This window comes from Pipistrellus hanaki (genome assembly GCF_964339955.1).
Source record: "Pipistrellus hanaki genome assembly, chromosome: 1".
Lineage (NCBI taxonomy): Eukaryota > Metazoa > Chordata > Mammalia > Chiroptera > Vespertilionidae > Pipistrellus > Pipistrellus hanaki.
Window position 1 is genome coordinate 62,705,931 of NC_140503.1, and position 122,555 is coordinate 62,828,485.

Consider the following 122,555-nt stretch of genomic DNA (forward strand, 5'->3'; position numbering starts at 1 on the left):
GGAGGCTCTGTGCCTTTACCCAGGAGGCTCTGTGCCTTCACCCAGGAGGCTCTGACTGAGCGGCGAGGCTCAGAGACAGGCTGGCTAAAAGCATTTGTGCCAGGGCACGGATGTACCCCTGTTCCCTCCCCTTTGTTACAACTGGTCAACAAGCCAGGGAAGCAGAGGCCCTGGGCTGCACACCCTGCCTGCCCCCCAAGGCACCTTGCTGCCAGGACTCCTTCACCTCGCTTCCAGGGACCTCTGTGACTGGGCCTCCTTCTGCCCCAACCCAGAGCCCTCCTACACCTGGAGAGGACCCCACCGCTCCCTCCGCCCTTCACCTCCCCTGACCTCTCCTGCATGAGTGCTGCCCCCACCCCATGCCCAGGCACCGGGCACACCCAGCAGCCGAGGCTCCCCACCGAGAAGGGCTTGCGGCTGGGTCTGGAGAGAGGAATAGATCCATCAGGTCTCCAGGGCCACCCCCTCCCGGCCTCCAGGCAGGGACTCTCTCTACCCAGGCGCTTCCAGACCCATCAGGAAGGATTAACTGCCTCGGAGCAGGAGAGCAGAGCCGAGAGAGGGAGATGCAGAGAGGAAAAAAACAGGGCTGGGAGAAAACACACAACACACCCCTCCCCCACCACCTACGGCCAGACGGACGGCCAGGACAGACTGGCTGCTCTGTCATCTCCAGCCCAGCCTCCAGGCACCTCCCCACTGCCCTCGCAGTCCCTGCAGACCGCCTGCCCTAGGTTCCCGCCACCTGGCACCAGGCAGGACACCCCAGCGGGGCAACACCCTCCTTCTAGTGGCGGCAGGAACCACCCTCTCCTTCCTCCATTCCATGTTCTGGCCCCAACGTTCCAGGGTGTGGGGCAGCTGAACTCTAGGTCCCAGGAATTCTTACTGAGCCACTAGGTCTCAGTCCCACTGGACAAACCGAAGGGCGGAGCTCCTTGAGAGAAAGACACCAGGGCACCAGTCATATTGGGCTGCGGTGCTTGCCCCTCCTTGTCTCCCCAATAATGCAAGGTGGGTTTTTATTGTCCTCTCATCTGCCCCACTCCCTCTTAAAGGGATGGGTGGGAACTTCCTCCAGAAATTCTTTGCCCCCAGGCAAAAGCAAGTGCAGCCAGCCGCCCCGGGCTGGGTCTTTACCTGCTGGGGCTCCTTCCCTGCGGGGGGTGGGGGGGAGCATTCTTTCTGTGACTCTGAACTGGAGGGTGAGGCCCTGCCCAGGAACCAGCACGGAACCGGCCCTCTCCCTCCTCCAGTGGCACCCACTGCCGGAGTCCTGGGAGGTGGGCAGGTGTCAGAGGGAAGCCGGGGCCTGTGTGGGCCCAGGACTTTCAACCTTCCTAAGAAGCAACAAAGGAGGGGGGTGTTACACGCTCTCAGACTTTGGGGAGCACATGTCCAGTGCGCTGTATCCAAAACCCCCATGTGTCCATCGCTAGTCTCCAGAATGCTGCTCCCAAGAAGCTAGCTATTTCTGCATCCTCCTTCCCTCCCAACTCCGGACTCTTCCCCTCTTTGGGACCCTAGGGGTGCCCTCTCCCCCCTTATCCAGGTTGCCTCCACCACAGCCTACACCCCAATTCGCGCCCTTTTAGGCCTCAGCGGGCCGCGTCCCTGAGGTCTGCCTCACCACCCTGCGCCCTCCCCCCTCCCGGCCAAGGGGGTGGGGGATGGGCACGCCCCGGCTCCCCGTTGCCCCCCTGAGCTGCATCCCCGCTCCGGCTCCCCGGGCTCCCGGCCTCCCCCTGCCCGGGAGGCTGCGGGGTTCGCGGAAGGGAGGGTGTGAACGGGGTGGCGGGGTCCCCAGGGCGCTCCAGCTCCGGAGAGGGGCAGAGTCGGAAGCAGGCGCTCCCTGAAGCCACCCCTCCTGCCCCTCCTCCTCTCGCCCCAGGAGGGTCGGGGCGGCCGGGGGAGGGCTTCCCGGGCGCCGGGGACCTCGCCCGGGCCTCCTCCCCCGCCACTCCCCGGAGGACCGGCTCCCCCGCGGGCCGGAGCTCCGCGCTGCACCCCACCCCCCTCGGCAGCTGCCTCCGGCGGAGGTCAGGCTCCACCTCCTCTCTCCGGAGGGAGAGAGCGAGGGTGTTTGTTGTTGGGGTGTGAGCGGGAGAAGGTTCGAGATCACCTGGCCGGTGGGTGGGCGCGGGCTCCCGGAGCGGGAGGGAGGGAGCCGGGCCGGGGCCGGCGGGCGCCCCTGCAGAGGCCGCGGAGCTGCCCTCGCCCCCTCCCCGCGGTTTGGAGGAAGACACCCCACCCGCGGCTCCAGGGCTCCCATCCAGCCCCCCACTCCCGCGCCCCGCCGTGCCCGTCCCCGTGGGGGGCCCCATGCCCCCGGCGAGGGCCAGCCCGCCCCGGTGAACCCGGGAGCCGACCTCCCTGCCCTCAGGAGGCTGCCGGTCGGGGCGGGGGCACCGGTGCACAGAAGGCAGTCTGCTGAGCGCAACTTCTGACAGCGACCGAAATGGCCGCCGGGGAGCCGAGGGCAGGCCGCCAGGTGCTGCCGGTGTGGGGCCGAGCGAGGTGCGAGCGCGTCCGGGAGGAGGGAGCGGAGCCCCGAGCAGAGCCTCCCGCAGGCCCGCCGTCGGTCAGAGAGCTGAGGGGTACGGGCTTCAGCCGTGGTGTCCAACCATGAAATGGGGGGTGAGGTGGGGCCGCCCAGGCTTCGAAAGTCCTGCCCCGGGTCTTCACCCCAACGGCGCCGGGGGCCCTGGGGGTTTCTAAGGGAAGCAAGGTCCCGGTCGGGATCTGGGAAGGCAAAGGGGGAGCAGCCTGGTGTGGCTCAGGCTGGAGGGACGTTGCACTTTGCTTTTCATCAAAGCTGCCTTCCCCCGAGGGATATTTAATCTTGAGTCTCTGCTCTCCACCCCCCCCCCCCCAAACCCCCGTCCTGGATGGGGGTTAGTCAGAAAGGGTCCAACCCGGGCGAAGAGCCATACCTCAGCGCTGCTCCCACCGCTAAGCTGGGGCTCTACCTCTTTCTCCCCACCTCCGCCTTCACCCCCTCCTGCCCTCCCAGAATCAATGCCATTTCCTGTAAGGAAGACAATAAAGAAGACAGAAACATGGAGACCAGCTTTACCCTCCCGGGCTCTTTCCTCACCCGACTTGGGACTAGACTTCTCAGGCAGTGGGCATGGCCGATAAAAACCATATAAAGACGCTGGCAAATGTCCCTCCCTGGGGCTGGCATCAGACTGGGAGCCTTACTTTGGGAGCTGGTTTCGTCCTCACCCCCTCATTGCCCAGCGATAGACAGGCTCACTGTTGCCATTTCACAGATAAGGAAACCGAGGCTTAAAGCCATTCGTGCCTGTCCTGAGGATTCTGGTCTGCTCTGCCTGCCTCTCATGTCAGGGTTGGACTCCCCCGGCCCCAGCCCACTGCGCTGCCTTCTACAAGCCCAGAGAGCCTCGCCCCGCTAGCCTGCCCCTTGGGTCACTGTCAGTCAGGGGCTGCCCGGCCCAGTGGGACAGGGTGTGAGTATCATCGGGCCTCACACTACAGAGCCCTGCCTTTCCCAGCGAGCCTTTCCCCTCAGGGCTTTTCTTCGGGGTCCTCAGAGCAGGTCGTGCCTGTACGTGTTTGTTCCTGTGGCTCCCAGAACTCCGTCTCCAAAACCCTCACCCTCATCCTCATCTTCAGAGTCTTAAGCCTGATTTCCCGGAAAGGTCTCTCAAAGCTCAGGTGAACGTCTCCGGAAGCGAGACCTTGCTCCCTGATGCCCGGAATTCCTAGGGCCCCACACAGTCTTCTGCTTTGCCTTCCTGACCATCTGCTGCTTTGCCTTGGTCTGTGAGGAGACTCCATCCTCTGGAGGCAGGACTATGGCTGCCTGTGTGTCTGGCTCTCCCATGCACCCTGAGGAGAATGGCATTCTGGGTCTCAGATCCTGGCCCCAGGACACGGAGCCCTGTCACCCCCCCTACCACAGACCCACTCCGGGGTCCCAAAGGTAACTTTTTAAGCAGAATTCAGCACGCAGACAAGCTCTGTCTTGACAAGTGTTTGTTTCACAGGACTTTAAAAAAGATTTAAATTAGGAGCCAATGCTGATATTTTTGGAGGTTTAAAATAAAAATCTCAATTTCCAATTTCTCTTGAAAACTCAGAAGATTTGACTATCTTTGGCCCACATTTCCACTTGCAATAATAGGCTAGTGCCAAGCAGCAAATGCCATCTTTGTGGGGCAGGCCTGCTCTAGTTTGCCGTGGTCCCACCTTGCCCTCTTTGGGCACTGATGAGACCTGCCTGACTCTTGCAGGTTTTCAGGTTTGTGATCCTTGCATTGTGTCCACAGACAAGGATGGTCCAAGCTCTTGGAGTGTCCACCTCCATTGGACCTCCGTGGAGAGCCCATCTCTCACGGAGCCTTTGTTACTGCCTCAGGTGCAGATGTCTAAGGAGTCCCCTCCAAGGTCCATGGGACTAGGCTGGAGATGGAAAGGGAAATTAAGCCCGAGCCAGCATCTGTGGGCTCCTACCCCTAGAACATGACGTAATGCCTCGCAGATAGTTGGTGCCTAATATTTGACGAACTGAATAGTAAATGATTGGTAAATAGCAACTGAATAAACTAATGGTGAAGGGAGAATGGTTGCGAGAAGCATGAAATGCCTGTGATGATCTGGATGTGGTTGCTCGGGACCTCAGCTTGCTCAGGATCACCACTATTAGGACACTGCTCAAATGGGAGTATGTTATGGGGACCCCTCCCCGAGGAACCCCAGAGGCTGTGGACAGGAGTACACCCAGCATGGTTCCTTGACCCCAGACCTGCAGACTCCGGGATGATGAAGACACCCAGATCTGGAATAGGCGATGTCTTCCAGAACCGGGGTCTTACAGAAGGAACAAACACAACCTTTTAGGTAAATATCCTCAAATTTACAAACAAGAGACCTGGCATATCTGAGTAACTGCTCAAGATCACACAGGCTTGGAGTGGCTCCAGACCTTTGTTTTTTACAATATAGCAGTTAGCATAAAGGTTAAACAGAGGTCTAACCCTCTGGAGGCCTGAAACCCTTACTCTTTCTACATTTCATACAGTGTAGTGGCTATAGAATACAAACCCTGCAGCTAGACTTCCTGAGTTGGAATTCGGGCTCTGCAGTATCTTAAAACATGCAAAGTTGCCCTAACTGGTTTGGTTCAGCGAATAGAGCATCGACCTGCAGACTCAGGGGTTCCAGGTTTGATTCAAACCAAGGGCATGTACCTTGGTTGTGGGCACATCCCCAGCGCGGAGTGTGCAAGAGGCAGCTGATCGATGTTTCTCTCTCATCAATGTTTCTAACTATCATCCTTCCTCTCTGTAAAAAATCAATAAAATATATTTGAAAACAAACATGCCAAGTACTTAGAAGAGTGCCTGACTCTGAGCAAATGTCCCCCATCTATGATGGGTAACATTCCTACTTCATCATCCGCTACGTCTATAGACTGCCCTGTTTCTGGAAGCCAGTCCTGCAACCCCTGTTTGCACCTCTGTCTCCCATACGGAGTCCCTACCATGTGGTATTATCCATGGCTGCATTCTGTCCATCCAGCTGCAGCGTGTCCCTCCCTGGCCTTAGTCAGGCTGTGCCTCCCTTGGCTGGGTCTGGAGGAGGCCCGCCTCCCTCCCCCTCCACCCTCCCCACGCCAGGGCTGTCTCTGTGACCTTGGCCATCTTCCTCTACATTTGGAAAGATTTTCCGTGGCCTCCCTAATCACATCCCCCAAGATGAGGTGGCTTCCATCGTCCACATGCTTTCAGCCACAGCCACCAGCCTCTCGGGTTTTTCTAAAGCGACAGCAAATGGCTCTTTTGCCATTTCCCCTTAACCACAATGTACCCACGAGAGCCAGGACCAGCTTCTCCCAGCACAGACTCGCCCTGGAGTGGTCTCCAAACTACGGCACTCTGCTAACCAACCACCGCATCGCTGCCACTCTGCACCGTTCAGGTACCAACGGGACCTGGAAGATGATGCAGATAACATTGCGCCTGACCTTGGAAAGCTTCCATTCCACCTTGCTGAGACTCTGAAACTGAAGATCCCGGCTTAGCATATATATAACCCAAGGAATGACTGGGCCAGGCAGAAAACAGCTGGGTAGGTGCCATCTAGACTCAGGCACCAGGCCTAACAATCTTTCCCCTCCGATTTGTGAATAATTCTATTTTAAAAAATATTTTAAGGGAACTTGTAAAACCCGTGCTAGCTATATGGGCAAGCCTTCTTTATTATTGAAAAGCATATGTATACGTCAGCAATTTCCTTTTTCGTTTGTTTCTCTCTGTTGGAGAATAGTTTGTAGTGATAGGTAATATCCCTAGAGAGATTCCATGAGCTAGGTATTGTGTTAAATTCTTCTCTCTCTCTCTCTCTCTCCCCCTCTCTCTCCCTCTCTCTCTCTCTCTCTGTCTTTAGAACAAACACCTTTAATAAGGAGCGAGGAGAGGAGGGAAGAAGGCTTGTTTGCCTTCCCAGGCCTCGCGTTTCCTCAGAACTGCAGCTCCTCGCCCTCCGGCACAAAGCCATCGCTGAGCCACGTGGCCTGGTCTTGAAGTGACCCACGCAAGACGCGTGCCCTGCTGGGCTACTCCTCCACAGGACTGCTGATTTGGGCATTCTTTTTCCTTTCATCATATTTCTTCTGAATTTTCTTTGATCATTTTTTTTTTTGTTTAAAATCTCTTCCTCTTCAAGAGTCAGCTTGAGCCCTAACTGGTTTGGCTCAGTGGTTGGAGTGTCCGCCTGCAGACTGAAAGGTCCCAGGTTTGATTCCAGTCAAGGGCATGTACCTTGGTTGCGGGCACATCCCTGGCGGGGGGTGTGCAGGAGGCAGCTGATTAATATTTCTCTCTTATCAATGTTTCTAACTCTCTATCCCTCTCCCTTCCTGTCTGTAAAAATTAATAAAATATTGCCGAAACCGGTTTGGCTCAATGGATAGAGCGTCGGCTTGGGGACTGAAAGGTCCCGGGTTCGATTCCGGTCAAGGGCATGTACCTTGGTTGCGCGCATATCCCCAGTAGGGGGTGTGCAGGAGGCGGCCAATCGATGAATCTCTCTCATCGACATTTCTAACTCTCTATCTCTCTCCCTTCCTCTCTGTACAGAATCAATAAAATATATTTTTTAAAAATTAATAAAATATATATTTTAAAAAAAGAGAGAGAGAGTCAGGTAGATCCCTTTCTTGTGGCCAGGCCTGTGTCTCGTGGGACTCAGACCTCTGTGGGTAGCGTGTGCTGTCAATGAGCACTATGCAGGTCTTCACCGGGTGTTGGCGCGGCCCACTTCGTAGTCAGATGCTTTGTAGACAACATCGATCATCTTTGTTTTGCACATACAACCCTCTGAAGTTGCCCACATCCAGCCTCAAGACTCTGCATTCTTCTTCTTCTTCTTCTTCTTCTTCTTCTTCTTCTTCTTCTTAATGAAGGAGCTTGAGTTTTATTTTTTTAATTTTAATTTTTTAATATTTTTTATTGATTTTACAGAGATGAAGAGGGATAGAGAGTTAGAAAAATCGATGACAGAGAAACATGGATCAGCTGCCTCCTGCACACCTCCTACTGGGAATGTGCCTGCAAACAATGTACATGCCCTTGACTGGTATCGAACCTGGGACCCTTCAGTCCACAGGCCGACGCTCTATCCACTGAGCCAAACCAGCTAGGACTCCAAGTACTTCTTGTTGCTCCCCCCACAGACTCTGTACACGGTGGATGGGGGCGAGGGAGAAGGCAACCTTACTGCCGGCAGCAGGCTTCCCAGCTCACGTTCTGGCTTCTGTGGTAAGGCTTTCTCTTGCCACCCCGCCACCCCCAGGTCTTGCACGCTTGTGCCAGTTACCCTGAGAGATGCCCGTGGCTTGCCAGCTGGAAAGGGTATACACTCTCTTAATCCTCAACCAGTCTTATGAAAGAGGTACAGTTATCACTCCCACTTCACTGCGAGGGACCTGAGGCGTAGAGTTTCAATAACTTGCCCAAAGTCACACAGCCAATAAGTGGTGGGTCTCAGCCTTGCCACTTTGAATTGTTCCTTCATCCTTTGTTCCTGAATGAGTTTCCCCCAACAACTCTCTCTTCTTATGCTTTCCAGCCATCGGTTAGCAAATCATTTGGATTTTACTCATAACGGTGCTGTAAGCCGCTATTAGATGTGGGGGTAAAGTGTTGGGAGCATATGGTCATATTTATTTGTAAAGAGATATTCCTGTGCAAAGTCTCATCAAAAGTACCCTTTCCCTGCCCTCTGCACTCATTTTGACACTGACATAGCACTGTGGTCCTTTAGGAACATCAGATACACGTCAACTAGCTCCCACCCACAAACAAACCTCGTGCTCCCCCCCCCCCCCCCCCCGTTCCATCTGGGGGCAAAAGCACCGCCTCCCACCCAGTTTCAAAGGCCCGGAGCCTGCAGGAGTCATCCGTGGCACCTCCCTCTCCTTCCCAGCCTCCACCCATGTCTAACCCATCGCCACAGCCTGACTGTCATTCCCCTCCTCCCACAGCAGCCCAGCCTGGCCTCCGCAGCCCTTTGGCCCTTCCCATCCCCCCGCCCCTCGCCCCCAGACTTCCCCACGCCCCGGCCACAGGGGTCTTTCCAAAACAGATCGCGTCATATCATTCTCCAGATTAAACCCTCCTGCGGCCCCTGCCATCCAAATCTGAAACAGACAACTGAGGCTGCCTCAGCCAGGGGGCTCCTGGCCCCCAATCTCACTCCTGAGCCTGCGAGGTTCCCTCCCTCCCTCCCTCCCTCCCTCCCAAGCCCAGCTTGTCAAGGGAGTGGCTCCCGTGAGGCCTGTCTTCCGGACTAGGCTAGGGTGGGGACGGCTGCATTGGGTCCCACTGTTTCCCCACAGCCTGGCGGGGTAAGGCCCATGGCAGGCCCTCAGTAACAATCACCAAACGATGGCTAAATAAATGACTGGCCGAGAAATGAAGCCTTGCCTGTGCCTCCTTAGCTCTGCAGTCCGACCGCTTTGCCACAGGGTCATGGTGCTGGAAAACCACTTCCTGTAGCCACACTGTGTGCCAGGCCCTGTGGCTGCCCTCAGACTCACTCCTTCCGGCCCAGTTTGCCTATTTTCAGGAGCCTCTTTGAAGTTCCCTTGGTCTCCGAGTCTCCAGTGTTTGCGGGGTTTGTGATTTGTGTACATTTTCACTATAAAATTTACTGACTTGATGAATGCAGTGACTGGATTCCGAGTTACGGGTTTGACAGGCAGAGCCTTTGAAATCTGGAGACATAAAATTTACAGTTCTGGCTCTGGCAGACCAGATGGCTTCTCCAAGAAGTCAGAGCCTGTGGCCCGGGAACCTCAGTCTTTTCGCGGCTACTATAAAGATGGGGGATTTAGTTCAAGGCAAAGCCTGGGCTTTCCCGGCCGCTGTGGCACCTCCCCCGCTCCCCCTACAAATCTGGTGACGTTTCAGTGAAATCTGACTTCATTTAGATAAGCTTGGTTGAGAGAGACACGATAGACTAGGTGGTCCCCTCCTGCAATCCCCCCAGGGCAGGCATCCATCATGCAAATATTTCTTATTCAAGCACCTCCATTAAGCCAGACTTAATGCTGGGGATATGGCAGCAAACCACAGACAGGTAATGTTTGGTTGAGCAGTGGCCATGCTAGGCCTTAATGAATAAATAACATTAGAATTGATTGGCGTGATTGAACTGACCTGTTTTATGTCTGTTTCCTCAACTAAATTGTAATCACCTTTGGCCCCGTGACTGTTCATGGTCTCTGAGTCCCCAGCACCCCCGGGTGCAGAGCGGCCACTCAGCCAACGCCGGCTTTGTTCCGAGGCCGGGAGGGGTGGGTGCCGGGATGGGTTGCTCCGGGGGCGGGCCAGGGATGTGCCGGCTGGGGGCAGCAAGCTGGACAAGCAGGTCCACCCACTGACAGGACTGACACCCTCACCGGAGGCGCAGAGAGATGGGTTCCGGGAGGCAGCTGTCCTGGTGGGAGGGGCAGGCTGGGTGAGGGGTTGGGTGGAGGGAAGGGGCTTCTCAGAGGACCTTGTGGGGCATCCTAAGAGGGCCGAGCCCACAGGAAGCGGAGGGGAACGTGGAAGTTTTAGGAATGCAGAATATGGGATCCGGAAGGGTATCCATTAGGGAGGGATCTGCCTCTCAGCTAAGACTGAGAAGCCAGCCTGGACCCCCCCCCCCCCTTTTTTTTCTTTATTGATTTGAAAGAGAAACTTCTGTTGGTTGCCTCCTGCTTCAATGGGGGAGGAGGAAGCGGCAGTTCGAATCCCACATGTAGCACGTGCCCTGACTAGGCATCAACCCAAGAGGCTTCACCAACTGAGCCGCTCGCTCGGCCAGGGCCCTTTGACTCTGGGGGGCGTAACAGCCTCGCTATAAGTTAGCTTCGCCCTTTGACTCTGGGGGGCGTAACAGCCTCGCTATAAGTTAGCTTCGCCGACGGACGGCAGGCTCCGAGGCGCCCACCCCAGGCCTCGCTCCAGGGCTCAGGAGTCCTGGGCCCGAGGCGCTAGCCCCTGCGGATGTGTGTGACAAGGTGGGGAGAGCAGAAAAACTGCAGCGTGAAGCTCTGCGGTTGGCCCCTCAGGGTCAGCGAACGGGGTTGGGGGGTGTGGGGCATAGAGGGGGGTGTGGCGGGGTTCCGAGCATCTGGGTATCTCCCCACAGAAGACTGAGGGGGCCCACTTACCTTCCAGTGAGAATGGCTTCCTTCCCTCCTCCCCGGGAGGGAGGTGCCCCGCGGAGACGGAGACCTCGAAGCCCAGCCTGCTTCCCTCCCTCTGTCCATGGCCCCCGGGAGGTGGGGGCAGGGAGAGCCCGGTGAGAGGGGCTGTGCTCCTGGGCCTGACTGTGGAGGTGGGGATGCTTCAGGCCGAAGTGTGGCCAGCTCCGCCGCTGGAAGCAGTCTCAGCGCTGGGGAGCAGATCCCTGTTTTCTTTTTTTTTATTTTAAATATATTTTTTATTGATTTTTATACAGAGAGGAAGGGAGAGAGATAGAGTTAGAAACACCGATGAGAGTCATCGATCAGCTGCCTCTTGCACACCCCCTACTGGGGATATGCCCGCAACCAAGGTACATGCCCTTGACCGGAATCGAACCCGGGACCCTTAAGTCCCCAAGCCGACGCTCTATCCATTGAGCCAAACCGGTCCTGGCCAGATCCCTGTTTTCTCAGGCAGCTACAGTCATATCACGTTCACATACCTCCAGCCTTAATTAGCAACCTTGCAATGGCCCAGCCCCACCCTTCCACTCCGGGTCAACAGACCACACCCTTCCCCTCCGGGCGGCAGTGGGAGTCTGGGAAGAAAGGAAGGCCGGGGCAGGCTGCGGGCTCTTTATGAAAGGACACAGAGTCTCATCTCACCAGCCTTTTCGCATTTCAGAGTCCTCCTCCCCTTATTTTAAATCTTAATTCCTCTTATAATAAATTCAATTAAGCAATTTTACTTCACCAAGTAAAGGGACCTGCTGCATACTCGATCCTGTCCATCCCGGCAGCATCAGAGGGTGGGAGTGGGGTGGAGGAGGGAGTAGGAGACTTCGTTACCCCATTTCCATAAATAGAGCCAGCGCTTGGGGTGGGGCGCCAGGTTGTCCTGAAGACACTGGGCTTTGCAGAGGCTGCCTCTTGGGAGCCCAGGCGATGTGCCAGGGGGACTCTCAGGGCAGCCCGGGCCGGGCCGGCCCCGGAGCCAGCTTATCTCCCGCAGGCAGCTGCGAGCGCGTGCTTCTGGCCTTTGCTCCTGCAGCACGCCTAGCGGCCTGCCTGCCGTGTGCGCCGCGTCTGCTTCCGGGGGCACAAGGAAACAGGTGTGTTTGATGGACAGATGTCCATCTCTGGGGTTCAGAGAGCCCCAATCTTCTCTTCTTCTCCCTTCCTTCCTCCCTCCCTCCCTTCCTTCCTTCCTTCCTTCCCTCCCTCCCTCCCTCCCTTCCTCTAGCGATGGCCAGGGCAGCCCCCTGTCCTTCCTCCACCGACCGCTCTCCTCTGAGGAGGAAGGTGGTGCTGGGCCGGGATATCCTGAGCCAGACACATTATTCCTCTTTACAGGAAACTCCCATGTACCCCTCCCACCCTGACCCTCCCACGGGTTCCAGGGCAGAGCCGTGCCAGGGTGCCTGGCAGCACAGGTGGGAACACACTGTCCGTCTGTCTCTCGGGCGGCTCTGCGCTCGCTCAGTGCGGTCGCCCAGCCCCGGCCCAGGGCACGGCTCTTATCTCGTTTGTAAAGGTTTGTGGGCCGTGAGGCTGATGGGCCCGGGGGCAGGGAAGCAGCAGGGTGCTCACTCTTGCCATCTGACTTTTCTCCCTTGCTGGAAATCAGCTCATGCAGCTGGCCCCGAGGCTGGCACGCCACCTCTGCCCTGGGTCACCTCTGGTGGCATTATTCTCAAAAATATAGGTGCACAACTACTTAGAAAAAACAGTTTGGAATTACTTAGTAAATTTGATCAGGTGTATACCCTGTGACACAGAACTTCCACTCCTGGGAACGGGCCTGGAGAAACTCGGGCACACATAAACCAGAAGAAATAGTGTTTTGGCCGAAACCGGTTTGGCTCAGTGGATAGAGCGTCGGCTTGGGGACTGAAAGGTCCCGGGTTCGATTCCGGTCAAGGGCATGTACCTTGGTTGTGGGCATATCCCCAGTAGGGGGTGTGCAAGAGGCAGCTGATCAATGACTCTCTCTCATCGATGTTTCTAACTCTCTATCTCTCTCTCTCTTACTCTCTGTATAAAATCAATAAAATATATTAAAAAAAAAAAAAAGAAATAGTGTTTTGGAGTGGCCCCAAACCTGGAGCCACCCACCTGCCCACGAGCGCTGGGACGGGTGTTAAACTGCAGCCCTTCTGCAGAACGGAATGCTATACAAGAAGAGAAGTTTTCCCAATTGCAGCTCTGCTCATTAATATGAAGAAGTCTTTAAAACCTGTACAGTGATGACCCCAGGAAACAGGACATGAAAGAATATATTAAGTCTGAGTCCAATGGAGAAAATTTAAAAACAGGCAATCTAGGCAATATTGTTTAGGGGTATACACAAAGGTAGGAAGCCATGAAGAAAAGTGAGGAGAGGATTTTCACTAAACTCAGGATGCTGTTTCCTTTGGGGGAATGTGTCAGGGAGGGGAACACGAGCTGCTAAGGTAGTGGGAATGTTCTCACTGACCTGGGCTGGGTCCATAGGAATGTATTACCGTTCTCTGCAGTGCAGATGCCTCGTACATACTCTTGTGTATACACCACACATCCAGCACCCCCCATTCCTGTCCTCACAGTTCCTTTCTGTTCCTGAGCGGGGGAGAGGAATCTGGGGGGTGAGGCCCCTCTGCAGCTGGGTCCCGGCCACTCCAGGGTGATGGGAAAGCAGGCCAGGCGAGGCCGGCTGGCTCTGCTGCTCCTGCCAACTTCGGGGATTAGGCCGCGGCTCTGGCCCACCTGTTGTTTCACTCATTCAGCATGAACGTCGCCGAGGGCTTTCTGTGAGCCGGGGATGCGGTTGGGAGGACTCGGGTAAGTGAGAAGTGGTCTTTGACCTCAGAGATCTTACCATATACCCAGAGGTGATCACACACGCACAAATAGCCACGATACCGGAAAATGTGAGCTAAGTGACACATGGCAACCCTTCTACTCTTCCCACTAACATTTGTTGAGCATCTGTTATGTGCCCGGAGCCATGCGGGATGGTGAGCACCATAAAGGCGGTTACATCACAATCCTGGCCCTTAAGTTCTTAGGCTGGTCCGGGGCAAACATAAATGAGATAAACCTAGCAGTGGGCAAGCCCACAGATGTAGCTATGGCCAGGGAGATGCAGGAAGGCCCCACGCAGGATGGGCAGGATGGGGATGAGCAGTGGGGAAAGGCTGGAGAAGGACGGCTCCCGACCTGAGCATTATGGGTGAGGAGCCAAGGGCAAGCTGCAGGGCGAGGACTTGCTCTGCAGAGGAATCACTGGGACAAAGGCACAGGAGCAAGAAGCAGCGCTGCGAGTACTCTGCGCAACTGAACCCAAGTCCTCACGGGCCTGGGGAGAGGAGCCGCAGGAGGGGGAGGCTGGGCAGACCAGAGTCCTGTTTGCCTGGCCAGATCTTGGATCTTACAGGTGCCGGGAGCCCCTGAAGTGTTAGGGGGAGCTTGGTAGTTCACTCTGGCTCAGTATAGAGGAAGGGTTGAAGGGCATGGACTGGGAGAAGGAAGGCAAGTTGCCAGACTATTGTGGATTCAAGGAATATTTAGAATAGAGATAGTAAAGTATCAAACAGAATGTCAAATTGCAGCGGGAAGGTTAGAGAGAGGTGGGGAGATAGATCAATCGAAAGACTTGTGTGCATGCAATATAAGCATAACCAATGGACATAAAACTCTGGGGGGTGAGGGCATGTATGGGAGTGGGATATGGGGGGGGGAATGGTAAGATATGTGTACATATACCTTAATAAAAAATGGGGGGGAAAGAGAGAGAGAAATATTCAGACAGGCTGTGTTGGAGAGGTGGATGGTGGGGATGCGAGAGGCCAGCTTCGAAAGCAGCTCTCTGCTGGGGTGCCCGGTGCAGCACACAGGAAGAGGCGGGCTCCCACCTGGAACCAGTGTGGCTCTGAGCGCTGGGCACTGGGGAGCACAAGTGTGGGCAGAGGCAGGGGACAGCCAGGAATGGGGATGGGATGCTGCACCTTCTGGTCCCGGGCTCCCAAATTCTGGCTTGTGGACGGGACTGGTTTGAGAAAGTCAGGAAAATATGGGCCTGTAATGAGCTTCTTATAAGCCAAATGTATGCACTTTAAAGAACCATCCTTAGAAGTGTCTGTAATTAAATCAATAAGTAAGCATATTACTTAGAGGCATGAAGTGAATTACCAAAGGAAGTCTCTTAAAGATTCAAAAGTGGTGAGGGTTTGTTTGTCTGTCTTTGGTGGTGCGTGTGTGTGTGTGTGTGTGGCATTGAAGACAAGGATTTTATTTTTAATTTAAAGGTTTTAAAATAAGCCTTTAAACTATATTTAAAAACTCACCATACAAAATTTTTAAACGCACCGGTGGCCTGTGTTGAGTTTAAGTCCTTTCTTTTTTTAATTACTAAAAAGGCGGACTTCCTTGTATGAAAGAATACAAAGACAGCAGGCTTTTTTCTCCCCTTACTGTTCTCATGGAGCCCCGAGCCGGCAGAGCACCTACCAAAGGCTGAGCGGAGGGTTCTGCGCGCCTGCGACCCCGCGGCCGGCCGGCAGGGGTCAGGCGAGCTCCACGGACGGCCCGCGGAGCCGCCGAACCCGCGAGCCGGGTTAGCGTTTCTGGGCACGCGGTGCCCCGGCAGACGGAGGGCCCCGAACCCCCTTAAACTGGGGGTCACGTCGAACAGCCTCCCGGGTCAAGAGTCCGGGCTCCGCGGGGCAGGATGTGAACTGAGCGCCCCCTCCACGCTGGTTGACACCGGCTCTGGTTCCACCCAGCGTCTGGGCGGGGCCGGCTCGTCTGCGATGTGCTCGCGCGCCCCTGGGCCACTCACCCGCCCCGTCTCTGGGAACGAACAGGGGCTCTTGTGCAACCTTTAATGGGTTTATTTTCCCCTTAAGCTCTTCCACCTCCACCCACCACCACCGTGTGCAACCTTATATTGCCAACAGGGTTGTCAGGAAAATCAAGGAAGTGATATGTCAAAATGAGAGTTGAGCCCTGACTGATTTGGCTCAGTGGGTAGAGCTTCGGCCTGCGATTGAAGGGTCCCAGGTTCAATTTCGGTCAAGGGCATGTTTCTTGGTTGCGGGCACATCCTTAATTAGGAGGCAGCTGATAGATGTTTCTAGCTCTCTATCCCTCTCCCTTCCTCTCTGTAAAAATCAATAAAATATTTTTTTAAAAAAAAAGTTTTGAGAGAGCTGCATCGGTAAGGTACCGCCATTCCTAGGTTCCATGGGTTTGGAATTGGACGCAGGCCTCTGGGAAGCATCCTGTGCCAAAGCCCCGGACAGACCAGTGGTTCTGAAAGGCGGCCTGTGCCTCAGGCTTACCCCTGGAGTTGTGGCTAGGTCTGGAGCCACCCAGGAATCTGTGTTTTACCTTTTTACAGATTGCCAAGCTGCCAAGCTCTCGTAAAGGGTGCGCCCAGACCACAATAGGAGAACCACTCCCTTAGCTTCTACCACCATCCCACAGGGTGGGCAGTGACGGGGAGCTTGGGCCGCGTGTGACTTGCTTGCGGTTGGAGTGGGGTTGGCGGCAGCCCGGGAAGGAGCAGGGCTGGCAGCCGAGGCTGGGGCTGCACGGGGCATTAAACAAGCAGGAGCTCCCACAGCCCCAAAGTGGAAGGGGCCCCCCCCTGCGCTTCCATTCATGACTCATGCCTCACATTTTTTTGGTTTTAGGAGAACAATCACTTTCTTCTTCCCAAGATGGCGGCAAGGTCTGTAACCCATCTTGACTGGACAGAACGTCCCGTTCTGTCACACTCTGAATGTCTCCAGGCTGGTGTTCCCGCTACACACTACACCCAGCGCGACCGCCATCCTCGCCACAGTCACCAACACGAGAGGCCGAGGGGGACGTGAAGGCTGCACCTTGGGAAAATCACTGTCCTGCTCTTTTAAAAAACATGGGGACGACCCTAGCCAGTTCTGCTCAGTGGTTAGAGGGCTGGCCCTGGAGCTGAAGGGTTCTGGGTTCCCGTCTGATCGAGGGCTCAGCCTTTGGCCCTGGACGGGTGCACGCAGGAGGCAATCAACCGATGTGTCTCTCTCACATCGATGTTTCTATCACTCTCTCCCCCTTCCACTTTCTCTAAAAAAATTAATGAAAAAAATACCCTTGGGTGAGGATTAATAAACAAACAAACAAACCAACCAACCACAGGGATGGTTTCAAAATTTATGAGCTTCCTTTTAGCTCCAAGGCTCTTTACCACTTCCAACCGCCTTTAAAAAATCCCCGGGGATCTGGAAGAGAGAGGCTGAGACTTCTTCTCTTCCGAGGGCCGGTTCCGCGCCGGTGTTCCCCTTCAGTGAGCAGACCGGGGGGCAGGCCCAGCCCAGGCCCTCTCCGAGGGGCGGGAGCCAGGCCGGAGCCAGGCACTGCTTCTCCCCAAAACACCGGAGTAGAAGCAGATGGGTCTGCTTCGTGATGTTTAATATAAAATGGCAGCGGCCGCTGTGCAGTTGTAACAGAAGTAGCCGTGGGGTGTCCAGAGAAATGCGCACAGGCAGCCTGGCTGGAGCCGAGCCAGCCAACCCAGGCCTGCTGCCCGGCCGGCCGCGGGCCGTCACGTGGCCAGGGCGGCGGCGGCGGCGGCACAGCAGTGCTGAAGGGCTCCGAGGCGCTGGCCCTCGACCAGCGTGCTGACCTCTGCCCCACCAGAGCCTAGCCCGGCGGTCGCCAACCTTTCGGGCCTCGTGGACCACTGGTTGGGACGGCTGGTCGGATGGCACACGTTCTGAGATGCCCAATCCCCGATGGGGGGTTCCAGCCCTAAAGAGGGAAGCCCCTGGAAGGATGCAGGGCCGTGAAGAGGGGGTGCTTGCTCACAAGCGGCAAGAGGGTGATGCCTCTGGAAATCGGCAGAAAGGCTAGGTTTGGGGGGGTTTCCCCCTGGAAGAGCTACCAGGCACAAGTAAATGAGCAGAAGGGCCCCTGCCAAGGCTCACCCCCAAAAAGGAGGTGACTGTCTGCCTGGCCCCAGGTGACCACCCTGGGAGGAGGGTGCAGCAGGCTTGGGGTTCAGAGAGCGAGGGCAGTCACCAAAGCCGGCGCCACAGTCCAGAAAAGCCCCCTGGTTTCCCGTCACGTCCATGTTAAGCCGCCGAACACTTCCCAGGCCGGCCGGCCGGGGTCCGGGCCCATGGGCTCGGCCGCCATCGCAGAGGCCAGCAGGCGGGTGCGAGGGCGGCCGAGCCCGGACCTGCCTCAGGTGGGAGGAGTGGGGCCGGGCTCTCCTCCCGGAGAAAGGCCTCTCGGTGCGGGGAGGGGGGACCGCCCGGCGTTAGTGGAAGTCCGAGTTGAAGGATCTGCCGATGACCAGCCGCCTCACCTCGCTGGTGCCGGCCCCGATCTCGTACAGCTTGGCATCCCGCAGGAAGCGGCCCATGGGGAAGTCATTGATGTAGCCGTTGCCACCTGTCGCCGGGGGGGGGGGGGGTGGGCAGAGAGAGAGGATAACAGGAAGAGTGATGGGAAGTGGGCACAGCAAGAGAAGCAAACAGAAGGCCGAGGATACAGAAACAGGCCAGCGGGAGAGAGACTGATTCCAGAGGACCAGCAAAAGGCGGTGGAGGGCGTGGTGTGGGGAACAGCTTCTGGGGGAAGACAGTGGACAAGGGGCCAGCAGGACACCCAGAGGGCACAGGGCAGCAGCAGGCAGAGAGGACACTGGTGAGCATGGAGAAGGGGGTAGGGAGATGCTACACAGCTTTTACTGGGTGCCAGGTGCAGAGAAGTGAAGCGATTTGTACAAGTCACAAAGCTGGTCCGCGGTAAAACCAAGACTCCAACCGAGGCCGCCTGGCTCGAGTCTGTGCTCTTAACCAGGCCGTCCCCCCGAGGCCTCTCCCCCCACTTGCCAGTGTCCATAGGATTAGGTGTGAGGCGGCGTGCCGCCTCCGGCAGTTGTCTAGTTTGCTTTTCCATGTTCTCGTAATAACTGGGGCAGAAGCAGCCTAATGGCACCAGCCAGCTGAAGCTCAGGGTGAGGGGGGGACAGCCACAGGCAGGGGAGGGGGGGTGGGGGCCGCTTACCGAAACACTGAATGCCGTCCAGGGCCACCTGCGTGGCACACTCGGCCGAGTAAAGGATCACGCCCGCGCAGTCCTGCGGGGGAGGGCTGGTCAGCAGCCCGCCAGGCCCCGGGGCAGTGCGTCCCCGGACCCGCCCGCGGCCCCCTCCGGGCAGGCCCTCACCTTGGGGGTGCAGTGGCCCTCGTCGCAGGCCTTGGCGACGTTGTAGACGTACTGCCGGCAGGCCATGAGGCGGGTGTACATGTCGGCCATCTTCCCCTGCATCAGCTGGGCACAGAGAGCGCACAGTCAACCTCCCTCTCAGACACTCTCCCTCGTCACCAAGAGCAGATCCGCAGCCACACGGGAGCATCGGGGCTCGGAAAGCCGACGGGACTTGCCTGGGATGACAGAGGGATGACACCCTCGTTGACGCCCCGCAGTGTCTCCACACCAGGAAGGGCGGCTAGACATGCGCCCCCTTCACCCACGCCTCGCCCTTACAACGCCTGGTTCCTTCGTCCCAAACAGGAAGCGAGGAGACCTGTGGTGAACTTCCCGACAACCCCGGGGCCAGGCAGCACGCCCAGCACCCACCCTCACTCGGCCGGGGAGGGCTGGCACCTGCCCCCGGCACATGCTCCACGTTCTCATTTTTAAAGAAAACTGAAACCCAGCGAGAGAGGACAAGTCAACAAAGCACCCCCTCACCTGGAAGTGGCCAATCTTCTGGCCAAAGGCTTCCCGCACGTGCAGGTAGGGAATGGCGTGGTCCAGGACAGCCTGCATGATCCTGCGGGAGGGACAGAGACACGGGCGTGCCTCACTGTTCCCACCCCTGCTGCCGGCTGGGCTGGCAAAATGCCAATGGGAAAAGGCTTGGTGGGGGCGGGGGGCAGCTCAGTGAGACAAAAAGCTGGAGTTGTAGAGAAGAGAAAAGGAGACAGGACACTGGTGACCCCTGCTCGGTCACTGCACCCCAAGACCAGACAGAGCGGCAAGCCGCCCGCGCAGCGGGGCCTGAGGGTGTCCCGTTTCACATCCCGAGTAAACAGGCGGCATTGCTCCTCAGATGCTTTGTCTTTTAAGGAATGTCCTTTCCCCTCAGTGTGGAGAAATCACACATGTGACTAGAAGGCTCTTTTGTTTCCAGGAAAGAAGGCGCATCGGCCAGGAGAGGAAGGCTGAGGCTGTGTGCCAGGCGCTGCTCGCCAGGGAAGCCGAGAGCCCAGCCCCACACCCGCACCCTGAGCCGCACACTCACCCGAGGGGCCCGCCCGCCAGCACCAGCCGCTCCAGGTCCAGCCCGCTCATGAGCACGTAGACGCCCTTACTGAGGTGGCCCAGGATGTTCTCGGCTGCGGGAAAGGTGCTGGTCAGAGGGAGGGGCTGCCCACCGCCCACGGACCTCTCCCTTTGTAAGAGCTGCGAGGTTTGGTTCCGCGGCTCTTATACAAGGCACCGAGATATGTCACCTGGCCGCCAGCGAGGCTGATTCTGGGTGAGAGGAAAGGCTGGGGCGTCGCACTCCCAGTCGGAAGCAGAGCCTGCGGGACAGACATCCCGCCCCCACGCACACACCACCCACAGGGCCAGACACAGAGGCCCCGCCCTTAGGCCTTCTCCTCCTCCGCTGCCTTGGATGGGAAGAAGAAAAGCTAATTTGGTCTAGAAGTCAGCCAAACCCTTCCTGGTATTTTCACACCTGTGTCCGTAATCACTCCTTCCCTCGGTCCAGTGTCACCCGGCCCCTCCCCTCCAAGAGTGTCCACGGACCAGGCACCCTTCAGGAGACGGCCAGTCCGCACGGTGACAGGAGCTGCCGAGCGCCTCTCCACCCCGGAGCCAGGCCCTCGATGACCTCCGAGTGTCTTCCTGCTTACGGAGGAGGCTCTGCACTGAGCCCCCTCTCCCTGGATGCCCGCTGTCACCAAAGCATTCTTTTCCTGGGTGGTGGACGGGGAGGGTGAGGCGCGGTCTGTGGCTGAGGTACTACAGAGTAAGCCTCGCCGGCGATCAAATCCATGCCTTTGGTCTCATTAGCACAGGAAGGGTGTGCTGGCCCTCCCACAATGTCATACTTCAGGGGAGAAAATACTCTAACGTAGGGGTGTCGAACTCAATCAGAGAAGGGGCCAAAATCTAAAATCCAGCCTAAATCGTGGTCCGAATGGTTTACTGAACAGTCATAAACTGACAATGTCATAAACTGACAGCGGAGTGCAGTGATGACAGCGCGGTGCGGGCCACATTGCAAGGCCTGGCGGGCTGGATTTGGCCCGCGGGCCTTGTGTTTGACACATGTGCTCTAACAAAACTGCCTTCCCTTCACCGAGTCCAGCTTCCACCAGTGTGCTTGGATTTTTTTTAGCGTTGTTAATGAATACCTCACACAGGCAGTACCGGGAAACGTACAAACAAAGACATCTGAAGGACATTCATGGGCATGAGCGGATGTATCTTTCTATTCCAGCTGCTGGAATCCAACCCAGATACAGCGTGCTATCCACACAGCAAACACCTCAGGCAGGCACAGGGAGAGCAGTGCCCTCAGGCCGAGTCCCTCCCGGACGGCCGGGGGCCAGCCCGGCAGTCACCGGCCAGCTAACAGTGGGGAGCCTCTCTAACCCAGAGGCGGGCTTTCTCTGCTTATGAAGGGGTCCTCACAGGGGCTCACACTTCCTTAGACTCACCAGGAACTTTGCAGTCTTCAAAGATCAGCTCACAGGTGTTAGAGCCCCTCATCCCCAGCTTGTCCAGCTTCTTGGCGGTGCTGAAGCCAGGCATGTTCTTCACAGAAACAAAAGGCCTTGATTACAGACCAGGCCCCACGGGGTCTAGGAAAGGGAAGATCCTCGCAAAAAGCCCACCTTCCCACCCAGTCCCAGGACTCCCTCCCATGGCACACCAGCATTCTCACCCCGGGCCCACCCTGTACGGTCCACTCCCCGAAGCGCCAGCCCTAACGCCCCACCAGGCCCCAGCCTTCTCCGCCGCTAGCTCACGTTCTCCCCACTTCTCACTCTCCCCACGTCTCACGGGGGCAGGTCTTTCTCAAACGCCTGATCCCCGGGGCCTGCTTGACCCTTCCTAGCTTTGTTTCCTTTCCTTAGGGAAATAATTTCCAAGACTTTCTCACCAGCCCATTCAACTCCTTTGGCCTTTTGTTCCTCTGCCATCTGCATCTAATTCAATCACACCCGGGATCAATTCAACCACCTGTGAGCTTCGGCCTGGACTCATCAGATGCTCTGTGCACGGCCAGTGCTCAGAGCACGTGTTTTGTTTCCCTAACCTCCCAGGGCTGCTGAGTGGCATTACACAACCTTGAGATTTCCAATCTTAGCCAGGCCCTTTGGGCTACTCGGTTCTCTTCCTCCAACTCCAGCCAGCCACTTTCCCCTTCTTCCCAGGGAGGGCATTGCAAACCCTTCCGACACTAATTTGTGAAATTGTCTACCGACTCCCTCACCCCTGTGGTCCCCAGCCCTCACGGATGCCCTGGCCTCAGGGTCCCCAGGCAGATCTTCCTCCCCTATCACCTGCACCAGCCTTACCTCTCCTTCCTCAACTCTCCGTTGTTTTGCTCACTTGGTCAGACACATCTCAAGTTCTCCCTCTCCTAAATTTCTCTCTCTTTACCAAAAAATTTGCTCAGTTCTCTCCCATTCTTAAAAACAAACTCAAACTCCCAACTTTTGTTGTTGTTAATCCTCACCGGAGGATTTTTTCCCCATTGATTGGGGAGGGAGTGGTAGAAGGGAAGGGGAGAGAAAGAGAGAAACATCGATATGAAAGAGATACACTGACTGGCTGCCTCCTGGATCGAGCCTGCAATCGAGATCCGTGCTTCACCGGAAGTTGCACTCTAACCACTGAGCAAAACAGGCTAAGGCCAAACCCCCAACCCTTCATTCTACCTTCTGCCCTGTCTCCCTCTTGCTTTTTTTTTTTTTTTAATTGATTTCACAGAGGAAGGGAGAGGGAGAGAGAGACAGTAACATCAACCCGGGACCCCCCCCCCCCCCAGTACACAGGCTGACGTTCTTCCACTGAGCCAAACCAGCCAGGCCTCCCTCTTGCTTTTATTGTCAAGATCTGGCCCTAGATTTGGCTCAGTAGATAGTCAGTCTGTGGACCAAAGGGTCCTGGGTTCAATTCCAGTTAAGGGCACATGCCAAGATTGCAGGCTAGATCCCCAGTAGGCGGGGGAGTGTGTGCAGGAGGCAGCCAATCAATGATCCTCTCTCACCATTGATATTTTTATCTCTCCCTCTCCCTTCTTCTCTGAAATCAATAAAAATATACTTAAAAAAAGATCTGAAAGGTGCAGTCTTCATTCCATTTCCACTCGCATTCCCATTCACACTTCCACTTCGGTCTTCTACAGCTGCTCTCAGCAGCCCCCTGATGGCGCCTTCACTGTCAAACCCAGTCCCCCTCAGTCCTCCTCACCCTGGCCGTGTGTGTGGCCTGGCTCGGTGGGCGGCTCCACCAACCTCAGTCCTGACGCACCTCCCTGGACTCCACTGTCTGCCACCCTCCTTTCGGTCTGCTCTTCACCTCCACCCGGGGAGCCCTGGCAGGGCACACAGGGCAGCTGGCGTCTGCCATCAGGGGAAGGGATCTATCTCTGGCATCACCAACGCCTCCACGGCACTCCCATGCCATTCACCTTCTCCACCAGGAAGGCCGTGATGCCCCGAGAAGCTGGCACAGCAGCCAGGTCTGTCTTGGCATAGACAACAAGGACGTCGGCATCAGGCCCGTTGGTGATCCAGAACTTGTTGCCGTTCAGGACGTAGTGATCTCCTAAGAACAGGAATTTGGCTACTTAACACCGGCCATGTTGGTCCATCTCAGTCCACAGACCTGCTGAGCGGACGCTGCCCAGCTGGAAACGGTCCTGGAAGTCTAGCCGAGGCCACCCCAATTACTGTCCCTCTGCTCTTTCCAGCTCCCGAGTCCAGAGAGGCCTCACCTTTCTTTTCAGCTTTCAGCTTCATGGAGACAACATCAGAGCCAGCATTGGGCTCACTCATGGCCAGGGCTCCAATGTATTCACCGCTGATCAGCTGCAAGGAAAACCCCAAAGGGCTTGGTTATGACTTTAGAAGTACCTACAGGAGTGAGACTCTTCCTGCCTGTTTGCATGACTGTAGGGAGAGGCTATAGGGTTAAGCCTCGGACTGATCTGTTGGCAAAGCCGCAAACAAGTCCCAGCTTAGGGGGCAGCCCTCTCAGCATAATTAAGCTTGACCTCATGACACTCCCTAGCTCCTTCCTAGGTAGCTAATGGGCTGTGGGAGGTGCAGCAAGTGCTGCCAAAACAAGTGAAACTCACACAAGAACACTGTAACCATGGTGACCACAATCTTGTTTACCTCTGACTATAAAATAAAGGCTCAGCTTGCCATCTGGATCATTTCTCTGTGGTTGTGGTTGGCAAACTGTGGTTCTTCCTCAAAATACCACTGCCTGGGCAAGTCTATTTCTGAAGAAGTGGCATTCGAAGAAGTTTAAAAAACTTGGCTCTCAAAAGAAATTTCAATTGTTGTACTGTTGATACTTGGCTCTGTTGACTAATAAGTTTGCCGACCACCGCTCTGTGGCCTCAGCCAGGCACAGGAGATCCACCTAGACCAGGAGTCTTCAAACTACGGCCCGCGGGCCACATGCGGCCCGCAGAGGAGTCTGATCCTGCCCGCCAGGTTTTTTGGGCAGTGAGCGCAGCCGAGGTGTTACAGTAGGAATTAGTAGTTCATATAGTCCGGCCCTCCAGCTCTCTGAGGGACCGTGATCTGGCCCCCACTTTAAAAAGTTTGAGGACCCCTGACCTAGACCCAGCTTATTCTCTTTGTCCGTCTTTTCTATATCCTTCGCCGCCCTCCCTCAGGCTCGCCAAACCCTTGGCTGTGCTGGCACGGCACACATGACAGCCCTTCAAAACTTCTCTCAAAGGCCAGCCTATTGGTAAAGTCTTATAGAAGCCCAGTAACTACATGGCTGAAAATCTCTCTCCTTTTCCTAGTCCCTTTGCACAGAAGCAAGTCCTAGTCTTCAGTTTCTGAGAGTGCGCCTTGCAAATGCTGTCCAGTGATGAACTCAGAAGGCTTGGTTGTGTTTTTTTAACTTTTTTGACTTAAGTATTTGAGAGCAAACTCCTGACTCCTTCCTAACTACATCTGGTTCAGGGCAGCATGCTACAGGAGAGCAAATCTGACTGGCCCTCGACAGCAGGGTGCCTCGTGTCTGGTGGTTGCACCGAGGTCAGCGTGTGTTTCTCCACTCCCGTCTCCTCACCTTGGGCAGGTACTTCTCCTTCTGGGCCTCATTTCCATTGCGTACAATTTGGTTGATGCAGAGGTTGGAGTGGGCACCGTAACTGAGTCCCACGGCTCCGGAAACTCGGGATATTTCCTCCATCACCAGCACGTGTTCCAGGTAGCCCAAGCCGGAGCCGCCATACTGGACTGGGAGCGGAGGTTGTGCAGGGGAACAGAAAAGGCAGCTCAGATTAAACCAGGGCATTGACAGGAACCTAGCAGCCGTCAACAGCAGAGAAACATCCTTGTAGCATCTATTCTGAGTTCCTGTTGACAAAGTCAACGGGTTGATGCCAGGGGATCTGTCTACAAACACACAGAATGGGTTCTGTTTGCTGCCTCTGTCAGCAGAGGTGGTTCAGAAACAGTCATTGCCACCCCCACTTTATCCCGGACAGACCTCTCAATGAAGGCAAGAGAACCTGAAGTGCAAGACAGATGCTTGTGTAAAAGGCCCGAGGAAAGTGAGATGTGCATTGGTTTGGACCTAAAGAAACAGGACTGTCAAATAAACACATTGTACCCCTCAAACATACATAAGGTTAGTCAGTTATAGCTCAATGAAAAAAGTTAAAAAAATTAATAAAAAAGCAAAATTAGTAACAGGAACAGGAGAGCCACAGCCTGAGAGAAAATCTGGTGGGCAGTGCAGCTGAGATGCTGGTTAGGAAATTTCGGAACTCCTCATAGAAATGTGCCTTTTCCTTGGCAGGAGATCTTAAATCAAAGAGGCTGGATCACCCTGGCCGCTGTGGCTCAGTGGATAGAGCAGGGGTCTTCAAACTATGGCCCGCGGGCCACATGCGGCCCGCAGAGGAGTCTGATCCTGCCCGCCAGGTTTTTTGGGCAGTGAGCGCAGCCGAGGTGTTACAGTAGGAATTAGTAGTTCATATAGTCCGGCCCTCCAGCTCTCTGAGGGACCGTGATCTGGCCCCCACTTTAAAAAGTTTGAGGTCCCCTGGGATAGAGCATCGGCCTGCAGACTGAAGGGTCCCGGGTTCAATTTTAGTCAAGGGCTCATGCCTGGTTTGGGCTCCATCCCCAGTAGGGGGTATGCAGGTGGCAGCTGATCAATGATTCTCTCTCATCATTGATGTTTCTATCTCTCCCTTCCTCTCTGAAATCAATTTTTTTTTTTTAAAAAAGTGGCTGGGTCAACTGGTACCAACTGCTGCCCTGCTATTTGGGGAAACCCTGGTGAGATCCTCTGCACATGCTCACTCTTGACCAAGAATCAGGCTCATCCAAGGCTCTCCGGAAAGGTTGGCCCGCCCCCTGCAATTCCAGGAAGGACAGCCCTCAGGTGTTGACACTGAAAACAGCCACCGGGACAATCATGCAGAAACCAGAACTTATATCTGGCTTTCTTTTAAAGTTTCTGATTTCTAACTGCCTTTCTTCCACTAAAATACCATCTGGTGCCAAAACTGGTTTGGCTCAGTGGATAGAGCTCTCTCTATATATATATAATTGATTTTTTACAGAGAGGAAGAGAGAGGGATAGAGAGTTAGAAACATCGATGAGAGAGAAACATCGATTCGCTGCCTGTGGACTCAAGGATCTCAGGTTCGATTCAGGTAAAGGGCATGTACCTTGGTTGTGGGCACATCCCCAGTAGGGGGTGTGCAAGAGGCAACTGATTGATGTTTTTCTCATCGATGTTTCTAACTCTCTATCCCTCTCTCTTCCTCTGTGAAAAATCTATAAAATATATTTTTAAAAAATACCATCTGGTCTGAAACCAGTTTGGCTCAGTGGATAGAGCGTCGGCCTGCAGACTGAAAGGTCCCAGGTTTGATTCCGGTTGGGGGCATGTACCTGGATTGTGGGGAGTGTGCAGGGGGCAGCTGATTGATGATTCTCTCTCACCAATGTTTCTAACTCTCTATCCCTCTCTCTTCCTCTCTGTAAAAAATCAATTATATATATATATATATATATTTAAAAATACCATCTGGTTCAGAAACATATTTTCTATGGGGTTCATAAACCCCCAAGACACAGAGGAAGAAAGCCTTGTTCATGAGTTTCCAGTGGCTTTCCCCCTACTTTCCATTAAGGTGGTCTAAATTAATTTTTAAGTGGCTTAATTTTATCATTACCCATGATCTAGCTTTCTATGATCACCTCAAAGACAAGAACTGTCTCCAAGCGGTGAGGGGGAGATGTGAGAAGTACACCATTTCCCTCCTCTATTCCAATGCCCGAGGAATGCAAGCTGAAGCAGGTGTGCCATCTATTGGGCACTGCCAGCCAGGCTGGGCCTCTCCTTCGGAGGCCAGCATCCAAATCAGAGACCGCCAGCCCCCTTTACCCCTGGAAACAGGTAGTAAGACCCACAGGGGACACAGGGCAGCATATTTAACACATCAGCTGGCCCCTCACGGGGAGGCTCAGACTGGCATTCCTTCACAACGTCATGTTTCCAAATGGGCCCCAGCGCCAGGCTGCGTGTCTAGATGTTATTGGTAGGACAGAGTTTAAGAATGTAGGGACTAAGAAGCTAGAAACATCAATCGGAAAGGATATATGCACCCCTATGTTCATAGCAACACAATTTACAATAGCTAGGATTTGGAAACAGCCCAGGTGCCCATCAGCAGATGATTGGATCAAAAACTATGGTACATTTACACAATGGAATATTATGCTGCCATAAAAAAGAAAAAATTCTCATCGTTTGCAGCAACCTGGATGGAATTGGAGAACATCATGCTGAGCGAAACAAGCCAGTCAATGAAAGAGAGACACCACATGAACTCACTTATTTATGGATGATAAAGAACATTATAAACTGAAGAACCAAAAGATAGATATAGAGACAGTAAAGCAACAAGCAGACTGTCAAATTACAGCGGGGAGGTTGGGGAGATCTGGGGGAGATAAGAGATCAACCGAAGGACTTGTATACATGCATATAAGTACAACCAATGGACACAAAACTCTGGGGAGGGAGGGTATCTACAGGGGGGGGGGGCAAGGTTATATGTACAAAAATAATAATTTAATAAAATAATATATTAAATTTAAAAAATAATAAAATAAAATAAAGTATATATATAAAAAAAAAGAATGTAGGAACTAAACTAAGGGGCTAAGCTGCCAACATCACCTGGGGGAGCTCATTCAGCATGCAGACTTTAAGAGTCCAAATGATTCTGGCCCGAGTGAACCACACTGGCTCTTTGTCATCTCAATGTCACTGACCAAAAGAATAGAAAGGCTGACAGCCAATGGGAGCTTTCCTAGGACCCAGTGGGAGGAAGTTCTGGGTTTCTTTGAGCACAATCCCTCCCCCACCCCCCCACCCCCCCCTTTTTTTTTTCTTCTTTGAGCAGTCTTTTCATTCCTTTCCTGCTTCTTTTAGTTCTGGTGTTAAAGGGCACGCAAGACACAGAGAAAGGTTCTCCTTAGGGAATGAAACTACTCACCAGGGGCTGTGATACCCAGGACTCCCAGCTTCCCCAGCTGCTTCCAGAACTCCTGCCAGCAGAATGGAGGGAGAGCAGTGAGTAGTGAGAAGGCAGCCAGCCACAGGGGCCTGGACCCCTGGAGCCAAGAGCCCCAAACACTTCACCGAAAGGGGCTGCCCTTCTAAGGGGGTGTCATTTACCAGAAGACTCTCTGAGTTCTTCTAGGCTGCAGGGCCACTCCCAGCACAGCCCAACTCCCGGACTGCCCCTGCGCCCCCAGGGTGGGCCTTCAGACTCACCCGGAGGTTCTTGAATTCATTGCTTTGATCGATCTCCTGGGCCTGGGGGGCTAGGTGCTCCTGCAGGAACTTAGACAGGGTGTGACGAAGCTAGAGGGAGAGGGGTGACAGTTCTTTAACAGAACGTGACTGCCGCCGCAGACAGCGTCTCCTCCGGGAGGCACATTCAGGGAAGCAGGCTCCGTGATGCCTCACCAAACACATCAGACTGCAACTTAAGACCGTAGTGTACGCTTCCTCAGAGATCATCTCCACCCCTCTTTCTTGAGGTCCTAGGTCTACATTGCTTAATGGGTATTTTTTTAAAATATATTTTATTGATTTTTTACAGAGAGGAAGGGAGAGAGATAGAGAGCTAGAAACATAGATGAGAGAGAGACATCCATCAGCTGCCTCCTGCACACCCCTTACCGGGGATGTGCCCACAACCAAAGTACATGCCCTTGACCGGAATCAAACCCAGGACCTTTCAGTCCGCAGACCGATGCCAGACTGGTTTTGGCAATGAGTATTTTTTAAATGTCACTCCCCTACATAAAATCATCCCATGGCTTTCCTTTGTGCTTAGGACAAGGCCCTGCATGAACTGACTCGTCCAGCCTTCCCCAGTAAACACCCCCCCCCCCCCCCCCCCACAGTTGTAAGCACCTGTCGGCTCTTTTCTGCCCTTTGTCTAAAAGGGATTATTCAGCCGAAACCGGTTTGGCTCAGCGGCTTGCGGACTGAGGGTCCCGGGTTTGATTCTGGTCAGGGGCATGTACATTGGTTGTGGGCACATCCCCCATAGGGGGTGTGCAGGAGGCAGCTGGTCGATGTTTCTCTCTCATCGATGTTTCTGACTCTCTCTGTCCCTCTCTCTTCCTGTCTAAAAAATCAATAAAATATGTATTTTTAAAAAATAAAATAAAAGGGATTATTCAAGGATATTAGAAACTTCTCTTGGCAGGAAAGTTTGAAACTCGAGCGGGCTTCGGAGTTCCCGGAAGCTCTGGCACACGCCCGCTGTCCCACAGGAAAATCACCTGCCGGGGAACTGGGTCCCAGCGAGCAGCCTCCTCCCTCCGGAGGGCTCTGCTCCAGCCGCGGTGCAGGGACCCCTTCCACGTGCTCTGTCCCACTCTGGGCTCTGACTCTGGGGGTGAGGTCCCGCTGCCTGTCAGAGCCCCCGGGGTGTGCGTGGGAAAGCGGTCTGCTGGGGATAATGATTAACCTTGGCTTTCCTTCAGCAGACGGAGGCCCCTTTCCACCAAACTCCACCGGCACGGACACCCGCAGCGCCAGCAGCTTCCCTGCTGCCCCGCATCGCACCCCGCAGCCGGCGCGCGGGCGGCAGGAGCGGGGCGGCGAGTGCCCAGGCGACCCCGAAGCTGGCAGACGGGCCAGGCCCGAAGGCCTCGGGGCCGGGCGGTGGGCCAGGCTCCCTACCTGCTTTTGCTCCTCGTTCAGCCCGTTGATGGCGTCGTCCACCGCCAGCAGCGAGTGTGCCCGCCGGGGGAGGACGCGGGCCGGCGGCGCCAGCGGCGCCCGCAGCCTCCAGCCCCGCACCCGCCGTGCCAGCAGCCCGGCCGCCGTCGCCATCTCCGCACGCAGCGAGCCGGCCGGGGGCGGCGCTGGGGCTCCGCCAATCCGGCCGCGCCGCCCGCCAATGGGCGAGGGGGCTGGGTCTGCGGCGGCCAATCAGCGCCGGCCCCGGCCTCCGCCCGCACCGGGCTGTCTGCGGTGACCCCGCTGAGTGCCAGGCGGGGACTTCTTTAACTGAATAGCGAGAGAAGCGTCTGAAGCGTCTTCCGTTTCTTCCTTTTTTTCTTTTTTGAAATAATTTTTACAGAGAGGAAGAGAAAGGGACAGAGAGTTAGAAACATCGTTGAGAGAGAGAGTCATCGATCAGCTGCCTCTTGCACACCCCCTACTGGGGAAGTGCCCGCAACCAAGGCATATGCCCTTGACCAGAATCGAACCTGGGACCTTTCAGTCCACAGGCCCACGCTCCATCCACTGAGCCAAACCGGTTTCCGCAACTCTTCTGTTTCTGATCTGAGGACCCAGTGCTTCCCCTCCACGGAAAAGTGGGTGTGAAAACAGCGAAGGGAAAACTCCCCAAGTTTTGGAATTATTTGTTAAAGCAAATCTGGGAGAGCTCAGACCAGGAAGGAAGGCTGCACTGAAAAAGCAAATGAGCAATGTCCAAGTGAACAGTGTCCAAGTGAACAGGGGCCCTAGTTGGTTTGGGTCAGTGGATAGGGCGTTGGCCTGCAGCCTGAAGGGTCCCAGGTTCGATTCTGGTCAAGGGCACATGCCGGGGTAGTGGGCCTGATCCTAGTAGGGGGCGTGCAGGAAATGGCTGATCAATGATTCTCATCATTGGTGTTTCTATTTCCCTCTCCTCTCCTTCCTCTCTGAAATCAATTATAAACAGAATCAAGTAAACAGAATGAGGTGCTGTCGGGAGCCGAAAAAGAATTAGTGACTACATCTTAAAAGACACCTCCATCTTAGACACTGAGTTTCTGACTTACCAGAACTCATGTGACAAGCTGCAGTGTGGCAGTTAACTAGAAACAATCTAAATGCCTAGCAGCATATCTGGCCATTGAGCAAGGCACACCTGTTGTGATAACTCGCCCCGCTCTGGAGAATCTCTGCTGTATCCTCCCCTGCAGACACATCTGCTGATACACAACCCTCCCCGCCCTGGAATGTCTCCGCGGCAACTTCCCCCTACAACCTGTGTGCATATATTGCGGCTGCAACAAATAAAATTTGAGGCTTGATCAGAACCCTGTCTTGCCTCCATTTCTCCGCGTCTCCTGTCCTCCCTCATTCCCTTCCAGGTGTCTCCTCGCTCCCACGTTGCTGTCCCGCTGGCCGGGGCAAGGTGCCTACAGTATTTTTAAATATTAATAAGGGTGAAACAAAGTGAAGGATGAGTCACAGAACTCTTTTCTCCAGAGTGGAAAGCTTTGGTTTTTAAAAAAGATTGGGATAAATAAAATGGATATTGATGAGGTTAAAACAAAGGTTTAGTACAGCACTGCCAAAGGCTGAATGGGCAGAGCTGACTCCCTGTAAGAATGCCAACATTAAAGGGCCTCAAGCAAGTCTTCTACAATATTTACCTGCCTTTAGGGAAGACTGGGTGCCGCCATCCTGTGGCTGTGGGCGCTGCCATCTTGGAAGGTGTGGCAGTCAATTAGCATATTTCCTTTTTATTAGATAGGATTCTGGTAAGGGGCTCCAGCGTTGATCTTCCTGCACAACTGACCCTTTGCTTCCGAAAGGGTTTTGGTTCTAATACCGGTCATGTCCCAGTTCTTTGGTCCTGTGTAGAGCTGGAGGCCAGAGTTCTCTCCTCTGCGCATGCATGCTTTGGCTTCATGAGTTGCAGTTTTGGTCTGTTGACTATAAAAGGCAACTCAGTAATGTGTCAGAAACAGGATAGGACCACATTGAGCTGGTTCTGAAGTTACAAGCTCCCAGTGACTGCTTATTCTTCACAGGGATTTTCAGTGGCTACCTTATGTCAGCCTTGTGAAAGGGATCAAGTGTTGCTTGTGATTTCCTGAAGCAAAAGCAAGAAGCGAACCAGGGCAAGCTGGTGTAGCAAAACAAGCTAAATTACGATTTGTTTGCATGACTAAGCTGGTTTTGTCTCCTCGGAATTGTCGAGGCTGGCCTCCATTTGTTTATTGGGCTTTAATGCTGCCATCCATCTTCAACACCGTGCCAGGTTCAGTTTTCTAAAACATTCATCATGATGATTGCCTGCTCAGAATGTTCACGGATTCCATTGCCGAGGCTTGTGGTTCCCAGACTGTGAGTGAAGGCACCTTTGGGCAACAAACTCACAGGCACTCCATGGGATAGTTTAAACTTTTGGGGGAAACACAGTGACACTTGACACATTAGACAAGTGAACTATTACTATGAAGTAGGTCAGTTTCAACATTAGATCATGCCACATTCTTTTCAGCGTCGAACAGGGAATGAAGGCAGTAGTGTCCAATTTGATCATCCCGTTAGTAAATCATTGTAGTTACTGAGCAATAAAATTAAAAAAAATTTTTTCTTCAGATTTGTGTATTATTTTTTCAAACAGCTATTAAGTTGTTAGGACATAAGTACTTATTATTGGATATAACTACTTAAAGTAGTTAGATATTTCCTTTTTAAAAAATATATCTTTATTGATTTCAGAGAGGGAGAGGGAAAAAGAGATAGAAACATCAATGATGAGAATCATTGATTGGCTGCTTCTTGCACATCCCCCACTGGGGATAAAGCCTGCAACCCAGGCATGTGCCCTTGGCTGGAATCGAACCTGAAACCCTTTAAGTCCGCAGGCTGATGCTCTATCCACTGAGCCTACCAAGCTAGGGCAGTTAGGTATTTCTTTTGGTGTCAAAAAATATTCCTGCGACAATAGGGCCCATGCTTCCCGCCTTTCCTCTAACTCCTGTGCTGGGCTTGCCGTTCACCCTGCTGCAGACATGGTGGGCGTGCATGCATCTGCATGGTGAACTCACTGCGAAGACCTGCGTGGCAGGAGGAGAGTGTTCTGTACTTTCCTATGGCAGGAGCATGCTGTCCCCAGCTGATCCATCTCTGAGACCCCTGGGTTTGCATTCTGCTGCGTGACCCACCCACAGAGTTCTTAGTTGCAGCAACAGAAAGTGGCTGAGATAAACACTTTGTGTTGAAAGGCTGTTGGGGAGCTTACAGAATGACCAGGAAGTTAGGACCACAAAGCTGACCTAACAGCACCACCTGCTCTGGACCCTGCCTGCCACTGGCACTACCCCCTTGCAGTTTCCAAAACCCAGAAGTGGCTGCCACCACCAGGGTGGAGCGTCTGCTGTCTTTGGGCATAATTCAAAACCCCGGAGGGTGTTGTTGGCTAAGTCTTGGCCTCCTGCCAAGCAATGCTGACTGCAAGCAAAGCTGGAAAACCAGCTTTGTGGTTCTACCAGACGCACGAGGTAGGGAAGTTCCCAAATGTAGGGAAGAAATTCAGATACTTAGTTGAGAGAGGGGAAGAGCTATCAATCAAATGCTTATTCATTTATAGGATTTTAAGCCTGACTTTGGCAATTCTCATGGCAAAACAAGTGAATCGTGGTGTGGAGGTATAGCCACCATTTTTCAAAGTCCAGGTGATGAAGTCTGGAAAATGAGCAAAAGCAAGAAGGGATTAATAGTGGAACATATGTCTCAATAAAAATTAATGTTTACACTCAAGAAGGAAAATAACCTGTCGAAGTTACCAGATAAAAAATTACAAGTCAAAACCACAATGAGGTACCACCTCAGACCTGTTGGAGTGGCCATGATCAATAAGAAAATAACAAGTTGGAGAGGTTATGGAGAAAAGGAACCCTTTCACTGCTGGTGGGAATGCAGACAGGTACAACCAGTATGGAAAGCAGTTTGGCGATTCCTCAAAAAATTAAGAATAGAGCTACCATATGACCCATCAATCCCTCTCCTGGGTATATACCTGAAAAACTCGAAATGGTGTATTCACAAAGATATATGCACCCCTATGTTCATGCAGCATTATTCACAGTGGCCAAGACATGGAAACAACCAAAGTGTCCTGCGATAGAGGACTGGATAAAGAAGATGTGGTACATACACATGGATATTACTCAGCCATACGGATGAAATAGTAACATTTACAGCAACATGGCTGGATGGATCTTACGCTAAGTGAAATAAGTCAGGCAGAAAAAGCTAAGAACCATGTGATTTCACTCATATGTGGGATATAAAATTGACTCATGAACACAAACAGCAATGTGGTGGTTGCCAGAGGGAAGGGTGGGGAGCTGGAGAAAGGGGATTCTAATGTAAGGTGATGGGAGGTTTGACTCAGGGTGGCGGGCACACGGTACAACATACAGGTCTTGTAACATAATAGAAACCCACACATGAAACATATATGTTCATATTGACTGTCACTCCAGTCAATTTAATTATAAATTAAATGCTTCCCCTTCACCCCAGTATAAAAAGGTCATTTGCATGGGTGCAAAAATAGAACGGCTTGCCACTGGAGTATCAAACGAAGTTAAATATGATAGAACCAAATGACTACAAAGGAAGGGCCTCAGAAGTTGGAGGTATCAAAAAGGGGAAAACAGCCGAAACCGGTTTAGCTCAGTGGATAGAGCGTTGGCCTGCAGACTGGAAGGTCCCAGGTTCGATTCTGGTCAAGGGCATGTACCTTGGTTGCGGGCACATCCCCAGTAGGAGGTGTGCAAGAGGCAGCTGATCGAGGATTCTCTCTCATCAATGTTTCTAACTCTATCCTTCTCTATTCCTCTGTTAAAAATCAATAAAATATATATATTTAAAAAAAAGGAGGGGGGACAAAAACTAATTAGAACACAGACGATACCTATGGATATTTTCTCTATGTGCTCATTTAATATAATTTTTAACGTTGAGAACAGGGATATGGGATATCTCTATGTTTAATATTTTTTTCATCAGTGCTCTGAAGGGACATCTCACTTGAGTGATTCCTTATTTTCAGACTACAAAATGAAACAGGGCTAGAAGTTAGGCAATTTCAAAGGGGACTGACTACAAGACACTGGAATGAATGATAAATGGATATGGGTTCTTCTGTGACACTTTTCTGTGAAGTTATTTTGAGTTGATCTGAAGTGTATTCTTGCTCTGTGACAAAGGATAGATTTACAACTTAATGCTAGTGCCAGTGAATTGCTTTGCTCTGGAATTTTTCTCATCCGCTAATAAGAGCAAGCAAACTGTAGAGACAGCTGATAATACAATTTTTAAAATTAAAAAAATGTATTACTGAGACAATAAGGGCATCATGAACTGAGCAAGTTGGAAACCTCTGGTCTAAATTATAAAAACCCACACAGCTGTTGGGGGCTTTCTGGGGGGATGAGGACACATATGCAATGCCTTAATCAATAAAGAAATTAAAACAACAAAAAACCCCCACACTTCTTTATCCTGGCATTCAAGGTTCAAAACTTCTGGTAACACCACGTACCTTTTACCCTCATTATCTTCTGGCTCAAACTTTTCTCCAATGCTTGTTGTTTGAGCTTGGGTGAATCTATTTAACTTCTCTGAGCTATCTCCCTAGCTGTAAAATGGAATAACAGTGCTTACCTTGTATGCTTATAATGAGGATTACATGAAAATATATGGGAGGAACATACATTTGCATATTGCAAATGTTCAATTAAATGTCAGACATAATCCCTTCTCATGTTGAACCTTCTGAACAGCCCAGTGTTCTAAGTTCCCCAAGACTCATCTGTATATTCTCCCCAAACTCTCCCCCACCCCTCCAAGTTCTTTCAATCTTTTGTAATTTTATTTTCTCTCTGGAGTTTCCAATGATCCTGCCACTCTTGCCAATTCTCCGTGTGTTCACCAACTTGGAAGGTCCTCAACTTTTTTGCCAGCCTCTCCAAATGCCAGTCTACCTCCTCCATAAGCCTAGCCCACAGGTAACTGCTATAGAACACAACTGTATCACACCACCTGTTGTTGATGAAGTATTGCCTTTTGTTATTTAACTTGTTTATGACCTGCACATTTTTTTGTTTCACCAAGTAAGGCTGTAAGCTTCGAGGCTTAGAATGTCATGCTACATTAAAGTTTCCTATAGCATCTAGCAAAGAGGAGGGTGCAGATCACTATTTGCTGGGTTTAGGTATGAATCTGTTCAGGCTCCAGATCAGATTAAGTCACAGATGGAACAGCACAGGTCAGAGGGAATCAAGGCAGAGTGCACACTGCTGGCTGGTGGTGCAGAGCAGGACCATGAAGTGAAAGCCCCCTGGGGAGAGCAGGCCACGAGAGCAGGGTCTCGACACTGGGGAAGGTGAGCAATGGGAGACATTAAGATCATTACATTCCCGGGCGTTAACTAGGGAGGCATGACAAGGTGAGGATCCCACAACTGAGTTTCCCACCCTCTCCTTCCAAAAAGGAAGCAAAACTTTTTTGGGAGCCTGAAATAGCAATTACAAATTCATTTGCTGTAAACAATCTTTTAAACTATAATCATCTTGGAAATGGGTAGAAGACAATGTTCAGCCCCTCTCATTGGTGAGAATTATTTAACTGGATTTCCCCCCTCAAAAATATCTGGGACATAACCAACTGCATGAACCTGTGTGTGAAGGCAAAACCATTTAGCCCTGTAAGTTAGGGTTGGGCATTAATGGGTGGCTCTGGGCAACCTCAGCGATGCTGAACGGTGGACGGGTTTGGTGAAAAGTTGCAGAAAAGAACGGGAGCTGGCCAACGACTGCCTTGTCTGTGAAACGCAATGGGTGGGGCGCCTGCCATGGACTTCAGCTGATTAAAGATCCATGAAGCCAGGCCCAGGAGTGACTGTGCAAAGCAAACGGCGGGAACATAATCATGCTCAGGAGTACAGGGAGAACAGGCAGCCAGTGACACAGATCTGGTGGGTGGGGTCTGGCCCACGGACCCAAACAGGAACGCCCTCAGAAGGCCTCGGGTAGGCACGGACCTCTTAATGAGTGGCAGAAACAGATTCTGGATTAAATTAGAGGTGTGAACTTGCCTACATTAGTTCAACAGTCAGTGAATATATTTAAGTTAACAGGCTATTTTCACTTCACATTGCAATCCAAAGTTACAGAAATATTTATTTTAAAATTAGCACTTTATATATATATACATATTAAAAACTCAGAAGTGATTTAGATGAAAAGCTCCAAAGTGTATTGTTTCAGCTGGTGTCATTGCTATCTATACCTTCACCCCATTTATTAAGCCGTTTCAAGTGACTAAGTTCCAGGTGTCCAAGCCGGAAGGGCCTGCGTGGCGCCTCGGTGGCGTTTCCTGGGAGCGCCCTGCCCTACGGTGCGATTCAGGCTTCTCCCCGCACGTCTGACTGTGACCTTCGGATCCTCTGGCTGTGGCTGGTTAGTCTCCGGTTTCTAACAGGGGGTCGCTTTGCTGCCTAGGAGTTGATCCAAGCTTCCAAGTGCCCTTCTTGTCCACCTCAATTATGTACACGTGAGGTTCAGAGAGCTGGACAGGCTGATGAGTGGGAACACTGTCTTAAAAGGAGGAACTGCCATTCCAGCATAAACTATCCTTAATCCTACTGCACAAACTGGTTTCACTCTTGGAACAGTGAAGATCACGGCCAAGAAGCAGATGTCCTTAGCGGCTTCCTCCAAGAGTTAATGCCCAAGAGAGAGCCATCTGGCCACTTGCTTTTTATCACATTTCTAATAGCTGCTCCATTTCCTCAAGGGCTGCTGTAAAATCATTTACTTGGCTGTTACATAAGGTCTGCTGCTCTAGGAACCGGGCCCTCTCGTCTTCTTTCATCTTCAACTTTACTTTTAAGGCCTGGTTGGAAAGATATTAGAAAAGACAAAAACAAACAAAAACTTTGAAACATCATGCTTCTGTTCTGTCTCATTAAAAAAGAATTCTCTGTATTTGTAGGGGAACTGAATTCTCTTTACCAATTTTCTGTCAATATAAAATTATTACAAAAGTTTATTAAAAATAAAGAAATGGGCCGAAACCGGTTTGGCTCAATGGATAGAGCGTCGGCTTGGGGACTGAAGGGACCGGGGTTCGATTCCGGTCAAGGGCACGTGCCTTGGTTGCGGGCATATCCCCAGTGGGGGGTGTGCAAGAGACGGCTGATCGATGACTCTCTCTCATTGATGTTTCTAACTCTCTGTCTCTCTCCCTTCCTCTCTGTACAAAAATCAATAAAATATATATTAAAAAAATAAAGAAAGAAATAAAGAAATAAATAAGAGAGAGCCCTCTACCCTAGCTGGTTGGCTCAGTGGCTAGAGTGTTGGCCTGTGGACTGAAGGGTCCCGGGTTTGATTCTGGTTAAGGGCACATGCCTTGGTTGCAAGCTCCTGGCCCTGGTTGGGGGCATATGGGAGACAACCAATTAATGTCTCTCTCACATCTGTGTTTCTCTCTCTCTCTTCCTCTCTCTAAAAATCAATGGAAAAATATCCTTGGGTAAGGATTAGAGAGAGAGAGAGAGAGAGAGAGAGAGAGAGCCCTCTATATATCCATCTACTATAGCAGGAATGGTAATTTTGCCTCAGGGTGATGCCTGCCTCTCACCTGTAACTCCTCCATCTGCTTTCTTGCTGTTTCGTTAAAAAGCTTCAATTCATCTTGCAAAGTTTCTAACAGCAACTAAGAGGAAAGTACAATTAGTAAAATAAAGCACAAATCTTCATTTTCTTCATATAAACTAATCTCTTTGTATAAAAGGGGAGCTGAATTAGATGACTGTTAACGTCATTCAGCCATTGGCTGTGTCCGCACACATCTGGGACCTCCACCGGACGCCCTGGAGGAGCTCGTTCCCGGGAGGGACGAAGGACTATCCCACTTCCATGGGTTCTGCCACACAAGCAACATCACACACGTGCCCCCCGAGGGGTGACAGTGACCGGGGAGCTGAGGACGGTTCCACACCTAGTGCTCTATGACTCACAGAACCCCAAACAATTACCTTCCTACCTCAGGGAAGGAGCGAAAGAGAAGCCAAATTTCACTCAGGCAGAACCTTTTCATTATCTAGTTCTCAGCGAAGGATTAAGGAGAAATTGGTCTGGTGTAAAACAGAGAAACCAGAAAGCTCTGTCTACTCGTCTGTTCTGTTAGGTGTTTTAAAGTAGTACATTGTCAACTCAGACTCACTCATACTTGTAAGCACAGGTCACCTGCCAAGTAAAATAAGCTCTTTTGAGTACATATCCGCCACTCTCTCCACATCCTGGGCCCCACAGGGGGTTACTGAGCACATGGCAGGGTCTCCTGAGCTGCAGAGGCCGGGCCCTCGGCCCGCAGTCCCCGGCCTCGCCCACGCACACCCAGGCCCTCACCGTTGAGTCCATGTGATCCGGGTTGGATTCTTGCTGTGATTCCAGGATGTCACTGTCTGAATGTAATGGAGACAACAAAATTAGCCTCGCTTAGGGAACTGTACCTCCCACAAAATAAACCAAAAAACCCCTCCAGGACAAGCACACGAGTTTTCATGAGGGAAACTTCTCTTGGCAGCTGCTCCTGGCGCCCCCTTTTCACCCGGCAGTGTGGCCCTCGCCGGCCTCGAGATACAATTAGCTCCTTCCTCTCTCTGTTTGGAGATGGCCAACAATTCATTCTGCTCTCCTCAGAAAATTTGTCCAAAGGCAATGTATAAGTTTTGTTTACAAAACACAGAACAACTTTTTAAAGTTTTTTTTTAGGCCTTACATATTATTATTTTTGATAAAAGTAGTGCATACACATAATAAAGTAATATAAAAACATATGAAGAATCTATCCTAAACTGTACAGTTAACCAGTAGCATTCAATCAGCATTCCTTAATTCAAAGAAGCCTGGGCCCTTCTTGGGATGCTCAGGCCCTCAGCTCCGCCTGAGACCCCCTCCAAGTCTCTGGGCAAGTCCTTCTGTGTTTGCCTCTCTGCTCTAGACTAACCTCTAGGGCAGGGGTCTTCAAACTACGGCCCGCGGGCCACATGCGGCCTGCAAAGGAGTCTGATCCTGCCCGCCAGGTTTTTTGGGCAGTGAGCGCAGCCGAGGTGTTACAGTAGGAATTAGTAGTTCATATAGTCCGGCCCTCCAGCTCTCTGAGGGACCGTGATCTGGCCCCCACTTTAAAAAGTTTGAGGACCCCTGCTCTAGGGAGAGGGTTGGAGCAGGAGTCCTCCTTTAACCACTGCGAGTCTGCCGGTTAGCCAGAAACAGTATCATCCCTCTCTCCTCCCACTTGAGAAAGTTAACTGTATGCTACCTATCTTGAAAGAAATAAAATAACTCTGGTCTAATTGGCAAGGTTAGGGCACCTTTGGGCACCAAAGTGTTCAGATAAGAACGCGATAATCCCCTCCACAGCCACCTGGAATCGGTCAGGCACAGCCAGCATCACCAGAGGGGGAAAAAAATGCGCTCCAAACCTCTGCAGGCCGAGGCCAGCTGCTGCCACGCTGGACCCTAACCACAGCCAGAACCACCCAGCGGGGCATGCACACCGGCTCCTGTGTGCTGTTTCTTACTTGGGTTGAGGCCCTTGCTCTCCAAAATCGCCAAACTGTTGTCCTGGAACTTCTGCAGCAGCTCCACCTTTTCGGTCAGGTCCTGCAGTTTGCCCTATGGGGTGCCACGCAGACAGATCAGGCCTGTGCCGCTCCGCAGGGGTGGTCTGAGGGGCTGTCCCTCGGGGTCCCACGTCATCGCCCAGTGTGGCTGATGGCACAGGTCTGCTGGTGGGTCCTCACCTGAGTTTCAGTCAACTTCTGCTGTAACTGCTTGTTGACGGCCTCTAAGATCTGGTTCTTCTCCTTGAGCTCTTCCTCTGACTTCTGCTTACCCAACGGCCTGTAGCTGTAATGATAGTTGTACTTATATGAAGTGCCGGGGGGTGGGGGTGGGGTGGGGGATAAAGAGTATGTACCGAGTAGCTGAAACCGGTTTGGCTCAGTGGATAGAGCATCGGCCTGTGGACTGAAAGGTCCCGGGTTCGATTCCAGTCAAGGGCATGTACCTTGGTTGCGGGCACATCCCCAGTAGGGGGTGTGCAAGAGGCAGTTGATTATTGATTCTCTCTCATCGATGTTTCTAACTCTCTATCCCTCTCTCTTTCTCTCTGTAAAAATAAAATATATTAAAAAGAAAGAAAAGAGTTGGGAGAATCCAAGATGGCTTCTCGGGTAGGCAACTAGCCGCAGCTGCACACAACAATTTCAATAAAATACAACTAAAATATAAAATGGACATTACCCAGAACTACAGGAAAGTCGACTGACTGGAAATCCTACAACAAGAAGCAAGGAGAAAACCAGAAGGAAGCACGGAGGAGCTGTAAAAGCCTAAGGTACGGAGACACGCGGCGCCCGCGAAGAGGACGGAGCCGGAGAGGAGGGAGGCCGAGTGCCTGGCTGGCGTTCCCAAGCGAGAAGGAGAGAAAACTCCGACTGTGCTGGGCCCCTGACTGCTCTGAACCCCAGTTCTGGGCCAGACCCCGGGGACTCAGGCTCAGCCATAGGGAGCTGGGCTGTAAGGTGGAACCCCGGGGTAGCGGAGAAAGGAGGTCCCGGAGGCGCGCACACTGCCCCCAGAGAAGGGACGGTTGGCTGTGCAGCGGGATTGCCCTGACGGGAAGGAGACTGGGGCTTCAGACTGCTGTGAACGCCACCTCCAACTCCACTTCCAACTGAACTGAACCCCAATACCGGGCTCATTGTGGGAGAGCATAGACTGTTTGGCAGCAGGCGAAAATCGAGGGCACCTTTCTCTCAGAGGCGCCGGCAGCGAGCACTGAAGGACCCACATAGGGCGGGGCTGACGGAAGCCAAAGCTGCAGGCTCCACCCTGAAACCCCGTCCCGTCTGTAACTGCGAAATGCGACAACAAAATAGATCACAAACGAAAGAAATGGAGGACAAAAAGCGTCTGGATATAGAGTTCAAATCTACGCTTATAAGGTTTTTCAAGAATTTCCTAGAAAAGATGGATAAGGCCTATGAGGATATGAAAAGAGATCAACTAAAATTAATAAGGAGTCAACAAGAAATGATAAGGGATCAACAAGAAATAAAGAATACATTGTCTGAAATAAAAAATATTCTACAGAGTCCTAAAAACAGAAGGGAAGATCGCAAGAATCAAGTCAAAGATTTGGAACATAAAGAGCCAGAAGACACTCCTCCACAGAAGCTAGAAGGCAAGAGAATCCAGAAAATTGAAGATAATGTAAGAAACCTCTGGGACAACTTCAAGCGAACCAACATCAGAATTATGGGGGTTCCAGAAGATGAGAGAGAGCAAGATATCGAAAACATACTGAAAGAAATAGTGACAGAAAACTTCCCCCACCTGGTGAAAGAATTTGACTTACAAGTCCAGGAAGCGCACAGAACTCCAAACAAAAGGAATCCAAAGAGGACCACACCGAGACACATCATTATTAAAATTCCAAGAGCAAAAGATAAAGAGAGAATACTAAAAGAAGCAAGAGCAAAGAAGGTAGTAACTTATAAAGGAGCACCTATACGATTGTCAGCTGACTTCTCAACAGAAACCATGCAGGCCAGAAGGGAATGGCAAGAAATATTCAAGGTGATGAATAGCAAGAACCTACAGCCAAAAATAAGCTACCCAGCAAAGCTATCACTCAGATTCGAAGGTCAGATAAAGAGCTTCACTAATAAAAAAAAGCTAAAGGAGTTCATCACCACCAAACCAGAATTATATGAATTGCTGAAGGGGGTTCTTTCAGAAGAGAAAGTAAACAAAGATAAAAATTATGAACAACAAATACGTAATTATCAACAAGTGAATCTAAAAACCAAGGAAATTAAAAAAATCTGATGAACAATATTAACTGTTGAATATAATAGAATCGGAGGTATGGAAGGGGAGTGAACTGACGATTCTTGGGGAAAAGGGGGCGTGGGAAGAGACTCAACATAAACTGTGCACCTATGGATGAGGACAATGGGGAGTGGGGAAAGGGCAGAGGGTGGGGTGGGAACCTGGTGGAGGAGAGCAATGGTGGGGGGGGGGGGGAAGGAACATTTGTAATAATATGAAAAATAAACACTTAAAAAAAAAAAAAAAAAAAAGAAAGAAAAGAAAAAGAGAGTATGGACTGAGTAGTCCCACAAACAGGCATTCGAAGAGAGGCAGCTGATCCATGATTTTCTCTCACTGATGTTTCTAACTCTCTATCCCTCTCTCTTCCTCTTTGTAAAAAATCAATAAAATATATTAAAAAAGAAAAAGAGTATGGACTGAGTAGTCCCACAAACAGGCATTTGAATCCTGGCTTCACCACATAGTGGTATATAACCTTCAGTGAGTTGCATAACCTCTGAGGTCCGGTTTCCTTATTTCCAGAATTAGGATAATACCTACCTCTCATAATGTTATTGTGAAGAATAAGAACACATGTACCATTCTTAGCACACTACTGACATACAGTAAACATTGAATAAGTAACAGACATTATCACCATTAACATTAAATGTTCATTTATAATTTCTCAGAGTTCTTTTTGGATAGAGTTTTGTTTCCAGAACTTTTAAAACACGCCCAGATTTGGAAGTAGAACCTACTTCTACAGAATTTTTAGCTTACATTATTTCTGTCTTCAGGACTGCAAAATGTCCAAGCTAGCCTCTGCGACAGAAGGATGGGCCCTTCTCCTGGATTTCTCCTTCACCAGCACCAGAAATACATGGTGAAATTGCTAGCTACACGCAGCCCTCCGATCTTGAAGGCTTCACACTTCTGCTGAGAGGTCACAGCTGGGTCTGACTTCTGGTCAGCAGTGCTCCTGGCACAGAGCCCCAAAAGCTCTTGCCTGGCACTCAAGATGGTAGCTTCACTAATGGTGCTCTGACAGTGTTTCTCAAATCTAGCTGTGCCTCACCCCTGAAAATTCCATTCAGATTTTGGGCGGCGCCCAGACTGTAACACATTAAACAAGTCCCAACAAATCCTGCACAACCAGGACTGAGACCCACTAACACGGAGCCCAAACTTCATTTACCCTGATGCTCACCTCTTTTTGATGTTCTTCTTGATGGCAGTATCTGCAGCTTTCCCCTGTCTAGCGGAGCAAAGACAAAGGAATCAGAATGTAACTTGACTTACCGCGGCAAACATTTTGCAATATGTACACTTAGCACATCATTATGCTGTATACTTGAAATTATAATGTAGTCAATGCCTTAATTAAAAACCAACAACAAAGGAATCAAGCTGAGAATTGTAACATGTTGTTATATGTGTTATGAACAAAGCAGAACAGAGGAAGGAACCAGAGATTTTAAACAATGCAAATAACACAAGACTGAGAAGCTCTGAAGCCCATGCACTTTGTTTCAGCCAGGATTATTGAAAAAGGCTTATTAATAATGAACCCCCTCCTGCTCAAAAATGAATGGCCTTCTCATGTCAACCTCACTTACATGAGGACTGAGCACTGAGGGGAGGGACACACACGTGCACTGGCCTGGACTGTGCTCAGACCCGCAACACAGGATAACAGCCAGCCCCCCCACCGTGACTGCCGTTTGGGCTGCGGGATGACCACAGCAGGGCCATGTGCACTGCGAGCAGGGGTGAGGAGGGAAAGGGCGTCTCTCGGCATCACCCTGCTGTGACTCTTCAGACCTGACCGACGGGGAAGGTCCCGACGAGCAGCTCAGCGATGTGGCCCTGCTCCAGGCCCCTGACTCCAGGCTCAGTGCTCAGGTGCCTGGTGCTTGCAAACCCCCACTCTCTAATTCTTGGCACTGAGCAATTTCTAACCGGATACCAATGATCTGACCCACCCATTCTCTCGTCTCAGTTTGATGACTTTCATTACATCATTTTCTGAAACTCCTGAATGAAGAGATCTGTAAACATCCATTTCTTTACACTTCACAGGTAACAAGCTCTTAGAAGTGGCTCGAGTTTGTGTGTCTGCAAAGGAAAACAGGAGGGTGAAAACTCAAGCAGAGTTCCATTCTAAGTTGTATTTCATTCTGGCCGATCTCAATTTGTGAACGAACCAGCGACCTTTCAGTGCATGGATTGACACTCAACCACTGAGCCACATGGGCTTCCATTGATCTTTAGAGAGAGCAGAAGGGAAGGAGAATGGGGGAGGAGGGAGAGAGACAGAGAAACATCTATGTGAGACAGACACATCAACTGGCTGCCTCCCACATGCCCCGACAGGGGGCTGGGATTGAACCTGCAATGAAGGCACATGCCCTTGAATAAAGTCTATGTCACTTTGGTCTGAGGGCCAACACTCTAACCACTTAGCAAAACTAGCCAGGGCTAAAACAAATTTTTTTTTTTTTTTTTTAATATATTTTATTGATTTCTTACAGAGAAGAAGAGAGAGAGATAGAGAGCTAGAAACGTCGATGAGAGAGAAACACCGACCAGCTGCCTCTTGCACACCCCCTACCGGGGATGTGCCCGCAACTGATGTACATGCCCTTGACCGGAATCGAACCCGGGACCCTTCAGTCCGCAGACTGACGCTCTACCATTGAGCCAAACCGGTTTTGGCTAAAACAAATTCTTTAAATGTAACAGTGCAGTGTGTTCAAGGGTAGCCAAAAGCTTCATGACCTATCAGATGGAACGGCCAGGCGGTATAAAGTGAAGGTTGACACAAGCAAAGAGCTAAATAAAAGGCAGTGTAGCAGTCAGCAGGGCAAACACCGCAGACTCCTTAATCAAACACCAGCAGAATCCAGCCATCTCGTTAAGCTCCTAGGCACTCGGCACACTCTCCGGAGGATACTCTCAAACCGCTTTGAGTTTCTCTTTTAAATCTCGCTTTCGTTGTTTTCACCAGACTGTCTCCCTAACTACTCAAAGATATGTCTGTGTCCCAGCGCTTAGGAGAGTACCTGGCATACCAACAGGTTCAGTACCTGCTTGTTGAGTAAGTGGTATACTTCACAGTTCCATGGATTGTTCACAGGTCATCTCTAAATAATCTCTAGTCTTCTTTCCTTTTTCCATGATTTCCTTTACCGCCAGCCCTTTTAATTTGTTTGCCCATAATTAAGTTCAGAGGCTCCTGCCTGGCATTCTGTTCTGATCCTTTCGCCAGGCTATTGTCAGATAAGCCATGACTCTTCTTCCCCACAAGAGAGTATTTTCCCCCTAACCCTTATGCTACCCTATCTTCCACCACACTTTTTACCATTTATATTCCACATCAAACTCAAGTAATAACATCTTCTGGAGTTAAGCATACTCCCTCCCTGCCCCCACGATTTTCTAGTTTATACTAATTTTTACTTTGTTCATTGTAAAATGGCCCCTTTAAGCTTAACCTAAATAAAAAGCCATAATAATGAAATCAAGTTGAAAAAATGAGGTACAAAGAACTGGATCACAGGGATTAGGAAATTTTGTATTCATATTTGAAAAAGATTTTATTTTGATAACTCTAACTGCATAAGTTTGTAATAAATATGATTTCTCAGGTTAACAAATTATTTCATTTATAGGTATATTCACTGGCATTTACACTCTATTTTCGATACTTTTATCCACAAAACAAAGATTAAATGGGTTCTTCATGAGGTCTCTGTCTGAAATAAAAGGTTACTGTGGGGGAATGTATTTGCCTTCTCCTCTCTCAAGTATTTGTAAGTTATTCACAATAACAAATCCGCCCCATGTAAAAAGGTGTTAAACCATAAATTCATTGACTGCAATTAGTTCCAAAAACCCCTGTTTACTAGAACCCAAGGATTTCATTGTAGGAAGAATCTAGCAGGATTTAACAAAGACTGTCTTCTTAAAGTGAGAGATGCTGGGGGAACTGAATGCTGGTGTTCAAAACACGAAAGGGTCTTGTCTTCCACGGCAAATCGTTTCCTAACTTTGGATTTTTTTTTTTTTTGTATATGGTACCCAGTCATAAAACTAAAACTTGGAGTTAGGTACAACTCGGCAATGATGTAAGCATCATGGCAGAGTGAGAAGACTCCTTTGTTTCTCCCCATTCGATTATCATTAAATTAAAAAAAAAAAAAAAAAAAAAAAAAAAAAAAAGAGGGAATAAAGGAGGAAAAAAATCATAGAAAACCACCAAATTAAAATATGAGAGAGAATCACAAGGGAAAAGAAACAGTGGAGACACAGAGTAACCAGAAAATAAAATATAAAATGGCTGTTGCTATTTTTTCTTATGTCGATGACCACCCTAACTGTAAATGGACTAAACTCACCAATCAAAAGGCATAGAGTATCAAGATGGATTACAAACGAACAAACTATATGTTGCCTGCAGGAGACTCGGCTCCAAAGATAAACATAGGCTTAAAGAGGAGTGGAAGATGACACTCCAAGCAAATGGCATTCAGAGAAAAAAAGCAGGTGTAGCAGTACCTATGAGAGACAAAATAATTTCAAAATAAAAAAGTAAAGAGATACAAAATGGACATTTTATAACGATAAAAGGGATAATTCATCAAGAAGACATGACACTTATCAATATATAAGTACCAAATCTGGGAATGCCAAAACACATAAAGCAATTACTAATAGACTTAAAGGAAGAAACTGACAAAATTGCATTATAATAGGTGACCCAAACACCCCTGGATGATGATGCAAAGGATAGATCATCCAGATAGAAAGTCAATAAGGAAATACTGCTTTAAATGACACATTAGATTAAATGGACTTAATTGATATTTACAGAACTTTCCATCTCCAAATACTAGAATACACATTCTCAAGTGCACATGGGAATTCTCCAGATAGATTATATGTTAGCACACAGAACTAGTCTAAACAAATTTAAGACGGAAATCATACCAAGCATATTTTCTGACCACATGGTATGAAACTGGAAATTAACTACAGGAAGAAAGCTAGAAAAATCATAAATATGTGGAGATTAAACAGCATGCTACTGAATTACTACTGGGTCAAAGAAAAAATAAGAGACCAAAAAATATATAGAGACAAATGAAAATGAAGTAACAAAATTTTAGGGGTGCAGCAAAAGCACAAAGAGGGATGTTTATACCATTACAGGCCTACCTCAAGAAATAAGAAAAACCCCAAATAAACAATCTTTTTTTTTTTAATTGGTTAAGGTATTATTACATATGTGCCCTTATTCCCCCCATTACCCCCCAACCCCACTTCTGTTCAAGCCCCTGCCCCCCCCCATGTCTATGTCCATTGGTTATAATCTAACATTATACCTTAAAGAACTAGAAAAAGAACAAACGAGGCACAAAGTCAGTAGAAGGAAGTAGTAAAAATAAAGCAATAAATGAAATAGAGAAAAAACAATAGAAAGCAATTAATAAAACAAAGAACTGGTTCTTTGAAATGATAAACAATCCCCTGGCTAAAGGAGAAAAGAGAGAAGACTCAAATCAAATCAGAAATGAAAGAGGAAGTTACAATGAACACTGCAGAAATACAAAGGATTGTACTAGAATACTTTGAAAGGATACACACCACCAAACTCAATAACCTAGGGAAAATGTACAAATTCTTAGTCAACCTGCATAGACTGAATTATGAAGTGTAAGATGCATATAGATGGATCCCTAGTGAGGAAATTGAAACAGTAATAACCTCTTAAAAAAATAAAAAGTCCAGGACCCGAAGGCTTCTGGTGAATTCTACCAAGTATTCAAAGAAAATTTAATACTAATCCTTCTCAAAGTCTTCCAAAAAATTGAAGAGAGAAAACTTCCTAATTCATTTTGAGGCCAACATTAATTACCTTGATACCAAAACCAGGCAAGAACTCCCCCCCCACCCCACACACACACACACAATCACACACCCCACACATCCTACAGGCCAGTATCTCTGATAAACACAGATGCAAACCCTAGACAAAATATTAGCAAATTGAATACAGCAATATATTAAAAGAATCATAAGTCATGATCAAGTAAGGTTCATTCCAGGGATGCAAAGATGGTTCAACATTCATAATCCAATCAATCTACACTAATAAAAGTGAAAGATGAAAATTGAGCCGAGACTGGTTTGGCTCAATGGATAGAGCGTCGGCTTGGGGACTGAAGGGTCCCGGGTTTGATTCCGGTCAAGGGCATGTACCTTGGTTGCGGGCATATCCCCAATAGGGGGTGTGCAAGAGGCAGCTGATAGATGACTCTCTCTCATCGATGTTTCTAGCTCTCTATCTCTCTCCCTTCCTCTCTGTACAAAATCAATAAAATATTCAAAAAAAAAAAAGAGGCAAATATTTAAAAAAAAACAAGAAAAAAGAAAATTGACCATACCTCTGCAAAGCCCACAAGCCAAACAGGAGTATGCAAACCAACCCAACAAAATGGTGGGCTAATTTGCATATGCAGGCCTGGAGTGTAGACTGAAGACCGAAGGCTCCTCTGTGACCGGAGCTAGGCCTGTAGCCAGAGCCAAGCCTGAAGGCTGAAAGCTTGGCTCCACTTGGCTTGGCTCCCCACTGTGGCCAGAACCAGGCCTGAAGGCTGAAAGCTTGGCTGCGCTGTGGCCCAGGTTCCGGGTGCCGGCAGCCAGGGGAAGGAAGGTCTATTGCACAAATCTTTTTGCAATGGGCCTCTAGTACTATATAATAAAAGCCCAGTGACCGAAACAGTGAAATGGCCCTGTCCATCAGCGAGTGGTTAGTGGCAACCAGGCAGGCAGGCAGGCAAGCAGTTAGGGGTGATCAGGCATGCAGGTAGAGTGGTTAGGGACAATCAGGCAGGCAGGTGAGTGGTTAGGGGCAATCAGGCAGGCAGGTGAGTGGTTAGGGGCAATCAGGTGAGTGGTTAGGGGCAATCAGGTAGGCAGGTGAGTGGTTAGGGGCAATCAAGCAGGCAGGTAAAGTGGTTAGGGGTGATTAGGCAGGCAAGGCCAGTGGTTGGGGCGATCAGGCAGGCAGGCAGGCAGGCAGGTGAGTGGTTGGGGTGATCAGGCAGGCAGGTGAGTAGTTAGGAGCCAGATTGCTAGAGGGATGTCTGACTGCCAGCTTAGGCCTGATTTGCAGGGATTTCTGTGGGATCAGGCTTAAACTGGCAGTTGCACATCCCCTGAAAGGTCCCAAATTGCAAGAGGGTGCAGGCCGGGCTGAGGGACCCCCTTCTTGCACCCCCTTCAAGAATTTCGTGCACTGGGCTTCTAATGTGATATGGATACAGAAAAAGCAATTGACAAGTTATAACATCCATTTATAGATCGTATAGAAGGAAATAAAATGGGTATAGAAGGAAAGTACCTCAATATTATAAGTCCATTATGACAAATCCTCAGGTGACATCACAATGGTGAGAAACTGAAAACTCTCCCTCTAAGGTCAGGAACAAGACAAGGATGCCCAGTTTTCAACAAAGGAGCCAGAGAGACATGAAGGAGAAAGGAAAGTCTCTTCCATCCATTTGGGAAAACCGGAAAGCCACTTGCAAAAGAATGAAACTTAGACTGTTTGACACCACACACAAAAACTAACTTAAAGTGGAGTAAAGAATTGAATATAGACCTGAAACAATGAAATACACAGAAAGAAACATAGGCACTAAACTTAAGGATCTTGGTCAAAGAGGGTTTTTGGTGAACTTGACCCCAAATGCAAGGGAAGTAAAAACGAAAACAAATGACTGGGACTATATCATATTAAAAAGCTTCTGCACAGCAAAAGAAACCATAATAAAACAAAAAGGCATCCGACAGAATGGGAGAAGATATCTGCAAACAATACGTCTGATAAGGGGTTAATATCTGAAATATATAAAGAACTCATACAAGTAACAACAACAAAAATAATCCTTTTAAAAAAAATGGGCAGAAGACCCAAATAAGCACTTTTATAAGGAAGTCACATCTGACCACCAGAAAAAACGAAAAGATGCTCACTATCACTAGCTATAGGGAAATGTAAAGCAAACCCTAATGAGATACCTCCTCACACCTGTTAGAATGGCTCGCTCAGTAAGACAAGAAATCAGTGTTGGAGAGGCTATGCAGAAAAGGGGACCCTCGTAAACTTCCGGTGGGAATGTAAATTGGTGCAGCCACCATGAAAAACTGTATGGAGGCTCCTCAAAAATTAACAGAGCTACTATATGAGCCAGCAATACCTCTCCTGGGTATATATACCTTAAAAACGTGAAAACACTTATTTGTAAAGACATAGGCAGCACTCACTGCGTTCACTGTAGCACTGTTCACAACAGTCAAGACATGGAAACTACCTATGACACGTGTCCTTCGGCAGACGATTGGAAAAACACGATATGTACATATGCACAACGGAATACTATCGAGCCATTAAAAAGATGAACTATTGCTATTTGTGACAATATGGGTGGATTTTGAGAGTATTATGCTAATTAATAAGTCAAACAGAAAAAAAACAACCATATGATTTCGCTTGTATGTGGGATATAAACAAAAAGCAACAAACAAAACAAACAAAAACCCAAACTCATTGATGCAGACAACAGAATGGTTGTTACTAGAGTGGAAGGGGACCAAATATATTGTGACAGAAGGAGACTAGCGCCGTGTCTGAGTAGCTCGATTGGTCAGAGTGTTGTCCTGATACACCAGGTTTAATCCCTGGTCAGGGCACATACAAGAATCGACTCTGAATGCATAAATAAGTGGAACAACAAATTGATGTTTCTTTCTCTTTCTCCCCCCGCCCCCCTTCTCTAAAAAAAGCAATCAATAAAAAAAATATATATAGTTATTTTTAAAAAACAGACTTCGGGTTCTGAGCACATAATAAATATACAGATGCTGTATTATAAAGTTGTATACCTGAAATTTATATAATGTTATTAACCAGTTACCCCACTAAATGCAATAAGAAACAAACAAACAAACACCTAAAATGTAAAAACAACCACCTTATGCCCAAAACAAAAACAGAAAGCCTGGAATATGTCTAAAAATGTTAAATTATTGAGGCTACATAAGATCATATAACTGACAGGGATAGAAAGTAAAGAGATGGAATTTTTCAATTTGACTGGGGACAGCCACACTGACTGAGAGGCATTGTACTCTAAGGGAAAAGCAGCGTAGCCAGATGTGGCTCTGGTTGCCCCTGTCACGCCTGGGCCCTATTAATGCCAGGATTACCAGCCAGGTGTTCTGAGACAACAAAAGACAGAACAGAACAAACTAAGCCCTGGGAGAAAAGCCTATTTACTTCACAGGTAAGTCCTGCCACTTCCTCAGGCAGCTGCCCGGAGTCACTGGGAAGGGATCTTAGCTGCTTCAAAACCCCCCACCACAGATTCTTTAAAAAAATAAATAAATAAATCCTGGATTAACTGAATTTGGAAAACAAATATAAGCTGTCGATTCGCTTTTCTAAACTTAAGTGTTCTATCACAGGTTCTAAAGTTTGAAGCTCATTTGGTGCTACAATCTCTAGGTTAGGCAGCCGGACACCTGCAGACCCTCTAGGCCAGTGTTTCCCAAACTTCTCTCATGATGAGAATCACCTGGTGGAGTTGTTAAAACACAGATTCCTGCCAAAACCGGTTTGGCTCAGTGGTAGAGCGTCGGTCTGCGGACTGAAGGGTCCCGGGTTCGATTCCGGTCAGGGGCATGTGCGTTGGCTGCGGGCACATCCCCGGGTGGGGGATGTGCAGGAGGCGGCTGGTCGATGTTTCTCTCTCATCGACGTTTCTGGCTCTCTGTCTCCCTCCCTTCCTCTCTGTAAAAAATCAATAAAATATATTTTTAAAAAAAAACAAAAACACAGATTCCTGAATCCCAACTAAGAAGTGCTAAACTAGAATTTTTGGGAACATATAGGTAAAATTGCATACCTAACTTAGTGCTCTGTATATAACATCTGTGTTAGAGCACTAGTTAAGTATACAATTTTACCTATATGTTCCCAAAAATTCTAGTTTAGCACTTCTTAGTTGGGATTCAGGAATCTGTGTTTTAACAACTCCACCAGGTGATTCTCATCATGAGAGAAGTTTGGGAAACACTGCTCTAGGCAATGACTTTGGACTATAGGCCAGGTAACATAGAGCAAGATGGCAAAGCAATCAACCCAACGTAACCAACTATCTTCTCCCAAGTTTCTCGAATGCTCTGGCCGGGCCTGACCCCCCCTACCCCCCTCTCACTTCACTCAACCAATGTTTACTGAGGATGTACTACATGAGAGACTGTGCAGATACAAACGTGAACCAGACGCGGCGGGAAACCCTAGTGCTCGCCCCTAAGGATCTCATTTCTCTCTCCTCCCTGACAACAAACCCAGTCCCTCCGGAGAGGGCACGTCTGAAAAGAAAACCGGGAATTGTTCACAAAGGGATTCCCGCGCCCCTTACTGCCGGCCACGGGTTCGACCCTCCGCACTGCCCCGGGGGGAGGTGGACACTCACCGGCGAGCGGGCCGCCACTCTGCACGGAGGGGGGCTGCAGGGCGTGCATGGTCTTCGCCATGCCGGCCATCCTGACGGGGGGGCAAGACTTGGCCCTGGAAGGTGGACGGTGACTGTGACCCCGTGGTATAGGCCAAGGGGAACCCCCCTACCACCACCCCCCCCACACACACACAAGCAGGTGAAGGGCCCGAGAGCGCCACCCAGCCTTTCCGGCCCCGGGAAGGAATAGGGAGAAACTCGTCCATGTCTACCCCACCCCGCCCGCCCTCATCAGCCCAGCCCCTGCCCCGGGAGAGCCGAACCCAGGCGCCTGCTGCTCCCGCGGGCACTCCTCGACGCTCCGACTCAGAAGGTCCTCCGCGGAAACCGCCGAGCACCCGGCCGGGTCTGCCGCCTGGCTTTCAAATGGAAACTTCCGGTGCGCGGGTGGGCGGGGCTGCAGGGCGCGCCCTGGGGGCGGCCATGTTGTGCCGCCCGCACTGCCCTGGGCGGCGCCTCTGGGGGCCGCCATGTTGTACGGAATGGAACGTCGGGGCTGAGGCGCGAGCCCGCTTCCCCGCGGAGGGTGCTGCTGGAGGCCCTGGGTCCGGGCCGGGAGGGGAGTGGTGCGCGCCGTGGACCTGAATGGAGCTCTGACCCCTCGGCGTCACTCTCCAGCTCGGGACGCAAACGCGGCCGAATTTAGAGTCCATGTCACAATCCTCCTCTTTGTTTGGTCTGCGAGGGTCAGGGATGTGGCGTGATGCCTGATTGCCATTTCAGTGGGCGTCAAGCTGCACGTTGCAGGGTGGGGAGCGGCAGATTGGAAGAGGGCCTGTGGGCTGAAATACCTGAGGCGCCTACAGGCAATTCTAATCTGACCATTTCACTCTACAAATATGGAGTCCCTGCGGTGTGCCCGGCCACCACTCTGAGTGGGCGGGGAGAGTGAGGGCGGGGGTTCGAGAAGGAGAGAGAGACAAACATTGAGACCTCGGTTCTGCGCTCCTGGAGCTTACAATCTAGTAAACAAATACTCATACGAACCTGTCCATTATATCTCAATAAAGCTGGACAAATGTCAAATACATATGTATTTGCCAAATGTAGTAAAACTATGAAGGAAGAGTACAATGTTCTGCGAGAGACAAAAGCAGGGAAAGCAAGCTTAAATGCAAAGGATAGAGGGACGTAATCAGAGTAACAGTGGAGGGGGGGGGGGGGGTGCAGAAAGGCAAAGTCCTGAGGCTGGAATGGGTTTTTCTCCTAGAAGGGACTGGAAAATTCCAGGAGAGTGCTACAGATAAAGTTGGAAGAATGGCAGCCTTTGTAGGCCAAAGGTAAAGAGATTAGATTTTATCTGAAGAGTAAAGGGAAGTCACTGAAGTACTCAGAGTCCCTGTGAGTGAAATTCCTGCACGGGTAGGGTCCTTAGGCCTAGCCAGCGATTGCACAACTGGTTGTTCTGCCATTCTGTCAATTTGCATATTAGGCTTTTATTATATAGGATAGGATTAAAGCAGGAGAGTATTCTTCAAGTTATATTTTATTTATTTTTAAAATATGCTTTTATTGGTTTTTAGATAGAGAGGAAAAGAGAGGGAGATAGGAACATCAATTGATCAATTGATTACCTCCTGCATGCCCTCTACTGGTGACCCAGTTCCAACTGGGGCATGTACCCTGACCAGGAATCAAACTGGTGACCTCTTGGTACAAGGGACAATGTTCAATCTACTGAGCCACACTAGCTGGGTTCAAGTTATATTTTAAATAGTTCATTCTGGCTAGGCCAGTGTGGCCCAATGGTTGTGCATCAACCTGTGAACCAGGAGCTCACAGTTCAATCCCCAGGCAGGGCACCTGCCCGGGTTGTTGGCTCAGTACCCAGTAAAGGGTGTGCAGCCAATCAATGATTCTCTCTCGTGACTGATGTTTCTATCTCTCTCTCCCTCTCCCTTCCTCTCTGAAATGAATTTAAAAAAAAAAAAAAACATACCTTTTAAAAAATATATATTTTATTGATTTTTTACAGGGAGGAAGGGAGAGGGGAAGAGAGTCAGAAACATCAATGAGAGAGAAACATCGATCAGCCGCCTCCTGCATGCCTCCCACTGGGGATGTGCCCGCAACTAAGATATGTGCCCCTGACTGGAATCTAACCTGGGACCCTTCAGTCTGCAGGCTGACGCTCTATCCACTGAGCCAAACCGGTTTCGGCAACATATCTATTTTTAAAGCTCATTCTGGCTATCCCAGAGAATGGATGGGAAGAGAGCAAGAGTGGAACCAGGAAGACAATTGGCAGGCTACTGTAATCATTCAAGTGAGAAGTAATCATTCATGGTGGGTTGGCCATGAGGGTGGTGGTATTCTGGAAATGAAGAGACAATCAGATACATTTAAGACACTTTTGGAGATCGGATCTCAGAACTCAGTGCTAGACTAGAAGTGGGGCAGGTGTGGAGGATAAGGGAGAGGGAGAAATCTTAAGGATGACTTCCTGGCTTGAATAATTAGGTGGATAGAATCACTGCTTTGTGTTGTGGGGAGATTGAGCACTTAGTTTTGAACGTGGTAAACTTGAAATGCCTCTGAGACATTCATGTGTTTAAACTGTTAGGTAGCCAGTGGGGAATGCAGGCTTTGAGCCCAGAGGGGCGTCTAGGTTGGAGATAAACTTTGGGGAGTTATGTGTATATGCGTGCATTTAAATCCACAATATTGGATAACATCACCAAGGGAAGAAGTGCACAGAGAGCCTCAGGGACAGCATTTAGAAGTTGTAATACGGAGGTGCCAGTCAAGAACCATGATAAAGAGGTGCCGGAGAGGTGAGAGGAAGGGAAAAAAGGGTGGTATCCTAGAAGCTAAGAAGAAAAAAATGGTAAACTGCTGAAGGAGTGAAGGAGGGAGTGGTAAACTGTTGAAAAAAACTCACGAAAGGGTAAGTGAGATGTGAAAAAAAAAAAGGATTCTTTTAATTTAGCAACAAAGAAGTCATTGGTGAGTGTAGGAAGAGAAAGCCTGGTGCAGAGGTTTGAGTGGCGGCCATGTGGGAGCAGGTTGAAGAGAGCATGAGAAAGGAGGAGGCGGGTATAGACTGAGAGCTTGTGAATGGAGGAGCAGTTGAGCAGTAACTGGAAGTGGGTTGGGCGGTTGAAGGTGCAGATACAGTGGTGCCTCACACAACGAACTTAATTCGTTCCAGGAGCAAGCTTGTTATGCGAAAAGTTCGTTATGTGAAACGCGTTTTCCCATAACAATACATGTTAAAAAAAATAATTCGTTCTGTAGCATAAAATATGCTAAGATGACATAAAAAAAGATAAATTTTTTGTTATTATTTTTATTTAGATACATCTAAAAACATAATTTTTTTAGAAGCCATGATATAAAAAAAATATTGAGTTTAACTTAAAAGGACGACTGCCGTGATACGTGCGTGATTTAATTCGTAATGAAGAACGATTGCTGCGATACGTGCTTAAGTTAAGCGCAGTGACTAACGACTGCCTGAGTGCCTGCGCGGAAGGATGCAATACATCGGCAGCGATCCTGGAAGCTCAGGCGAAGCAGTCGTGGAAGCTCGGGCAAAGCGGTCGTGGAAGCTCGGGCGACTTCGTTGTGTGAAACGAAGTTCGTTGTATGAATCATGAAATGAAGTTCGTTGTGTGCAGCGTTCGCTGTGCGAGGCGTTCTTTATGCGAGGCACCACTGTACTACCTGATACATGTGCCAGCTGAGAGGAAGAAAAGGATGTTTCACAAGGGAGGGGGACGATCAAAGGAGTGAAGTCACAGAGAAAGAGAGATGGAAGATGGATCTACAGCAGCATCTTAAAGTTCTTTTGTCCATATACCCCCACAAAATAATAAGACAAAAAAAAGTACCCTCTTAACTATTTTTAGTTGATGACTAAATGTTTTCATAATTTTATTTTATTTTATTTATTTTTTAAATATACTTTATTGATATTAATCGATGGATCAACTGCCTCTTACACCCCTCCCCACTGGGGATGTGCCCGCAACCAAGGTACGTGTCCTTGACCGGAATCGAACCTGGGACCTTTCAGTCCGCAGACTGACGCTCTACCACTGAGCCAAACAGGTTTCGGCTGTTTTCATAATTTTAAATATTTATAAAGGACATATACTTTCTACTTATTATATATTATGCATCATATTTATTCATTTCTAAAGTTATTTTTTCTTTTGGTATTTCATTTTGGATAATTTCCTATGTCTTCAAGTTCACTAATCTTTTTCTGCAGTGTCTAAAGGGTTTTTAATTCCATCCAGTGGTTTTCCATCTCTACAAGTTCAAATTGCATATTTAAAAAATACCTTCCAAGTTTCCACTTAGCTGTATGAATACATGGGATACAGTTACAGTAACTTTTTATGTCCTTGTCAGGTAATTCTCATATAAGTATCAGTTCTGGATCGGTATCAATTCATTTTCCCCTCACTATGGGTCCTATTTTTCTGCTCCTTTGCATGATTGGTAATTTTTTATTTGACCCCAGACATTGTGAATTTTATGTTTTGGGTGCTGGTTATTTTTGTATTCCCGTAAATATTCTAAAGGGTTGTTCTGGGATAAAGTTACATTACTTAAAAACAGTTTGATCCTTTCAAGTCTTGCTTTTGAGATTTATTAGGTGGAGCAATCAGTGTTCAAACTAGGTTTAATGAGTCACCATTACTGAGCCAAGAACTTGTTTTTTTTTTTTTGAGCAGTTATCTGATTTACAAAAAGATGTAACATTTTAAATGACACAAAATATCATTTTCAAAACAACATCAGTATCATTTTCAAAACACCACCAAAAAAGTGAGTGTATTTAACTGTTCTCGGCTCATAACAGCAAATGTGTGAGTGGAGCAAAAACGCATGTTGTAGCATGTTGAATAAACCTGCAACAGAGAAAGTTGTTTGAAGGAAAGCAGAGAAATGTTGTCTTTTCAGTATTGGAACCTCGGGGCTCCACAATCCTCTGGCATCCGCCCAGTGTTATATCTGTGGTTAGAAACATGCATGATAGGATCTTCCTGATTCTTTGCTTAAGGACTCGGTCAACTGAGGCCACAGTATAACACTTGTGCTGAGTCATCTCTGTACTAATCGTCTGCAGAGGCTCCTTTGTGTGTGCACGGTAATCGTTCAAATCTTGGATCCTCGGCCATCCTTAGAGCCACTCGATACTTCTGCCCCAATTGTCTCAGTTTCAGCCATTACACAGTCAGTTATACAAGGGGTTGAGACAGTCCACCACTGCCTGCACTAAGTCCAGTTTGGCCTTAATGGAGAAGTTGATGAAGTTGGTATCAGCCAGGACGTGGTGAGGTGGGCTGTATTGAAAGAATAAGCAGGAGGGGTGTTGGCGGACTTCCCTTTCTTTGAGTGCACTGGGATCTTTTCTTTCTTCTCAGGTTTTAATCTGTCCTTTTCTTTAAGCCTCTGGTCTCTGAGACTCAGCATTCGCTTCACGGTTGCATACTTCCTTGTTTTCTTTTGCTTCCCCATGTTCCCGCCAAAACTCTAACCGATGCTCCATGAATTATGAGGTTTTCCAGTCTAACAGGAATAGACTATCCCAGCCCTGTGCGACTAGTGACTTCTGTTCCTTGTAATCATTTTGAGTGGCTCTTTCCTTGGTCTCCAGCACTTTCCTCATGTTTATATGCTGAGCAGTGCTCTGCAGAATACTCAGGGAGGCCCTTGGCAGACCTCCAGAACTCTCTCTCTCTCTCTCTCTCTGCACCTTTCTCCTATCCAGGATTCTGCCCTGAGCTCTCAAGCTACCTCGGTTGCCCCAAACCCTGAGCTACCTCCTTAGCTCAGGAAGTCTGCACGGCCCTGCCTGCGGTCTCCCTTCCTGCAACATATCTGCAAACTCTCCAGCAGGGAGCTGAGCAACCAGGGAGCCCACTTCATTTGTTTCTTGTCTGTCAGCGATCACTGTCCTTTCTTGTCTGAGATCCAGTGTCATGAAAAACAATGTTTCATTTTTTTTTCCCCCCTGTCTGGTTGTTGTTTCAGGAAGGAGGGTAAATCTGACCCCTGCTCCTCCATCTTGGCTAGAAGGAAAAGTTGTATATGTACTTTAAATATATTTTTGTTCAAACTACGAAGCTTCAGATTTAAATGATTTTAATTTTGGAAAATGTCCATCATATATCCTGTTTGCAAAGCCAGTCCTCTGTGGCAAACTCATCGGCCAAATCAGATTGACTTTCTATTAGAAAATGTCTGATTTTCAATTTTTTATTTAATCTTTTTGTTCTTAATTTTGTTTTTCAATTCAAGTAATTCAAATTAAATGGAGAAGGCACAGAACTGAGACTTCTCACAGACGCTCTCTAGGCTTTGCTCCTTCAAGGACGCCCTCAAGCAGAGTATTCTCAAGTTGTCCTTTGAGAGAGCTGCCAGAGTGGGATCCAAAATGCAGGAGGGGTCAACTGGGAAAACGGAGACAGAGAAGAACTGGCTGACCTAAGCCTCCCTCTTAGGCTGATCAATATAAAGAGAGGAAACCTGTACAGGAGGAAGCTCTGGAAATGGATTCCTTAAAGCTGTCTGTGTCCACCTACCTTTTGGAAAGTCCTCATGCCCCTGAGGGAAGGCCAGCCCCTGTCTGAAGGCCTCTTGTGCAGCGTGAAGCCATCGATGGAACCATTGCTGCTTCCTTTGTGGTAAGAGAAGGGATGGGGACAGAACAGGCAGGAGCAGGTAAGTTGGGGACTTGGTGTCTTGAGGTGAGTAAATTTCCAGTTTTCTTTATGAGTTATCTACTGACAGTGGGGTTGTGGAAGATGGATATGGGCATCAGATATTTGAGGATGGTAGAAAAAGTATGAGATGGTCATTACAAAGAATGGAAACTAGTGCCAGGACCGGTTTGGCTCAAGTGGATGGAGTGTCGGCCTGGGGACTGAAGGGTCCCGGGTTCGATTCCGGTCAAGGGCATGTACCTTGGTTGCGGGCGCATCCCCAGTAGGGGGTGTGCAAGAGGCAGTTGATCGATGATTCTCTCTCATCAATGTTTCTGGCTCTCTGTCCCTCTCTCTTCCTCTCTGTGAAAAATCAATAAAATATATTTAAAAAAAAAGAAAAAAAGAATGGAAACTAGTAACTAGAATGGAAACTAGCTAGGCAGGGCTGAGGGCCCAGTTGAGGTTGGTGGTCATGAATTCAGACCTACATCAATCTGTGTGGTTTTCTTTAGCAATACTAAATCTCTTGTTCGATGTTTATGGATTTGGTAGGTGTTAAGGTTGCCAAAGGGGAACGCACAAGGCCAGGAGGGGTAAAGAATTATAAATGTGTTAGGTCATCTGGAAACCCAGATGGGCCGAGCCTCAAAATGGTGCCAACACCCAGGCGACGGGGAGTCAGAGATTTTAAAGGGCTTTTTCTGGGTGGGAAGGATAATAATGGTCTTAGCAAATGGAATGTGGTCTAAGCCAGTGGTCAGCAAACTCATTAGTCAACAGAGCCAAATATCAACAGTACAACAATTGAAATTTCTTTTGAGAGCCAAATTTTTAAAACTTAAACTTCTTCGAATGCCACTTCTTCAAAATAGACTCGCCCAGGCCGTGGTATTTTGTGGAAGAGCCATACTCAAGGGCACAATAAGCCGCATGTGGCTCTCGAGCTGCAGTTTGCCGACCACAGGTCTAAGGGAAAGGGAATGTCGGTTGTGAAATGGTCTAAAAAGGAAGGTCCGTTCCCAGGGGAGAGGGTATCCATTCAATGGTTTGATTAGGCCTGACCGTACAATGCTGATCCTCCCCCTGTATTGAGAGATGCGGTGAATAATCACACAGAGGCCTGATAATAATTATAGTTTATCAAGGTCCTTCCAGGGCTCTTCAGTTACAAGGTGGCTCTGGACGGCCAGCCATTTACATAGCACAGAATGGCTTTCCTTTATTTCTCATCTCCCCAACGAATTATGTTACAATTTCTTCTCTTAAGCATAAATGCCTCCAGACCTTGAGTTACAGTCGCCCCTGTGCACAGGGTCAGGGTAGAAAGGGTGCGGGATGTCTGCTTTCCTATCCCCACGCTAACGGGATCTTGATGTGCGGCGTGGGGTGCCAGAGAGCTTGCCATTGCCCATGTGCATTATCCAAGGCTGAGATAAGGCCACCATGGAAGGCAAGATCAGAAACTCCCCAGACAACGCGAAGATTGTAACACTGCTCCCCCTCACCCGCCTCCTTGTCCGGCTGTGCGCTGGGAGAAGAATGAAGTTGGCTTGTAAATCTCTTGTGAGATGTCTCTTTCAGAAACAGGCTCAAGCTGGGATACTGATGAAATATCATGGCATGGGATATGCCAGAAGCCAGTAAAAATCTAAGATTCTGCTGGTCACATCAACCTCTGTCTCATCGTCACCAAAGCACCACAGCCACGGAAGGAGGGGCTTTCCCATTGTAGCAAACGATACCAAGTTACATTTTGAAAACACAGCACACACAGTGAGCGTGAGTCCAAGGATCTGTGGCACAAATGGGAGAAATACTCTCAAGTCCCAAGTGAATTTTAATGTATTTCTATTTTAAAGTGTCTCAGTGTTAAGAAATCATTTCTCGAATTTTCCAGAGCAAATGCAAATGTTTGGACTGGTTTCCCCTACCTCAGAACCTGCTTGTAAGCCTCTCCCCACGTGTCCAGATGCACACATTCCTTGTAACCACCCGTCACAATAATAAAGCGAACAGACCTGCTAAAGTCAAAGGGAATTGAAGAGGCTTTCAATCCTGCTTTCTAAAACTGAGGCCAGAGAGAGGTGGCTGGGTTACTCGCTGGAGTGGGGTGTCTGCTGTTGGTTCGGGCCATTCTTTTTTTTTAATCCTCATCCAAGGATATTTTTTTCCATTGAGTTTTTAGACAGAGTGGAAGAGAGGGGGAGAGACAGAGAGAAACATTGATGTGAGAGAGACACATTGATTGGATGCCTACTGCACACGCCCAGACTGGAGGCCAGGATCGAGGTACATACCTTTGGCCAGAATTGAACCTGAGACCCTCCAGCCCCAGGGGCGACGCTCTAACCACTGAGCGGCCCTACCAGGGTGGCTTGGGCCATTCTTGCTGTGAGGTTGAAGTTTTTGATTGCTACTAGGTTCTTCCAATCCTTTGGGCTTGTCGCTACCTAAGCTGCTCTGGCTCATCTGCCTTCCTATAGGGTTGGATGGCCCTGGTCTACAAGAAGGAGACCCAGAAATCCCTGGGTCCAAACCCCCAATAACCCCTCCCCCCGCACCCCATGCTCTAACATTCCGGTGGCTGTGTTCAGGCAGTTTTTGAAGTTCCAGTCCCAGACACCACTGCTCTCCTTTGTAAGACACAGAAAAGGGTGTGGAAGAGCAGGTTGGTTTGGTCCAGTCCCTGCTGCCCCCCCACAACAGCGAGCTGCCGAGAAGCAACCACGGTGCTAGACTCTCTTTTGAGTCAAGGCCAGACCTCTGCTCATGCTCAGGAGGAAGGGCCCACCTGCCCTCCCTCTAGGGAGCCGACTGTCCCAGAGGAGACCCGGCCCGCCCAGCCTGGCTGTGTGGTAACAGGACAGCCAGTCCCCATGGGCAGCTCTAGGCCCGAGAGGCTGAGTTCTACTTGGGAATGGAGAGAGGGCCAAGCAGGCCTCTGGGGGACAGGTCCCAGTCATGTCCCAGTCACTCCCCGCCCTTCCTCGTCAGCAGTCAGAGGGGTCTGACGTGCTCCTCTTGCCCACAGTCTTCTGTGTCTTCCACTCCGTGTCTCATGTGGGTTTTGTCCCACTTCGTGAGCTACTTAGGTGAGAGCCGAGTCTCAGCAACACAGGAGAAACCAGGACGCTCCTCGACTTGCCTCCAGCTCCCCCAGACTGTGTGTTCCTAGAAAACTCCCTCCCTCCTGGTGGCACTCATCTGTAAATGGCCTGAGTCCGGGGTTTTCGCACCACATTCTGTGGAGCCTTCGGCGTTTGAGGGGTTTCCCGGGCGCCGTAGAAAGGAGGGCTGAGCGGTACTCCCTGCCCAGCGCCCACCAGAGTAGCTGCTTTTTAATCTGTTTTATTTACTGCGTTTCCACACAATGATTCTTTGAAGAAAGGGTCCTGAGGCTACAAAGCTTGAGAACTGCTCCGGGGAGGACCGTTCCTTCGGGTCTGAGATGCCTGGGATGCTGAAGCCCAGCTCAAGCAGTTCCTCCTCCAAAGCCTTCCTGGTTTCCCGGTCCTGGTTCTCCGCTCCAGCGACACGGAGGGCGACGGGCATGGATGTGTGAGCGCTTTCCCGGGGCAGAAGGCGAGCTCCTCGAGGGGAGCACCGGTTTTCCTCTGCCCCGTGGGGACCACAGGAGGAGGAGGTGCTCAGTAAGCCGCTGATGCCGAGTGTCATGAGCTCTTCCACGGGTTAAAACCTCCCAGAGGGACTCGCTGATTTGGAGAGGAGGAACCGCCTCTGTGTGCTGCTGGCCCCAGGGACACCTGTCCTGAGAAGCTGGGGACCCCCCCCCCCCCCAGGAACAGCTTCAGACCCACACAGTCCCCAAAAGGCAGCTCTTGCTTTAATGGACTCTGCCCTACGTCTCCTTCCTTCGGCGTCTCTTCTGGTGGGGGCTCTCCGTGCTCTGTGGCCCTAGAAGAGGCAAGCCCCTAACTCTGGACCTGGGACTCGGATTAGCCAGGACACCGCACGGCCAGCAGGCATCTCAGTGGAAACTGGGAGTGACACAGGGGAAGGATGGGGAGGAACTCCGGGCTTGCTCAGTATAGCGCTCTCTGGAAATGGAGGTAAAGGGGGCGGGGGTGCAGGGTGGGGCTAACTCAGAGACACCTGAGGAGGCAGCTCACAGGATGGTGCTAGAGGTAGAAGATCAGGACGGCCTTGGGGCAGGTGGCCAGGAGGAGCGTGGGAGCTGCGTGGTGGAGTGAGGGTGGGGACCTGCTCTGCCATTTGTCAGCTACATGACTTTGGGTAAAGCAACGTAGTTGGGGGCAAAAGAACCTGGCCAGCTGCCGGCCACCCCACCGTGAAGTGAGACTCCCGGAGACGAGTGTGGAAGTCCCGTGAGCTAAGGCAGGGCTGCAAAGACTTCTGTTACCGGGGGCACCCCCGCCCCCCGCCACCCATGGAGGACCAGCCTGCAGTGGAACAGGGATGCTCTGAGGCTGAGCAGCCTCTCTTCTCCTGCTCCTGCCACTTCGAGCTTGGCCTTGATGAACTTCTGGTCAGACGGGGAGAGTGAGGGGGGCAGGGCAGTTCAGGACAGAGGCCCCAGACCCATTCTGGCACAGAGAAGCTCTCCATAGAGAAGCAAGTGTCCTGATAAAGAACCCCCGAAAAGCACGGGGCCCAGGAGGTTGCTGAGACTCCCCGGGACTCTTGCTCGGTGAGATACCCCCGGGCTGGGTCCTGAGTGGCACTGTGGGTGCTCCGGTGCCTCTGCCGGTCCCGAGGAGAGCAGGGTGATTCCCCTCCAAAGACTCTGCTCACTGCATCCTCCAGATGTGGGGGTAGGCAGCAGCCCGGACCAAGGCTGGAGTATCTGGCAAGATTTAAAATCCAAAGCTGAAGGGCGAGGCCTCTCCATGCTGACATGGGAAAGCACCATCAAGCTCCGGCCTGGTGCTGCCCTGCCCGCACCCCGGTCCAGGCCCTGTACGCCGGCCCAGCCTTCCTGGGCCCCTCTCAGCTGCTGTAGCCGGAAGTGTGGGTGCTGGGCCTGCGCAGCCACACGTCGGGGAGATCTGGCTGGCTGTTGGGCAGCACCACGGGGCTGCCGTCCCCGGGCCCCCCTCGGCCCTTCCAGGACGAGCTGCTCTGGTGGGAGGCGGGCAGCGACGGGTCATACACAGTCTCCTTCAGCGCCAGCCACAGCGTGTCCCGCTTCCCGTTCAGCTGGCCTCGCGCAGGTACCGGCGGCTCGGTTTCATCCAGGTCCTCTGGGGAGGCGCCCGTGGAGTCCGGCACCCGGGCACTGGGCTCAGAGGTGCTCAGGCAGGTCTCGTCGGAGACGCTGAGCCCCTCCAGGGTGCTGGCTGAGGAGCAGAGGCCTTCGGGTGGCTCTGCAGCCTTGGGCTGGGAGGCCTGGGCTGGGGCTGGGGCTTCTGGGGAGGCCTGCACGGGCTCAGCCTTCTGCCCTTGGGAGTCCTGCCGGGCCTGGGGCTGGGGGCTGGGGCGGGCCTGCTTGTACGGGGAGGAGGTCTGCAGGGCTGGGCACTGGCTGAAGACCGCCTGGTGGTCCAGGAACAGCTCTCTGGGGGAGGCGGGGGCCGGTGGGGGCCGGGAGCAGCAGGGGCCGTCATGGAGCTGGATGTCCTCGGAGAGCACGGAGGGCCGGTGAGACAGTTTGCTGGTGGCCGTGCTGGTGTCGAAGCTGGGGCTCCGGCGCCGGGCCAGGGGCTGCAGCTCGTACTGCTCCGAGCAGGCCCCGGGCGGCCCTGCCCGCGGGCGGCCCGCCTTCTCCCCGCCTGGCTCTCCGGTTCCGGCGTCCCACGGCAGGTGGGCACAGGGCCAGAGGATCTGCCCACAGTTCTTCTCCGGCCCGAAGAAGCAGCAGAGGGACTGGAAGAAGAAGCTGGCGAAGCCGCAGCTGACGCACTTGACCATCATGAGGATGATGCCCAGCTTGCGGTAGAGCAGCGCGGTGGCAGGCAGCATGAGCACGCCGGCCGCGAACAGGGCCGCGGCGCCCACCGCCGTGGCGCGGCTGGTCTGGCGCAGCGAGAAGGCCACGCGGCTCAGGCGGTCCGGGTGCGGGCACAGGTGATAGGAGATGCAGTAGTTGACGGTGAAGTCCACCGAGAGGCCCACGGAGGCGGAGAGGAAGAGCACCTCGGCGGTGTTGAGCTGCCACTCGAGGAGAACCAGGAGCCCCACGGTGAGCAGCACCGTGCCAGCCACGGCGGCCACGGAGAACAGGCTGAGGGGCACGTTCCAGGTGCCCAGCAGCAGCGTGGCAAAGGCCAGCGCCAGCGCCAGGCCTAGCACCACGGCGGGCTCTGTGCTCAGGCTGTGCTGCAGGCTGTACAGCTCCAGGCGGCTGGTGAACCAGCCCTGGCGGAGGCCGGGGGGCGCCCTGGCCAGCTCCGCGGCCAGCCAGTGGCTGACCTCGGTGTAGAAGTGGTGGGCCTGGCTGTAGTTGGGACTGTACTGGAAGCTGGTCTGGAACTGGAGGACCAGGGCACCCAGGCTGCCCTGGGCATTGAAGCGGAGCCCCAGGTCCCGGGTGCTCTGTGGGCCCGGCTCCAGAGCCATCATCTTGAGGCAGTGCAGGAAGAGCTGGGGCGCCCAGGGGAAGCCCGCCGCGTGGCCGCAGCAGAGGCCAGGCCCCAGGCGGGCACAGCCGGGGCTCTCCATCCAGCGCTGGAGCGCCTCCACGAAGCACAGCGTGGGCCAGCCCTCCGGCTGGGCGCCAAAGAAGCTCTGATTCCGAGCCCCGTGGCAGAGCGCCAGCAGCCAGCGCTGGGCCTCGGGGCTGCCGGCTGCGAAGGCGGGGTCGCTGACCAGGGAGCCGTTGCTGCGAGGGTCCAGGGGGTCCCCCGTGTCCACGGGCAGGACGCCCCACACCAGGACCACGGGCATGGGGCCGCCCTCGCCCTCGGGCAGCCGCTCGAACTGGAACTGCTGGCGGTACTCGGCGTCGAAGCGCTCGAAGGGGTGGCTGGGCCGGAAGACCTGGCCGCGGGCGGGCAGCAGCGTGGGCAGCCGCAGGCGGGGGCTCACGCCGGCGATGTAGGCGCCCCCCGCCGCCAGCGCCGAGAACCAGCAGACCCAGATGTAGCGGAACTTGATGACGCCGCAGGGCAGCAGGCGCTGGAAGAGCAGGCGCGAGGTCCGGGCCGCCGCCCTGCGGAGCCCGCGGAGCCGCCGGTGCAGCGCCAGCGCCAGCCGCCGGGGGGCGCTGCCGGCCCACGGGCCCCGCGCCCCGGCCCCGCAGCCGCGCGCCAGGTAGCGCTCGTGGAGCACGAAGGCGGCGGGCAGCCAGGCCAGCGTGAGCGCCAGGTGCGCCAGCACGGCCGTGCCCATGTAGAGGGCGAAGCAGCGCACGGCCGGCAGGCGGCTCAGGTAGCTGGCGTAGAAGGCGGCGCTGGTGGTGAGGCCCGAGACCAGCAGCAGGTAGCCGAAGTGGTGCATGGTGCGGCCCACGCGCTGCGCCAGCCCCCCGGAGGGCAGCTGGCTCTTGCTGAGGCGCCAGAGGTCGGAGAAGACGAGGGTGTGGTTGGTGCAGACGCTGCTGAGCAGGACCAGGGCCGCCAGGTTGACGAAGGGGAAGTAGGCCATGCGGAAGGCCACCCGGTACAGGAAGAACGCCACCAGGAGCGAGCCCAGCACCCCCAGCAGCACCATGAGCGTGAGGAAGAAGGAGCGCAGGTAGAGAGCGATGCTGAGGAAGATGGCAGCCAGGGCCAGCAAGGGGTACACCGTGTCCTGGGCGAGGTAGTGTCTCAGCAGCTCCTGCTTGAGGCCCAGGTCCATGCCGGTGATGGACGTGTAGTTGTCAGAGAGCCCCCAGGGGGTGGCCAGGTGGTCCAGGTAGATGCCCATCATGGAGGCGCCCTTCGGGGTGGGCAGGAAGAGCAGGCTGTACTTGAGGGAGGGCACCTGGTAGTCGGCGGTCTGGGGACTCAGGAAGTCCTTGTCCAGGAGGAAGTGCAGAAGTTGGTAGATGGCACTGCTCCGGGAGCACTTGGCGGGGACCTGGGCACAGCGTGGGGGCTTGTCCTGCCCAGGCCCCAGGCAAGGGGGGCCCAGGGCCCCGCGGTGGTAGTAGAGGGCACAGGCCCGAAGCAGGGCCAGGATGCGGGCTGCGTCGGCTTGAGTGGTGTCCAGGCAGGAGGAGCGGTTGGAGAGCACTGCCAGGTAGTTGCCCAGGGACCAGCTGGGGCAGCACTCGTTGGCTGCGGTGCGCTGGCACAGAGCCCCAAAGCGGTGATGGGAGCGAATCTGCAGGGCACAGAGCACAGGAGAGAGCTCAGGGGCGGTGCAGGGCCGGGGTTTCCCAGCCCTGTCCGGGCCTTCTCACCTCCTTTCGGGCTGCAGAGCGGAGGGAGCGAGGTAGCCTGACAACCCGGCAGAACTGGCTTGTCTCAGAGCTGCCTTTGGCTCGTGGCCCAGGTGTCAGCACTTACATCTTGGCTCCATCAAAGAGGAGCCTGGGGAATGCTGCTGAGGCCCCCGCCTGAGAGGTCCTGCCCTAAGGGCCTGGCAGGTCACACGCCTCCACTCCACTGTCTGAGCCAGGGGTAGGAGTGGAAGTGGCAGCCACAGATGGAACAGGGCCAGAGGTCCCGGGAACTGGAGCAGACGGTGAGAAAAGCGGAGGCACAAAACATTCCAGGATCGGCGTCGCTGCCAAACCCTAGCCCCCGCTCTGTCTCCTAGTCTGCTTAAACCCACTTAGGCACAGGTCTGCTTCTGTATCAGACCTCATGCCTCCTTTTCTCTCCCACTTGCTGTTGACATCACAACAGCTGGTGTGGTTACAGAGAGCACCTGCCTGGGAACCAGAGGCTCTGTTCTGCCCCCCGCTGGCTGTATGGCCTTGGCTCTGAGATCATGGTGACTATGGTAACGTTTATTGAGGTGACTATTGCCAGTCATTACATTATAGTTTTACAAACTCTATCTAGATTGTCACACATCCTTTTGAGGAAGGTACCATTCTTTTTCTTTCTTTTTAAAAAAAAATATATTTTATTGATTTTGTACAGAGAGGAAGGGAGAGAGATAGAAAGCTAGAAACATCGATGAGAGAGTCATCGATCAGCTGCCTCTTGCACACCCCCTACTGGGGATATGGCTGCAACCAAGGTACATGCCCTTGACCGGAATCGAACCCGGGTCCCTTCAGTCCCCAAGCCGACGCTCCATCCATTGAGCCAAACCAGTCTTGGCGGAAGGTACCATTCTTATCCCCACTTTATTACTTGTTTTCTGTTTGTTTATTTATTTATTTAAAATATTTTTTAATTGACTTCAGAGAGGGAGAGATAGATATATCAATGATGATAGAGAATCATTGATCAGCTGCTTCCTGCACTCCCCACACTGGGGATTGAACCCACAACCCAGGCATGCGCCCTTGACCAGAACTGAACCTGGGACCCTTCAGTCCGAAGGCTGATGCTCTGTCCACTGAGCTAAACCGGCTAGGGCTTATCCCTCTTTATATATATATACAAAGACTGAGTCACTGAGAGGTTAAGAAACATGCCTGAAGTCACACAGTTTGCAGCTGGTTGTCAGTGGTCTGAATTCACCTAGGGAGTATGAAAGCTGGCCTTGAAATCAGCATCTGACTCCAGAGCACACACTCTTTTTTATTTGTTTTGTTAAAGGATGTTTTTCCATTGATTTTTAAAGAAAGTGGATGGGAGGGAAAGAGAGAGGGAGAGAGAGACAGAGAGAGAGAGAGAGAGAGAGAGAGAGAGAGAGAGAGAGAGAGAGGGAGAGAGAGAGGAGAGATTGGTTACCTCAAGGCTGCAATTGAGGTATATGCCCTTGATCAAAATCCAACCTGCAACCCTTCCATCCAGGGGCTGATGCTCTATACACTGAGCCAAACTGGCTAGGGCAGAGCACATGTTCTCAACCGGTGCCTTTGGGTACTGTGGATACCCTTGTGCACTGCTGGGATCGATGGGGCCTGGGCCCTTGGGCTGGGGCCTCATTAACAAGTCCTCCGTTTTAGGACTTTTAGGAAATCCCAGGCTCTGCATGTTCTGTCTTCCAACACTTGTGTTTTGGCTCTTCTGAAAACAGCTGACTCTTCTCCCCCCACCCAGCCTGGAGCCTCCGCAGCATTGGGGTGATTTTCTAAGCAGGGAACGCTCCTCCCCAGGCCGCCTTGGCATCCTGACTCCGCAGTATCTCCTTAGGAATGGTGTCCTGGTTCCCTCCACACCCAGCCCCTGGTACCTCCCCAGTCAGCTCACCTGTTCCTGCTCCATGTGACACATGGAATGGATGGCGTGTAGGTTCCACAGGCTTCCCGCGGAGGTGGACATGAACACCAGCTGTGCATAGTGCTTCTCTGCAACACACCCCAAAGCTCAGCCCCTGTTGCCCCAGGACCTGGGCCCACCAAAGGGAAAGACTCTTACCCAGGGCCATGTGAGGCTCAGATTCTCGGGAAGCTGAAACCCGTTCCTGGCTGCTTCATCCGGGGCCTGCATCCCAGCTTCTGTGCCCCACCCACACCCAGTTTGACTCTACCTGGCTGGAGCACCTGAGACCCGCCTCATCTTCCCAAATATAACCCAACTTCCTCGGCTTGAATATGGCCAGCTGGCTTCCTTCCCTTTCTGTCTGCCCAGATTTGTTCTTCTGGCTCCTTCTGTTCTAGGAGGTGTGGGCGGGGACCACCATTAAAGTCAGGAAGTGGCCAAGCTGAAGCTTACCGGGGGGGCCACAGAAGAAGTTCTCTTGCCCTCTGTCCTCCAGGGGCTCCACCATCCTCCGGGGCCGGACCATGCCCTCCTGGGCACTGCTCCAGGGTGTGGGGCTCAGAGTGGTGTGGGGGTTTGAGCTGAGGCATAGAGAAAAGCAATGCCAGGCATCATCCAGGGGCGGGGTGCTCAGAGGAGGCCAGACACTACTCTCCAGAGGTCCCCAGCAAGCCCCTCGGACCTACCTTTGAGGAGGTCACCCAGCGGCCTCTCTCTGGAGACCTTTTCTCTCCCCTTCCCCTCAGTGGTGTGGGAAGATGGGGACCCATTACCTGTTCAGCTCAGGGTCTGGGGAGAGGGAGAACAGCTTCCGGGAGCCCGTGAGGGTCTGCAGTTCTCTCCAGACCACCAGCTTCCGTCCAATGTCTGTGTCCTGAGGCTCGAAGCCCTGAGGGAGGAGGGAGATGAGGCAAGGAGGAGGAGGGCTTTTCCATCTGGTCTTTCTTGGCTCTGCCCCCTTCAGTCCCCGGAGCAGGGAGGGCCAGCTCACCTGCCTGGGCTGTTGAGCGGGCATATCACCTCTATACCACCTTCCCAACTGTCTCTGTAGGGTGAGAGCCCACCACTGCCACCCCACCCCAGCTGGGCCCCTCCGACTTGTTGCCCCAGACTGAGCTGAGGTGGCCAGGCCTGGGGCCCCCCTCCCTCCCCTTGACCCCTCACCAGCAAGGGCTTGGAGAAGTCGGGCAGGTGGCCCCCCAAGAGTCCAGCCAGGGTGCAGAGGAGGATGACCGCTAGACACAGCAGCAGCACTGCCCCTGGCCACTCAGCAATCAGCTGGGAATAGCTGGGAAAGAGGAGGAGAGCCCGCGTGAATGGGTGTTGGGTGTGGTGGCCGGGGCTAGTGAGCTCAGGATCCACCAAGAAGGACTAGTGGACCTGTACTGGGCACAGCCTGGTCACTCTAGAGGCCAAGAGAGGCCTAGGCCTACCTCTTCGGCATCCGGAAGGCCTGTTCCTGCCTGTGGGAAGAGGAAAAGACACTTGCTTGTCAGAGTGCTCTTACGGGGGAGAGGCGGGGGAGGATAGAGGATGATGGCATTAACCCTCTTAGGCTTTCCCACACCACAGCCAAACCCTTCCTTCCTCCTCCATCCAAGCTGCCTCCTTCACCAGAGGCAGGGGGCGTCCTGGGCTGCCTTACCGTTGGAGTTCAGGTCCCGGGGGGGCGGGGGGGGGGCAGTGTTGGCCTTACTTTTCAGTCCAGCCCTACCTTCCCGGGGCAGCTTGGCAGGCTGCTAGTCCCCTCTTACCTGACGCTGATGACATGGTGCTGCACAGATGGTGGCTTCCAGGCCCCATAATGCTGCGAGGGGGCTGGGGAAGGGCTGAGGCTGGAGCCATGGGAACACAGAGCTGCTCGGTCCCCAAGCCCTGGCAGGGAGCTGCCCCCTCGGTATTCCTTCGGTGCCCGGGTGTAAGTGAAGTGGGCAGGGGCCAAGGGGCTGCACGGACCCACAGGCTGGAGGGTGGAGGTTGCCGGTGGAGGTCCCGAAGAACTGGAAGGGTCCTCGAGGGGACAGCTGTGAAGGGAGCAGCTCCTTTCCGGGCTGGCCTCAGGGGCCACAGCCTTGCTCTGGGAGCTGGGGAGAGAAGAGGCAAGGGAGACTGGGTGAGGCACATGGGTGAGAGCTTTCTTCCTTTCTTTTTAAAAATATATTTGTATTGATTTCAAAGAGGAAGAGAGAGAGGGATTTCAAAGAGGAAGAGAGAGAGGGATAGAGAGGTAGAAACATCAATGATGAGAGAGAATCATTGATTGGCTGCCTCCTGCAAACCCCCTACTGGGGTTCGAGCCCACAACCTGGACATATGCCCTTGACAGAAGTCGAACCCAGGACCCTTCAGTCCGCAGGCTGACACTTTATCCATTGAGCCAAAAACGGTTTTGGCAAGAGTTTTCTATTACTAGTCCCAGAGGACAGGCAAGGAGGGTGGGGACCGTGGATGTATAGCCCCAATCTACCTCTTGGGGTCCATTGTCTTATTGACTCATCGGTCCATGCACTCAAAACACACACACACACACACAACATTATTGTCAGCCTGCTATATGCCAGATGCTGTGCTAGGCAACGAACATGCTTTTACATGTATAACCTAATTACTCCTCACAAAAACCTACAGGGGAAGTCCTTTCCTTGTTTACAGATTTGAAAATGGAGTTTCAGTGAGATGGGAAGAGCTAGGCCTTGAGCCCAGTTCTGACTTGCGGTCCTGTGCTCTGGCTTCTGCAGCCATTGGTTCATTCTCTGGTTAGATATTTGTTGAGCACCTGCAACACTCGTGTCCCCACAGATAACCGCTCCCCTCCCAGATAATTGCATAGCTCACACTCTGTTCTCAGTTTAACGATTACCTTCTTGGAGAAGCCTCCCATGACGATCCTCTCTAAGTAATCACCCCCCAGCTCTCCATCCCCCTACCTGCTTTATGATTCTTCAGAGCAGTTACCACACCTGGACATTATATGGTATAATCGCCATGTTCATTGCCTGTTTCTCATATGAAACGTGAGGGATGGGAGAGCAGGGGCCTGAACCATTTGTTCATCTCTCTATCCTCAGTGCCTTGCACACAGAAGGTGCCCAGGGAATGTTTGTTGAATTCATATGGAGTGTCAGACAGTCTGTTACTAGTGGTGCTAGGGTAAAGAAGTCCCAGTCCTTGTCCTCTAGGCATTCAAAGTAGGTGGGAGATGTGGCAGTCTGACCTCTGAGTGCTGGAGAGAAGTCAGAGGGCTGAAGGAGCCCAGAGGAGGGCCCAGCCTTCCCAAGGCTGGGGACAGACAGGGAAAGCTTGGCCAAGGCAGTTACTGCCCTTCCACCAGCCTTGGACCACAGGACAGAAGGGTTGTTTTGTGAGGGTGTGCACAGTTGGGAGATAGAGTTGGGACCCCCAAGGAACTTGCCAGGAGGACTCAGAAATAGAGATCTCTTCCAAAATTACTAATGAGGGCAACACTCTGTGTAGGGACTCAGCCCACTCCTTGGTACGGGGGTAGATGGAGTCCCACCCCAGGGACAGAATTGCAAGACTTAGGACACGAGGAGATGGCCACAGAACAGGGTTCTGGGATGGGTAGCCTTGGCAGAGCCCTCTCTTTCCCTCCATTTCCCTGGGTCCTGTGGCCTGCCAAGAGCTTGCACGGCCCTCATGGGAGAGCAAGGTGTATGCGGAACCAACAGGGGCTTCTAGTCCTGCCTGCTGCACTGCTGGAGGGGCTGTGGGCGGAGTCCTGATGCCAGTGGACATTGCCCACAGAGGCTGGTTCTGCCCAGAGACCAAGTAGAGGAACTGTAAAAAATAGGCAAACTCAACCTCTTCCTCCAAGAAGGCTGGCAGACCCCTATGCTGAGAATAAAATGGAGGAGCAGTGGTGTACTCCTGGCTCTGTCACCCTCTAGCTCTGGGACCTTGGGAAAGACACACAATTGTCGGATCATTGGCATCCATGTCTGTGGCATAAGGGTATAATGATAATGACCCCTCCCAGGTTTGGTATTAACTGACAGCATATGTGGAAGACCTATGGAAGACACATTTGCTTTCCTGCCCCTCCTCACACTCAGTGCTGCTGGGAGCATGTGGTTTAAGAAGTATATTTATATTTACAATTTGGCCGCTTTAGGCACCTCAGATAATATATCTCTATTTGAGAACTCCTCATACCTTGAGAATCTCATTATATATCCTATATATTAAAAGAATAATATGCAAATCGACTAAACAGTGGAACAAAGGGTTGCTATGACATACACTGACTACCAGGGGCCAGATGCTCAATGCAGGAGCTGCCCCCTAGTGCTCAGTGTCATACAATGACATACACTGACTACCGCTCAGCCAGAAGCATAGGGTGCAGCAGGCCTAAGCTGTCAGTCAGACATCCCCCGAGGACTCCTGGACAGTGAGAGAGCATAGGCCAGGCTGAGGGACTCCCAGCCCTGAGTTCACAAATTCTGTGCATTGGGCCTCTAGTCTAACCTAATAATAGAGTAATATGCAAATTAACCATCACTCCACCACACAAGCCATGCCCACCAGCCAATCAGAGCAAGCATGCAAATTACCCAACAAAGATGGCAGTTAATTTGCATACACGGAGGGAGGGAGGAGGGAAGACTGAAGACAGCATAGAAGGAAGAGGGAAAGAAAGTGGAAAACAAGGCAGCTGCAGCTGCTGGAGGGAAAGCAATGGCAGCGTGTGCAGGGTGGGGTGGGGCGAGGTGGGCAGAGGTGGTGGCAGCATGAGCAGCCACAGAGAAGGTGGCGGAGGTGGCCGCCGCCCCACCCTGCCCATCACAGCGGGAGAGGTGGGGTTGGCGGGAGGGAAGCCCGCTGGAAGTCTTGCAGGAATATTCCTGCAACAGGTGCCTAGCCTATACTGGAACTGCAGAAAGACTGATGGTTATGACATGCACTGTGGCAGCCAACCAGCTTGATTTGGGTCCAGATCGGCCCCCAACACCCCGATCGAGGGTGGGGCCAGCAGACTAACTACCCATCTATCTCCCTCCTCCCCCCCGCCACTGTGCCCCGATGGGCTCCCATTGGGGCAGGCCGGCTGGACCCCACCCATGCACAAATTCGTGCACCGGGCCTCCTATAGTATAATTAAAAATACTTTCCTTTCTTTTATTTTTTAAAATACTTTCCTTTTTGTTATTCAAAAGCTGCATCAGAATTTGATCTCATGATTAAATCACTGATACTTTTTCTTTCTATTACCAACATTTAGAAAAACAGGAATTTGATCAATGTTGTTCTAAAGCAAGACCTCAGATGGCCCCATAAAATTAATGACATAGCAACCAGTGTCCTGCCAGTTAAAAGACCTTATGGGCCCATCTCTATGGGCCAAAAGGAAGCTGCACAAATGGCCTGAGTTTATGTGTTTAAGTTGGACATCTACGTCTTGAAGATTTTTATTCTGCAGGTATATTTTGAGCACCTACCACACACTGGGCACTGAGCCTGGTCTGGGTTGGACTCTGAAGGCATGAAGATGACCCATTAGTCTTGGTCTCCCTCTTTAGAGCAGGGCCTGCCTTCCAGAGGTCAGGAGGGTGGGGCAACAAGGACGCTTATTCCAACTTCCCGTGGCCTTGAAGCACTCAGTACTTGGCTTGTCCCAGGAGCCAGGCTCCCACTAAGCGTCAGTTTCTTTTTCATTAAAGGAAGTCAGCACTCCAGGGGGTGCGGGCGGAGACCACGAGCACACTCCCTCAACCAGTCTACCAAACCTCAGAAGCCTAACCCCTTCTTTTGGTGGCTTCTGTTCAAGGGAGATTCTAGTCTCCACCATTGATTTGCTTTTACTAAGGTCTTCCTGGAGCCATGCCTTTTCTTTTAACCCCTTCTTTCCCTCTCCAGGGACCTAGGATCTACTGTTCCCAAATATCACCCTTTTTTACTGTGCCCATCATTGTCAGTAGGTAGAATTTTTTTTAAATATATTTTATTGATTTTTCACAGAGAGGGATAGAGAGCTAGAAACATCGATGAGAGAGAAACATCGACCAGCCGCTCCCCGCACACCCCCCACCAGGGATGTGCCCACAACCAATGCACATGCCCTTTGACCTGAATCGAACCTGGGACCTTCCAATCCGCAGATTGACGCTCTATCCACTGAGCCAAACCGGTTTTGGCAGTAGGGAGAATTTTTTAAAATTGATTTTTCAAAGAGAGAGAGAGAGAGGAAGGGAGAGGGAAACGTTAATCTATCAGCTGCCTCCTGCACTCCCCCTACTGGGGATCAAATCTGCAACCAGGGCATGTCCCCTAACTGGGAATTGAACCAACAACCTTTCAGTGCATGGGATAATGTCCAATCAACTGAGCCACACTGGCTAGGGCAATATGGTAAAATGTGAAAACTCCACATTCTGACTGCTGTTGGTCTGGACCTTTGTCTCAACTCTTTCAAGGAGAGCAGCCAAACTCTCCTCAGAATAAAAGCTTTCTCCTGCTAGCCCCTGCTGCCTTCTATGCTCAGGAGACCTAGTAATAATATGAGGTAAGCACTCCAGACCTTGCCTCCCCAGAGGGCTTTCATTCTCACCCTCTCAGTTCCATGGCTCAGACTGGGATGAGCTGCTTTCTGGGCTGACTGCCTGGGCCGGCTGGCCTGTAAGCCAAGTGATGGAGACAGGCAGGCAGGGAGATGGGAAGTAGTGATGCAGGCCTCCTGTAGAGGCCAAAGTCATAGTATTCAGGGCCTAGCTGACAGGGCTCCAGACACAGAGCCCCCACTTGGGAGCCTTATAAGGGGCAATGCACATGTGCATTAAGCTTTCCTCCAAGTCCACAGACACATAGCCATATGGACAGCCATGTGATCCTGCAGAGTGGCCAGGATAGATGGGGAAGCAGCCCACACCACTAGGAAAATAAAAAGGTAATTTCTAAAAAACCCAAAGAAGGAACTTTTCAAATTGCTGTTGTAGCCAATGCATTAGTAAAGGACTGGCTGTGTGTGCGTGCACACATGCACACCATCATATTCACTATATATCTACCCCCTCCATCTCCCCCTGAGTCAATTTGCCTGATTAGAATCCAGTGTCTCTGGGGGTGTACAGAGGCACCAGAGGTCCCAGGGAGTTGTTGGAGGAGAGCAAGTGATTCTTGTGCTCAAGAATGACCCTCGTGTGCAGGGAAGGTGAGCAGACCAGACAGTGTTGATCCTTGGCAGAATATCCAAGACACCAAGTGACTCTCCAGTCCCTTCCTGGGAGGCTCCTGGCCCAGGACCCTGCTCTGCCCTGTCACTGTCCCTGCCCTATCCACCCCTGGCTCTTTGGCCAGGCCACGGTCCCAGGTAGACCCTGGTCCAGGAACACATCCACCCTGTGTCTCACCCCTTTGAAGATAAGTCTGGGCCTTTCAGATGGAAAGGTGGCTAAATCTGTCCAGGCTGCTGTGTTAACAATAGAGGGCAGGGAACATTTCTTTTCTCTCGTGGGGCATCCTCTCGCGCTGAGGTACAGAATGTACATTCCAATTGGAGCAGTCTGGAGACCATGTGTCCATCTCTGCTTTGTGCCTCCAAAGAATGCCTCTCATTTCAGTCCAGGCAGGGCAGAAAGGCAGTGTCATGTCAGGGGAGGGATTCTGGAGGCGGCAGATCTAACAGGGCACAGAAATTGCACCATATTGCTACCTCGCTGGGCTGTTTCCTCACACATATGGTGGAGGAAGAGAGAGGAGAGCACCATGACCTGGGCCCTCAGCGGGGAAAGTGTTCCTCCCATCCGCCCTCCTGGGGGTCCTTCGGGGTGTGGATAGGGGTAGGGGGAGATGGTTTTCACCGTGGCCTGAGCCTCGGTCAGGTCTCCAGAGAGTGCAGTAGCTGCCACATGCGGAGACGCTGGCCCACACGTGCGCAGCTGGCCGTGCAGAGTAGAGTGGACAAAGACAGTCCCTGGCGTGGCCGCCGAGTGTCTGCCCTCCCCAGGACACACCCCGTGGTGAGCCTCCCATCTACGATACACACACACCCTCCAGCACACTGACACGCTGGAACCCGGACTGAGGTGGCCGCAGGCTGGGGGCTCACTGAGAAGGCGAGCGGGCAGGGCCTAGAGGGAGTGGCTCGGAAGGCCGGTGGGTGGGGTGGGGTGGGGGAACCCCTGGTCTTAGAGGTATGGTAGGAACAGTGGGAGGGACAGCTTCCCCAGGGCGACAAGGGAGGTGGGAGCTGACAGTAGGGGGTATCAGCGAGAGAGAAAATGGACTTGGCAGAATGAGGGCGTGGCCAGGGGGCCGGGAGCCTGGAGGCGCCGGAAGGGGCTCCGACAGGGGCTGGCGATTGCACAGGGTGTTGTATGGCGGCCACTGGGGATACTAGGGCGGGGGTGCTGAGAAGGTCTGAGAGTTGGGTTTGTGGAGTGGTCTGCCCTACCTGTCCGGAGAGTTGCCATCGTGGGCCGAAGACTCCCCCTCGTGCTGCTGCTCCCCTTCCGGACCCGGGCCGGGAGCCGAACCGCTACCGCTGCTGCAGCTACCGCGGTCCATGCCCGTGGGCGGTGCCGCTGTCCGGGCGCTGGTGCTGAAGCGGCCGCGGGGTGGGCTCCTGCGCATGCGTAAGTGCCGGGCGGGGCCGGTTGCTGGGCGGGGCCGATCGGGAGCCCAGCCAATGGGCGCGGCGCCGGGGGGCGGGGCAGAGGCTCCCGCGGCGCCGGCGGCCCGGAGCTGGAGGCTGGCTAACCCTCAGGACCCCCGGGCTGGTGGGGTGGGCCTCTTAACCAGCCAAGTCTGAGCGCTGCTGTTAGGAGTCCGGCTTTCTGGCTGTCGGCTGCACACCGGCCTTTCTTGAGGGGCATCAATCTTCCCGAAAAGAACCAGGAAGCGCGGCCCGGGCTCAGTGTGCAGAGCCTCGCCGCTTGAAATGCAGACTTTACCAGTCAGAAAGAGGGAGCACGCCCAGGACATTCAGCGGAGAAGTCCCACGTTTCTCTCGGCTCCGTTCAGCGACCCCCTGACCCCTCCAGGGGGGCGAGGCATCTGCTCAAATTGTGTCTTCCTTTACGCTCATCTGGACCTGGTCCTGAGTCTGCGCCCATCAGACACGGAGCCCCAGTTCTGTTATTGTGTGGAGTACAATGGGGAGGGGGACGAAAGGCACTCAAGAGAATCCCTGGTTCCTTTTCTTTTTTTTTTTTCTTCTTTCATTTTTTTTTAATTAAGGTATTGTATTTGTACATATCTTACCAATTCTCTGCCCCCCACACACACTCCCATACACGTCCTCACTCCCCAGAGTTTTGCGTCCATTGGTTATGCTTATATGCATGCATACAAGTCCTTCTGTTGATCTCTTATCTCCCCCATATCTCCCTCCCCTCCCCGCTGTAATTTGACTTATAATCACCCTTCTTGAGCCTGGGAAGTACCCAGTACCCACTCCCTTGCTGCCTTTCCCGCCTGGGAATGATTGTGAGGGAGGGGAGGTGTGATGGGCTGTGGCTAGGCCTGGCTAGAGGGCCATGGTAGCACTAGAATCAATAGGGGCAAATGTAGGAAGTCTTGGAGTTTGGGGAGTGGAGAGGGTCCCAGATGTAAGGTTTGCATAAGCAGAAAGGGTTTCACAGCAAGCCGGCTGGATGTGTGTGCAGGGAGGGGCCGTGGCTGAAGAATGGGGCTGTGGGGAGAGATAGAACCAGAAGCATTTGGAGTATAAATATCCCAGAACTCTGTGCAAATGCCATTCTGTGCAAGGCATAGGTCAGTAGGGGGTGGGGGTGGGAAATCTAGCTGTGTAGAAGTGGTAGGCCTGCCCTGAGTACCTTAGTTTGGTTGGAGAGATAAAAGGCTAGCCCATAAATTGTTGCTAACTGGGTAGGCCCATGCGATAGTTGATATGAGAGCTACAGAGCAGGAGGCAGTGTGCAGAGAGAGGACTTCTCTTTTCCTAATGGGCTTTAGGGGAAGTGTCATTGATGGCGGAGCTTCAGGTGGCTTGGAAGCAAGGAATTACTGACCTGGGGATAGGGCAGGGGGTGGCAGCGGTGGGGAACTGTGCGAAGTTAAGGAGGCAGGAAAGTTCAATGTATGCTCAGGGAATGGTGAGAAACACATCTGGACAACAGGGATCCATGAAAGGCTTCTGATCTGTAAGATGGAAGGCCCACCAGGTCAGGGTGTATATGAGGGGCCACGTTTGAGGCCCTCTGATTGGAGGAAGCAGAGTGAAAAGGAAAGGAGAGGCAGCCTTATACCACCAGATGCTATGGGGACAACTGAGCCAAGGTTCTAAGAATGGCTGGGTACCCCATTCTCACAGCTAGGGAACTCAGAGACTGCGGGACCCCTGAGTGACAGGATGGATGTGAAGGAAGACAGGTTCTTTTAAGAGTATAACATGGTGCCCAGGCCTGTGTGGCTCAGTTGGTTGGGGCATCATCCTATGCACTGAAGGACCATGGGTTTGATTCCCAGTCAGGGCACATACCCAGGTTCAATCCCCGGTTGGGGCATATATGGGAGGCAACTGATCAATGTTTCCCTCACATGTACCTTTCTCTCTGTCTCTTAAAAAACAAAAAGGAGTAAAACAGAGCCTTTAGGAAGCTGTTTTTAGGAAGAAAAGACTGGTTCAGGCTCCAGGGCAACCCACTCAGGTCAGCAGGGCAACCCACTCAGGCTTCCCGTTCTTGTGCCTTTGCTCTTCTGCTTGCCTAGTGATGTGGACCAGGGGATGGCCCACAGGACCCTGGGGGTGGCTCCCATCCAGGCAGTGCCCAGGGCCAAGGTCATGGCCACACCACTACCATGGCAGTGCTTCTATGGAAAGCCAAATGAACAATGTTAGAGTGAGCGGTCAGTGCCAGTCTCACCCCAAATTGACACTCCTCTTCTCCCTTCTCTCTGCCCTCTATTGTAGAGGACTCAAGATTCTGGGGCACTAGCAGGGGATCATGCTGGAGGGTTGGGAGGCAGACAGCAGTGACAGTTCCTAGCTCTGGGCCTTTGCTTTGATGAAACCAGAATACTGAGCAGACAAAAGAGAGGAAGCCAGATTCATTTGTCTCCGTTCCTTGAGTTGAGATATGACTCCCACTCCCTGGACCTCGGTTTATTTTATCTATAACAAAGAAGCAGAATTATCTCGATCTCATCTTCTCCCTTCCATCACCCGGGAACCCTTGTAGAGTGACTAGCGGTTTTGCCATGCTAAGAAACGCAAACTCACTCAACTTCAAAGTGAGCGTGGGGCTGGGGAAGCTACAGAGGAGCTCACTGTGGGCCAACAGCAGGGAGGACACAGGAGGTAGGGTCCGGGGAATTGTAGGATTTGTAGGAATGGAGGAGGAGGAGAAAAGGAAGACTAGGAGGAGGAGGGGGCAGTGGAGTGGGAAGAGGAGAAAGGCAGCTGGAAGGTGGGAGGAGACCAAAGGTAGGAAGTGGTAAGTCAAGGGTATTTGTGTTCACTATGTAGGTAGTGCATGCATGTGTGTGGGTAGATGGGTGTGTGCTAATTTACATAAAACAGCTGTGTCTGTGTACATGTGCATGGGTGGGTGCATATACATGCCCATTGTGTATATGGGTTCATGTGCATGGTTGTATGCACAGGACAATGGGCATGTGTGTGAACCTGTGTCTGTTCCTGAGTAGGTGCCAGACTCAAGAAACCAGAAAGATTAGAAAGTGAAATAATTGATTTACTGCCTTCGCCAGAAGAGGCATGGGAAGAGGGTGGTTTAACCTTCTGTCTTGGCTGGAACCACTCCTGAGGCCCCAACGTCAGAGGAGTTTCTCTGCCTCTGGCCACAGGACGAGGGGAGAGAAGAGAGAGAGCACCTTGCCTGGGGTCCTGAGGGAGCAGGGTAGGGCTATGCTCCTACTCCAGGGGTGGGATACCCTCCCAGCTGCTTCTGCCTCTGGGACCTCCTAGAACTGGGGAGCGGGGGTCGCCATGGGGGTGGCAGCACGGGGGAGGAGCGGGAGGCAGGCTTTCTTGTGACCATGTTAGACCAGCCCCTGCCCCATTCAAGCTCTGTGATGCCTGGAAATAGCCTTTCCTACCTGCCCACCTTTCCTTCCACGACTATTTTTATGGTAGGACCAGCTCCAGGCCTAGGAGCTGGGTCTGCTGGTGGTGGCAATGGAGGGACTGGGGGAGCTGGCAGCTCCCTTCTCTGGCAGAGTCAGGTCCTCGGGGCCCTGCAGTGTGGTTGGGGTTTGAGAGGAAGCCAGCCATCCAGGAAGGCTGTGGGGTAGCCAGGAAGGCAGGAAACATGAACAGGAGGGGAAGCAGCAGGAGAGAGGATGGGCTGCTGGGGCAGGAAGGGGATGAGAGGAAAGCAGAGAAACAGATGGGAAATATGAGAGCAGCTGAAGAGAAGGCTGCAGCCGGCAGGGGGTGGATGAGCACTGTGAGGCTGATGTCTGTGCCTGCTCCCCACTCTTCACTGGGGAAGGTCTGAGAAGGCGGCTAGAGGTCTGGAGTGCCGGGAGCCATAAGGAAAAAGTCCGGTCTCACTTCCTGATCAGTTCCACTTCCTGGTTGAGCATGAATGCGTGACAAAAAGCCCGCACTGTTATCCCTCCCACATTGGAATAGCCAACCAGCTAAGAACAGGTACCCACCGCCCAGTCAATCACCTTGTGACAACCCCCCCCCCCCCTTTTCCTACCCCTCCCCTCCCAGCCTGAGAGCTTATAAACTGTTGTTCTTGGAATAAGAGTCAAGATGGCTGCTCGGGTAGACACCTAACTGCAGCAGCACACAATTTCAATGGAATACAACTAAAATGTAGAGTGGACATCGCCCAGAGCTACAGGTAGTCGACTGACTGAAAATTCTACAAGAAGGAAAGAGAAAACCAGAAGGAAAATCAGAGGAGCTGAAAAAAAGCCTAAGGTACAGAGACATGCTGCGCGCTCGCACGCACGCGCGCACGGAGAAGTCGCAGCCGGAGAGGAGGAGAGGGCTGGGTGCTGCCTGGCGTTCCCTAGCAGGAAGGAAATAAAACCCCCAGACTGGGCTGAACCCCTGAACCGGCAGCGCTGAGCCCCAGTTATGGGACAGACCCTGGGGACCCAGGCTCCGGCAGGGGGAGACGGGGCTGTGAGGCGGAATCCCAGGCGAGCAGCGAAAAGCAGGGTCCCCGGAGTCGCGCACACATTGCGCGCAGAGGACTGAATGTTGACTCTGATGCTGGATTACCCAAGCCGGAAGGAACAGGGCCTCCGGCGGCGCTGAGCCTCAGTCCGGACTGCTCTGAACCCCAGTTCTGGGCCAATCCCTGGGGACCCAGGCTCGAGCAGGGGAGACGGGGCTGTGAGGCAGAATCCCAGGGGAGTGGCGAAAAGCGGAGCCCCCAGAGTCTCGTGCACTGCGCGCAGAGGACAGTCTGTTGACTCTGATCCTAGACTCCCCTAGAGGGGAGGAGAAAAAAAAGCTCCAGACTGGAGGAATGCGACAGGGAGCAGGATCCCCTGCCGGACACCGGCCAGCCAGGCGCTGGCAGGGAGTTGGGCGACGGGGCCCCCAGGGAGGGGGGTGCCCCTGAGCCTTCGACCTCTGAGCGCGGGCAACGGAGCCAAGGCCGTGGGCTGCTTCCTGGGAGCCCGTGGAGAACAAAGGGGTGCCACAGGCCAACCTGCTGAGCTCCCAGGACAAGGAGGAAGAAACCAAAGAAGTTCTCAATGTGAAGAAATCAAGTGAGAGCAAATGATAGTAAAATTACTTAAGAAAGAATACAAAGAAGATCTTGAAAAATCAAAGACTAAGTCAGAACTCAACTCACCAGCCAACATTGCAACATATATGCGTTTAAAAAAAAAAAAAAAAAAAAAGGACAGAATGTTGGAACAGCGGCAGCCAGGCCTAGAGTGCCCAGGCACAAGGCAGTGGCAACCGGGCCCGGAGCAGCAATGGCCAGGCCCCAGAGCAGCAGCAGCCAGAACCAGAGCAACAACAGCCAGCACTGGAGCAGCCAGGCCTGAGGCGGAGGCAGCCAAGCCCAGGGTGGCCAGTTCAGGAACACCCAGACCCGGAGTGGCTGGGCCCGGAGAAGCCGAGCCCAGAGCAGCCAGGTTGGGAACAGCCAGGCCCAGAACAGCAGTAGCCAAGCCTGGAGCATCCAGGCTGGGAGCGGCCAGACTCAGAGCAGCGGCTACCAGGCTGGGAGCTGCCAGGCCCGGAGCAGCCGGGTCTTGTGCGGCCAGGCCCGGAGCAGCAGCTGCCAGGATGGGAGCAGCCAGGCCCGGAGCAGCCGGGTCTTGTGCGGCCAGGCCCGGAGCAGCAGCTGCCAGGATGGGAGCAGCCAGGCCCGGAGCAGCGGCTGCCAGGCTGGGAGCGGCCAGGCCCGGAGCAGCCGGGTCTGGTGCAGCCAGGCCCGGAGCAGCGGCTGCCAGGCTGGGAGCAGCCAGGCTCGGAGCAGCCGGGCCTGGTGCGGCCAGGCCCCGAGCAGCAGCTGCCAGGCTGGGAGCGGCCAGGCCCGGAGCAGCGGCTGCCAGGCTGGGAGCGGCCAGGCCCGGAACAGCCGGGTCTGGTGCGGCCAGGCCAGGAGCAGCAGCAGCCAAGTCCAGAGCAACTAGGTTGGGAGCGGCAGTGACCAGACCTGGAGCAGCTGGTTGTGGAACGAACCAGAGCAACAGAGGCCAGGCCCGGAGCAGCCAGGCCCGTAACAGCTCGCTCCTCGCCTGCCCCTGCCCCACGGCTGCCTCTCAGACATGGCTGGAAACTTTTGTGGGAACTTGAGGGTCTGCTGAATCAAGTGATGAAGGCTTAGATCTGGATGTGTTGAGTTAGTATAGGGCTGGGGTGTTGATCTGTGAGTGCCTTGGGTGGGGCCTGGATGAGGCTGGTTGACCTATTTGGAAATGTCTTTTGTGTGAAATGTATCATTGGGCATGTGGAGGTATTATTTATATGAGAAAATGCTAAGTAACTGATTTACTATCTGAAAAGGGATTTACTATCGGGGAAAGGGAGGGAGGAAGAGACTGAACATAAACTGCACCTATGGATGAGGACAATGGGGGATGGGGAGGGGCGGAGGGTGGGGTGGGAACCTGGTGGAGGGGGGAAGAAATGAGGAACCTTTGTAATAATATGAACAATAAAGATTGATTTAAAAACAAACAAACAAAACAAAACTGTTGTTCTTGAATAAAATTTTGAGGCTTGATCAGAACCCTGTCTTGCCTCCGTTCTTCCCGTTCCTTGTTTGCTTCATTCTCTTAGGTGATTTCCACGTGCCCTTGTTGTTGCCCTGTGGGTCAGGGCACTGGAGGACATGGCAGCAGGGAGGAGAAGGGAAGATGACTGGGAAACTTTCCTACCTCCTGACCCGTGGGAGAGAACGGGAGAAGAAAGAAGCAGCTTTGGTCATTTGGGTCTGCAGCGAGAAGCCAGTTCTCTCTGGTGCTGATTCTGTGCCCACCCCCACCTCCAACAGAGGTCTTCAGACTTGATCACTTGTCTGACCATTATTCCTTCCTTCCTTCACTCGACAGCAGGATACTGAAAGTTAATGCAAAGTTCAGCTGTGCATTCCCATTTGCTCAGGAGCCGGCTGAGCCCTCCTCAGGGAGGGGGGGGGGCAGTTAGGAAGTGTGGGCTCTTCCCCACCCTGGCAGCTGTCTGTCCTCCAAATCTCAGCCAAACTCCAGGACACCAAGGGAGACACTCTGCAGGCAAACCCTGATTCTTCTGCTTCTACCCCCAGTCAGACCCCATCCAGCCTCTCCGTCTGCCCCTCCCCGCCCCCCAGCCCCACTTTTCTCAGCCCTGTCTCTGCTCAGATCCTCAGCTGTCTGTTGGCTACTGCTATGGTCCTCCGTTCCCCTCTGTTAGCCTTTGCTCCTATCTCCTGTTACTCGAAAACCTCTCTGGCTCAACTCTGTGTTGCTTTCCTGCAAGATGTCTGGTTAGATCGGGCCATTCTGCCTGCCCTGCCTGCTCAGCTGTGACCCAACGGCTCACTCTTCAGTGACCAATCTGAGTGGTCCTGGGTGTTCCCTTTGGTGGGAACTGCCTAATCAATGAGACATATTTCTTTTTTAAAAATATATATTTTATTGATTTTTTTACAGAGAGGAAGGGAGAGGGATAGAGAGTTAGAAACATCGATGAGAAAGAAACCGATCAGCTGCCTCCTGCACACCTCCCACTGGGGATGTGCCCACAACCAAGGTACATGCCCTTTACCTGAATCGAACCTGAGACCCTTGAGTCCACAGGCCGACGCTCTATCCACTGAGCTAAACTGGTTAGGGTGAGACATATTTCTTGAGGATCAGGATAGTCTTTTGTTCCTTTTAATATATATATATATTTTTTTCAAAGAGGAAGAGATAGGGAGAGAGAGATAGAAACGTATATGTAGAATATTAAAAAACAGAAAATAAACAAATAATTTTTTTTAAAAAACTCCTCAGCTCATAGACACAGAAAGCAGATTGGTGGTTATCAAAGGAGGTAGGGTGTGTGTGTGTGAAATGAGTGAAGGGGATGAAAGGTATGAACTGTTGCATACCTTAAACTAGTATATGTCAATTAAACCTAAAAAAAAAAAATTAAAAAAGGCCTTGGACTGTCTCTCCAATTCAAGACAAGTGCTTGAGGGACAGGATTTGGTGGCTCTGAAAGGGAACTAGTCATTCAATCCAATCAACCCTCAGCAAAACCCTTCTGCCTGGCATGGCAGAGGCTATAAATTCAAGTATAACTCGAGCAGAAGGTGGAGGTTCAGGGGTTTGGCCAGGAATGGGAGCAGGGCAGGTGAGCAGACACAGACACACAGACATACAGCACACAGACCCACACTGCATTGATGAGAGACATGGACTAACACACACAGATGCAGGACGCCCACCCTAAGAGACACAGAGGCACAGATACCAAGTCAGTGCACAGACACTTCTATCGGAGAGACGGTGACCACACAGACCCACCACACACGCTCACAGAGCCCCTTCCATCCCCTGCACAGCCGGCAGAGCCAGCCTCTCCTGGAGGGCAGGGCAGGGCGGGGGAGTCTGAGGCGCTCCCAGTGCCCCGGTGTGTTTGTACAGAGCGGCGGTTTTCAACCAGCGTGCTGCAGCACACCGGTGTGTCACAAGAATCTTTTATAAACATGCAACAGCTGGCTAGTTAGTCAGAGCACTGACCTCTTTTCCCTTAGATTGTCAAATAAAAAATTGATAACAGCCAACACGACAATAGCTATCTAGTGTGAATGAATCAAAATTACACCTTTTATTATTTTTATTTTATTTTATTGATTTTTTACAGAGAGAAAGGGAGAGAGATAGAGAGCTAGAAACATCCGTGAGAGAAACATTGACCAGCTGCCTCTTGCACACCCCCTACTGGGGATGTGCCCGCAACCAATGTACATGCCCTTGACCGGAATCGAACCCGGGACCCTTCAGTCCACACACCTACGTTCTACCACTGAGCCAAACCGGTTTCGGCTACACCATTTTTTTTTTTTTTTTTGTCAAATTGGCAAAAAATGTATTTTTTGGCATGCAGCAGAATTTTAGTAAGTAGTTTATGTGTGCCATGACATGAAAACGGTTGAAAATCCCTGGTATAGGGTGGGGAGGGGACAAGGAGGAGTGGGCTAATCTTTATCTGGGCAAAGAGGAGCTGGAAGCAGTTTGTGTGCGTGTGTGTGTGTGTGTGTGTGTGAGAGAGAGAGAGTGTGTGTGTAACAGGCGGAGAGAGTAGGGAACAACCCATTACCTGATTGGTCTGGTAACAAGAACCACTGGTCAGACCCTGGCAAGGCTGCTCAGCACCCAGGGACGGGCTCTAAGTATTTGTGGGGCCGCTACTGAGTCCCAGGCCTTTTGCTGCTTCACACACTTGAATCAACGGATTCCTACCAAACCGACAGGATTCTCACCTGCTCCCGGGGGTGGAGGAGGAAACAGACCTGGAGGAAGGAACAGGTGGACGACTTGCCCTGAGAGCCAAGTCCCGGTCCTGAGCGCTCACACGCGCTGCTGCGACCCCGGTGCCTGTTGTGAGTGGACATCGAACAAGTCAGAAAAGGGGCTTTCTGGGTGGAATTTAGACAAGATAGAGAGGAGCCTGGATGGAATTTAGACAAGACAGAAAGAATACATTATGTAACAGAAGTCCAGGCTGCCAACTTGCTCTGCGCTCTGCAAGCCCCTGTGCTCTGGCCTCCTCTGAGCCTGACCTGTGCCGTGAACCACAGCCCTTTGCTCTGTGTGCCTGGCCCACTGGCCTCTCCTTACACCCTGCAGACAGACCAGGCACCCCTGTTACAAGCTCTCCTAGCTCCCTGGGTCCTCTCTTCTAATGTTGCCCTTCCCACTGGACTGTATGCTCACCTTAGTATTCCTGGGGACTGGCCCTTAGCAGTTCTCCTGGCACTTAGCAGGTGCCCAGCAAATACATTTCTGTGGTTTATGCTTTGTGTTTTTTCTCTGTCACATATATATTATTGATTTCAGAGAGAAATAGAGAAGGAGAGAGAGAGAGAGAGAGAAACATCACTGATAAGAGAGATCATGGACTGGCTGCCTCCTGCATGCCCCCTACCTGGGGATTGAGCTGACAGCCCGGGCATGTGTTCCCATGAGGACTCCAATCGCAACTCCTGGTTCATAGATCAGTGCTCATCCACTGAGCCATGCCTGCCGGGCTGTTGCATATTTTTAAAAATCATTTTTTTCTGGTAAAAGTAGGGGAAACCATCTCCCATGACAGACCCTGGCCGGCCTGAGCTCCTGCTGCCCATCCTGGAGCTCACAGAGCCGGCAGCACCGAGGCAGCTGAGCTGCCATTCTCCGGTACAGCGCTTGGGCGGCTCCAGTTTCAACCAAAAACAAGAAGCATGTGGAATTGTAAGAGAAAGCGGAGAGGTTAAAACCGTCACTGTTCCAGGTTGTCCTTTAAAGAGCCTGGAAGCACTACTTGCACCTGAACAGCATTAAACTCATTTTTAAAAAGTAACACAGCCGGGGCTGGTGTGGCTCAGTGGTTGACACCAACCTATTGAACCAGGAGGTTATGGTTTGATTCCCCGTCCAGACACAAGCACACATGCTCACGTTGATCCCCATTGGGGGGCATGCAGGAGGCAGCCAATCCATGATTCTCTCTCATCATTGATGTCTCTATTTCTCCCCCCCCCCCCCCCGCCTCTCTGAAATCAATTAAATGAAAAAAAAGTAACACATCTAGTCATGGCCCGTGGTTAGAAGTCAGCCTGTGCATGTGAGATTCCTGGCCAAGGGTGTGTGCAGGAGGCTCTCTCTCTCTCTCTCTCTCTCTCTCTCTCTCTCTCTCTCTCTCTCTCTCTCTCTCTCTCTCCCCTCCCTCCCTCCCTCGATAAAATAAATGGGAAAATGGCCTCCAGTGAGGATTAACAAATAAGAAGGTACATACCTAGTCTCCGGGTAAAGATGGCAGAGTGTGGTTGGAGCAGGCTACAGCTCCTCGCTGATTACGCTCAGCCGTCTGGTAAACGTGTCCGGATTGCATGTGCTGTAGCTGGAGGAGCCCCAACCTCCCTTCAGTGGGAACTAAAGCTGCAAATGGTGTGGTATTGGCAACCGAGGAGACACAGAAACCCATTCAGTGTGATGAGCAAAGCGTACACAAAGGGGAGCCCGTCGCCAGACAGACAGGCTGGGCTGTAGCGGCACGCGCCCAGATTAGAGTGCCCGTGCCCAGAGGTGGGATCTGGCTCAGCAATGCCATCTTGTTTACCAAGAACCCCTCCCACCACTCAGCTGGTGCCGGGCAGCTCCTGTGGTGTGGGAACAGGCCCTGTCACGTAATGCCCGTCCATTGGAGTGTTTCACTAATTTGTGGTTGGAATGAGGGGGGACCGTATTTAAAGCCACAGCGATGGGAAAGAGCCATGTGGATGGGAAACTGTGCTTGAGAAAAGATAGGATGAAGATCTAGAACTTGAAGATGCCATTCAGACAGCCATAGTAACCCTAAAGGAAAGCTTTGAAGGGCAGATGACTGAAGATAACGTAGAAGCTGGAATGTGCAATGAAGCTGGATTTAGGAGTCTTACTCCACCTGCAGTTAAGGACTCCTCGGCTGCCATAGCATAATAATGAAGCAACTGAAAAAAACACACAAAAAAACCCCACAGAATTATTTCTGTACTTAAACAAGTTTAAAGAATGCTTTGTTTCTACAAACTTTCTGCATACTTATTTCTACATGATTTAATGGAACAATGCTTTTAAAATGGCACTTGTAAATCATAATAAACTGTTAAACCCCCCCAAATAAAAAGGAAATAAAAAAGTAACATTATCTATTGGCAGATGGGTACTAGACTTATCTGGGTGTTCAATTTGTACGGTATGTAAATGTCTAATCACTATGCTGCATACCTGAAATAATGTAATATTTTATGCCAACTGTAATTGAAAAATACTTTAATAGAAAAAGAAAAAAGTAACATATCGGAGAGAAATGGAAACAGGTTCTCACAAAGGCTTATAGTTGAATGTTCAAAGTAGCTTTGTTTGGAAAAGCTAAAACTTGGAATTTTCTCAAATGTCCACGAACAGGTGAATGAATAAACAAATTGTGGTATCTGCCTTTGATGGAATACTACTCAACAATACAAAGACCTTTGGCCTTGGCCAGTGTGGCAAGGTGGCAAGCATTGACCCGCACACCAGAGGGTCTGTTTGATTCCTTATTAAGGGCACATACTTGGATTGCAGGTTTGATCCCAGGCCCCTGTCTGGGCATGTGCAGGAGGCAACCAATCTATGTATCTCATTCATATCGATGTTTCTCTCTCCCCTCTCCCTTCCTTCCACTCTCTCTAAAAATCAATAAAAAACAAAAAAACCAAAAAAAACCCTTGGGTGAGGATTAACAACAACAAAAAAGAACTTTGCTATATGCTAAAATATCTCAAAATAACCGCTGAATGGAAGAAGCAACATATACTGTGTAATTCTGTCTAGAAAATTCTAGAATTTTGGAAAATTCTAGGAAATGTGAACTAGTTATAATGACAGCAAATCAATGATTGCCTGGGGACAGCATGGTGGAAATGGGGAGGGGATGGAAGGAGATGTCAGAAGGGACACTTTGGGGTCTGATGGATATTTTCATTATCTTGATTATGGTGATGGTTCATGGATTACACATAGACAAAACTTAGCAAATTGCTCAATTTGTGCAGTTTATGGCATGTCAATTGTTCTCACTTAGGGGCTGTAAAAACAGAAGTAACAACCACATCAGAAAAGTATTTGAAAAATGGAGAGAAGGAAAAAGAATGATTCTTCATTATTTTCATGGTGGGTAGAAAAGCATTTTTGTGTGTCAGGTTCTTTTATAGTATCAACTAGAGGCCTGGTGCACAAAATTTGTGCCCTTGGGGGGGTGGGTCCTCAGCCTGGCCTGCACCCTCTCCCAGTCTGAGATCCTTCGGGGAATGTCTGACTGCTGACTTAGGTGGGAGCAAGCCTAAGCCATCAGTCGGACATGCTTAGCGCTGCCACCACGGAGGGAGAGGCTCCCGACACTGCTGCTGCGCTCGCCCGCCATGAGCCCTGCTTCCGGCCGAGTGGCGCTCCCCCTGCGCGAGTGCATTGACCGCCAGGGGGCAGCTCCTGCATTGAGCATCTGCCCCCTGCTGGTCAGTGCACCTCATAGCAACTAGTTGTTCCGCTGCTGTTCGGTCCATTTGCATATAAGCCTTTTTTTAAAATATAGGATTATCTTGTAACAGCTCTTGAAGATTAGTTTTATCTTCCCTTCTTTTGTAGATAAAAAAAAAAAAAAATCCAGATTCTGAGAGATTAGGAAATTTGCCTGAGGCCACCCAGCCAGTGTGTACAGTTAGTCCCAGTCACAGCCATCTGAGTCCAGCCTGGGCCCCTTCTCCACCACATTGTCTCTCAGGAATGCTCTTCGGGAAGAGTGCAGCCTGCTTTGGTAACATTGTGGGCAAAGGCCTCGGGTCAGTGACTCAGTGGGCAGTCACTCCTGCACCCAGCGCCCACGCATTGGCTGTGAGCCCGGGGCAGGCCGCGGGGAAGGCGCCGGTGCTCACAGTGGCCCCCCGCAGCCCACACTGCACGAACGGCAGGGCCTGCGCCCACCAGCCTGTCTTCGCCAGCCCACCACGCCCCCGGCCCCTTCCAGGAATCCTCCCTTCTCCTCAGGGCCCTGACAACAGGACCTCCCACCCCACCCACCCAGCGTTGGCGGGGAGCCAACGGGGCGGCCTGTGTCCTCGAGGACCCGCAGGGGACGGCGGGGCTGCGGCCTGAGGAGCGCTGTGAGGGCTCCCTGCTCTGGTCTCAGGGTTCAGGCCCTCAGTTCTCACCATCTCTGGAGTCCAGGTCTGAGCTCATGAGGAACGTGGTGGGAGTACAGAGGCGGGGGGAGGGTAGAGGGGGGGAGGGTAGAGGGGGAGGGTAGAGGGGGAGGGTAGAGGGGGGAGGGTAGAGGGGGGGGTGGGGGGAGGGTAGAGGGGGGAGGGTAGAGGGGGGAGGGTAGAGGGGGGAGGGTAGAGGGGGGAGGGTAGGGGGGGAGGGTAGAGGGGGGAGGGTAGAGGGGGGAGGGTAGAGGGGGGAGGGTAGGGGGGGGAGGGTAGAGGGGGGAGGGTAGAGGGGGGAGGGTAGAGGGGGGAGGGTAGAGGGGGGAGGGTAGAGGGGGGAGGGTAGGGGGGAGGGTAGGGGGGAGGGTAGGGGGGGAGGGTAGGGGGGAGGGTAGAGGGGGGGAGGGTAGAGGGGGGAGGGTAGAGGGGGGAGGGTAGGGGGGGAGGGTAGGGGGGGAGGGTAGAGGGGGGAGGGTAGAGGGGGGGAGGGTAGGGGGGGAGGGTAGAGGGGGGAGGGTAGAGGGGGGAGGGTAGGGGGGGAGGGTAGGGGGGGAGGGTAGAGGGGGGAGGGTAGAGGGGGAGGGTAGAGGGGGGAGGGTAGGGGGGGAGGGTAGAGGGGGGAGGGTAGGGGGGGAGGGTAGAGGGGGGGAGGGTAGGGGGGAGGGTAGAGGGGGGAGGGTAGAGGGGGGGGTGGGGGGAGGGTAGAGGGGGGAGGGTAGAGGGGGGGGAGGGTAGAGGGGGGAGGGTAGAGGGGGAGGGTAGAGGGGGGAGGGTAGAGGGGGAGGGTAGGGGGGAGGGTAGGGGGGGAGGGTAGGGGGGGAGGGTAGAGGGGGGAGGGTAGAGGGGGGGGTGGGGGGAGGGTAGAGGGGGGAGGGTAGGGGGGGAGGGTGAGGGGGGAGGGTAGAGGGGGGGTGGGGGGAGGGTAGAGGGGGGAGGGTAGAGGGGGGAGGGTAGGGGGGGAGGGTAGAGGGGGGAGGGTAGGGGGAGGGTAGGGGGGGAGGGTAGGGGGGAGGGTAGGGGGGGAGGGTAGGGGGGGGTAGAGGCCGTGGACCTGTCCTGATGAGGTGGACAGGGAAGCCAGGGCAGGCTGAGTAGCCTGGCTGCGGTGGAGGCCTGAGAGACGTGAGGGTGCCCACAGCAGGGCCAGCACGGGAGAGTCAATTCACAGCAGAGCACGATGCTCCGGTCCTCCCTCTCCCGCCCTACGCGGTGCCAGCGGGGCCTGAGCCCTCTCTCCTCGGCACCTGCCTCCCAGGGTGAGCGCTTGCCGAGGGCTCGGCTCGCTGCCTGGCTGAGAGAGCTGGCGCCTTCCTGCCGGAAAGGCCCCGAGGGCAGGGAAAGGAGCCTGGGAGCGGAGGAGACCTTGCGGTGAGGGCTGGGCTCAGGCAGAGGAGGCGGGAGGGCCTCTCCCAGGGCGGAGGCCATGGGCAGGGGGCTCGGGGAGGTGGCACTGGCAGTGAAGGCCAGCAGGCAGGATGTCCCTCTCTGTGGCATCCCGTCTCTCCGCAGAGCCGGCAAGGCCCCCTGCTCCCGGGCTCCTTGGGTGGGGAGGGAGCCAGGACAGCAGGCTCCTTGCATGGTTTGGGTGGACAGGTTTCTCACTGCAGAGGGCAAAGGTGGCCAGCCCTGGGCGTGCCCCGGAGAGTGTGTGGCGGGGCTGGGGCCTGGGCCTGGGCCTGAGAGTGCAGGCAGGTGAGTGGGAGGCCAAAGAGAAGCTAAGAACACCTGCCCTGGCTAATGCCCAGACTTCAGAGCTTGATGAGATCAAAGGGCATCAGGTGTGTGAGGGCTTGGCCATGCCAGGTGTACGTGGGAGGCGCTGTTCCTATTGTCAGCAGGAGCACCGAGGACCCATTTAAGTCCCCTCGCTCGCTCGCACAGGGATCTCCTGGGACAGGGCCCCACCTCTGGCCCCTGGCATCTCACTGACAGCCTCCTGAGAAGTTCCCGCCCCTGCCCCAGCCTCTTGCAACACCTTCCTTCCCCTGAACCAGCGTTTCCCGAAGTGTGGTACGCGTACGCCCAGGGGCACGGGGAGAGTTTGGTGGGGTACACGTTGCACCGGAGTTCGGTGGGGATACGCACTGCACCGTGCTCAGCTGCGCCTAATTCTGCGTTCTCATGAGCACGAGCGGTACTCAGCGTTACGGAAATTATAGGAGGGGTACACATGTCAAAAGTTTGGGAAACACTGTGGGGGCCTGAACCAACCAAATGTCCAGGTTTGCCTAGAATTGAGGGGTTTCTGGAGGCAGGACTTTCAAGGCTAAAACGGGGTCAGTTCCAGGCAAACGGGGACAATAGGTCGCCTGCCTGCTCGCCCCACCCCCAGGCTGCTTCCTCTTCCCTGTGGTGAGGATGGTGCCCCGGGCATTTCAGCATTCTCTCTCTCTCTCTCTCTCTCTCTCTCTCTCTCTCTCTCTCTCTCCCTTCCTCCTTCCCTCTCTCCCTCCCTCTCTGTCCCTGGTTGACCTCTCCTGCCTTGAAGCCTCTAGTCCAGGGCACACCACCCAGAGATGGGACACACCACCCCTGACCATTCCCTCTTGTGGGCCCGGCCAGCTCTCTACTCCTCAAAACGTGCCAGATCTTTTCCCGACGGATCCCTAGCGGATGGGGCTCCGCCCACACCCCACCCCTATGGGTGTCCAGGTGGAAGAGAGCCTGTGTATGCCACACAACCCTCTCTCCGGCCCAGAGACGGAGCACCCTGGGCACCCGCAGGCCAGCCCGGTCTGCTCCACGCTTTCCGGGCCGCAGGCCTGAGCCCCTCCCTTCTCCGCTGTGCTCACCCCCGGCAGTGCTAATGCTCCCAGGCCTCCCGCTCCCGCTGCTCTGCCTGGCCCAGACCCCTCCCTCCCAGCTCCGGACACAGCTTCCTACTGTGTGCTTCACCCGGCTGGGGGAACAAGGAAGTGAGCAGCTCTGAGAAAAACACTCTGAGTTACTTTGCAGCTACCAGGGAGAAGAGAGTCCCCTACAGGGGAGACCCCAGGGGTTCGGCTCCCGCAAGGGCTCACCTCCCACTGCCAGGCCTAAAGCTGGGAAGCTCCGAGGCCCCCGCCCTCCGGGTGTGCCCTGGAGAGCAGAATGGAGGGACGGGTCCCCAGACCAGCTTTCCTGCTGCTTCCGGATGCCCCTAAGGGCTTTGGCCCTGCCCCGCTCTGGCATGTGTGTTCTTGGGGGAGGCGGGCCCAGACTTTGTCTCTGGCACCTGGAGCCCCCCCAGGACTGGTCCTTTTGGCCCCATGTCATGCACTCTCTCACCCAGAGCCAGGCCTGGCCGGGCCTGCAAGGCCTGCATACACTCTAGTCCAGCGGTCGCCAACCTTTCGGGCCTCACGGGCCAGCAGTGGTCTGCGGACCACCCATTGGTGACCCCTGCTCTAGTCAGCAGGTCTTAGCTTCTTCAGCCAGGAACGGGGGGGAGTGGAGGCAGTGGGTTTGTGGGAAAGGAACACTGTGCTTTAAGCCACCTTCGTATCTCTCCTTATTCAGAGGGCTGCTCCCTAGTAACTGGGCTCTCCTGCAAGCTGGCTTTGCTCATCCCCTTCCTCAATACTCACCCGCCTGCCCAGAGCTGTTTAGTGGCACCGGTGACCTCGAGGGGTCAGCCCCGGTCGAAAAGGATGGCTCCCACCCAGGCACCTGGACATGGGCCTGGAACTGGACCGGTAGGATCCGGAGCAGGTGAGGTTCAGGAACTGCTTCCAGGAGCTCCGATGCCGGCTGGAGGTGGATAACAGCCAGAGCCTGGGCTTCAGAGGGAACGAGGTTGAGGGGGGGGGGGTGGGGGGAGCAGGCAGAGAAGACTCCTGGAGGGGGCGGGGCAGGAGCTGGGCCTGGTGGGGCTTTCTGAGCAGGAACAGCGTGAAGGGGGCACAGAAAGGCTGCTGAGATCGTGCCTCGGGATCTCCTCCCCAGGCCACAACGGTCCACAGTGTGTGCAGTCCCGCCTCCTTTGGGACGCCTCCAGGAAAGCATCCAGAGGCGGCTCTCAAGGCTACCTGAGGCCAGAAGGAAACTATGGGGAGCTTCACCTCGTATAGACACATACGGAGGTCACTGTGCTTCTTCATTTCATCTGCCCATGGCTCAAAGTATTGAATAGTTACACCTCATTGGATAGATGAGGACCAGAGCCACGCCGCCAGTAAGGGGTGAAGTTAATCTGGAATCCATAAATTGCACTGCCTCGTTTAGGACGAGGTTGAGGACGGGCGAGGAGCGCTTGTATTTAACGATCACCCATTCTGGAAGCAGTGACCAGGGTCTGAGTCGTGCCGGCTCTCTGCCAGCTCTGAGCTCCCATCTCAGCTTCCCCTGCAAGCTTTCCTCCTCTTTCCTGCCTCAACAAGAGTCTCCAGGCTTGCGGCACCTGCCCTCAGGGCTGGCTCTGGGTCTGTGGACCATAGACCCATCATACCTTCCAAAGGGAAGAGATGTGACCCAGACCTGAGAAGTAAAATATTGGGGCATCTGGTGGGGTTAAGATGCGGGGGGAGAGCGCTGGGCAAGGGAGGCAGGTGCCCCGCTGGTTCCTAGTAGTTGCATCCGGGCCTCACACTGGCTGTGCGGCCTAGGCAAATGGGGCTACCTTTCTGAGCTTCCTCATCTTCATTCTGGTGGAGTTGGGAGGTGGGGGTTACAAGACTTAAGGTTGGGGAGCTGGGGAGCAGGAGGCGTGAAGGGGAAGGCCACGCCTCCCTAGCCCGGGCTTTTGTAACTCTGCTGCCCCCTAGTGGTGGCAGGGAGTAACAGGATCAGGGCCTCCTGGAACATCACGCTGTCACCTCCCCGCCTCCCCGACAGGGAAGGAGGATTCGCTCTTAGTGGCTCTACCAGCCCCCGCCTCCCTCAGGGCGGCCTGCGGGCTGGGTGGAAGGCGGGCACAGCCTGCCTATGTATACGATACCCGCAGCTGCGCCCAGGATGGCGCGGGATATTCACTCACACATTCATTCTGCAAGTGGTGGTGGGGTCTGTCGTTTGCGAGGGCTCTGTGCCAGGCCCGTGGCACCCCATTTCCGCTCTCAGAGAGCCTCTGTCCAGTGGGGGAGCACACGGGCGAGCCAGGCTCTGGAGGAAACAGGAGCGCGGGGGGGCTGCTCTGAGGCGTGACGGTGTAACACGTGGGCATCTCAGGACCGGAAGCTGTGGGGCTCTGACTGCTGGTGTGTCCTGGGCACGTGGGCCTCCAGCTGATGGGCTTTTGCCACCAGGTCAGTGGAGTCCCTCCTGGAAGGGTCACCCTCCCCACGGGGCGGCTGGGTTTCTTCCTGGGCCTCCTGTCCCCTGGCCGGGAATGGGACTGGGGGGGACACAGCAGATCTTGCCTCACCGCCTTGCAGCCTCTTCTATCCATACCCCTCCTCCTCCACCTGGTCTGGGAGTCTGGGTTCCAAACGCGGTAGAGAACATAGAACCCCTCCCAGGCTGATGCTCTCTCTGCAGGCCTCCGGCTCCCACAACATGGTGGGCAGTGGATGGGAAGCCTGCCTGCCGTGCTCCAGGGCCTACACTGCCTTCCTCCTCCCTCCCCTCCCCGCCTTCAGAGGCTCTGCAGGAGCTCAGCGGCTGTGGGGGGCAGCGCATGGAGAAGGTGGGGATGGGGTGAGTGTGCCTGGGAGAGGCCCAGGGCAAGGGGCCTGGGTGCATCCGTTGCTGGGAAAGCAGATGAGTCTGACTCAGTGGGAACATCGGGCGGGAAAGGAAGAGAGAGCAGGGACACTATTTCCAAGGGAACTCTGGGTCTGTGGAGATGGGTGAGGGTTAGGGAGCTGTGTGAGGGCCTGGGCAGAAAAGAGGCTAGCCGTGGAGGGGAGGGCCCCAGGAGGAGCAGAGGTGGGCCTCTGGCTGGGCTGGGGAGGACAGAGGGCAGCGGAGCCAGAAGGGCAGGAGCCGTGGCGTGGGGTGAGGGAAACGGAGGCTTGTCGGTCAGGGAGGCAGGGGTGCCGGCAGGCCGCTGCCCGGGCAGAGGGAGGGACAGCCTTAGCTGCACAGGGAGCGCGGAGCGAGAAACTGCCCCGAGAAAGGCTGCCTCCTTTCTCCGGTCAGGGAGGCCGAAGGGCCAGCCCGCGGGAGCCAGGGCCCCGCGTGAGGAGCCTGAGGAGGGAGGTGGGGTGGCCGGCTGGGAGCTGTGGTAGCAAGGGCCCTCCACCCGTTCCACAGAGACACGCGCAGGAGGGGCAGAACTTTAAAGTGCAGGAAAGACGGCGCTCAGCCTGGAGGAACGAGTGACTAATGGTGTTATTTTAGGTATGAGCAGTATTTGGGGGCAGAGACGAGGTCAGGTGAGCTTCTCGGTCGCTTCAGCTTATGTTCTCGGGCTGGGGCGGAGAGCGAGGGAGGCTCCTGCAGGGGGGTGGGGGGGGGAGAGGGACCTCAGACCAGGTTGTAAGGGGCTGTGTCCCATGTCCCGGGGGCCTCTCTCTACCACAGGGAGGGCTCAGGGCCGCCCGTCCGTCTGCAGGCGGGCCCGGTGGGGCCGTGCTGTGCCCAGGGCCGTGGGGAAAGCGGGGGGGGGGGGGGGGGGGGGGACCCGGGGCTGGTCCCCTGTGTCGGCTCCACCTGCCAGGGAGAGGTCCTGCCGGTCGGCCTGGGGACAGGGGCAGGGGCAGGGCAGGGAGAGGTGCTGGGCAGGGCGGCTGGCTGCCGGCGGCTGGCCCTCGCCCTCGGAGAGTGGATGGGTGGGGGCAGCGGCCAGGGCGTTCCTGGCCGGGAGCCCAGCAGAGTCTTTTGTAATCACAACATGATCTCGTGTGTGTGCTGAGCGGCGAAGCCGGCAGGGAGAGGCCGGCGGAGGCCTGGCCCCAGTGGCTCCCGCGTCCCTGCCGCTCCGGCTCCCCCGGGGCTGCTCTGGAATCCTCTCCGTGCCTGCGGTTGCCATGCACTCGGCTGTGAGTGGCACCTCGCCCCTGACGGAGGGCTCCTTGGGGCTGGGAGAGGGCTGAGACCTCAGGAGGCCGTGCTCCGGTGGCAGCTGGGGGCAGCTGGGCCCGGGGGGAGAGGGGCTGTGCCCAGGCCGGCGCAGGGCTGGGCAGGGGCGTTGGGGACAAAGGAAGACCCTGCAGCCAGGCAGGAGGGGCTGGGCCTCCCCGGAGCCGGCTCTCTGCCGTGCCCGTGGCCAGCAGCTCGCGCCCCGAGGGGCCGGGCCCCGGGGAGCAGCTCTTTCCCACAGGCCGGGCGCAGGCCTGGGGTCCGGGGCCTGGGAGTTCAGGGCGAATCAGGGGCCTCTCTTTTCACGGTGGCTCTCGGCCTGGGAGCCAAACAGCTCGCTCCTCGGCCTCCCGGATCCCCTGGCAGCTTCCCAGTCACGGCAGGTTCCGCTGCCAGAGCCATTTATAACTCCCATTCCAGGCTGTGCTCGGCGGTGGCACTCCCTGGAGAGCGGGGGAGGGGCGGCCCACGGCTGGGAGCCTGGGGCCTGGGCAGGAGGCCTTGACCTGAGCCCAAGAATGCAGAGCGAAGGGCAGACAGGCCCCGTGGGGTGGGGGCCCGGGCCCCTCGGTGCCGTCTCCCTTGTGCCCCTAGCCCGGGGCCTCAGGTCTGTGCCCCGGGGGGTGAGAAGCTGGTTGGTGGGAAGGTTGGGGCGCCGGTGAGTGTGGGGCCCCCTGCCCTCCGCAGGGGCCTCACGGGGCTGAGACCCCGATGCACAGGCAGGAAGAGAAGGACGCAGAGCTGGACCGGAGGATAGTCGCTCTTCGAAAGAAGAACCAGGCCCTGCTGCGCAGGTACCAGGTGCGTGGGCCGTGCGGGGGCCGGGAGCCCAGCGGGGTTGGCACGCCCGGTCTGACCCGCAGCCCCTGTGTGGGGGTCTCTCCCTGAAGGCTCCGGTTGGGGGCGGGTAAGGGTGGGTGACGTGGTGCCTCTGCCTCCTGGGGTCCCGCCGGCGTCTCTCTGCGGGCCCGCCGGCGTCCGTTCTCTGTGCTCCGGGGCCCGTGCTGACCCGGGTCCTCCCACAGGAGATCCAAGAGGACCGTCGGCAGGCGGAGCAGGGGGGCATGGCTGTGACCACGCCGGAGCTGCTGCCAGCCGACAGCCTCACCGTCACCATCAGCCGGGTTCCCGGGGTACGCCCCGCCCCCAGCAGGGCAGGGTGGCAAGGAGGTGGAGGGCAGCCCACACCGGGGGCGGACACCCACTCCTGCCCCTCTGCTGCTCTCCAACTCCCAGCCCCATGCAGCCCAAGCCACTGCTGTCCCAGCCCCGAGGGCCACAGCTGAAAGGCCAACAAGTAGAAGCCTCCTCATCCCCTTGTCCAGCCCCACAGCCCTGTCCACAGGCCTCAAAGAACTCTAACCCCAAGCCCCAGGGGCCAGGGAGCTGGGACTGGAGGCCAGGGACAGAGCCCCATTGTCCGGCCGCTCTGGGCTTCCCGGCTCAGGGATGACCAGTCACTGTGGCATCTTGGGCCCCAGGTGGCCCCCGGCCCTGATAACCTAATGCCACCGGCATGTGAGCTCCCGTGGAGTCAGCTCCTCTGTGGGCATTCCGGAGAGGGCCTGGGGAGCCCCGGAGGACCCAGCCCCGCACCGCCCAGGGCCGAGGGCAGAGCTCCTGGTTCTGCAGGGGAAGCGGGTGGTCAGCCGGCACTGCGCGAGGAGCACCCCTGGGCCCGGAGCAGCCAACGAGACGCTGGAGGACGAGGAGGTGGGGGACCTCGCTGACTCTCTCTGCCTGGGGGAGCGGGTGGAGCTGGCCGTGACCATGGAGAACAAAGCCGAGGTGAGCAGGGTGAGGGGGGCAGCCTGGGGGGCAGCCTCCCCTCCCCCCGCTCTGCCACACCGCCCGCCCTCCCCTCCCCCAGGCCAAGCGGGTCGTGAGTGAGAAGCCCAGAGCACGGAACCCGGGGGCAGAGGGGCCGCCCGGAGAGGGCCTGGGCCGGGGCTCCTTCGCGCACTCGGCAGCCGGCGCGGATTCTGCTCGGAGGGTATGTGCTCAGGAGGGGGTGGGGACGGGATGTGGCGGTGCCCTCTGCGGGAGGTCAGGAAGCTGAGTCCCGTGCCCCCTCTGAGGGGACATGGCCCGGCAGCTCCAGCGAGAGTTCTCACCCTTCCTCCCTCTCTCCGGCCAGCCCCTGTGCGGGGTGGACTTGCCGTGAGGGCCAGGGTAAGCCAGACCTGTGATCCAGCCCTCACCCTACCCGGACCTCTGGGGGCCCGGGGGTGGGGCCGGGAGGGAGCCAGGGACTGGCCACGGGGGAGGTTCGACCTCTAGGTGGCAGCAGCAGCTAGTCCTGGCTCTGGCTCAGCCGCTGGGTGCCCTCCCTCGGGGCCTGTGGGCAGGTGCTGCGATCACACACACACACACACACACACACACACACACACCCGTTTCACAGATGAGGAAATGGGACACAGAGAGGTTAAGCAGCTGCCCCAAAGACACAGCTGGCCGGCGGGGGGCAGCCATGCCTACCGCCAGCCGCACGCTGGAGAGGGAGCGCATCCAGTGCTCAGATGGGGACAGGGGAGCCCGGAGCGAGGAAGGAAGGGGTCAGGAGACGCCGGGCGTCCATTGCAGACTGAGGGCCGCCTGCTGCTTCTGCCCCGGAGGTCTGAGCGCCTGTTCCCGGCAGGGCGCCCGGGAGCCCCGGAAGGCAGGCCTGGGAGGCCCCGCTCCCCGCCGGCCCGCGTGGGGGCCCCCGGACGGGGGCTGGGACTACGCGCAGTGGAAGCAGGAGCGGGAGGAGATCGACCTGGCCCGCCTCGCCCGGCACAGGGACGCACAGGGTGACTGGCGCCGCCCATGGGACCTGGACAAGGCCAAGCCCACGTGGGTGGCGGGCAGGGGGCTGTGGGGCTGAGTGCTGTGGGGCTGGGGCCGGCTGGCTGTGGGTGCTGCTTGGGGCACTGGTAGGGCCTCCCCAGGGGGGTGAGGGTCTGCCTGGGCCTTCCGGGCAGGGCTCTGTGCGGGCACTGGGCCCCCCATCTTCCTGCTGCCCTCAGGTCTGGGGCTCGGTGGGGAGGTGGGGCAGGGGTGGGTCTTGCTGCAGCCTCTGTGTGTGTGTGTGTCCCCCCCCCCACCCCACCCCACCCCCCCACCCCCCCCCCCTCCCCCCCCCCGGCACCAGCAGCCTGACGGCCTCTTTGTCTCCACAGCAAGCCTCGGGAGGAGAGCCCCGGCGGGACGGGCGGCAGCGCCAGGGGTGAGCCACACCCACCTCACTGCCTGCCCCTCTTTGGCTTTTTTTTTTTTTTTTTTACCCCCTTGCCCCCTCTTCCTCTCTGTTCTCTGCTCCTTGGTTTGCCACTTATTTTTAGAGCTGCCAGGAAGCATGGAAGAGCATCTTCCTTCCTCCCCCTTGCTATCGGAGGAGGTCACCATGACCCCTGCCCCCCTCCAAACCACCGCTCCTGCCCCTGGCTCCGGCCCCGGAGGTCTGGGGGGAGCTCAGAGGGAGCCTGTGCTGGGTTGCTGGCTCCTCGTGGGCGAGAGCCGAGTTCCCTGCCCTTGGCCGGGCCTGGAACAGAGCCCTGCGGGTCCCTGGTCCCTTGTCTGACACCGGGGAGGCTGGTGCAGGGGCAGCTGGCCTGCCATGAGGGCAGGAGCGGCCAAGTGAGCAAGGGGCCCAGCCCTCCTGGCCGCCAGACCAGGGCTGTGTGTGGGAGCCAGAAAACCACAGCCAAACCGGGAGAATGAGCACCAGCTCCCTGGTCCTGGGAGGACTGGTGTTTGGATCCTCTCTCACCCTCCCTTCGCCCATTTCCTTGGCCTCACTTAGGTCCCAGGAGCCACCGGAAGCTACAGCCCCCACCCCGGTCCCCTGACGGCAAAGGTGAGGGAGGAGAGAGGGAGGAGTAGGGTCCCCGGAGCTGGGGAGGGAGCCGGCTGCTCAGGCCCTCTTCTCGCCCTGATCTGTGGGCCGTTTCTTGCAGGTGGTGCGGCTCGGGGCGGGCCATCTGGCAGGCCCTTGGTGGCCCTGGCCCTGCACAGCAAAGCCCGCGGGACGGAGAGGCTGACCGGCAGGGCCCGCAGGTAACGGGGACACACACACACACACACACACACACACACACACACGGCAGCAGGTAACGGGAACACACACACACACACACACACACACACACACGGCAGCAGGTAACGGGGACACACACACACACACACACACACACGGCAACAGGTAACGGGGACACACACACACACACACACACACACACACAGGGGGCAAAGTCAAGGGCAGCGTCTGAGCGTCCTGATTTCCTGGCTCCCTTCTGCCCCAGAAATTGAGGACCCACTCTGGTCCGGGCGCCAGCTCTGGCTGACTGCTGCCTGTGGCCGGTGGCCGGTTAATGAGGCGCAGGGAGAGGCCATGAGCCAAGGCGGCAGCAGCCAGCCAGAGCCTGGCGCCCGGGGAGCCGGTGGTAATTACAGCAGTCACCTTCCCCCGGGAAGTCAGTGCCTTTCCCAGGCAGCGCGGGCGCGGACGGCCCGGAGTCTCCACAGAACTCAGGGTGCTTCAGGCTGGGCCATGCTTGGGGGGGGGGGGGGGGGGCGCGGCGGGAATGGGACCTGAGGTGGGGCTAAGGAGGGCAGTGTTCAGAGGAAACTGAATTCGGGGAGCAAGGCGGGTTGGAAGGGAAGCATCCGGGAGCCTCTTCCTGGCTCAGAGGCTCCTGAGGCCCCGGAGCCACTGACTCCAGTGCTGAGGACCCGAGGTGGGGTGGGTAAGGGGAGGGCCTGCCATGTGCGGTGTTTCTCCAGGTGGGAGACCAAGGAAGACCAGGAGGCGGTGGAGAGCCAGGAGGTGGGTACCTGGGCAGGGGGTGGGGCGGGCCAGGGACAGGAGCCCCGGTGTGCCGGCCAGCAGTGCCAATCTCTCGTTTCAGGGAGGTGAAAGCACCAGCCGGACTCTGAAGGAGGAGGAACAGGCACAGACCCAGGGCAGCACGGAGCAGGGCAGCCCCTGGAGCCCCCAGGCAGCCAGCCCCGCTCCCGCATCCCCCGAGGGGACCAAGGGGGAGCCAGAAGCTTCGGCAGCCAGTCCGGCCCCCGGCTCTCCACAGAACGCGGACCTGGCCCCCCTGGACCTCTCCCTCAGAGGCCCCGGGCCTGGGCCTGGGAAGGGAACGTGTCTGAGGCCGGGGGCCCGGGAGAGCCCTGTGTCCCCGGGGGAGGGTTCTGAGCTGCCTGTGTGTTTGGATGACCCCCAGGCTGAGCAGGAAGTCCAGGCTTGCTCTGAGCCACAAAGAGGAGCAGGGCCCCTGGGGCCCAGGAGAGACAGGCCTGGCAGGGCTGGGGCCCCGCGAAGCAGGCCCCCCCGAGGAGCAGGCCGACGAGCGAGGGGCACAGGAGGCCTGGGGAGTGGAAGAGGGGGCCCCGGCCCTGCGGGGAGATGCTGAGCAAAGCCCCGGGGAGCAGGGGCACCAGGCTGGGAAGAGAAGGAACGGTCACAGCCAAGAGCCTTCTCTGTGACGGGTGTCTGGTTGCTGTGGCTGGTGGCCGTGTGGCTCAGCGGTTTGGCAAACTCTCTGGCCCAGTGACATGTGGGGGCCAGGAGCTGTCCTTCCTGCACCTCCTGTGCACATCCCTGGGCATGTGTTTCCCACACCCGGTCTCTGAGGCTGGTAAGCCCTGCCTTGGGTCTACTGCTGCCTGGGCCTCCAGCTTGCCCTGCCCTGCCCTGCCCTTCCCTGCCCCCCAGAGAGCAAGGCTGAGAAGCACTTAGCACCTGGCTTGTGTGGCCTCCCTCTCCAGCTGCCAGCTGCCAGCTCCTCGGTGCAGGCACCTCGGCAGCTGGCATGACCAGCCGAGGCCTGGGCCCTTTCCCTCGCCTCTGCCTTGCACCCAGACTCACAGGGCGGCCAATCCAGCGGCCAGAAGCCTTCGGCTTTTCTAGAAAAGCAGGCTGACGCCCAGAGAAAGGGAGGCCGCAGCTGGCAGAGGCTGAGCTGGGGCTGGGAGAGCAGAGCTCAGGTCTCCCCCGGGAAGACTTCCTCCCTGGAATGGAATGAGAGTGGGAGAGGAGGGGACGGTGCAGCGGGAGACCTCACCATCAGGGACCACCCCCACCCAGTTCAGACGCTGAGTGCACCCTGCAGGGGGGCCAGGGACCAGCCCTGCAGCCTGAGGCCATTCCCTGCCATCTCCTCCTTCCTCTCCCACCACCTCACTGCACCAGTCAGGCAAAAGCAAGGACACACAGGATCTCAGAGAAACAGCAACTCTCCCTAAGTACGACATCAGGGCTTGTCTTTCCTACTGAAGTCTCCATTTCTGCCCCTCCTCCGAGGCCCACGTCTGGTGAATTATCCAGACTCCGCACAAGCTGTGGCTTCCTCTCAATTCAACAAACATTTCCTGAGCACACACTACCAGCAACGCAGCCTGTGGGCGACAGTGACTTTGCCAGCGAGGGGGAGGGAGGAAACCTAGTCATCCGGCTGAGCCAGGGCAGAGCCAGGCTGCACAGCGGGAGCCCGACAGGGGACAGCGCCTGGGATGGTGGGAGGGACCCTCCCTTTCTCAATGCGTGTACCCTTTGCCCCCGAGCCTTTGCCTGGATCTCCCCGAGGGCCCCCCTCTGCTCCCCTCCTCTCTGCTCCTGCCATGGCTGTTCCTCTCTGCTGGCCTCACCAGCTTCCCTAGGCTCTCTGTGGTCACCCAGATTGTCCCTGGGAGGTCCATTGTCAAAGGGAGGCCTTGACCATGAGGCCTTGGCCATGGGCTTCCTCAGGGGCTCTCACTGCACCCTCCCCACCCATTGAGGAAGCAAGAGGAGGGGCTCATGCTGACAGCAGTGCTTCTCCCTCGCTGAGGTGCAGAGCAATGCAGATGCTAATGCTGCAGGCCGGGGGCAGACCCCGGACTTTCATGTCCGATGCATCGCCAGCTGGGGCCTATGCTGCTGATTCCTGGACCACACTTTAGCAGTCAGGGTTTGGACCAGCATCTGGGGACTGGGGGCAAAGACAGTAGACTCTCACTGCCCGCTGCTGCCTGCGGAAGGCTGAGCTGCCTGGCTTCAGTGCTGCCCCTGTGCGGGGAGCTGAGGCAGCTGGGGAGAGGTGGAGAGGCCAGTGACCGGCTGCCAGCTTCCCGAGGTGAGAGTGGAAAAGCTGGGTGGGAAAGGGCTGAGGTGAAGGGGCTGGAAGAGGCTGGTGTGGGTTGGCCAAAGGGATTTTGAAAAGGCTTGGGAACATGCCTATGCGTATGGGAGGAAGACCCCAGGAAATGAGTAGGCCAGAGTGAAAGTGCTAGCTCAAGCTTTCCTCTTGCCTCCCAGTCACACAGATATGGCTTTGGAGCTTTGCCCTGGCCCTGGAACCCATGACTCCCAGAGGCTGGAGCTGGGGTGGGCAGAGCCCTTCAATGCAGGTGTCTCCACAATAACTGTGACCAAGAATTTGAATCTAAGGTTCACAAACTTCTCCCAACTCCAGTGCTGCCAGCTGTACAGGAGTGTCTTCATTCGAGGGCGTGTTGACTGTGGGATGGGGATGTAGCATTTGGGCAGAGCGCTGGTTCAGTCCTCACAACAGGACATAAGCAAGAGAGAAAGCGGGGCAGGGGGCTACGGACAGATAGGGCTTCTCTCTCTGAGGGCCACACCCAAAAGGATGTTAGCAGAAAGGGAGTGACGAGGGGCTGGAAAGAAGACTGGCACAGGACAGTCTCCCTGGAGGAAGATTGTAGAGCAAGGCAAATATCACTGTAGTTTAATAACAAAGGGGAGCCCTGCCCTGCCCTGGCCAGTGTGGCTCAGTGGTGGAGCACCGGCCCATGCACCAGAGGTTCGTGGGTTCGATTCCTGGTCAAGGGCACATACCTTGGTTTTTTTCCAGGCCCATTGTGTGGGAGGCAAGCAATCGATGTGTCTCTCTCACATGAATATTTCTCTCTCTCTCCCCCCTCCCTCTCTCCCACTCTAAAAATCAATGGGAAAAACATCCTGGGGGGAGGAGTACCAACACCAAACAGAAGGGCGCCCTTCTTCAGGATAAAGGGAGCCAGCAGCTCTGAGGCCGCCCCTCCCGCCCTCGGGACCAGATGTGGAGCAGGAGGGGAACGTGGGCAGACACCCCTCCACAAACTCGGGGTCCTGGAAGGCTGGCTTTCTCTCTTCCTGGACCCGGAAGGCCTGGTCCGGCGCCCTCCTCTTAGAACCCCTTCTCTGCTCCAGCCGACAGACAGGATCGCTCTTAAAAGTGGAGGTTCTTCGTGAGACACGGCTTTCAGGAGCCCCAGAGCCGGAGGAACTGAGAAGGGAGGGCGCAGAGGGGAACAGGAAACCAGCAGGGAGATGACAGCTTTACCGAAGGCCTCCAAACAGGGGGCGCGGAAGAGGCAGGTGCAGCCCTGTGCTGGGCCCAGGTCCCTTCGCAGAGAGGAACAGCAGACAGAATTGTAAGGGAGGTATGCGTTCTGTTTTGTTTTAAACAGATTTCTTATTGGTTTGTAGAGAGGAAGGTTGAGGGCGAGAGAGAAACAATGACATAACATCAATCAGCTGTCCCCTGCCCTCCCCCAACTGGGATGGAGCCTGCAACCTGGGCATGTGCCCTGACCAGGAACTGAACCAGTGACCTTCCAGGGCATGGGACAAAGCCCAACCAACTGAGCCACACCGGCCAGGGTGGGAGGGCCCTTTTTTGGTGATGGGACGCACATGAGCTTTGGGATCCAACAGACTGAATCTGAATCCTGTTTGCCAGCTGGATGACCGTGGTCAATTTAACTTCTAAAAGCTGTGTTCTGATCTGCAACAGGGGGCTAGTAATATCTAGTTGAAAGGCTGTTCAAATAAAGATAAGAGTATGCAAAACATGCCTGGCACACAGTAGGCACTCTATTAACAGTAGCCTGGCACCGGAAGGCACTTGGTGAATGAATACTGTTGAATAAATGAAGTAGTTATTTGGTGTGACCTGTCTACTTTGTTTCCCATCTTTTCTTTTACTTTCTCTTCTGGTCTCATCTTCACGGGGTCAGGACGCCCTCAGGGAGACAAGGGGTGGTTTATAAAGCTGAGCAGCTCCCGCCCCGGGAAGCCCAGTTGAGTCACGGCCTCAGGAAGTGACCCTTCTCTCACAGGGAGGGTCTTTGTCCCCAGCCCCCAGTGCGCTTCTGCCGGCCTCTGCACACTGGCTCCCACAGTTCAGAGCGGTTTCTCTTTCCCTCTGTTCCCATCATCAGGAATCTCATGAACTCCCACCAGCGTTTACTCCTTTAATATTTCCCCCGGAAACACACTCGACTTGTGGAGTTTGCTCCATGTCTCCCAGTGTTAAGTGTTGTCTCCCAAAGGAGCAGCATGACTATATGTTCTTATGGTCAAGGGGTGGGTAATTGGGGATCCCTAGAAGCAGGGGCTCCCCAGCTCTCTTGCTACCCAACAAGGCACAAGTTGGGAAGGTTTGACCACCAGTCAACTCCAATCCTAACCCTGGCCTCGGAGACTGGAATAACAGGTAAAGATGGTGCTAGCCCCCCGGAAGATCAAAGGGAACTGCCAAAAATCCCCCATACTTTCTTATTTTGGGGTTTAGTCAGAGGGTTTCAAGGGCAAAGGAGAAAGTAAAGACACCAACCCCTTCACTCTGCCTCTTGAGTCATTTATCGGCACCAGCAGACCCCGGCAGGCGTCTCGCCGAGCGAGGGTTATCAGGGCTTCTGAGGAAGGGCTGACACCGGCTAACCACAGCCTCACGGAGGGGGAGAAGGCAAGGCTGGGAAAGGCACTGAGAGGAGCCGGCAGGAGGCCCAGACTGAGGCTGCTTTTTCTCACCGAGGCTGCTGGCCCCCGTCACAGCCGCTCATTAAGCATCCACTTGACGCCAGGGACGTGAGATTGCGCAGACCTGGCACCAGAAGGAGCCGATGTGGCACCCACTGCTCCTTTTAAGGACTGGCTCGGGGAGCAGCAGGCTCCGGGAGGAGGTGAGGCAAACACATCGGTACCTTTGGAGGAGGGGAGAGAGGACTGTCTCCTTGGAGGGAGGGAGAGAGAACTGCCTCCTTGTTAACATGCTCGCTCTCCGGGCGAGTTCTGCTGTAACTGTCACAAATGCTCAGTTCCCTGGGCTTTTCCCCTTTTCTCACCAACTCTGGGGACACAGCGTTTCCCTTCCCCCTGGCAGGGCAGCTGGCTTCAACCAAGACAATTTGATAATCACCTGTCAAAACAGAAATACCCTCAGCCCTGGCTGTATGGCTCAGTTGGTTGAGCATCATCCCGTACACCAAGAGGTGGCGGGTTCGAGTCCCAGTCAGGGCATGTGCAGGAGGCAGCTGGTTGATGTTTTTCTCACATTGATGTTCCTCTCTCTTTCTCTCTCTCTCTCTCTCTCTCTCTCTCTCTCTGAAATCAAAATAAGTAACAGAAATACCCTCACCTGTTGCAGGTTCTGAAGGAAAGGCTGGACCAGTGGTTCTCAATTTTAGTATGCATCAGACTCACCTGGAAGGCTAATTAAAACACAATACTGGGCCCTAACGGGTTTGGCTCAGTGGATAGAGCATTGGCCTGCGGACTAAAAGGTCCCAGGTTTGATTCCGGTCAAGGGCATGTACCTTGGTTGCGGGCACATCCCTGGTGTTTCTCTCTCATCGATGTTTCTAACTCTCTATCCCTCTCCCTTCCTCTCTGTAAAAAAACAATAAAATATATATTAAACAAACAAGCACAATGCTGGGCTCCATTCCTGGATTTCTCACTCAGTTGGTCTGAGATGGGGCCCAAGACATGGCATTCCTAAAGTTCCCAGGGATGCTCAGGCTGATGGTCTGAGCCTGGTGGGGTGTTTCTACCTGTCCCTTCCCATTTCTTTCCATGCGTCGGTTTTTCCCAAAGGGACAGGCATTCCCTTGAAAACATATTACCCCATGTGTGAACACTGTACTCTTATTCCCAAGATCTCCAAGCCCTGTCGCCTCTATTGCCTCCATTTGCTCTCAAGGGCCATAACCAATGCCATCGAGTCCTCAAGTTGCCCGTTCAGGAGTCCCTCCTAAGAGCATGCGGCCTCCCACCCGGGTCCCGCGATCCTGTGAGCTGTCAGCGGACCAGAGACTGGCTGCTGTGACACACCCTGCCCAGGCTGACCAGCAGGGCGCTGCGGGGATGAGTGGCCTCCAGAACACAGTTCGGGGAGACTCAACTCGTGACTCGGGATACTACGGAGGCAGCCGAGAGAGGTATATTTAAAAGCAAATCCTTGGTAATCAGCATAATTGCTTTTTTGGACAAGTTGGCTTTGGGATGTTTGAGGCTCACTTGTCACACTGTAGGCACTACATAAATAGTTCTTGAATTAATGGTAGTGGTTTATGGGAAATAATTAAGTTAGAATCTTACTGCTGTTTACCTGATAAGCTATTAGCCAAAACAGATAACTGAAGTTAAGAAAACAGGGCGATGACTAAGGTAGACTCTTGCTGGCATGACTGTCAAGTCCTTGAGGGTGCGAACGGTGTGGTAGCTGTCTGGCCCCGCAGCAGTGGCTGACCGGACGTGTAGAGTAGCACAGGGAACTGTGCTCCTCACCGACCAGGTGGCTCCCGAGCTTCCTGGGAGCATAGCTGTTTCTGTACTTAGGATGGAGAGCCTGGCTGTGCGGTTAAAAAAAAAAGGTTTTGTTTTTGTATTCTTAAAATTAGATACTGGAGGGAACAAAGAGCAGAACGAGGAACATAGGTTTTCTGGCAGGAGAAACCCACAGGCTACGTCAGCAAGTAAAACTGCTAATGGAGTAGGTGTTTTTATAGCTTAACATCCGGCATGAAGGGTCAGAACGCAGGAGACAATGAATGGGTCACACATTCCGTGTCGCCTCCATTAAGCACCTCATGGAATACAGCTGTGGCTTCTGGAGCCGGAAAGAGCAGGCAGGCCGAGCCCACGTCCCACAAAGGCAGAAAACAGCGGCTGGCATGGCCAGGGCAGCTGTGATTTGTGGGGGGGTTCTCTTCCGCCATCAGTCCACTCTCCTGAAGCAGATTATGGGCTGTGGGTGTGGGTCCACAGTGAAATAGGACCTTGACACCACAATGACACGGGAACAAGGCTGTCCAACACAGTGACTGACCAGGTGAGCAACAAACTCAGCGCACCTACGACCGGGCCAGGCACTGAGCTTAGCGCTGGTCCTGAGAAACGAGCAAAGTCCCTCTCTCAGCTCAGAGAGACCAAAACACAACACACACACACACACACACACACACACAGCCCCTCCAGCTGTAACCCTTTTGTTAATGCAATTGCCATCCCAGAAATACCTCTTTTCTCTGCAAACAGGAAGGGGAGGACAATGATTCCCCCCTTTTAAGCAGCTGTGGTAGCCATACAGCTTAGGAGCTGACCTTTCAGTTCCCCGAAGAAGCATGTAGAAACAAGTAGATGCTCTCCCTCAGCATTTCAAAACAGGATATAAATACTCAACCGAAGAACACAGTATCTCAGCATTCCCCAGTGAAAACGGAAAGACAAGGTAGGCAGAAAATGGCCTCATACTGTGCAGAAACCTAGAGCTTAGGAAGAAAAACATTTCTTCTGCTTAAAACTTCGGAGAAACACTTTTCGTACCTCCACCTTCCCTGGGAGAGAGAAATGGTACTCACTCCAACTCAGTGGAACTGGCCCCTCACCCTCCAAAACCTCTTTCAAAAGAGGGTTATCTATCTCTTCCTTCCCACTCAGGCTGTCAGGGAACACGCGCACGGCAGTAACGTCAATACAAGCAAACACGGAGAAATTACCCTCGTGGTGCAGGTACAAAGCAGTTAGTTGAAGGAAAGGAACAGCCTCTGCACAAATCCCTCCTTTCTGACTCAACAGCTGTAGGACAATTTTGCAGATAATGTCTCACCCTCGAAAAGAGACCGCTATTGAGACCACTGCCCCCACCAGCTGGGTTCGGTTCTGGTGGAATGGTGCCCATCCCGTCAGCCGGCAGGCCCCTGCCACACAGCCTGCTGCAGGGCCCACCGTGAGAAGCCGGTGTAGCAGCAAAAGCCACACGTCACCATCCACGGAGAGGGAGCCTGCCCAGAGCCACAAAACGCTCTCCCGCCCCTTCGCTCTGCCTTCCCCAGCCCCCTCACAGAAAGCCATTGTGTAGGCTGAAGAGGGGAATAAAAGGAGGGCGGACTTTCCCCAGTTCCCCTGCAGACTACAAGGTGATGTAAAAGAACAGCAGCCACCCCCCAACCGCTCTGCAGAAGTGCAGGCCCCAGGGGGCCCCACCAACACGGGCTTTTGGCTGTGTACTGGGCAGCGCCGTCCAATAATGAGCTGAGCTCAATTGCTTGCCATGTATTTTGCGGCATAACTAATCCCTTAGTTTTGTGCTTTTCACCCACATGCCTCTTATTGTTTGCGTTAGGGGGAGGAAAAGCCTCACCTTTGGAGCAATCTAAAGTTCTCTCAGCAGTTGACTCTCTCGCCTTCTCCATTTAGACAAAGCCCTGACCAGCCGCTGCAGCCTCCTGGAGCAGTGTGTCTTTCCCGGTGTTAGCATTTCCTGAACTATCTAGGGGCCAACGGTTTGTTTAAAGCTGCGAAGAGCGGTGTTATCATGCGGCTTATCCTCACCTCAGCTCTCAGCCAGCTCAATATTTGCAATAATTCTTAATATGCATGGTGGCTGATCCCTTAGCTTCTTCAGCGAGGCATCTGTTCAGAATCCTATAAAAGCAGAACTCCCCCCCCACCCAACCTTTTAAAGCTAGATATCACTGTCCTGCCAACCCCATCATTGCTTCCCGACTAAGATGGATCTTGCCACCCTTGACTAATCAGTTCAGTCAAGCCATCCGGCAGAGAACATTAGGGCAATTGTTTTTTCCTCCGACAGCTATTTACCATCGCCCATCCACCACATCTCAGACCATTTCCTCTTCCAACTTCTCCTCCTTCCCCAAGAAATCTGAAAACAAAAACAACTTACACAGGCTTACATAGAGTTCTTAGAATGTATTTTTGTTCACCTGAAAAATAAAACTTTTAAAAAATATACAAGACTTTTTTTGAGTACAGGTATATCTTAAATGGCTGAATTATAAATAATGTCTCTGGTCATGTTCACAGCGAGGGCTGGAACTAATGTCCGGTTCCAGTGAAGGCTTTAGAGTCAGGAGGCCAGCAGTCGGGCCCGTGAGTGGTCTCTCTAGACTCGGATCCATCCCAGGGTGGATCCGACAGTCCAGGACGCGGGGGTCGGGATGGGGACAGGGAGGTTGGACTCCCAGATGTTCTCCTGCAAGTTCAAAGAATTCTTGGGATAAGAGATCCCTTTATAAATTATTAAAATAGAGGGCTAAAAATCCACACAATAAATATAAAGTACAGGCTATTATTGAAGTTATAAAGTGGCATTTTATGTTTCTCCCCCATAGGGCCCCACCAGAAATTTAAAAGGCCTCAGAGGCTTTCTAATGACCGAAGTCAAGTCAGCTGCTCAGAAATCTCTTCCAGCAAGACACCGAGGGGTGCTGCCAGCCCGCCCCAGGCTGACAGCTCAGCTGCAGTTTTCTTGCCCACAACAGGACATGGCTTAAAGCAAGGCTGTGCGTCCTTGGATCAGCGCTAACTCGAGTGCAGGCCAGAAAACTGGAGAGACAAACTGTTTCAGGGCTCAGGTGGCTATGTTTGTCCTTTTTATAAAAAGGTGCCTCATTTCCCAAAAAAGGAAACATTAAGGGTTTTGGGATCTTGTCATACCCACACTCAATTGCCTAAAAGCAAGTGGCAGAAGGAGATGGAATCCTAATTGAGGATGCACAATTCTCGCTGCCCCAGAGCTCTGCCAAGTGTCATTCCCCTTGATGTTTCTCATCTCAGAAAAAGCACAGGAGTCTATCAGGAGGGGTCAAGACAAGCCAATTTAACCTTGCCACCGCTCGTCTATTACCTGGCTACCAAAGCACAATCCCGAGCTGTAAGTTCATCTTTTAAACCAGAGGACGTGTTCAAAGCTCTGATTTCACAACAAAGTTCATCCTGATCGCTGGGCTAACTTGTCACTACGAGCTCAGGACAGAGGGAAGGCTGGGATGACTACTGGACCAAGACAAGATTTTCAGGAGGTGGTGGTGTGTGTGTGTGTGGGGGGGGGGGGGGGGGGGGGGAGAGAATAAAACAAACACTCGTGAGTTACTCTACATACAAAAAGCTTGCTCTTCCTAAAAAACTGTGAGAAGGCCAAAGACTGAGGCACGCAGGCATCGCTCTCTCCCTTTTCCCTGGCCCATGGCCAGATACTTAGGGTGCTGCCGGAAACCTCCCGGGTGGGGACACTAGGGTGGGAAGAGATCCGCACACTCTCCACCCTCCCTAAACTGCTTCTACTTCTCCTAAGGGTTCCCACTGTCCTTTCAGCAAGTCGAAGAGTGATTATACTCTTTGTGTGGCATAAACCTATTTCTGAAGTAAAGAGGGAAAGAGTGGGTGATGGAAAAAAATGTTTGTGCCCTGTGGCCGGCTGCACTCCGGGGCCCAGCAAATAGCCCTTTTGCCTGACCCCATCAGCCACGCAGGGTGTGGGAGGATATATATCACACTATGCAATTACAACTCCTGGTGCATTTGTCCACAGCTATATACAGGGGTCTATAAATTAAACGCATTCGTGGCCACTGCAACTAGGTTGACGTACCTGAGCTCCCCTGTTTTGGTGCCCTCCCTCCTTCCGACTGCTTCAGCCGATTCAAGAGCCCGTGCGGCTCCCTCTTTCCCCTGAGTCTTGGGGGGGAAAGCCCGGGTCACCCCTGCACGAAGGATACACCCCTGCCAGCGGCGCACAAGGCTTCGGTGCTGGGATCGCCCCCGCTCCCCGCCCCCCTTTATGGCTCATAGACCCGGCGCCGCCGCCGCCGCACAGTCCTGGGAAGACCGAACCCCCGAGTCCCAGACCGGCCGAGGTCCCTCCGCTGAAGACCGGGCTGCAGGCCGTTCGCCCCGCGGGTCGGCGCTGCTCGTCGGGGAAGGGGGCGTTCGCTGCGCGGGGGTCCGTCCCGCGGGCTCTCCGTCCGTCCGGCTGCCCAGTCCGGCGACCCGGCTCGGGGAGGACGGCTCCCCGCCGCCCAGGGGCGAGCGCGCGCCTCACCGGCTCCCGGGCGCCGCCGCTTCCTCCTCGTCCTCCTCCGGGCCTCGCGCCCGCGGCGGCGGCGGCCGGGCCAGGGGGCCGTCGGCCGGGGGCGCGGGCGGCGGGGCCCCGGCCGCCTGCAGCGGGGGCGCGGCGCGCGGCGCCTCGCGGCGGGACGGGCCGGTGGCGTTGGGCCCCGCGGCCGCCCCCGAGGTCCCGGACTGGCCGGTGGCGTTGGCGCCGCCGGGGGGCGGGCCGGCGGCTGCCCCCGAGGAGCCGGCGCCCACCGGCTGCCAGATGAGGCTGTAGTAGACGGCCAGCACGATGGCCGCCAGCGACACGGACAGCACGTAGGCGAACACGGTGGCGAGCCGGACCCACTTCTTGTTGGTCTTGGCCGCCATCTTCGCCTTCTTGTCCCCGGTGTAGGTGGCCGGCTTGCCCCGCTCGGACGGGGCCGCGTCGCGCTCCTTCATGGGGGGGCCCCGGCCTCGGGCGCGGCGCTCCACGGCCCCGGCGGGCGGGGGCCTGGCGGCCTGGAGGACGAGGGGGGCGGGGGCGCCCCGGTTCGCGGCCGCTCCGCCGCGCTCCTCACGCCGCCCGCCCGCAGCCTGCCAGCCGCGTCGCTGCCGCCGCCGCCGCCGCCGCCGCCTGGGCCGGGGCCTGGGCCAGTCCCCGCCGCCAGCGCCGCCGCCGCCGCCGGCCCGTCAGCTGCTTCCCCGCCGCCGCCACAGCCACTGCCGCCGCAGCCGCCCGGCTCCGCGTCCCCATCCGCCGCCGCCGCCGTCTGCCTGGCCGCCGGCCGCTCGGTCTCCAGTGGCCGCGCCGACCGCGCTGCTCCAGCCCGGCTCCCCCGCCTGACGCGCCGGGCCCGGGGCGGGAGCGCCGCGGGGGGCTGCCCTTAAAGGGGCGACGCCGGGTCCGGAAGCGCCGCGGGAGGCGGGCTGCTGTCGGCGCCGCGAGCCCGCCGGGCGCCCGGGGGCGAGACGGTTAAAGGAGGCTGGTCTTAAAGGGGCCGCAGCCCCGCGCCCGCCGCCCGCGAGGGGGGGCTCCGGTGCTGCTTTAAAGGGGGACCCGCGTCCCGTGGGGAGGAGAGCGGACAGGAAAGGGGCGTGGAGGGGGGGGGGGACGGAGCGCGGAGCTGTCAACTCTGGCGACTCTCCTCCCGGCCGACAGTCCCGAGGAGGAACGGCGGCACCAGCGTGGGCCCCAGGCCTCGGTGCGCCCCCGAGTGGGGGGTGACAGCACGCGCGTGCTCCCGGCGCGCGCCCCGCTCCACGTGGCCGTCCAGGCCCCTTTGCACCCGGCGGCTCCAGCCCCCGCCCCGCAGGCCCAGCTCCCGACAGGTCGCGCCCCTTCCCCGCCGGCCCCACCCCCTTTCCCCGTCCCGTCCCGCCCGGGCTTCGGGGCTTCGCTGAAATCCGTCCGATTCCTTGTTCTCTTAGGGCCCCGGTCAGGGTGCCCAGAGCTTCACATGCTAGGCTCGCTCTCCAGGCTCGCCACCCATCTTAGTGCCAAAGTTTGCAACAGGTGTCCTCCCGCTGTCGGGGGCTTCCGACCCCAGGCCGAGGGGCTGCATTGAGCCCTTGGCGCGGCTGCAAGAGCTTTTACCACCTCGCATCCTCTCCCGGCCGCAGAGCCCTGGCCTTTGTTCCCTCGCCCCCATCCCCACCCCGTTCCCCTGTGAGGTTTGTTCTCTGGTCGATTCTGAGGATCCCTCTCCCAGCTCGGACTCTTCAGCAGACGCCTTTCCCTGAGTATTCGCTTCTTCTACCCTCCCCGCTCCTGCCTTCTCTTCTTCCTATTCTCTCTTTAAAAGGCTTTCCAGAATTTCTAGGTCCCTCCTCCTTGAATTCTACTTCCTATGTTCCCAGAATCGGGTGTATGGACCACTTGGGTGTGGGAGACTGTACCTGTGTGGGGAGAGGACCGTGGTCCTGATGGGCTTCTGTGGGCGAACAGCTTCCTCCCAACTCCTGCCCCTGCAGATGCGAGCCTGACTTTTCGCTTCTGACTCTGGAACAGGACCCTCTCACCTTTCCCATTTCCCTCATGCTCCACCGGAGACCTGTGGTTTCCAGACACATGCCCCATGATGGGGAATCCCCTTCGCAACGCTGCTGTCCTGCCCGCGCTAGGATAGGCCTAGTGAGAGAAGTCAGAGAATCAAGGCAGGGTGGGGACCGAAAGCGCCCCAAAGACCATCTTTTGTAAATGCCCCATGGACCCTAGAACCTCCTGCACCACGTCCTATGGAGCACTCTTCAGATCCCGTAGACATTCTCTGTGATGGTGGACCTTGCCTGCTCCCCGAGGCAGCGTCTTAGCCGCTGGACAGTCCTGACCAATTACACACAGAAGTCAAGCGGCTACTGGAACGGAGTGTGCTGATGGCCGAGGGAGCCAAAGGCCTATAACCCGACCCCTCACCCTCATTCCTGATGCCCAGCTGTGAGCCTGCCACTAACAGTGGCCAACTGGATGCTATTTCCAGAACAGCCTGCCTTTTCACTTTCTGAGGAATTTCAAGAACGTGGGACGTTCGGAGTGTGTATTGTCTTCTGCTGGGCGGATGGGGGAAAGACAACCACTCGCTCCCATCTGCTCCCCGGTCAGCCACAGGGGGCTGCTGAGTTAAAACCCCTGAATTGCCTCCGAATGTTGTCCTCTCCTCTCTCCTGCTCTTGGCTTTCCTGGCAGGACTGATCATACCAACCATACAAGGTAAATTATTTGGAAAGATTCCAGGTAAAGCCTCCTCCTGGAATTCACCCGGTATTTCTTCTGTTGCAAATTAAAACTTCTTTCTTCTTGCTTGGTTCTCAGTGGAGTGGAAAACAGCATGTAATTCTTTTCTATACTAAAGAATAAGCGTACTTGAGAAGCACTTATTCAAATCCTCTCAGCCTATTTTTCTCTAAACTAAACAGTGCCAGATTCTTTAACCTATCAATAAGCCCTATTTATTATCTGGATTTACATAGTGTCTTTTACCCCAGAACTCAAATAGCTTTCAGATATAATTGAGCCTGATCTCCCTGGTGCTTGAGCCATTAAGAAACCATTAGTGTATTCTTGCTGCAGGCAACTAAATGGCCCCCTAGTGGCCTGAAGGTGAATATGCTTCCTTAAGTGCCTCTCCCCCACTAAGGGAGGAGAGGGAGAGAAATCAGCATCAAGGCAGGGTGGGGACAGAAATGGCTCAGAAGGTCATTTTAAAATATATATATATATGTATATTTTATTGATTCTTTACAGAGAGGAAAGGAGAGGGATAGTTAGAAACATCGATGAGAGAGAACCATCAATCAGCTGCCTCTTGCACGCCCCCCCACTGAGGATGTGCCCGCAACCAAGATACATGCCCTTGACCGGAATCGAACCCGGGACCTTTCAGTCCGCAGGCTGACGCTCTATCCACTGAGCCAAACCAGTTTCGGCCAGAAGGTCATTTTTTTTGTAAATACTCCAATTGTCCCTAGAATGCCATCCCTATGGAGCATCAACTAAAAGACCCTCCATGATCATGTACCTTGTCTGCTCCCTACGGCAGCCTTGGAAAGCTCTGACCAGTGATAACAGCAGCAACATCCACGCCCTAGTGTGCTCTAGGTACTTACTGTGCCTTGTCTCACAACAACCTATCAGGTGGGTACTCTGGAAGGGTTGGAGACCCATCTTGACTTGAATGGGCATACATTCTTGCTAAAGGTCTCAACCAGCACCACTCTCCAAGGGCTGAAGGAGTGTTTGATTCTCACATAATGTTGCATCAGATCGAGAGTCCCACTTTCTAGCAAAAGAGTGGTCATATAATCGTCTGGGCACATCACATACTTTGCTGCCCACTGGTGAATAGAGCTGATAGAGCAAAAGAACCGCCTTTCAAAGGTGCAGCTGAAGCACCACTTGAGTACAATGTGCTCGGCATGAAGTATGCACTCCACCCAATAACTGTCATCTGGGCTACGGCTCAACAGCTGACATACAGAGGTCTAGGGAACCAGGGGTAGAAGGAGGAATGACCTCCCTCACCATCACTCCCAGTGGCCCTTGGGGAAGGGGTGGGTTTTGTGGTTCCTGTTCCTGCAGTTCCAGGCTCTGTGGTTTAGAGAATCTGAGTCCCAGAGGCGGAACACTTCCAGCAGGGCACAGAACAAGGATCCCATAAATGTTCAGTGTGGCTGCTTCTCATCCTTCAGACCCCTTGTGCCAAGAGACCAGCAGGCAAAGAAAGGAGTCACTTCCTGGCAGGGATAGGTGACCCTGGTCCTTTAGAAAACACAGGGCTGCTGCTGCACAGCAGGATTGGGAAAGACTATGTTTGGCACGCAGGTGATGCACCGGGGTGTCTCTTGATAGTCCCTAGCCCAACGTTTATAGTAAGCAGACAAATTCAGAAGCCTGGGTTCAGAAGGGCCTGGTGATTGGACACCCAAACCCCTCAGGAACGCCACCAGGGAAGCCACCTAGACCAGCAGAGGTGCAAACTGAAGTAAAGAGACTCTAGACTGGGTAACGGGGCAGGGAGAATGCTGAATATCAGTGACACCAAGCCGGGCTGCAGTAGCGGGGAGTCAGGATGGAGCAGAGGAATGCATTGGTCAGTGATGCAGTCACCGGAAGGCTGGACCTTGGCGTCCCCACATTGGCCAGGCAGACGGTCCCCGCTCAGGAAGCCAGACCAGGCAGCTCCCTTAGGAGGGCGCGATTGAGCTGTAAGCCCCCCGGGCCGGCCGCCAGCACTCCTGGCAATTTGGGGTTAAGTTTCTTGGTCACAGATACAGGACCTGGGTGGTGTCCACAGCAACTGCAGAGTGCCCCCTGGACATGGCTTAGCTTTGTATGGGAAGCTGGCTTTGTGTGGAAACAGCCCCTCCAGAATTCCAGTGACTCTTTCTCCGGATCTTACCGGAGGGTGAGTAGGAGGAACTATTGCCCCTCCTCCAGGCGCTCTTCCTAGGGATAATCTTCATCCAGAGCCCCCGTGGAGGCGTCCCTTGTGTGACTGCATCACTGATCAATGTATTCCTCTGCTCAGTCCTGACTCCTTCGCTTCCTCAATGCCGTGTTGTTTCTGAGAGTGCCTCCCAATAAACTTTCTGCAAGAAAACTTTTTCCTCATAATGCTTCCTGAGATACCTGAGCTAAGACGGTCACCTACGTCACCTAAGATTCTAACCTTGGGGGCCCAGGAGAACAAGTCTCATCCATCTGAAGGTGGACCTCCTGGCCACCTGAGTCTTCTGAGCCATGGTCCCTCCGCCAGTCCTCACGGAGTGTCGTGTGCATCCTACGTCCTGGCTGTCCACCACCAAATGCCCCCCTGCTGTCCGTTCCCACCACGATAAAGCAACCCAACGGGAGTCCCTGAGTACACGAGACGCGGTCTGACAGGAGAGAACGAGAATGTGACTGCGTCTTCCTTGGCGCTAGAGCTCTGGCTGCACGTTGGAACCGAGATGAAACGTGAGAAATACAGATTCCTCACCTTCTTCCCCCTCTTCCCCCTCTCCCCTCCCAGGTCCCGATCCAGAGGGCCTGGGCACAGCAAGGACACACCGTGTTACCAGAGCTTGCCAGGTGATGCTGGTTGACAGCAAGATGGAGAGTCCCTGGGCTCGGTGTTCGACTTCAATTCAGCAGCCTCAGAGTCTGTCCGCTTTTCTGGCAGCCTTTTCCTTTGACTCATACGGAGCTGGCTGTCAGCAAAAACCCTCAGTTTTATTCACACTTGCTTCTGCTAAGCCACCACTTCCCCCCCCCTGTCCTTGCACAGCCGGTGCCTTGGAGCCAAGCCCAGATCTCTCAGTGAAGCCATGTTCATTTCACCTTGACTCCAGCAGGTTAGGGGGGGGTGTTGTGATCCTGTGTGTGTCTCCCAACACATGCCCTGTCCTCACTGACGGCCTGCTATCCACAGCGTCGAGGGGCTTGTTCCCGGTGGCTTTGCCCAGGTCCTGATAAAAAGATGGACGAGGGCAGGAATAAGGACAGAAGCAAGCAGTCTTCCCGAGGGCCTTCCTTATGTGCAGGGCACCAGCCCGCCTGGAGAAGGACATCGTCTCACTTTCACCACACTTAGGACGATGGGTTCATTTCACAGACGGAGAGGCAGAGGCAGGGAAGATGCGGACTGTGTCTAAGAATACCTGCTGCGGGAGGGGCCGGTCCTCTCCTGCCATCTGCAGCTCCTATCTCTAGGTTTGTCACCTCCCAGAGGAAAGGTGGGAGATAAACATGACAAGGATGACCCTTCTGATGGGAAAAAGAGAGATTTTTAGAGCTGGAAGGAATCTTAGGAACGATCAAAAGCTAACAGATTAGAGAGCTAGGTAACTTGCCTAGGTCACACAGCAAAAACCTTTCCACCGTTGGAGATTAAAATCTGGGTTTCTTGAGAACACTCCAGTATTCACTCAGCTACATCTCCAAGTAAGTTTGGTCCAAAATGGCGCTTCAAAGGAAACACACACGGGACCGGATCTTTCCCACCTCTAAGTCCCAGATGTTCTCCTCTGTGATTCTAAATCCAGCACCTTAGACCACTCCGCCACGCTACCTCCCATTTCCTCTGTGATTCTATAAGGGCTTGGT

General features: G+C 53.8%; 5 protein-coding genes and 2 pseudogenes across 10 annotated transcripts; 2 read left to right on the plus strand and 5 right to left on the minus strand.

The window, feature by feature from the left end:
* Nucleotides 1–16,868: 16,868 nt before the first annotated feature.
* IVD (isovaleryl-CoA dehydrogenase) lies at nt 16,869–30,378 on the minus strand. Of its 2 annotated transcripts, XR_014796850.1 has the most exons (13): nt 30,186–30,378; nt 28,761–28,850; nt 28,480–28,531; nt 25,025–25,194; nt 23,703–23,796; nt 23,397–23,533; nt 21,415–21,511; nt 19,986–20,079; nt 19,433–19,514; nt 18,905–19,009; nt 18,743–18,815; nt 17,910–18,124; nt 16,869–17,854 (listed from the first exon to the last, which is right to left on the minus strand). XR_014796850.1 is itself a non-coding variant. In XM_084904875.1 (12 exons), the coding sequence occupies exons 1-12, from the start codon at nt 30,336–30,338 to the stop codon at nt 17,991–17,993; spliced, it is 1,281 nt and encodes a 426-aa protein (XP_084761001.1). In that variant the 5' UTR covers nt 30,339–30,378; the 3' UTR covers nt 16,869–17,990. The 2 variants fall into 2 exon arrangements, 1 of the variants encoding a protein (XP_084761001.1); XM_084904875.1 differs by having other exon boundaries at nt 16,869–18,124.
* A 3,301-nt stretch (nt 30,379–33,679) lies between these two features.
* On the plus strand, nt 33,680–35,031 carry LOC311620386 (gamma-glutamylcyclotransferase-like; annotated as a pseudogene). The gene is made up of 3 exons: nt 33,680–33,736; nt 33,826–33,965; nt 34,724–35,031. The product of its transcript is annotated as a gamma-glutamylcyclotransferase-like (transcript).
* Nucleotides 35,032–37,400: 2,369 nt separating this feature from the next.
* KNSTRN (kinetochore localized astrin (SPAG5) binding protein) lies at nt 37,401–54,214 on the minus strand. The gene is made up of 9 exons (XM_084904926.1): nt 53,991–54,214; nt 53,686–53,780; nt 45,124–45,256; nt 44,349–44,396; nt 41,062–41,167; nt 40,840–40,933; nt 39,662–39,717; nt 38,892–38,966; nt 37,401–38,141 (listed from the first exon to the last, which is right to left on the minus strand). Exons 1-9 carry the CDS (start codon nt 54,197–54,199, stop codon nt 38,010–38,012), a joined length of 948 nt encoding a protein of 315 aa, XP_084761052.1. The 5' UTR covers nt 54,200–54,214; the 3' UTR covers nt 37,401–38,009.
* A 4,423-nt stretch (nt 54,215–58,637) lies between these two features.
* On the minus strand, nt 58,638–59,199 carry LOC311620392 (rRNA-processing protein FCF1 homolog; annotated as a pseudogene). The gene has a single exon. The product of its transcript is annotated as an rRNA-processing protein FCF1 homolog (transcript).
* Nucleotides 59,200–64,448: 5,249 nt separating this feature from the next.
* On the minus strand, nt 64,449–79,222 carry DISP2 (dispatched RND transporter family member 2). Of its 2 annotated transcripts, XM_084886165.1 has the most exons (8): nt 79,029–79,222; nt 72,373–72,702; nt 72,052–72,081; nt 71,783–71,906; nt 71,392–71,507; nt 71,072–71,199; nt 70,607–70,704; nt 64,449–68,615 (listed from the first exon to the last, which is right to left on the minus strand). In XM_084886165.1, exons 1-8 carry the CDS (start codon nt 79,205–79,207, stop codon nt 65,358–65,360), a joined length of 4,263 nt encoding a protein of 1,420 aa, XP_084742291.1. In that variant the 5' UTR covers nt 79,208–79,222; the 3' UTR covers nt 64,449–65,357. The 2 variants fall into 2 exon arrangements, with proteins under 2 accessions (XP_084742291.1, XP_084742292.1); XM_084886166.1 differs by lacking the exons at nt 71,783–71,906; nt 72,052–72,081; nt 72,373–72,702; nt 79,029–79,222 and adding an exon at nt 71,610–71,670.
* Nucleotides 79,223–99,601: 20,379 nt separating this feature from the next.
* CCDC9B (coiled-coil domain containing 9B) lies at nt 99,602–108,802 on the plus strand. Of its 2 annotated transcripts, none has more exons than XM_084885910.1 (11): nt 99,602–99,833; nt 100,593–100,667; nt 100,899–101,006; nt 101,506–101,661; nt 101,744–101,866; nt 102,515–102,711; nt 103,038–103,084; nt 103,661–103,714; nt 103,815–103,914; nt 104,641–104,683; nt 104,766–108,802. In XM_084885910.1, exons 1-11 carry the CDS (start codon nt 99,822–99,824, stop codon nt 105,276–105,278), a joined length of 1,428 nt encoding a protein of 475 aa, XP_084742036.1. In that variant the 5' UTR covers nt 99,602–99,821; the 3' UTR covers nt 105,279–108,802. The 2 variants fall into 2 exon arrangements, with proteins under 2 accessions (XP_084742036.1, XP_084742035.1); XM_084885909.1 differs by having other exon boundaries at nt 99,608–99,833; nt 100,561–100,674.
* A 5,031-nt stretch (nt 108,803–113,833) lies between these two features.
* Nucleotides 113,834–117,030, minus strand: INAFM2 (InaF motif containing 2). The gene has a single exon (XM_084885935.1). The coding sequence runs from the start codon at nt 116,432–116,434 to the stop codon at nt 115,976–115,978; it is 459 nt and encodes a 152-aa protein (XP_084742061.1). The 5' UTR covers nt 116,435–117,030; the 3' UTR covers nt 113,834–115,975.
* Nucleotides 117,031–122,555: the final 5,525 nt, after the last annotated feature.

Coding starts and splice junctions, on each gene's coding strand:
- CCDC9B (XM_084885909.1), top strand. Junction 101,007..101,505: donor CCATCAGCCGGGTTCCCGGG/GTACGCCCCGCC, acceptor CTGGTTCTGCAG/GGGAAGCGGGTGGTCAGCCG. Junction 101,662..101,743: donor CCATGGAGAACAAAGCCGAG/GTGAGCAGGGTG, acceptor CCCCTCCCCCAG/GCCAAGCGGGTCGTGAGTGA.
- KNSTRN (XM_084904926.1), bottom strand. CDS start 54,199: ATGGCGGCCCCCAGAGGCGCCGCCCAGGGCAGTGCGGGCGGCACAACA. Junction 44,397..45,123: donor AAACTGAGACGAGAGAATGG/GTGGGTCAGATC, acceptor TTGCTCCGCTAG/ACAGGGGAAAGCTGCAGATA. Junction 40,934..41,061: donor AGAAGTTGACTGAAACTCAG/GTGAGGACCCAC, acceptor GGCACCCCATAG/GGCAAACTGCAGGACCTGAC.
- DISP2 (XM_084886165.1), bottom strand. CDS start 79,207: ATGCGCAGGAGCCCACCCCGCGGCCGCTTCAGCACCAGCGCCCGGACA. Junction 72,703..79,028: donor GATGGCAACTCTCCGGACAG/GTAGGGCAGACC, acceptor TTCTCTCCCCAG/CTCCCAGAGCAAGGCTGTGG. Junction 72,082..72,372: donor CACCATGTCATCAGCGTCAG/GTAAGAGGGGAC, acceptor CTCTTCCCACAG/GCAGGAACAGGCCTTCCGGA.
- INAFM2 (XM_084885935.1), bottom strand. CDS start 116,434: ATGAAGGAGCGCGACGCGGCCCCGTCCGAGCGGGGCAAGCCGGCCACC.
- IVD (XM_084904875.1), bottom strand. CDS start 30,338: ATGGCGACGGCGGCCGGGCTGCTGGCACGGCGGGTGCGGGGCTGGAGG. Junction 21,512..23,396: donor CGGCCTTCCTGGTGGAGAAG/GTGAATGGCATG, acceptor GTTTCTGTGAAG/AACATGCCTGGCTTCAGCAC. Junction 19,515..19,985: donor CTGGCGGGCGGGCCCCTCGG/GTGAGTGTGCGG, acceptor TCCCTCCCGCAG/GATCATGCAGGCTGTCCTGG.